Source organism: Emys orbicularis, chromosome 1, assembly GCF_028017835.1.
Source record: "Emys orbicularis isolate rEmyOrb1 chromosome 1, rEmyOrb1.hap1, whole genome shotgun sequence".
Lineage (NCBI taxonomy): Eukaryota > Metazoa > Chordata > Testudines > Emydidae > Emys > Emys orbicularis.
The window spans coordinates 171,686,632-171,813,050 of record NC_088683.1 but is presented as its reverse complement, the minus strand read 5'-3'; the positions used below and the strand labels follow the sequence as shown (position 1 = coordinate 171,813,050).

At 43.4% G+C, this 126,419-nt stretch overlaps 2 protein-coding genes across 3 annotated transcripts in view; one reads left to right on the top strand and one right to left on the bottom strand.

The window, feature by feature from the left end:
• Positions 1-51,228: 51,228 nt before the first annotated feature.
• MYH15 (myosin heavy chain 15) lies at positions 51,229-117,425 on the top strand. Of its 2 annotated transcripts, XM_065401558.1 has the most exons (42): positions 51,232-51,322; positions 53,648-53,751; positions 54,626-54,769; positions 56,041-56,197; positions 59,439-59,466; positions 61,645-61,738; positions 64,484-64,504; positions 65,119-65,211; positions 69,024-69,087; positions 69,187-69,285; positions 70,948-71,051; positions 71,538-71,676; positions 71,818-71,936; positions 73,888-74,037; positions 76,238-76,408; positions 77,490-77,669; positions 79,026-79,158; positions 80,888-80,955; positions 86,558-86,645; positions 86,880-86,997; positions 87,301-87,424; positions 88,593-88,729; positions 89,117-89,372; positions 89,939-90,181; positions 90,841-91,017; positions 91,972-92,117; positions 92,873-92,963; positions 94,271-94,660; positions 95,712-95,838; positions 97,033-97,151; positions 97,832-98,028; positions 99,820-100,169; positions 101,409-101,533; positions 104,101-104,216; positions 107,864-108,056; positions 109,006-109,209; positions 110,426-110,551; positions 112,245-112,415; positions 113,039-113,143; positions 113,913-114,008; positions 114,692-114,829; positions 117,408-117,425. In XM_065401558.1, exons 1-42 carry the CDS (start codon positions 51,232-51,234, stop codon positions 117,423-117,425), a joined length of 5,814 nt encoding a protein of 1,937 aa, XP_065257630.1. The 2 variants fall into 2 exon arrangements, with proteins under 2 accessions (XP_065257637.1, XP_065257630.1); XM_065401565.1 differs by lacking the exon at positions 117,408-117,425 and having other exon boundaries at positions 51,229-51,322; positions 114,692-114,853.
• A 7,336-nt stretch (positions 117,426-124,761) lies between these two features.
• Positions 124,762-126,419, bottom strand: part of HHLA2 (HHLA2 member of B7 family) — an 11,240-nt gene continuing 9,582 nt past the window's right edge. Inside the window, exon 5 of the mRNA XM_065397567.1 lies at positions 124,762-124,898. Coding sequence (XP_065253639.1) covers positions 124,762-124,898 — 137 coding nt within the window. The remainder of the gene's footprint in view (positions 124,899-126,419) is intronic.

Below are 126,419 nucleotides of genomic sequence, written 5' to 3'. Positions count from 1 at the left end.
ATTAATTACTATATTATAATCAAACATAGTTCCCCTTGACTTCAGTTGCAGGCATTGGAGCTTCTGCAAATCAAAACCCAAGAGCCTCAAGTTGTTCACCCAGAAAATAATTAGTGACTCCAGGCAAAAAGTTTGGTTTAAGGCACTTGTCTAGCATTACATAGGAACTCTATGGCCGAAGCTGGGATAGAATCCATTTCTCTAAGGCAGCATTAAGATGCCTAAATGGAGACTTTACTTTCTCTTTCTACAATCCCTTGCCTTATTTATTACACACTTTCAACTTCTGCAACAAACGAGGCAAGCGTCCTACAGACAACCGCCTCCTTCGCTACACAACCCTGCCTCAGAGTAGGACTATTATGTGCACTAAATGAGACAGGGGTCTTGTGTTTAAAGAAAAAAAAAAAAAAAAGTATGTGAACATGTAATTAAGACAATCATAATGCATACACACAAGGGGGAACTGAATTAAGTTTGCACAAGCAACCTTAATTCTGGCACTTCTTAACTTTTGAGTGGTTGGCCTTTCAATTTGAATGCTCTTAATAGTGTGTGTGTGTGTGTGTAATTTCCTAGGTCTCTTTAGAATTTGTTTTTGGTTTTTATCAGATGGCATCAGATTCAGACCCACATGGATCATCAGCAGGGTTTGAAATCTTTAGAGCCACGGCAGACTTCTGCCACTTGAGCTGAGTTAATAGTAGTTTAGAGCAGTAGTAGATTGTCATCCTCTATGTGGACAAGCATTTGAGGGGGATGGATCACTTTTTACCACAGGTATAGGGTGACTGCAGAAGAATGGTAACACTTGGGAATCTTTTATTCCATTCTACGGAATTAAAAGGGGAGGATTCTTTTAATGGGCAAAGGCCATTCTCGTTCCCCCATGCTTGACCCCTGTTTCTGCCCAGTCCTTTTCAACCTGTCTCTGCCAGGTTCTGTCTTCCCCACCCCGTTCTTCATTCCCATCTCCATTTCCCATCCCAGTCTTCCTGCCCATTAAGTCCTAATCTTTCCCTTTTAGACTATACCAATCCTGCCCCCCTAACTCCTTACTGGCTCCTCATCTGCTCTGTCTCCCTATTCTCACTTTGGCCTCTATAGCAACTGCTCCCAGTCCCAATGTCCCTCTGAGGGATCCTCATCCAATTTCAATGACCCCACTCTTTGGCTCCTTTGTCCCAATTCTCTGCCTGCCCCGTAACTTCTTACTTCAAGTACCATCCCTGTGGGTGCTCCTTTGTAGGTGTCTGCATCCCTGCATCTACAGCTCCTAACTGCAGGAGTCAATCTGTCTCCTGACATAGTAAACTCTGATGAGAAGGGTCCCTGAAGAGGATCAGAGAACTTCAGTAACAGTTTTCCGTCAGGCCCGCACATGCGCAGTCTCTGCTTGTGCTGCGCCAGGAGGATAGGCAGCGCACAGGCTAATCATCCTCAGTCCCTTCTCAACCACCCCGGCTAGAGTCTAAGGGTATGTCTACACTACGAGAGTAGTTCGATTTGACTTAAATCGAATATGTGGAATCGATATTACAAAGTCGAACGTGTGTGTCCACACTAAGGACAGTAATTCGACTTTGTGAGACTTTGTGAGTCCACACTAACGGGGCAAGCGTCGACATTGGAAGTGGTGCACTGTGGGCAGCTATCCCACAGTTCCCGCAGTCCCCGCTGCCCATTGGAATTCTGGGTCGAGCCCCAAATGCCTTCTGGGTAAAAAAAATGTGTCGAGGGTGCTTTTGGGTACCTGTCGTCATCCGTCCGTCACTCCCGCCCTCCCTCCCTCCCTCCCTCCCTGAAAGCGCCGGCGGGAAATCAGTTTGCGCACTTTTCTGATCAGTGACAGCGCGGACGCCACAGCAGTGCGAGCATGGATCCCGCTGCGACCATCGCTGCAGTTGTGGCCGTTCTCAACGCCTCGCAGCTTCTCATCCACCTTTACCAGAGGCAGATGCAGAGAAATCAGGAGAGGAGGCTACGGCACCACCGTGAGGGCCTGAAGTCGGAGAGTAGCTCAGAGCTCTCAGAAACCACGAGACCCTGCGCGCAGGACATCACGGTGGCAATGGGTCTTGTGGATATTGTGGAACGGCGATTCTGGGCCCTGGAAACAAGCACGGACTGGTGGGACCGCATAGTGCTGCAGGTCTGGGATGAATCCCAGTGGCTGCGAAACTTTCGCATGCGGAAGGGGACTTTCCTCGAACTTTGTGAGTTGCTGTCCCCTGCCCTGAAGCGCAAGGACACCCGGATGTGAGCAGCCCTGACTGTCCAGAAGCGAGTGGCCATAGCCCTCTTGGAAGCTTGCAACGCCAGACAGCTACCGGTCAGTTGCGAACCACTTTGGTGTGGGCAAGTCTACCGTGGGGGTTGTTGTCATGCAAGTAGCCAAGGCAATCGTGAAGGTACTGCTGTCAAAGGTAGTGACCCTGGGAAACGTGGAGCTCATCATAGATGGCTTTGCCGCGATGGGATTCCCAAACTGCGGTGGGGCTATAGATGGGACTCACATCCCTATACTGGGACCGGGCCACCAGGCCAGCCAGTACATTAACAGAAAGGGCTACTTTTCAATGGTGCTGCAAGCACTGGTGGACCACAGGGGACGTTTTACAAACATCAACGTCGGATGGCCGGGCAAGGTTCATGACGCTCGCGTGTTCAGGAACTCTGGTCTGTTTAGACGGCTGCAGGAAGGTCTTTACTTCCCGGAGCACAAAATAAGTCTTGGGGATGTGGAGATGCCTACAGTGATCCTCGGGGACCCTGCATACCCGCTAATGCCCTGGCTCATGAAGCCCTATACTGGCGCCCTGGACTCAGAAAAAGAACTTTTCAACTACCGTTTGAGCAAGTGCAGAATGGTGGTGGAGTGTGCCTTTGGCCGTCTCAAGGGGAGATGGAGAAGCTTACTCACTCGCTGTGATCTCAGCGAAACCAATATCCCCATTGTGATAGCTGCTTGCTGTGTGCTCCACAATCTGTGTGAGAGCGAGGGGGAGACCTTTATGGCGGGGTGGGAGGTTGAGGCAAATAGCCTGGCTGCTGATTATGCCCAGCCAGACAGCCGGGCGATTAGAAGATCCCAGCGGGACGCGCTGTGCATCAGGGAGGCTTTGAAAGCTAGGTTCCTGACTGAGCAGGGTATCCAGTGACTGTTTAGTTTGTGGACACAGATGCTGAACCTGCCCCCGTTTCTTTACTCAGTTACTGTTGACTATCCTTCCAAGTTACATACCCCCTTCACCACCTTCCCAACAAATAAAATCTGTTCCGTTTTGTTAATGAACAACGTTGTCTTTATTACTGTTTTCGCGGGAATGTTTTAAACCGGGGATGCAGACTGTGGCGGGGGGCGGGTTTAGTGTTCTGATGCAAATGATGCTTCTAAACTCCGGGAATGACAGGCTCCGCAGTGGTGGATTGGTTGTTTCAACGGAGCCTGCCAGCAGTCCTGGCCGGGACTGCGTGTATGTGTCGGCCAAGTGACTTTCTGGCAGGGGGCGGAGGGTTACAGACCCCCTGCTGCGTGGCTCTGTGATCCAGGATAAGGACCGCGGCATAAGATCTCTAACTGCCCTCCCCCGCCACAAAGTCACAGATGAACCCCCCTGCCCCCCAGAACATGAAAACCACCTCCCAGACTGACCAGGGTAACTGGTGACTGCACTGTGTATGTGTCCTGATGCTGGACCTGCCCCCGCCTCTGTAGCCTGCTAAAGGTGACTGTCCTGTCCAATTACCAAACCCCTTCCCCCCCCTTCAGACAGAATCTCCTCTAAAAGAAAATCTTGGAAACAGTACTTAACAGAAACAAATATTTTATTATGAACCGCACATGAAAAGGGGGGGGGGGGAACTTGGACGGGGGCTTGTGTGAGATGGGTAGGAAAGGACTTTTCAAACTTTGGGGAACGAGAGCCTTCTAGTGCTACAGCAGTCTGCAGGGGTTGACTGAAAGTTTTAACGGCCCTTGCCGCCCCTCCTTCTTTGGACTTTGGGTGAGGGGGGTGTGGGACTTTGTGGCGGGGGAGGGCGGTTAGAGATAGACTGCAGCGGGGCTCTGTCCTCCTGCCTCCGGTCTTGCAGAACATCCACAAGGCGCCGGAGCGTGTCCGTTTGCTCCCTCATTAGTCCAAGCAGGGTTTGAGTAGCCTGCTGGTCTTCCTGACGCCACCTCTCCTCCCGTTCCATGACTGCTCGGTGCATTTCTGACAAGTTCTTCCTCCACTGTGTCTGCTGGGCTGCCTGGGCTCGTGAGCAGTCCATTAGTTCATAGAACATGTCCTCACGCGTCTTCTTCCTCCTCCTCCTAATCTGCGCTAGCCTCTGGGAGTGTGATGCCAGGCTGGGTTGGGAGACCGTCGCAGATGTGTCTGTGGGAATGGGAAAAAGGGAGTGAATTCCTGAGACAGATAAATGAAGTTGTGTACAAAGAACCTAGTCTTTCTCTGTGAACAAGACCATGCACTGCACCTCTCACATGCGCACTCAGGACAAGGTCGAATTTTCGGCCCTCGCCTTCAGTGCCTGGGGTCTTGCAGTGGTCTTGCAGTTATCTGAGAAGCGTGGCAGGACACCTGAACTTCTGTAGCGTGCAATCATGGTAAGCCGTAGACTTCTGGCTGCTTAACACTGTACTAGTAGCACTGGCCTCCTTTCACATTGAAAGCAATGCCAGTCTCTGCTGCCAGCAATCAGGACAGCATGAACTATGCCCCTGTCCCACCCCCTCGCGGCTGTCCCAGGGAAAGATCCCTGTATGCTGCCCCTCTCCCTCCACCGCGTGGCTGTAAAGCAGTCCCAATACTAACATTCCCCTCCCTAATTCAAAGCAGGGCGTCATGAGCGACATCACCCTGCTGAGGATCTCGGAGTCCCAGAGGGAAAGGATGCTTCGAGAAAGCCTTCAGAAACCAGGGCCGTTTGCCGCCATGCTCTGCAGGGCAATGATACCAGAGTACCTGATGGTGTCGTGGCGCGGTAACGTGTCCTACCACGGAGGGCCCAATAAGATCGCCCTACCCAGGAACCTGATGAACAGGCTGGAAATGTACCTTCATGAGACCTACGAGGAGTTCTCCTATGAGGATTTCGCCTCTATCCCCGGCCATATTGACCGGATTTTCGCGTAGGTGCACTGGGACTAAAGAGTGGAGCGTCTTGGGCAGCATAATCATGACTTACCGGACATTGTAAAAAAAAATTTAAATACTTGGGACTAAATTGTGAAGAGCCTAAGGCAGACAAATCATGAAAAACCCTTTGTTACTATTGTAAATATTCCACTTTTTTTGCAGATAATTGTTTACATGTTTAAGCACTTTAGGAAAAAGCCATTCTTAATATTATAAATATTTCAGTTCTTGTAAAAATAAATGTTTAGATATTTGAAGCACTTACTGCTTGATCCTTCCCCTGATTCGGTGTCCGGGGTAAGGGATGGGGACGGTTGGTAGGGGATCTCGGTAAGGGTGATGAAGAGCTCCTGGCTGTCGGGGAAATCAGCGGTGCCAGCGCTGTCGACTGCCTCGTCCTCCTCATCTCCTTCTTCATCTTCCCCGTCCGCTAACATGTACGACGAGGAACCTGCCGCGGACAATATCCCATCCTCAGAGTCTACGGTCAGTGGTGGGGTAGTGGTGGCGGCCGCACCTAGGATGGAATGCAGTGCCTCGTAGAAACGGGATGTGTGGGGCTGGGATCCGGAGCGTCCGTTTGCCTCTTTGGTTTTTTGGTAGCCTTGTCTCAGCTCCTTGATTTTCACGTGGCACTGCGTTGCATCCCGGCTGTATCCTCTCTCTGCCATGGCTTTAGAGATCTTCTCGTAGATCTTTGCATTCCGTCTTTTGGAGCGCAGCTCTGAAAGCACGGACTCATCGCCCCACACAGCGATGAGATCCAAGACTTCCCGATCAGTCCATGCTGGGGCCCTCCTTCTATTAGATTGCACGGCCATCTCTGCTGGAGAGCTCTGCATCGTTGCCAGTGCTGCTGAGCTCGCCACGCTGTCCAAACAGGGAATGAGATTCAAACTGCCCAGACAGGAAAAGGAATTCAAATTTTCCCGGGGCTTTTCCTGTGTGGCTGATCAGAGCATCCGAGCTCGGACTGCTGTCCAGAGCGTCAACAGAGTGGTGCACTGTGGGATAGCTCCCGGAGCTATTACCGTCGATTTCCATCTACACCTAGCCTAATTCGATATGGCCATTTCGAATTTAGTGCTACTCCTCTCGTTTTGGAGGAGTACAGAAGTCGAAGAGAGCTCTATGTCGAACTAAATAGCTTCGTGGTGTGGACGGGTGCAGGGTTAATTCGATTTAACGCTGCTAAATTCGACATAACCTCCTAGTGTAGACCAGGCCTCAGAGCCCTAGCTGTTCACTGGCTGATCGTTAACTCTCTTACTTTTGCTAAATTTTAGCTTCCTTTGAAACCTCTTTTGTTTCTTTCCTCATGCTAAATATTTATTTGGCCATGCCTGTTTTTATTAAAAAAATAAAAAATAAAAAAAAAGGAAGGAAGGACTTTGTTCTTTTGTCAACCCTCAGTGGGGGGAACCCCCCTGGACAAGGGAATGCCCAGCTCTCCAGGCTTCAAGAATTGCCACATTTGCAGCACGGCTGTCCTGGTCGTGGATGTGCACTCCCCATGCATCTGCTGCCTCAGCGAGGGCCACATCTAGCAGAAGTGCTCTTTCTGTCCGCAGTTCTGCCAGAGAACCCACAAGGACAGAGAGCTTCACCAGAAAATCATCTTTATGGAGGCAGCTCTCCGACCCCAGCCCTCCCAAAGCACAAGCAGCAGACAAGAAATAGTATGTCCCTGCAAAGGAATCAGCATTCCTTTTCTCCCACCCGCCACCCAATTCTATTGTGGATGCTGAAAACTCTCATGGCTGACAACATCCTTCCAGGATAATGCCCTATGACAGAGACTGAAAGTGCCTCGATCTCTTTGGTAGAAAGGCGTATTCCTCAGCCACCTTACAATTTCATATTGCCAAAATATGACTACATGAATTACAATAAGTTAGGTGACTTTGACAAGCTGCTGGAGAGTTCTCGGGAATCCTTTAAGGCCATCATCCAGGAAGGACAACTGTGGTAAAAACACTGTTGCAGTTGGCCCTTGATGACGCCAACACAGCTGCTATATCCATCTCCGCGGCTTCCATGAGATGGCCAATATGGCTCCACCTGTCGGGATTCCCAAAGGAGGTGCAGACCACAGTACAGGACCTCCCCTTTGAGGGTGTGAAACTCTTCATGGAGGAGACAGACTCCTCTCTCCACACTTGAAGGATTCCAGGGCAACTCTCAGGGGGCAAAAGAGACATTTTAGCACCCAATCCTAGCACAGGCCCTATTCGTCTCAATTTCCATCAAGTGCCACTATGAGCCCCAAAGGAAAATTTAGAAACGTCCAGTTCTCAATCTTTATCCCAACCCCCTGGCCCTAAACACCACTTTTGATAGGCAGATGGAGGTGCCGCAAGATCACTTCCCACTACTGTCTGTGACCATGCACCCATTTGGCCACCATTTAGCAGCGTCCCGCAGTGCCTGGGAGTGCATAACATCAGACAGAGGGGTTCTAGAGATTATCCTATCCAGATATTTGAACCATTTCACCTCTTTACCCCCTCCACAACACCCTTACCCGTCCCCCTTCAGGGACCCTACTCATGAGAGTTTACTATGTCAGGAGATAGATTGACTCCTGCAGTTAGGAGCTGTAGAACCGGTACCTCAATATCTGCAAGGCAAGGAGTTCTACTCTTATTACTTCCTAATACCCAAAAGAAAGGGAGTTTGGAGACCTCTTCTGGACCTCAGAGCTCTCAACAGTTTGTCAAAGCTCAAAAGTTTAAGATGGTCACTTTATTGACGATCATTCCATCAGTTCGTCCCTCGACCTACAGGATGCCTACTTCCATATTTCAATACTACTGGCTTACCGACAATTTCTCAGATTTATTCTGGGACACAACCATTACCGACACCGAATCCTCCCCTTGGGACTTCTGTCAGCCCCAAGAATATTTTCCAAAGTTCTCTCAGTGGTAGCCACTCATCTATGATCACAAGGGGTAATGATCTACCCTTACATGGACAATTGTTTTCTCAGAGCCCGGTCACTCCAGGTGGCTTGTTGAGTTACCAATGTCACGATATGCTTGTTCACAGATCAACACCCAAAAGTCGACCATCAGACCAGTGCAATACCTGGACTTCAAAGGGGTTGACCTAGCTGCACTACAGGCCAAAGACCGGTTCCTATCCATGGTCTCACTCAGATGCAGTTCAATGCAGTCCTCAAATACTGGCCAGACTCCACCTCCATCTCTTGGGGCATATGGTGGCAAGCACAGCTTTGATACCGCATGCCAGACTACACAGGCGATGCGTACAACTATGGTTCAGCTCATTTTACAGACCAAATAGAGACAGTTTGGACAAACCCCTATCACTACCTACCAAGATCAAAAACTCCTTGGACTGGTGAAAGAACCCAGCCAATGCATGCAAAGGGATTCCCTTCTCGCAGGCGCCATTGCCGCTCCTTACCACTGACACATTGCTCATAGGATGGGGAGGTGCATTTAAACGGCCTCATGATACAAGACAGATGGTCACCGGGGAGATATCCCTACACATCAATCTCGAATTGAGAGCAGTTAGGAATGCCTGCACTCATTTCCTTCCTCTGATAACAGGTCACTTACAAAGATCCTAAGGGACAACATAGTCTGCATGTACTACATCAACCACCAGGGAATGGCCAGGCACCCTCTGTATGCGCAGAAGTGATGAGGCTATGGAACTGATGCATCTCTCACAATGTCACCTTGTCCACATCCCGGGCACACAGAACTTGATAGCAGACAAGCTCAGTCGCAAATTCCCGCACGACCATAAGTGGGAAATGCACCCACCAGTACTTCACGACCGGGGAACACCAGTTCCTCACGAACATCATCCACAGACCTGTTTGCCACTTACCAGAACAAGAAGTGTCCACGATACTGCTCCAAGGCGGGGATGGGACAGCACTCTTGGGTCAATGCTTTCCTTCTCCTCTGGTTCAAGAACCTTTCTTATGCCTTCCCTCCATTTCCTCTTCTGTTGAAGGTCCCGCTAAAGATTAAGATCTCACGTAATTCTGATTGCTCCTACTTGGCCAAGCCAGACCTGGTACCCTTACCTGATGCAGCTCGTGATGTGCTTGCTGATTTTCCTTCTGACCACTCCTCACCTCCTCTCACAGGTCAAAGGGCGTACCCTACATCCCAACTTGGGGATTCTCTGCATCAAAGCATGGCTCCTACATGGTTCCAGCACCTAGAAAGCTCATGCTCAAGGGAAGTGCAAGAAGTTGTTACACAGTAGAAAGTCCTCCATGCGATGCACTTACCTGCAGAAGTGGTCAAGGTTTCAGATTTGGTGCACGTCCCAACAAATCTCTCCAGTGTCAGCAACTTTTCCACATAATCTGGAACATGCTCTGACCCTTAAAAAAAAAAAAAATCAGGGTTATCCCTGAGCTCTCTCAGGGTCCACCTAGCAGTCATCACAGCATTTCACCAACCCATGGAGGGGTACTCAGTTCTATCGTACCCACCCACCAAAAGGTTCTTAAGGGAATAACGAACCTCTTCCCTCAACCTCCGCTTCCTACCCCGTCATGGGACCAAAATCTGGTACCGAAAGGGCTGACCAGGTCCCTCTTTGAACCTGTAGCTACCTGTTCCCTGACATACCTATCGATGAAAATGGCCTTTCTGATAGCAGTTACCTTGAATAGAAGAATAGGGAAGATTGCAGCTCCGATGGCACATCCCCTGTACGCAGTATTCTTCCCTGGCAAGGTTACACTCAGGTAAGGTCACGCATCCAAAGTTCATTCCCAAGGTAACCTCCTCTTTTCACATGAACCAGTCAATCCACCTTCCCATTTTCTACCCCAAGCCTCACCAAGACAATAGGGAGGTCATACCGCATACCTTAGATGTTAGGAGAGCCCTAGCATTCTACCTCAATAGGACAAGAGCCTTCAGGATGTCCCGAAAGTGTTCCTCTCTATGGAGGAAAGATCTAAGGGTTCAGCAATATCAGTCCAAAGACTCCCTAAGTGGGTCTCAGACAGTGCTACCAAATTCATAACATGATCCCTACACATTCCACAAGACATATCTCCTCATGTCACCTTCTTTAACAATGTCTGTATCTCAGAGATCTGCAGAACGGTGACATGGACATCAGCCCTCACCTTCGCAGAACACTCTGCAATCATTGGAGGGGGACTCTATCTCTGATGCCATCTTTGGCTCCACGGTACGGTCATCTGTGACTGACCCAATGCCGAAATCCCAGCCCAGAAGAAGTTACTCACTTTGTGCAGTAACAATGGCTCTTTGAGATGTGTCCCCGTCTGGGTACTCCACAACCCGCCCTCCTCCCCTCTACTTTGGAGTTCTCGTTTATGACATTGCAGTAGAGAAGGAACTGAGGATGGTTAGCCCATGCGTGCTGGCTAGCCTCATGGAATAGAGGGGAATAATCACTTCCCTGGATCCGCTGGCAATGCTCCTACTAATACAGCCCAAAATGCCGTTGGCCTTCTTAGCAACAAGGGCACACTGCTGACTCATATCCAGTTTCTCATCCACTGTAATCCCCAGGTCCTTTTCTGCAGAACTGCTGCTTAGCCAGTCGGTCCCCAGCTTGTAGCGGTGCATGGGATTCTTCCTTCCTAAGTGCAGGACTCTGCACTTGTCCTTGTTGAACCTCATCAGATTTCTTTTGGCCTAGTCCTACAATTTGTCTAGGTCACTCTGGACCCTATCCCTCCAGCGTATCTACCTCTCCCCCCAGTTTAGTGTCATCTGCAAACTTGCTGAGGGTGCAAAATTCATCCCATCATCCAGATCGTTAATCAAGATGTGAACAAAACCGGCCCCAGGACTGACCCTTGGGGCACTCCGCTTGATACCTGCTGCCAACTAGACATCAAGCTGTTGATCACTGCCCGATGATCTAGCCTGCTTTCTATCCATCTTATAGTCCATTCATCCAATCCATACTTCTTTAGCTTGCTGGCAAGAATATTGGGGAGAGCGTATCAGAAGCTTTGCTAAAGTCAAGATATATCACCGCTTTCCCCATATTCACAGAGCCAGTTATCTCATCATAGAAGGCAATCAGGTTGGTCAGGCATGACTTGCCTTTGGTGAATCCATGTCAACTCTTCCTGATCACCTTCCTCTCCTCCAAGTGCTTCAGAATTGATTTCTTGAGGATCTGCTCCATGATTTTGCTGGGGACTGAAGTGAGGCTGACCGGTCTGTAGTTCCCCGGTTTCTCTTTCTCCCCTTTTTTAAAGATGGGCACTATATTTGCCTTTTTCCAATTGTCTGGGACCTTCTCCGATCTCCACAAATTTTCAGAAATAATGGCCAATGGCTCTGCAATCACATCAGCCAACTTCTTCAACACCCTTGGATGCATTAGATCTGGACCCATGGACTTGTGCATGTCCAGCTCTTCTAAATAGTCCTTAACCTGTTCTTTCACCACTGAGGGCTGCTCACTTCCTCCCCATACTGTGTTGCTCAGTGCAGCAGTCTGGGAGCTGGTAATGAGATGCTACCAGCTCAGCTTATATTCAGCAACGTATTGAATTGCTGATATTATTTATACTAGGTTTATATTTGTAACAGGTGTTAAGCTGAGTTTGTTTGCTAGTGATCTAGATACGTGGATAAGCAGATCGATTTGGGAAAAGTCAAGAAAGGGAGATCTAAGATTCTGTCAGATCAAAGCAGAGAATTGTAAAAGTTCACCTATAGCTTTCAGTAGTGAACAATCTTTGCAGTGCCAAGAGCTGAGTTAGCTATGTGCCAGGAGCTTAGGGCTGCATATATTTTTTTCATTTAAATTTTACATAGTCTTTTAAGCTAAGATAAAACCATGTAGCTCTTATAGAAATGCTGTAAGCCTGCACAGCACTCTACAAAACACTAGACAAAATAAGCTGTAAGAACTGTGGAATCATTGGTGGAAAATGGAACAGCTTCTTTCCAGCTTGCTATCTAGCCCTTTAAGATATCAGCATATACTAGAGATGCAGGTTCGTCTGGTAGGTGTTATCTTGACTAGTTGACATTTATAAGACTTTTGTTTCAAATAGTGCTTTTTTAGGGAGGCCTCTTTGGACGTAGCTGAAATTGGGACTGCAAACAAGTTGAACGCTGATCAACAGTACAGACTTTAAAAGTGGAACAAATATATCTAGACATGCTTTGGTACATCTAGTGGAATGTTCTGCTCTGTAGAAGGCACAAATTTGGCTCTCACAGATCTCCTGAACATGTGTTAAGTTAGAAATTGGGAAAATCCATTCCATTGATGCTATCTGTGCAAAACTTATTCATTGTAAACAAATGAGTGTTCTTCCTTGTTCCCAGGCCAGTTGCAAAGAGAGGCCCTCTACTCCTTTGTTCCTTATGGGTAGGTCTATACTTACCTCCGGGTCCGGCGGTAAGCAATCGATCTTCTGGGATCGATCCCGGAAGTGCTCGCCGTCGACGCCGGTACTCCTGCTCCGCGAGAGGAGTACGCGGAGTCGACGGGGGAACCTGCCTGCCGCGTCTGGACCCGCAGTAAGTTCGAACTAAGGTACTTCGACTTCAGCTACGTTATTCACGTAGCTGAAGTTGCGTATCTTAGTTCGAAGTGGGGGGTTAGTGTGGACCAGGCCTTGGAAGCTAAAACAGTCTCTTGCTGCCACCTAAAGCGAGAGTATTTTTAGGTAATTAAGTCGAGTCAAGAAAACTCATTCAGCCTTGCAGAGTTACTTACAAAATGACTCTTCCACACACTTCCATGCCTGGCTATTTCTGAAATCTTCAGTTTTGCTCAGCCTAACTTAACACATAGGAATTCCCTCTTGCCAACTTCCTCTCACCAGTATTTTCCTGTTGCAGAGGGATACTGAAGCCAGGAGCAGTCTGCATGTAGTGTATCACGGATAACAGATTTCCCGGTGTCCTGATTTCCCATCTGGTCTGTGCGGGATGATTTTCTTGAAAACCTGATGTTTAGTCATGTTCAAATTAAAAATTTGGTTGGAACTTAACAGGATATATATTTCCCTGCAGCTTTGAAAATACTCAACTAGTAGATGGGGAAGGGACATGGTCATGCCTCAGAGCCTGAGTGATGGGTCTGGACTGCTCTGGAAACTGCAGGAAGAGTCCTGCAACCCACTGAGGGAAGATGTAAACGTCAGAGAAGACATTGTCAGTTAACATGTTTTCCAGTTTTTATCTCCAGCTTCTGTTATATTCACCTACAATGGAGATAAGCAAACTCTTTTGCTTGTTGATTTTGCATCAGAGCATACACGTGTTAAGTCAATGGTTCTCGTACTCGCATTCTGTGTAACCCTTCCAAAGAGAGATCCTCTATCTAATTCTCTGCTACTTGCTTCTTAACATGTGATTCATGGATTCATGAACTGATGTTTTCAGGAGAAGAATTGCTGTTCGGTTGAAAGTAGCTTTTCTTTGCATTGTAAGTTGCCCTTATGAAATTGATTTGTGATGGGATCATTTGATTATATTAGAAGCTTTCTATTAGAATTAGTATTAGACCTAAGTTTCTATTAGTATGTATTAGAAGGCTTGTAACTTGTAAATTGTGACAACAACAAGGGGAAAGGAATGCAAGCCAAAATAGGGAAAGACTAGGTTAATAGGGTAAAGACTATTTAGACAAGTTAGATGTATTGAAGTCAGCAGAGCCTGATGAAATGCACCTTAGAATACTTAAGGAACCATCTGAAACAATCTCAGAACTGTTTGAGTTTTCAAAGATAATCACATAGAGGACAATTGAGGTCTCAGTGAACTTCAGAAGGCAAACATAGTACCTATCTTTAAAAAGAGGAACCGAGAGGATCCAGGGAATTAGAAGGCAATCAGCCTCACTTCGATAGTTGGATACACACTGGAACAAATTTATTAAACAATCAATTTGTAAGCATGTAGAGGATAATAAAGTGATAAGTAATAGCCAGCATGGATTTGTCAAGAACAAATCATGTCAAACTAACCTAATTTCCTTCTTTGGCAGAGTTACTGGCCTATTGGATAGTGAGGAAGCTGTAGACTTAATGTATCTTGATTTTAATAAAAGGAGTACTTGTGGCACCTTAGAGACTAACAAATTTATTAGAGCATAAGCTTTCGTGGGCTACAACCCACTTCTTCCGAAGAAGTGGGTTGTAGCCCACGAAAGCTTATGCTCTAATAAATGTGTTAGTCTCTAAGGTGCCACAAGTACTCCTGTTATTTTTGAGGATACAGACTAACACGGCTGCTACTCTGAAACCTTGATTTTAATAAAGCTTTTGACACAGTCCCATATGGCAAACTAGGGAAATGCAGTCTAGATGAAATTACTATAAGGTGGGTGCACAACTGGTTGAAAAGACTATACTCAGTGAACCATTGATAACTACTCTTTATCAGACTGGAAGAGTGTAACTAATGGGGTCCCAAAGGGGTCTGGTCTGGTACTATTCAATAGTTTCATTAATGATTTGGATAATGAAATGGAGAGTATGTTTATAAAATTTGCAGATGACATCAACCAGCAAAGGGTTGCAAGCATTTGGGAGGATAAGTTTAGAATTCAAAATGACCTTGACAAATTAGAGAATTGGTCTGAAATCAACAAAATGAAATTCAATAAAGACAAGTGCAAAGTACTACTCTTAAGAAGGAAAAATCGAATGCACAACAACAAAATGGGGACTAAGCAGGTAGGTGGTATATTGCTGAAAAAAGATCAGGGGGTTATAGTGGACCATAAATTGAATATAAATCAACAATGTGATGCAATTGTGAAAAGGGCTAATATTCTGGAGTGTGTTAACAGGAGCGTCGTATGTAAGACATGGGAGCTAACTGTCCTGGTCTACTCGGCACTACTGAGGCCCCTGCTGGAGTACTATGTCCAATTCTGGGTGCCAAAGATATGGACAAATTGGAGACATTCTAGAGGAGAGCAGCAAAAATGATAAAAGGTTTATAAAACCTGACCTATGAGGGAAGGTTAAAAAACACTGCTCATGTTTAGCCTTGAGAAAAGAAGACTGAGGGGGGACCTGATAACAAAGAGGAATGGACTTTGTTCTCCATGTCCATTGAAAGTAGGTCAAGAAGTAATGGGCTTAATCTGCAGCAAGGGAGAATGATGATTTAAGTCATAGGTTACATACCATAGTTCTGCAATTTCGTATTTGAGTTCCTTCAGACTTCTTGGGTGGTCCTGGTGACTTATTACTCTTTAATTTTTCAGTTTATTCCAAAACATCCTCTATTGACCCCTCAATCTGGAACAGTTGCTCAGATTTGTCACCTAAAAAGAATGGCTCACGTGTAGGAATCTTCCTCCCATCATCTGCCATTTAGACTGATGCAAAGAATTCATGTAGCTTCTCCACAATGGTCTTGTCTTACTCAAATACTCCTTTATTGTCCAGTGGCCCCACTGATTGTTTGGCAGACTTCCTGCTTCCGATGTACTTAACAAAATATTGTTAGTTTTTGAGTCTTTTGCTAGTTGCACTTCAAATTCTGGTTTGACCTGCCTAATTATACTCTTACACTTGGCTTGCTAGAGTTTATGCTCCTTTCTATTTTCCTCAGTAGGATTTGACTTCCAATTTTTAAAGGATGCCTTTTTGCCTCTGACTGCTTCATTTATTCTGCTGTTTAGCTACGGTAGCATACTTTTTTTTATCCTCTTATTATGTTTAATTTGGGGTATACATTTAATTTGAGTCTCTATTATGATGGTTTTTAAAAGATTCCATGCAGTTTGCAGGCATTTCACTCTTGTGATTGTTCCTTTTAATTTCTGTTTAGCTTCCTCACTTTTTGTGTAGTTTCCCATTCTGAAGTTAAATACTACTGTGGTGGGCTTCTTTGGTATTTCCCCCCAACCTCCACCCCAGGGATTTTAAATCTAATTGTATTATGGTTCTTATTACCAAGTGGTTCAGCTATAATCACCTCTTGGAACAGATCCTGTGCTCCACTTAGGACTAAATCAAGAATTTGGTGGCAATTCACTCATGTCTGCAGGCCCAGTGAAGAACTTCTTGAAAATGTAAACTCTATTGTGTAGGGTTAAGAGTCTAACAATAGTTTTCAATAATAATATGCTGGCTATTTATGCGCCTCTATTTTGCTTAAGCACATAGACATCATCCACTTGAACTCAGAAATCCACCTCAGGTTCCTGCCCTTCAACTTGAAGGCTTCTGCAGAAGCCATCTCCAGGAGAAACTCATTGTAACCATTAACCCCTGAGGAGACTGATTGACTGAATGCTGCTGCACTTTCCTTGTAGTAGTTGAATCTTCATGCTTACTCACAATGGGATTTGTGAAGAAAAAGGATGCTCTTATCGTTAAGGCCCTGGATTGGGACTCAGGACATCTGAGTTCATATTCCAGCTCTGCTACCAAAGACTGCCTGTGTGGTCTTGAGCAAGTCACTTTAATTTCATGTCTCAGTTCCCTCAATGTAAAATGAAGGTGCTGCGTGGACAGACTCATTGCTGTTACAGGTTCTGGGATATAACTGTGATGGGAACAATATATGTATCCAGATAGGTAAGAAGCAGAACAAGTTAATGGCTGAACCTTCACTCACCTGCAAAGAGGGAAGATAAGGCAGGATTTTCACTTCTAGCGTGTGTGGGGGCAGGAGATAGGTAATACTCTTTTCAAAAGCATCCAGAAAAGTGCTAGGCACTTCACGAGACCAGTAAAGCCCCAGTCCCAAAGAGTAAAACACATTCCTGGTGAGTGCCTTAACCACCAGGCTACTGGCTATTCTGGAGTGGGGGGGGTGTCTCTCATTTTCTGAACAGAAATTCCATCCCGGAGCTGTGAAACTTTCCCCATGAATCTGCATTTTCTAAGCAAAAATGTTTCATCACAAAGTTCCCAACTGGCTCTAGGTAGCAGCACTTCTTCAAGAATGGAGGGATTCACAGTAGGGGAACTAGATGGAAGAAAAGAGTCCCAGGTTTCCTTGGATAAGGCTATATTAAATGTAACTGGCCTATAGTGTAATAACCAACAGCTGTGGTTTTCTTTTAATGTGATTGTCTCCTAATCCCGATATGTGTAGTAGTCTTTGTTCTGACTCCATCCAGTGGGTTGTCATTGAATACATGCAGATTAAATTCTGCAGCTCCTTTCCCTCAAGATGAAGCATATCATCTCTGGAAAAAGTTACCCAAACATGGAAAGCAGAATCTATATAGGGCTAGGATCTTCCACATAGCAGAAATGGCTACTCAGGAATTGTAATCCTCTTCCTTGATTTCTGCAAACATAAACTGAGTCTTTATACTAGAGGACAAATACCTCATGAAGGGCTAAGTTGTTCTTCAAAGTAACTGAGTTTACAATGTGTTTTGGGGTCTCACACTGTATTATGTTATTAAAAACTAATTTTGCTAGTAAGCAGCTGTTGTCTTGGCTAGGTTTTACTTTAGAATACTGTATCTGTGTGTATTGTTTGTTTATGTTGGTATTCAAGTGTTGCATTTCAACTGAGTTTTACTGGACAGCCAAAAAGTCCTATGACCTTTGAAGGAAGTATAAAGTTGCTGTAATTTAAAAATCCAGAGGCTTATGGTAAGCCCTGAAAAAATACAACACTGATCAGTTACAGTATATTTTGTTTTATCTTAGAAAAAAGGTCAAGAGCCATTGCTGCTTGCTTATTTGTGTCACATCAAGTGCCTTAATTGTTTCTCTTTTTATCTCCTGAGGATATAGCTTAGACGCATCCTTGGTTTATTTTTATGCCATATCCAACCTGAAATATAGGTTACAATGAAATATCTATGAATTTTCTTGCTTGTGTGGATTTGTCCTATTCTGAATATAACTCTTGTTCTTGTGGCCTTGTAAAATAATAGGAATTCTCAATGGGGGATTGTAATCTTCACAGCTTTTCAGAAGCAGACTGCACCAGTATATAAAAAGCAGTTTGCCTTTGACAATGTGGGAGAAGTTACTTGGTCCACCTATTGTTCTGCTGTGCATTCGAGTCAGGTGGCTTTCTCCTCTATGCTGCCTGGGTGCCAGCTTGGCTGATAAGTGGGAGTACAAGAGAGACCTGCTCCCTGCTCTCAGTTCTGAAGCCTGGCCCCGCCCTGGCCTTGACAAGCCAGGAGCAGCAGTTACAGGAAATGTCCAGTTTTTCACATGTAGCCCTGGGCTTGAAGCATGCTCAGTCTGGTCAGCACTGGGAGCTCTGAGGAGATGGAGCATGCTCAATGATGAGGGAATCTTTGGAGAATTTAGCTGCTAAAACCTCTAAAGTCTTTACTAAGCATGTGTGAAGTGGAATATTTCCACTAGGCCAAATTTGGGTGGATTGTCACAGGAACAGCAAAAGACACACATCCCTGGCACAAAGGCTACCTCCAAATTTAAGTCCCTGATTCAAAGCATAGGGATGATGGAGCTTCTCAAAGAAAAGGTGGCCAGAATTTTTTTATATAGAAAAACAAAGCATTTTTCCTCAGCCTAATTTTGGGAAAAGGCTAAACCATTTTGACCGAAATTTCAAACACACACACACACACACAAGACCCCACCAATTCTGCCTGAGGCAGTCACTCAGCGTAGAACATTTTAGCCCAAGCCGTTAAAGTTGGGCAAAGTTATAAGTAATTGAAAACAGGGTGTTACAATGGGAAGCATTAGGCATCTTAATAAATGGTGCTCCCCACCCCACCTATAATAAATTTTGAAGTGCTTTGACTTATTTCAGGGTGAAAAAATGCTGTGGAAATGTAAGATGTTCATTCTGATCTGAACACAAAGGATGCTCCTCTAAACATTTTACCTTGACATCTGGTGGTGCCATTACAGGTCCTAGGCCAGTAGTAAAACCTTCAGAAGCAAGTAACCTTAAATGGAGCTATTAGTTCACAGTGGCATTGGATACTAAGTACTGCAGCTTTGAAAGGCTCTATCTTAAATAGGAATTTTTGTTTAGACAAGTTGCTATGGAAATTATTACTATCCCAGTACACTAAGATGTGGCAACATGCCACAACATGTATTGGGGTTTTCGTTACATTGGCCATAATACAATTTTAGCACTTAATAAAAGTGGAAGACAATGAACCTATTTGATACTGTGAAAAACTGTCCATTTCTTCAGTATATATCTGATACAAAATAAACATGCTTTTCTTTGTGGATTTTACCACCGGCCACAGCATAGACATGGCCAGTGGCATAACACCAATGCTGTACATTTTTGCAGCCCCTCCAGTCACAAGACATTTTATATATATATATTTGGAGCTATACCTATCTCATAGAGCAGAAAGCCTGAAAGGTCATTGAATCCAGCCCCCTGCCTTCACTAGCAGGACCAAATACTGATTTTGACACAGATCCCTAAGTGGCCCCCTCAAAGATTGAACTCACAACCCTGGGTTTAGGAGGCCAATGCTCAAACCACTGAGCTATCCCTAAAGTACCACTCTTGCTTGGATCTCCAGCTGTACTTGAGCATCAAAGCAATTCATCTACCCCATGCGCTAGAATTCCAGTTCTTTCCCCCTACTTGATCATGCTCCTTGCATCCTGCCTGACTCAGGTGCACCAGCAGCTTTTGCACAAGAGGTGGCTGATGAGAAAGAAGCCAGGGTTCTGAGGTGTGCCTGTAGAAACCACCCAGTACACCAGGGCCATGAAGAAGCTGATTCACTCAATAAAAGCAGAGCTATCCTCCATCGCAGTGCTATATGGATATAACTTAAATTACACTAGGATCTTTTAGAATAAAAGGCCTTTTGGCCAATATCAATTTTGTTACATAATGTCTTCTCAGGAAGGCTGTATCCTGCATTTGTAGGAAGTTAGATTCTCAATAGGTCTCTTGTCTCTTACTAATATGATCCTACAAAGATGTAAAATATTGTCATTCTATATGAATAAGACCCAAAGAATTGGGGGTGAGGAGATTTTTAAAATGTAAATTTTCTGAATTCCTATAGAAACTTTTAATGTCTTTGAGACTGAAAGTATTTCTGTAGCACAGCTGCTGTGGATGTACAGTAGATATGAATGTTTCCTCTCTTACAGACTATCAAATGTCAGATCACCTGCACAGTAAAATTATAGATTTTTCCTACAATCTTCTGCTTCAAAGCACCTAGAGTACAAATCCATTTAAGTAACTAAAGGGTCAGATTGCAAGGAGTGGTGTTAATCTTTGGTAAGTATTTTCCATTCACTGTAGTGTTGAGAAGTGAGATAAAGTTTTAAATAAGGTAGCTAAAGTCTGGCATTAGTCTCGGACTGTTGTGAAGTGGTAACATTTTCTTGGATTTAACCCAGACTCGTGAAATATAAACAGTGGCAATCAACCTAATGCCCATAAATATGTTATGAATTGAAATATTAAATTAGTGACCACTTAAATTGGAAACACAAAAACAGTTTTAGGCTAGATTATGTCCCAAGGACACTGCTCATATTAAGGGATGTGTAGTTGTGCTACGCCAGAAACATCGTAGCAAAGAAATTGTGAGAGCAAGAAGAGGGATGATCCATTCCTCTCACTCCTTAGCGCCCCACCTTACTCTGGCATGCGCACACCCAAGGTCTGGGTAGTCCAGATACAGCTGTAGGTGAGGGAGGGTTCTCTTCCTTTCCTCCCCCCCCCTTTATTTCCTGGCATGGGTGTAAGTAGCCCAAGTAACAATCTAGCTTTTTAAATTTGTTTATAAACACAACCATTTAATATGCAGGCAACTCACCAAAGTACATAAGAACATAAGAACATAAGAAAGGCCGTACTGGGTCAGACCAAAGGTCCATCTAGCCCAGTATCTGTCTACCGACAGTGGCCAATGCCAGGTGCCCCAGAGGGAGTGAACCTAACAGGCAATGATCAAGTGATCTCTCTCCTGCCATCCATCTCCATCCTCTGACGAACAGAGGCTAGGGACACCATTCTTACCCATCCTGGCTAATAGCCATTTATGGACTTAGCCACCATGAATTTATCCAGTCCCCTTTTAAACATTGTTATAGTCCTAGCCTTCACAACCTCCTCAGGTAAGGAGTTCCACAAGTTGACTGTGCGCTGCGTGAAGAAGAACTTCCTTTTATTTGTTTTAAACCTGCTGCCTATTAATTTCTTTTGGTGACCCCTAGTTCTTGTATTATGGGAATAAGTAAATAACTTTTCCTTATCCACTTTCTCAACATCACTCATGATTTTATATACCTCTATCATGTCCCCCCTTAGTCTTCTCTTTTCCAAACTGAAGAGTCCTAGCCTCTTTAATCTTTCCTCATATGGGACCCTCTCTAGACCCTTAATCATTTTAGTTGCTCTTTTCTGAACCTTTTCTAGTGCTAGAATATCTTTTTTGAGGTGAGGAGACCACATCTGTACACAGTATTCGAGATGTGGGCGAACCATGGATTTATATAAGGGCAATAATATATTCTCAGTCTTATTCTCTATCCCCTTTTTAATGATTCCTAACATCCTGTTTGCTTTTTTGACCGCCTCTGCACACTGCGTGGACATCTTTAGAGAACTATCCACGATGACGCCAAGATCTTTTTCCTGACTCGTTGTAGCTAAATTAGCCCCCATCATGTTGTATGTATAGTTGGGGTTATTTTTTCCAATGTGCATTACTTTACATTTATCCACATTAAATTTCATTTGCCATTTTGTTGCCCAATCACTTAGTTTTGTGAGATCTTTTTGAAGTTCTTCACAATCTGCTTTGGTCTTAACTATCTTGACTAGTTTAGTATCATCTGCAAACTTTGCCACCTCACTGTTTACCCCTTTCTCCAGATCATTTATGAATAAATTGAATAGGATAGGTCCTAGGACTGACCCTTGGGGAACACCACTAGTTACCCCTCTCCATTCTGAGAATTTACCATTAATTCCTACCCTTTGTTCCCTGTCCTTTAACCAGTTCTCAATCCATGAAAGGACCTTCCCTTTTATCCCATGACAGCTTAATTTACGTAAGAGCCTTTGGTGAGGGACCTTGTCAAAGGCTTTCTGGAAATCTAAGTACACTATGTCCACCGGATCCCCCTTGTCCACATGTTTGTTGACCCCTTCAAAGAACTCTAATAGATTAGTAAGACACGATTTCCCTTTACAGAAACCATGTTGACTATTGCTCAAGAGTTTATGTTTTTCTATGTGTCTGACAATTTTGTTCTTTACTATTGTTTCAACTAATTTGCCCGGTACCGACGTTAGACTTACCGGTCTGTAATTGCCGGGATCACCCCTAGAGCCCTTTTTAAATATTGGCGTTACATTAGCTAACTTCCAGTCATTGGGTACCGAAGCCGATTTAAAGGACAGGTTACAAACCTTAGTTAATAGTTCCGCAACTTCACATTTGAGTTCTTTCAGAACTCTTGGGTGAATGCCATCTGGTCCCGGTGACTTGTTAATGTTGAGTTTATCAATTAATTCCAAAACCTCCTCTAGTGATACTTCAATCTGTGACAGTTCCTCAGATTTGTCACCTACAAAAGCCAGCTCAGGTTTGGGAATCTCCCTAACATCCTCAGCCGTGAAGACTGAAGCAAAGAATCCATTTAGTTTCTCCGCAATGACTTTATCATCTTTAAGCGCTCCTTTTGTATTTTCATCGTCAAGGGGCCCCACTGGTTGTTTAGCAGGCTTCCTGCTTCTGATGTACTTAAAAAACATTTTGTTATTACCTTTGGAGTTTTTGGCTAGCCGTTCTTCAAACTCCTCTTTGGCTTTTCTTATTACACTCTTGCACTTAAGTTGGCAGTGTTTGTGCTCCTTTCTATTTGCCTCACTAGGATTTGACTTCCACTTTTTAAAGGAAGTCTTTTTATCTCTCACTGCTTCTTTTACATGGTTGTTAAGCCACGGTGGCTCTTTTTTAGTTCTTTTACTGTTTTTCTTAATTTGGGGTATACATTGAAGTTGAGCCTCTATTATGGTGTCTTTAAAAAGGGCCCACGCAACTTGCAGGGATTTCACTTTAGTCACTGAACCTTTTAACTTTTGTCTAACTAACCCCCTCATTTTTGTATAGTTCCCCCTTTTGAAATTAAAGGCCACAGTGTTGGGCAGTTGAGGTGTTCTTCCCACCACAGGGATGTTGAATACTATTGTATTATGGTCACTATTTCCAAGCGGTCCCGCTATAGTTACCTCTTGGACCAGCTCCTGCGCTCCACTCAGGATTAAATCTAGAGTCGCCTCTCCCCTTGTGGGTTCCCGTACCAGCTGCTCCATGAAGCAGTCATTTAAAGTATCGAGAAATTTTATCTCTGCATTTCGTCCTGAAGTGAAATGTTCCCAGTCAATATGGGGATAATTGAAATCCCCCACTATTATTGGGTTCTTAATTTTGATAGCCTCTCTAATTTCCCTTAGCATTTCATCATCACTATTACTGTCCTGGTCAGGTGGTCGATAATAGATCCCTAATGTTATATTTTTACTAGAGCATGAAATTTCTATCCATAGAGACTCTATGGAACCTGTGGATTCGCTTAAGATTTTTACTTCATTTGAATCTACACTTTCTTTAACATATAGTGCCACTCCTCCCCCTGCACGGCCTGTTCTGTCCTTCCGATATATTTTGTACCCCGGAATGATTGTGTCCCATTGATTGCTCTCAGTCCACCAGGTTTCTGTGATGCCTATTATATCTATATCCTCCTTTATCACAAGGCACTCTAGTTCACCCATCTTATTATTTAGACTTCTGGCATTTGTGTACAAGCACTTTAAAAACTTGTCCCTGTTTATTAGCCTGCCTTTTTCTGATGTGCCAGATTCTTTTTTATGTGGCTGTTTATCATCTGATCCGGCCCTTACATTATACTTTTCAGTCCTCTGCTCCTGACTATAACCTGGAGATTCTCTATCATCAGACTCTCCCCTAAGAGAAGTCTGTGTCCGATCCACACGCTCCTCTGCAGCAGTCGGCTTTCCCCCATCTCCTAGTTTAAAACTAGTAACTGCAAGTCCTTTTGTTATAACCCTGTCAGACCTCTCACCCCTGCATTTCCCCCATTTGTGGTATTTTCATTATTCATAAGTCTGTACTAAGAAAACAAGGGGCAGGGTGTGTTTGTTCTAGTATACTTTGGAAAATATATACGTTAATAAAGACTAGGGTTAGGCACTAAGGAATTCGGCTCCTAGACTTTCCATACAATTCCTGTATTACCTTGGATAAGTCTTAGACTTTCTGCCTCAGCTTCCCTGTGAGACATTGGCATAGTTCTCACGTCATAGTGGTTTTATGAAGCTCACTTCTTAAACATTAAAAGCTTAAAAGCCTTTGGATGCATATTGCTATATATAAACATTTATTCTAGAACTATTATCTTCAGATTAAATGTTTTTGTGAAATTTTTAATCTAAGATTATAATATTTCTACAGTATATGGATTAGGAATTTTGTTTAGAGATACCGAATGCACATTGATACTACATTTTTAATAACCATATGTAGCAAGGAGAATATTGGCTGGTTTATATATACTCAAGTGGTTTAAGTGGGTAATAGATGCATGTGACATTCTGGAAAAACCACTTAGAGAACAATAGACAAGGTCACTTCATGTCATTTAGGCAGGGTGTTGCAGGACTATGAACCCAGTTCTCTCTTATGCTTACTCTTCCAGTTGGGATAATTACAGTTGCAGTTCAGTCAGCTGATTTCCAAAAATTCCTAGTGTAAACAGACTGTCTTCTAAAGAGAGGTAAAACACAACGGCAAGAGGTTGTTACTTCCTGTGGCTATCTACATTGTTCACAGTAACTTGATACAGCAAGCTAATAAATCACTCTGTACATTACATATATTTTAATATGATGACCTCATTGAGAACTAGTTCAAGAAGTTCTGTCATGGGTAAAAATGTGACTTTGGTCACCACAGTCAAGGATTTAATATTTTCATAGTTTTTTTTTTTAATTAAGTAAAATACTGTAGTTCTTTAAAACAGTTGGATTATTTTAGTACTATATGCCAAAACAGAAAGGAAATCAAATCTGTTTCATGATGCAAATAGATTGCTGCCAGGGGCACAGAACTGGGAAACTTCTGATTTATATTTATGAAAGAATACAAGTATTTGGGCCTCCCTTCCTCACCCTGCCATACATACTATTACCTACCAGGATGAAGGGGTTAACTTCTTTTGCTTCTTATTGTCACTGATCTTTTCCAGAGCAGAAATGTGACAGATGTGAGACATTGGAAGCATGGAGACTTCAGACTATTATACTGAGATGTGCCAGAAGCTATGGGCAAATGGAATATCTGTAGACCTTTGTATCAATAAGTGTTATACATATCTTTGTGTTTCTAGCTCCTGTATGAAAGATAAAGTGTAGCATCCCAAAAGTTACAGCACTTACTCTTTGAGAATAGATTAAATGTACTGAGAATTTACAGTTCCATTAATTAGTGAGAGTTCAAATACATTCCAAACTGGATCCTTTAAGAAATTTAGATCTGTCACTGTTTTCTTTGTTCTGAATAAAAATGGAATAACACAGACACTTGACATTTTCCATATAGTTAAACTAATTGAAATCTTGTGCATAGGGTATATTTGAAGAACTTAGTTTATAATTAAGTTATAAACAACTGTTATATCTAATTGTTGAGATTATATGGGCTACAGACAGGCTCAAATAACTCTTAAGTGGGTCTATTGTGACATCAGATGTAACTCAACTAATCAAATCAACAAATTGGCTGTAATGACTCAGTGGTATGAGGGACACAGGGCATATGCATCAAGAGTTCTCACTGGTACATTTAATGTCCCAAGTGTCCATGCTCTTTAAAGCATCTGTGGCCCCATGCAGCATCAAAACTCTCAGTGACACAGATGCATTGATTGCATTGTCCATTGAGTGAGTACTACTGGGGGAACTGAGGCAGGAGCACATGGGAGCTCTTAAAACTCTGAGCCATTGGGGCTCAGGGACTGGGCTCTCTCTGCCCTCCCTTCACATAGCATTGGTCTCACTAACACAGCCCTCCAAGCCAATAAGTCAATTGAAAACAAAAGGCCAGATTCACCACTGCACTTTGGCTGTATTGCACTGCTCTAGCAACTCGAAACAGCAGTCAACTCAATTTAACTGACCAGTAGGCACTGGCTGCTCTGTGCTCCTTTGGTCTACTGGTGAATCTGCCCTTAAAAGTTAAAACTAAATAAATAAGTAAATACATTTTACAACATGATCTCAGGTTGATTCTACATACCTTCAAACCATTAGAAATAAAACTTTGTATCAGTCTCTGGGTTTCTTGTTTAGTGTTTGTGTATGAGTTTTTTTTAGTTAAAAAAAGCTAGGGAAAGTCCCAGAGAAAAAATTAAGACCAAGTTGTGCTTGAGAGTACAAATCACTTAAGGGAAAAATATGGGGTTAAAATGTAATGTCTCTTTAAAAAAATCAGTTTATTCTGATCGGGGCCCACAAATACTAAAATGCCTTAATCATGATCATACAGTTATTGCATGGCAGCGCTATGCAGGAGAGTTACAGTTGTTTGGGTGCCTTAACTGTGCCTTACTCACTCTAACATTTTTGGATTTCTTTTGCGTGTAACCTTGTCTCTGAATTTCCTGGGTTTGTGATACTTAGTTTTAGGATAATTACAACATCCGTGTAATTTTTCCACACTTAAGTTATTGGTACATACGCTCAAACATAACTCCATCTGAATGTAGTTTTATCTGGTATTAATATATATTTATATAATGAAGCACCAGCCAGGGTTACATAGATCTATTCAGCGCAGAGAATTTTCTGTAAATGGGGATGGTGGTTTAACACCCTCAAACTTTAACAGGAACACTCTTCTCCACTCAGTTTCTGCAGAACTGAAGCTTTGGCTTTTATTTTAAAAGTGAGGTCCTTCATGGTTCTGAAGGTAGTTAACTTACCATGACTCAGGGTGAAAGTAACTTAAAGGACTTACCAGTACGCTGGAGTCCTGAGCAGGGGGCGGGGCCTCAACCAGAAGGGGCGGTGCCTTTAAATCCCTGGGCCCTTTAAATTGAGATTTAAAGGGCCCGGGGCTCCGGCTGTGGTATCGGCGGTTGGGAGCCCCGGGCCCTTTAAATCACTGCCTGAGCCCCATGGTAGCGGTAGCTGTGGCAGGGCTGGGAGCCCCGGGGCTCGGGTGGCAATTTAAAGGGCCCTGGGCTTCAGCCAGTGTGGGGAGCCCTGGGCCCTTTAAATCGCCGCTGGAGCCCTGGGGCTCCTGGCTGTCAACACTACCCTGGGGCTCCGGCAGCGGGGCTCTGGCGGCGATTTAAAGGGCCAGGGCCTCCGCTGCGGTAGTGGCGACTAGGAGCTCTGGGCCCTTTAAATCACCGCAGGAGCCCCAGGGTTCCCAGCCGCTGCCGCTACCCTGGGGCTCTGGCAGTGGGCCTCTGGAGGCGATTTAAAGGGCCCTTTTAATCGCCGGCCTGGGGAAGCTGCCCCTTGCCGGTACGCCGGACCGGACTGGCTTACTTTCACCTCTGCCACTACTATTAGATGCTGGACTTTTTTTTTTTCCCCTCAAATCTGCAGCCAGTCTGAAAAGTAGCTCTGACAGGTGTGGACAAGTGTTAATGCTGAAACCAAACATTGACAAGTTAAACATCAACCTTTAAAGCTTTTTATTGAAATGATCAGCAGTGAAAACATCCAATGTGACGTGTTCATTGTTTTCAAAAGCAGTGATGGAAAAGGGGGATGCCGTGTGGGAATGCAATCAGCTAACGTTTCTGCCCCCTCCCCTTTCTGTGTGTGTGTGTGTGTGTGTGTGTGTGTGTGTGTATAAATAAATGCATTGCTATGAGCAGTGAAGTCATGCTGTGCTCTCCTTTTGCTCTACTAAGCAGCCTCTGGGTTTCTCCGCCCCTTACTGGGAGAAAAGAGAGAAATGAGCTGCCACTTGGGGGAATTAAATGAGCATGCTACTAAGTAACAGTTGCTACCGGGCTTCTTCCCCTACTTCCTGAAGAAGTGGTGGAGGGAAGAGAAAAGCTTCTTCCCTGCACTTCAACTGGCTCTCAGGGCCGTTGAGCAGCAGCTCGTGCACTTTCTCTCTCTCTCTCTCTCTCTCTCTCTGCACACCACTCTGAGCCATACCTTAGCTTATTACTGCACTGCTGGAAAAAAGAGGAGTTGCAGAAGTCCTGTTTAAACTAGGGAAGTTGGGTAAAAATGTCCTACCTGTGCTAACACCTTTCAGTTCCAGCTGCGGGTAGCACTGTTGGGAGCTCTGATGATGGGCAATGATGGACTTTTTAGCTCCAGAAGCCTCTACTGTTTGCCTTAGTCATCAGCCTGAAAATGGCCTCAGAAGCCTCATGAAGACTTCCTTGGTGGTACGGTATGAATTTAGATGGACTATGTGGGCTAAAGGGTGTTAACATACAGGGCCGGCTCCAGGCACCAGCCCAGCAAGTAGGTGCTTGGGGCGGCCAATGGAGAGGGGCAGCACGTCCGGCTCTTTGGCGGCAATTCAGCGGCGTGTCCCTCACTCCTCTCCGAGCGAAGGACCTGCCGCCCAATTGCCGCCGAAGACTGAAGCGGCGGCGGTAGAGCTGAGATCGCGTTCACAGCTTTTTTTTTTTTTTTTTTTTTTGCTGCTTGGGGCGGCAAAAACCCTGGAGCCGGCCCTGTAACATAACCCAGTCACTGCCCAACAGTGTTAAACAAAGTTCGGGGGTTTGGTATACAGAGAGATTAGCCTGCTTAGTACCATGGCAAACACCCCCTTAAACATCCTTTTAAACTTTTATTAAAGACACAAAAAGAAGAAAAAACAGTTAACGCCTTTGAAACGTAAGGCATTAAGAAAGGCTTTCCTGTTAACGTCCCTCTTAGCTGTAGAGACTCTTTAGAAGGAAAAAAGGCCTTGTTTGACAGTCTTTAGGCAGTATTAAAGCTGGTAATAACTGTCCTTTTAGGGAAATGAGAAGTAGTTAGTTAAGAAGACAAACACACACAAGAGGGAAGAGAAAAGAACAGCAAAAATAGAAAATGCCGCTTCTGTCTCTGGTGTTGACTCACGTGCAGCGTCAGCGTTGGGAAAACACACAGCACAGCATACGAGCTTATCAGCCACTCCTTATCAGACCTGGCAAACTTGTATCAGCTTGGGGCTCTTTAGGGCATTGCATTTAGCGGCTTCTTGCTGCTCACAGGCTTACAGCAGTGTTGTAAAATATACAGTCTTGGCCAGCTAAAGGCAAAAGGAGAGAGATAGGAAAGAAGAAATAAGCTAGGGAGGGAAATGAACACAGTGGAGAGGGTGAAGGGAGGGGCAGGCAGTCTCTGATCCCAGGTGGTGTTTGGAATATATAGCTGAAGCCGATAGAGGTGGCAGTGTCATCGGGGTCCCTCCCAGTCTGGTCAGGACATCTCTGAGGATTAGGATGATGAAGGTCTAGGGATGGCAGTCACGAGGGTGAAGCTCACTTCTGGAGCCAATGTTTTTCCCAAAGTCTGTCTTTTTAAGAAATCCAAAAGGAAGTGTTGGGCGGAGCAGCCCATCCCCTCGTTACTTTGGCCACCAACAGAGCTCATTTCCATAACACTAGTTTTGGGTAATTGATATTTGGTCTCACAATGTTATTGTTTATCAGGTGTGATCTTAACACAGTCCTTGAGATATATCAGAAGGCCTTTTTGTTTGTACTAATTCAGTCGTTCAGTCTCCCTTTTGCAACTGTTCCCATCAATATTTATTATTATAGGTTGTTGTGAAACCCTATGAACTTTCACTCACTTTTTACTGTTGAGCTCACAATTAGGGTAAATTTGAAGGCCCAATAATCACAACAGTTGTGTAGGGTCTATTTTTTAGAGCAACTGGAATAAGACAGTTTACAGTGCCCAAGGGTTTGAAAGGTTTTCAAAGTGGGGACTTTACAGATGGAAATAAGTTCAAGTTGCCACAATTTGCCAAAGGGCAAATCGAGTACATAAAGGAGATGTAACTTCTTTTAGCTTAGAAGAAAGAGAACGAAAAAAATGTTTCTTGTGAATTGTTGTCTGTAAAAGGCACTGAGGCAGTTCTGATGAAACAGTCTTGATCAAACTAAGCAGAATGAATTATTATTAAAGTAATGTGATAACCTGAATAAAATATATTGGCAATAATATCAGAGGCACAAATCTCAATCTTCTGAAAACCTAGTGTGACACCCTGGCCATAATAATATGTGACAAATGGCCTTTAATGTGTGGTCGATAAAATGGAATAATAGAGTAGAGAGCTGGAAATGATGGGATGTTATTTTCTCTACCCATGTGGAGCTCTTCTGAAATCTCACTTTCAAGATTTGTCCATGTTAGGGAGTATTGACTAATAGTTAGAGCAAGAGCCTGTCTTGGATTCTTTGGCTTTTGAGCAGACAAATAATTCGGCAGAAGGAAGAAAGCATGTACTTGTAAGGTATTCTTTAGAAGGCATCAGAAAGCTTGAAGTCAGAATTTGAAACACTGCATCATTTCTATCTGTGAGATTGGTTTTATAAAATGTTTTGTTTCTCAGGCCATGCTCCCTTTTGCTCTCTGCTCTCCTCTTGCGCCATGCCAGATCCTGTATCTACTTCATATAATTAAGTCAATGGGAGTTGTATGCATGAAATATCTACAGAATAGAGTCCTTTCCAGGTGCTAGAGGCTTTGTTAAACAGAATTTCTGTGCTGATTGTTTTTAGAGATTAAATCCATACAGCTGCCTCCTGATCCTTCTCTGTTGCCTTTCAAAGTTGCAATAAATTATAAAGTGCTGTTTTGTAGCTAAGTTCATGTTCCTTTTTTCCTTCCCTCCCTTAGGGCATCTATACTCCATGTGACATTAGCTGCAACTTCCATAAACGCTAATGGAATTTCCACGTCTACATCAATAAGAGAAGATGAAACCTCTTAAAAAAAACAAGTGCAGGTTGGGGCTATTTTTTATTTACTTGGTAGCTAAATCTTCAAATGTGGTTATCTGATGAAATGTGGCCCACATTTTCTGCCATCATCTCATTCTGTCACGTACTTCGAAATGAAACAGCGTGGCTGCTACTATTATGCAACGGCAGTTTTCTTGTTCTGCTTTTGGACTATAGTGCCAAGTTTTTTAATTGTCTGACTCCCCTGGTTTGACATGTTTAGTTTTATCCTGGCTTCAATATAAATTATGATAACTCTGCCACCACTAGTCTGAGAATCAGAAATGAAACTGCATAATAACATTTATTTCCAATGCAAGTAAAAATTGCAATAATATCCATCTGGCTAGAAATCTAATTGTGATCTTGCAGTCTAGCCTTCCTCTAAAGTTGACTGCTGTTGAGTACTTGTTGCGACTGGGTCCATTTTGTTTGTTTGTGTGGTGGTGCAGGGGGGGAAGGGGTTATTCCTGGTCCTGCTATGTAATCTTGGGCAAGTCACTTAGGGTACAAACTAAGGCCTGGTCTACACTACGAGTTTAGGTCGACATTAGCAGCGTTAATTTGAATTAAGCCTGGACACGTCCACACGACTAAGCCCTTTTTTCCGACTTAAAGGGCCCTTTAAACCGGTTTCTTTACTCCACCTCCGATGAGGGGATTAGCGCTAAAATCGGCCTTTGCGAGTCGGATTTGGGGGTAGTGTGGACGGAATTCGACGTTATTGGCCTCCGGGAGCTATCCCACAGTGCTTCATTGTGACCGCTCTGGACAGCGCTCTCAACTCAGATGCACTGACCAGGTAGACAGGAAAAGCCCCGCGAACGTTTGAATTTCATTTCCTGTTTGGCCAGCGTGGAGAGCACAGGTGACCACGCAGAGCTCATCAGCACAGGTAACCATGATGGAGTCCCAGGATCGCAAAAGAGCTCCAGCATGGACCGAACGGGAGGTACGGGATCTGCTCGCCATATGGGGAGATGAATCAGTGCTAGCTGAACTCCGTAGCAGTAAACGAAATGGCAAAATATTAGAAAAAGTCTCAAAGGCCATGAAGGACAGAGGCCATAACAGGGACGCACAGCAGTGCCGCGTGAAAATTAAGGAGCTAAGGCAAGCCTACCACAAAGCCAGACGCACAGCAGTGCCGCGTGAAAATTAAGGAGCTAAGGCAAGCCTACCACAAAGCCAGAGAGGAACGGAAGGTCTGGGGCAGAGCCGCAAACATGCCGCTTCTATGCGGAGCTGCATGCCATTCTAGGGGGTGCAGCCACCACTACCCCAACCGTGTGCTTTGACTCCATCAATGGAGAATCACGCAACAGGGAAGCGGGTTCGGGGTACGCGGACGATAATGATGATGATGAAGACAATGAAGATAGCTCACAGCAAGGAAGCGGAGAAACCGGTTTCCCCAACAGCCAGGATATGTTTATCACCCTGGACCTGGAACCAGTAACCCCCGAACTCACCCAAGGCGTGCTCCCAGACCCTGAGGGCACACAAGGGACCTCTGGTGAGTGTACCTTTGTAAATATTACACATGGTTTAAAAGCAAGCGTGTTTAATGATTAATGATTAATTTGCCCTGGCAATCGCGGCCAGTACAGCTACTGGAAAAGTCTGTTAACGTGTATGGGGATGGAGCGGAAATCCTCCAGGGACATCTCCAGAAAGCTCTCCTTCATGTACTCCCAAAGCCTTTGCAAAAGGTTTCTGGGGAGGGCTGCCTTACCAGGCCAGGCCAGTAGCACGTAGTCTGGAATCATTGCATAACAAAGCATGGCAGCGTATGGTTCCAGTGTTTGCTGGCATGCAGACAACATCCATTCCTTATCTCCCTTTGTTATCCTCAGGAGAGTGATATCATTCACAGTCACCTGGTTGAAATGGGGTGATTTTATTAAGGGGACATTCAGAGGTGCCCGTTCCTGCTCGGCTGAACAGAAATGTTCCCCGCTGTTAGCCACGCGGTAGGGGGGAGGGGTGAAGTGATCATCCCAGAGAATTGGGTGTGGGGGGGGTAGTTGGGTTTGTGCTGCATGTTAACCCGGAAACCGCAGCCCCTCCTTTTACATTGCAAACCCATTTCAAATGGCCAACCCAACGGGTGCTTGGTATGGGAAATGAGGGCGCTACTGTTTGAAACCATTCCCACATGTTAAGAAGGTTAAAAAAGCCAAAAGACTGTGGCTTACCAATGCTGCCTGCAAGCCGAAATCTGTTGCCTGGCACTGCGTGAGTGATCTCTCACACCAAACCGGCAGGCCCTCAATATAAGAGGAAAAATGCGACCTTGTAACAAAAGCACATGTGCTGTGTAATGTGAACAGCAAAATTTAACGTGAAAGAGTGTACCCATTGTTCTCTAAAATGTGTCTTTTTTAACCACCTCTCCCTTGTCCTCCACCAGCTGCAAATGTTTCTCCTTCGCAGAGGCTAGTGAAGATTAGAAGGAGAAAACGGTGGACTCGGGATGATATGTTCTCGGAGCTCAAGATGTCCTCCCACGCTGACAGAGCACAGCAGAATGCGTGGAGGCAGTCAATGTCAGAGTGCAAAAAAGCACAATATGAACGAGAGGAGAGGTGACGGGCTGAATCGCGGGCTGAAAAGAGCAAGTGGCGGGCTGAAGAGGATAGGTGGCGTCAGCTTGCTGACAGAAGGCAAGAGTCGATGCTCCGGCTGCTGGAGCATCAAACTGAAATGCTCCAGCGTATGGTTGAGCTGCAGGAAAGGCAGCAGGAGCAGAGACCGCTGCTACAGCCCCTGTGTTACCAACAGTCCTCCTCCCCAAGTTCCATAGCCTCCTCACCCAGATGCCCAAGAACACGGTGGGGGGGCCTCCGGCCACCCAGCCACTCCACCCCAGATGATTTCCCAAGCATCAGAAGGCTGGCCTTCAATAAGAGTTAAAGTTTTAAAGTTTTAAACTGCAGTGTGTCCTTGTCCTTCCCTCCTCCCCCACCCCACCCGGCGCTTCCCTCCTCCCCCACCCCTCCCGGGCTACCTTGGCAGTTATCCCTCTAGTTGTGTGATGAGTTAATAAAGAATGCATGAATGTGAAGTAACAATGACTTTATTGCCTCTGCAAGCGGTGCTTGAAGGGGGGAGGGGAGGGTAGTTAGCTTACAGGGAAGTAGAGTGAACCGGGGTGGGGGGGAGGGTTCATCAAGGAGAAACAAACAGAAGTTTCACACCGTAGCCTGGCCAGTCACAAAACTCGTTTTCAAAGCTTCTCTGATGCGCACCGTGCCCTGCTGTACTCTTCTAACCACCCTGGTGTCTGGCTGCGCGTAATCAGCGGCCAGGCGATTTGCCTCAACCTCCCACCCCGCCATAAATGTCTCCCCCTTACTCTCACAGATATTGTGGAGCGCACAGCAAGCAGCAATAACAATTGGAATATTGGCTTCGCTGAGGTCTATCCGAGTCAGTAAACTGCACCAGCGCACTTTTAAATGTCCAAATGCACATTCCACCACCATTCGGCACTTGCTCAGCCTATAGTTGAACAGGCCCTGACTCCTGTCCAGGCTGCCTGTGTACGGCTTCATGAGCCATGGCATTAAGATAATGGAGATATCCTATCTCCTAGAACTGGAAGGGACCTTGAAAGGTCATCAAGTCCAGCCCCCTGCCTTTACTAGCAGGACCAAGTACTGATTTTGCCCCAGATCCCTAAGTGGCCCCCTCAAGGATTGAACTCACAACCCTGGGTTTAGCAGGCCAATGCTCAAACCACTGAGCTATCCCTCCCACCCCAGGGAGGGATAGCTGGGTCCCCAAGGATCACGATAGGCATTTCAACATCCCCAACGGTTATTTTCTGGTCCGGGAAGAAAGTCCCTTCCTCCAGCTTTTGAAACAGACCAGAGCTCCTGAAGACGCGAGCATCATGTACCTTTCCCGGCCATCCCACGTTGATGTTAGTGAAATGTCCCTTGTGATCCACCAGGGCTTGCAGCAGCATTGAAAAGTACCCCTTGCGGTTTATGTACTCGGTGGCTTGGTGCTCCGGTGACAAGATAGGGATATGGGTTCCGTCTATCGCCCCACCACAGTTTGGGAATCCCATTGCAGCAAAGCCATCCACTATGACCTGCACGTTTCCCAGAGTCACTACCCTTGATATCAGCAGGTCTTTGATTGCATTGGCTACTTGGATCACAGCAGCCCCCACAGTAGATTTGCCCACTCCAAATTGATTCCCGACTGACCGGTAGCTGTCTGGCGTTGCAAGCTTCCACAGGGCTATCGCCACTCGCTTCTCAACTGTGAGGGCTGCTCTCATCCTGGTATTCTGGCGCTTCAGGGCAGGGGAAAGCAAGTCACAAAGTTCCATGAAAGTGCCCTTACGCATGCGAAAGTTTCGCAGCCACTGGGAATCGTCCCACACCTGCAACACGATGCGGTCCCACCAGTCTGTGCTTGTTTCCCGGGCCCAGAATCAGCGTTCCACGCCATGAACCTCCCCCAGTAACACCATGATTTGCACATTGCTGGGGCCTGTACTTTGTGAGAGGTCTATGTCCATGTCAATTTCCTCATCACTCTCGTCGCCGCGCTGCAATCGCCTCCTTGGCTGGTTCTGGTTTTGTTTTGGCATGTCCTGGCTCTGCATATACTCCAGGACAATGCGCGTGGTGTTCATAGTGCTCATAATTGCCGCGGTGATCTGAGCGGGCTCCATGATCCCAGTGCTATGGTGTCTGGGCTGAAAAAAGGTGCGAAACTATTGTCTGACGGAGGGAGGGAGGGGCGAGTGACGACATGGCGTACAGGTACAGGGAATTAAAATCAACAAAGGTGGCTGTGCATCAGGGAGAAACACAAACAACTGTCACACAGAATGCCCCCCCCCCAAAGATTGAACTCAAAACCCTGGGTTTAGCAGGCCGTTGATTTCACGGAGGGAGGGGGAATACAGAACAAATCTGGTCCATCTTTTTTTTACATTTTAAGCTGGCAGCAGACGGTGCAGCATGACTGATAGCCATCAGCATCTTCTGGGTGCTTGGCAGAAAATGATATACTACGACTGCTAGCCATCATCATCAAGATGGTTCAATAGGCCAGGAGACAAAACATGTCTGCCCAGGTGCCTCTGATTGAACTCACTGAGGAATACAATGATGACGGATACCAGTCGTAATACACCATCCACTGCCAAAAGGCAACTTTATTAACTGCTGTGTAGCAATGCAGTACCACGTCTGCCAGCACCCAGATGACATATGGTGACGGTGAGCTGAGCTGAGCGGGCTCCATGCTTGCCGTGGTATGTTGTCTGCACAGGTAACCCAGGTAAAAAAGCGCGAATCGATTGTCTGCTGTTGCTCTGACGGCGGGGGAGGGGCCTGACGACATGTACCCAGAACCCCCCACGACACTGTTTTGCATCATCAGGCATTGGGATCTCAACCCAGAATTCCAATGGGCGGCGGAGACTGCGGGAACTGTGGGATAGCTGCCCACAGTGCAACGCTCCGGAAGTTGACGCTAGCCTCGGAACTGTGGACGCGGTCCGCCGACTTAATGCACTTAGAGCATTTTATGTGGGGACACACACAATCGACAATATAAAACCGATTTCTATAAATTTGACCTAATTTCGTAGTGTAGATATACCCTCAGATTCATGCTATTGCACTAAAACTAGTGCCGATGTTGTGACTTGGGCTGGAGCTCAAGTTCTGAAGCCTACAGATGGGAGTGGGTATCGGAGCCTTAGCTCCAGCCCAAGCTGCTACTAAAAAACTCTGTCTACACAGCTATTTTTAGCATGGTAATATGAGCCTGAGTCTGCTAACCTGGGCTGGGAGGCTTGCTGCTGCAGGCTGCCACTGACTGTCTAGATCAGCGGCTCTCAAACTGTGGGTCGGGACCCCAAAGTGGGTGGCGAACCCATTTTAATGAGGTTGCCAGGGGTGGCATTAGACTTGCTGGGGCAGAAGCTGAAGCCTGAGCTCCACCACCTGGGGCCAAAGCCAAAGCCCCACTGCCTGGGGCTGAAGCCCTTGGGCTCAGGCTTCGGTCCCCCCGCCTGGGGTCGTGTAGTAATTGTTGTTGTCAGAAGGGGGTCATGGTGCAATGAACTTTGAGAACCCCTGGTCTAGATGTTCCCTGAGACACTGGCCTTAGTTGCCCATCTGTAAAATGAGGATAATAGCACTTCCCTACCTCACAGGAGTGTTCTGAGGATAAATGCATTAAAAATTTTTGAGATGCTTAGGTGCTACTTTAATGGAGGCCATATAATTATCCTGCCCTGATGGGCTGGAAAGCATCTCTTCTTGGGCTATAAACACGTATCTGAGGTTTTGGAGTATGCTTTGCTGCACATGTGTAAGGGAGAGGCCTGTTTTTTAATTTCATTATGGAAAAGCCACAGTGTACAACAGCAGTGCTAGAAACAATGATAAGTGTTTCCACCAAGAGCAGAAGGTCCCGAAAGGCAAGTGGCTAGAGCTGGACGAAAAATGTTTGGGTTTTTCCCATGGAAATTTTTGACTAAAACAAACAGTTTTCATCACAATTTTCCATGGAACATTTTGGTTTTAGGCAGAAGTCATGCTGCAGCAGTGCCTCAGGGAAGGTGTAGTTCATGTACCTCACACTCTCATTCTCTTGGAGATGGGAGCCAATCTGTCATGGGAGAGGTTGTCCAGCTGAGGCGCGTGGCCCATAGAAGAGAACCAGGATATGATGCAATCAAACTACAAGGGAAGCACTGCGATAGCATTTCCAAATCAAAATGTTTTCATATTTGAGCTGAAATATTTCAGGTTTGTGATGAAAAGTTTGTTTTCTGCACAAGGCAGACGCTTTTCCCGAAAAAAAAAATTGTTTATTCAGAAACCCAGTTTTCCATCTAAAAAGAGCTTTAATGAAAAAACTTTCAACCAGTTCTCAGGTGCTCTTAGATTTAAAGTTTTCTTCTACATGCATGTGCATAGTTGGTTTGGGATGTGGTGGTATTTTATGTGCAATTTTAGAGGCAGTCACTGAAGTAGACACTCCATTTTCCATCCTCTCTCCGTGTGTGTAAAGTGGTCTAGCAGAGGGTCACTCTGTACGTTACCATACAAGGACAAATTATGTTTTGTCACTAGACCATTGTATGGGATCAAAGCTGCAGCTTGGTGCAAATATATGAACAAGTATTTGATCTGTTTTCTCTGCCTATCTTTTTTTCTCCTCTAAAGATCCTTTTAAGTTTTCAAAGATGAGAATACATTTAAAATCAAATCCAACTGTTCTGCTGTAGAACTGTTCAACTGTAGAAGTTGCTACACATCCTACTCCGGTATGGCTGGAAAACTAAACTGTTGCTTTCCTTTCTAGCAAAGGTAACTTGACTTCGCATTACCTGACGGTAGCTGTAATGTCCAGTCACAGCAGATCTCTGATCAGAGCACTAACAGAAAAACCTTCAAAGTGGGACTCAGTCTCAGGCATGCACAGTACAGTATGGGATTTTGTGTGTCTGGTGTCAACATAAACCCATTCCCAATACCTTCCAACTTAGTTCTGATGCTCTGCTTAACCTATCGTTACTCCATCAAACAGTTTAGTTCTTTTCTCCACTCTGTTCTGTAGCTGAATTATGCTAAATCGGACTTCTCTAGTATCTTAATATGCTGGAATTCAATTTATACCTCTTTCGCTTCTGACCCTTACCTTGCCTATCTTACCTGTCTTACCTGTCTTTTCTCCCTGGCTTTTCAATATAGGCACCAATCTGGCCCCAGACTTGGCATATCCATGCACAGTTGGAAGGGAGGAAGGAAAATATAGACACTCCGTTCAGAAGAAACTGATTCCAGAGATTCAGTCTGGAATATCCTCTGGCAGTTCAGGAGCTTTGCTGGTTGTTGGGTTAACTCATATTTAGAGGTGCAACTTTTCATCTTCATTACTCACTCTCTGGAAGCAAGTGCCAGGGGCATATCTGAGTGTGACAGAAGCGGAGCTAAGCACTGCACTGAAAGTCGGGTGACCAGAGGGCAAGTGTGAAAAATCAGGACAGGGGGTGAGAGGTAATAGGAGCCTATATAAGAAAAAGTCCCCAAAATTGGGACTGTCCCTATAAAATCGGGACATCTGGTCACCCTAACTGAAGGTCAGCATATGGGTTGGCCTTTAGATCAGCTCAAACTCCTTACTCTTAGCTAGCAGTTCTCTAATGTAAAAGGCCCTTTGGCACATAGATTATGGATCAGTGAATTCACTGTATCTAGTCTAACTCTATAAACATCATATTTTCAGAGGGAATGTGCTTTATTGGTCAGAGCACTAAATTCCCTAGTTTCATTCCTGTTCATACCACCCACTTGATTTGTGACAGTTTCTCTCTGTAAAAAGTCCATAATGCCTATCTTGCAAAAGTTGTTGTGGTCATAGCTGTAAAACCCCTTTTGAGATCATCAGAATATCCTAGAAGAGCAGAGGAGTTGTTCAAGCTCTTGGTGAAAAGCAAGGTTTCTGGTAGCATATAGAATGACTTGCTTTTGAGGAACTTTACTGTCTGAGCTTCCTGACAAGGTGGACAGCTCACTGCAGCTGTACCTTTAAAAAAAAATTTTAAAAAAATCCTCCCTTTACATACAGAGCTCACGTAAAGGAAAAACCATCTGTTCTCTCTGCTTCCTGATATTACTTTTCCTTGATGTCTAATGTCAACCTAAGTAATGTAAGCCTTGTTTTTCTGGCACTTGCAAAGGTATTCAAAGTATCCTGATAAAGACATTATTTCACAGATTAAACCGTCACTGCTTATTTTTTCTAAATGTGTAGAACAGTCTGATATTAGCTTCAACCAGACATAGCTACTAACTAACATGTAAAGTTGGCTGCTAGCAAGATTGTTCCTTGATATGGAGTGTCTGAAGGGAATAAACCTGAAAATGTTATGTTCAAAAGACCCAGGGGACCAGCATAGACCATCCCTGTTTCTGTCCCCATGTGAAGGGGATGACTTGATATAAAAAGCAAAGCCAAGTTGAATTTGCCACAGCAGATATTGGCACCGAGAGGAATTCAGCTGAATATCTCTCATGTTTGAAGGCGTATGTGTATTTTAGGATGGAGCCTCTTATCACAAGATGGTGCTTGAACTACTTGAGCAGAGAGAATGTCACAAGCAAGGTGATAGGTGGAGGTAGGGATAATGAGATGGTCTGTGTTATGAAGTAGATCATAGAATGAAAAGCTTTGGGCCAAATGTGTGGGTAACATCATTGTATTGGCTAGTCAAGACTAGAGAAGACGGTCAGGCTCTGAGGAACTTTAGCAGGGCCTACAAATGCTGGTGAATGGGCCAGATGATAGCATTTGTCTCCATAAAATCTCATTTGCCGAACAATGAATAATGAAAATAACAACCTGAACTACTTACACATTGATAGGTCTTTTCCTTAGGTGATCATAATTAATTTAGAACCTAAATTGACAGCTCAAGAAAAAAAACCCACTCATTATATAATGGTATTTATTTTTTTAAAAATGTTTTAAGAAAGGTTTAAAGAATAATTCTAAAAATATGTTATTATATAAATTAATGTCTGGTCTCATGTGAGCAAAATAAGGCTTTAGAGTAGGATAATGAAAATGATTGGAGGCATGGAAAAGCTTTTGTTTGAGGAGCGATTTAAAGGAAGAGGACAGCTTTTGCTTTTAGAAATAAGATGAAAAACAGGGAATGTGATAAAGTCCTTCCTTTTGGAGAAGTGGGCAGAACTAAAAGAGCTCATAGCCATTTGTTTAGCTGGCTCCTGTTTTTGCTGCTTTCTCTAATGGGTATAGAAGTCCATCACTGGAATCTCAGATGGATCCATCAATGTCAGTAATCACTAGTAAGAGGCTTAAGAACTCTGTCAGCTTCACTTCCTGAAACTGATTTCTCCTGCTAAAGGCATGACCTATTTAGAAGTTCTTAAGATACAGTAATGATCAAATGTCAGCAAGGGGGAAAGCGTAATGACAGCTTTGAAATGTATATTATCTTAGCCTGGGATGGAAAAGGAGCACACATGATGCTTCAGTATGAAACATAGTGCATTATCATGTGCCAGATATTGTGGTCTTCTGAAAACACAACAGAGACTGTGAATACCTTTTTGTGGTATGAAGTTGATATATTGTTAGATTATTTTCCTTTGAGGTTTCATATTTTCATTTGATACTGTATTTCTTAGGGCACTGGTGATTTTTACTTCAACTGTAAGCTCATTAAGGCAGGAAAACACATTTTCGTTTGTAAATGCTATGTAAACTAATGGCAATATAACTATTTTTTTAATGAGAAGTAACTTTTTTAAATGATTTCAGTTGCTTTTATCTGGTAAAATCCTTAGACAGAATGTGAGCTTGTGCAATTTATTGAGAGTTCACTCCACACAAAGACGTAGGTTTCAGCTACATCTATTAGGTATAAGGAAAAACTGAGATGACATTTAAGGCATTGCAGGGAGTCTACAGCTGCTTTGCAATTATCAATTGTTCTTATGAGCTGTTTGGGTGTTACCAAGTGCAGGTGGTGCTTCTTGACAGTGGTAGTCGTAAGTAAACATTTTCGATGGGGTGCAGTAATCTGCCTTATCTGCATGTGGTCATTCAAAAAAGGATGCTGTTGCAGGTGACACTCACTGAGCAGCTTGGCAACCACCGCTGAGCACTGCTTCATATCTGCTTAGTATTTGGAATCTAGCTTTTTTGTGTCTTGATTAACAGGAACAGACGGGGAAGGTAATATTATCCCCCAGAAAGGGAGGGATTGTCTAGTATGGGACCTGAGGGACTGTTTCCCAATGGGTAGGGCCTGAATACATTGGAGGGCAGGAGCAGATATATTTCTCAGTAGTAGCTTGCTTGCTGCACAACAGAGAACTGATCTAGCTAGCAGCAAAGTTGTAAAAGTTGGACATAATTTAAACGGATGCCATTTTAACTCTTCAGACATGAGTACTGTGAAATTTATTTCTCTATAGTGGGCAGAAAGCCCTGGGAGTACTTGTCATTGCTACCATTTGACTCAATATTCTCCTAGAAAGCTGTCTAGCATGCCTGCTTCTTCTCGATGAAATGCAGGGAGGCGTGCAAAAACCCCCTCAATGCTAATGATTTGATCTAGCAGTCTTACACATTCCTAAAACAACAATCATGTTTTGTAATTTAATTTTGTGTGTATAATAATGTCAGTTTTGTCATGCTTAATTTTACTGGTGTAGCAGAGCATAATTGTGTAAGCAGATAAGCCCCTGAACCCACTTAAAAAGAATAGGTACTGATTTCTCCTCCCCCCCAAGTGTTTAGCTTTTTTTCCTCCTTTCTGCAACAGTCTTATCTCTGACTCCTCTTACTGTCCCTTCCCAAAACTATCTTAAAGAGCACAAATCCTTAAAGAATTAAACCAAGATTCTCCACAACAGGAAACAAAATAAAACAGGAACAAAAACACTGACCCAGGAACCTATCCTTGTAACAAAGCCCGATGCCAACTCTGTCCACATATCTATTCAAGTGACATCATCATAGGGCCTAATCACATCAGCCATACCATCAGGGGCTCGTTCACCTGCACATCTACCAATGTGATATATGCCATCATGTGCCAGCAATGCCCCTCTGCCATGTACATTGTCCAAACCGGACAGTCTCTACGCAAAAGAATTAATGGACACAAATCTGACATCAGGAATCATAATACTCAAAAACCAGTGGGAGAACACTTTAACCTGTCTGGCCATTCTATGACAGACCTGCGGGTGGCTATCTTAAAACAGAAAAACTTCAAAAACAGACTCCAACGAGAGACTGCTGAGCTGGAATTGATATGCAAACTAGACACAATCAACTCAGGATTAAATAAGGACTGGGAATGGCTGAGCCATTACAAACATTGAATCTATCCCCCCTTGTAAGTATTTTCACACTTGCTTCTTATCAAACTGTCTGTACTGAGCTATCTTGATTATCACTTCAAAAGTTTTTTTTCTCTTACTTAATTGGCCTCTCAGAGTTGGTAAGACAACTCCCACCTGTTCATGATCTCTGTATGTGTATATATCTCCTCAATATATGTTTCACTCTATATGCATCCGAAGAAGTGGGTTGTAGCCCACGAAAGCTTATGCTCTAATAAATTTGTTAGTCTCTAAGGTGCCACAAGTACTCCTGTTCTTTTCACAACAGGAAAGAGGACCGATCCATTCATAATGCCCAGGAATTTCCCTCTCTATGTGACTTGAACATTTTTCTCCCCATGGAATGACTACTGTGAGATGATCTTTGTCTCTGAAAAAGCACACCAGACTGCTCTAGTGCATTTGATCTCTTTCTTCTCATTTGTCTCCTGTTGTAATAATTGAGCCTACAAATTTACCCCACTTGTGAGCCTAACTGTGGGAAAGTGGATAAAAGTTTATAAAGTATCACAATAACCTCTAACAAATGTTGATGGGGAAAGGTGCAAAAAGGGAACAGATTGAATTAGTCCAAACAAAAAAAGGCCACTGATATACCTGAAGGACTATGTTAGGACCATGTCTGGTAAGTAAGAGAAGAGTGGGACTGGAAATCAATGAAACAAAACTGGTGTGTTGGAAGTCAGGCCTAACTGGGGACAAAATAATGGGAGGGCTATTTCACCCATCACTCCTTCCTGAGGTCCTCAAAAAGAGACTTTGGGGGGAAAGCTCACTACCTCAATGGTGACTGACTGAAAAGGGGAAAAGAGTGAGCTGTGTCATGATAGCTGTCAGCCCCACCTTCTCCAGGGGCCCCGGGCTCTATTGTAACGCTGTTGGGCCTTCATTGTCCTGACCAGACTGGGCCATGAGAGGGACCCGGATGACATCACCATCTCCACCAGCTCTGGCTAAATCCCAAACACTACCTGGGATGTGAGACTTTGTTGTTCTCCCCACACACCCCATGTGTCTTTTTTTTCTTCCCCGCTTTATTGTGTCTCTTTCCTATTCCTCTCCTTTTACCTTCTGTTTAAGAAGGGTCTGGCTTAGCCAGCTAAGACTATATATTTTGCAGCACTGCTGTGAACCTGTGGCCAGAAATGCAGCTAAGTGCAATGCCCTCAACAGCCCGATGCTGGTTCAGGTTTGCCACGTTTCAGAATGCCTGATGAGGCTGTGTGCTGTGTCTGTGTTTCTCCAGAAGTGAGGCTGCAAGTGAAAATCAACACCAGAGACAGAAGCTGCATTTTCTGTCTTTGTTGTTCTTTTCTCTCCCCTCTTGTGTGTGTTTGTCTTCTCTTGTCTTGTAGGAAATGGGATCAGACTTTAACAATAACAGCTCCAACCCATCTCAACTAACTTCTTCTCTTCTCCCCAAAGACAGTATTATCATATATAATGGTAATACCATCTAAAAGACTGTCAAACAAGGGGAGAGGGTATCCATCTAAAAATTTACTCCAGTGAAAGGGAATGAGGGGTGTTAAAATGGAAGTGTTGCTTAACACTTTACATTTCAAAGGCTTTAACTGTTTTTTCTTCTTTTCCTGTATCTTTAATAAAAGGTTTAAAAGGATTTATAACATAGGTGCTGGAACTAGGGGTGCTGCCACACCCCCTGGCTTGAAGTGGTTTCCGTCACATACAGAGTTTACAGTTTGGTTCAATGGCTCTCAGCACCCCACTAGAAACATTGGCCCAGCACCTCTGATTTATAATGTGTTTGTCATGATACTCAGCAGCTTGAGGTCTTTGTATACCAATCCTTGTTTATAACTGTTTCATGTTGGACGGTGACAAGGTCATATCAGCACCTTTGATTCTTTGGGCCCATATATTCCATCTAAATTAATACAACACCCCTCACTTGTGAATGCACCAGCAGCAATAAGCAATTACCTAGCTGGGCCCTTGGGTAAACAATGGTCTCTAAATCTCTTCAGATACAGCTATGGTAGGTGCACCTCACTATGGGATACTCTTTTACAGCTTACTCTATGGAGTGACCAAGGAATTGTGAATCAAAAGACACAGTCTCCAAATATCTATTTATTAGCAATAGCATCCCTCTAACTTGCAGAGCTGTCTTCAGTAGTACAAGCTATTTTATTGCCAAGGCATGCTATTAAAGAACAGACTTTATTATGCATGTCATGTTTTAAGGGACAGCCAGCCCTTGATCAGATGCATTTTGTGTTTTAGAAAACAGTAAGGTGTCATAAATGGGGCTTTTACACAAACCAGATGACAACCTCTCTAAGACCATGGCATCCATGTTGACACTATCTGGCTCTAGAGAAGATAAATACCATGGCATTCTTCTCCAATGTAATGTTATTAAAAATAGGTTAGTCACAAGTGCACTTTATCAAAGTTCCTCCTTTTCCAAACCTAACCATCTGTTAAAGAAATAGTGAGCAGTATTAACCTTTCTAAATGTAGCTTTGCAGGGGCTAATGCCCTTGTTTGTCATTGTTACCAAACATAATCAAGTTGTCTATTCTAGTGAGTAGTAAAACAAAAGAGAGAGAAGCCCAACAAGGCAAGAATAACAAATGAGCAGTGACCAACCATGTCAGCATTTGCAAGGAAAACAGATTGATCATGCTGGACCCAGTGCTACCTACGCCACTTTCAAGTGACACAAACCATGAAATGGCATTGGCATCAGCTGCTGAAACAGCCATTTGTCTGCCCTCCTCATGAACACAGGTGTAAGGAGGATGAATATGTGCAGAACAGAAGACGTAAAAATAATACAGTAGTTATAATAGGTGTTTTTTTTTAACATAAGAAGCTGTTAATGTTTAATTCTGTGTTTGGAAATATAGTTACTAATGGAGTATAAAAGGAGACATGAGGAGAGAGCATGTGTGTATTATGCCCGCAGCCATGAGTGATGTGAAATGCTATAGCATTCCCAGTCTTCAATAGCAGATTAAGCGCCTCCCCATAAACATTAATCGGGGCCATGCATACAATCTATCATGTTTTGCCTTGCACTATCAGGAGCATCCAATCAAGTTTTACAGGGTCATTCATTCATTATTCACCTAAATAGTCTAAATCCAGACAATCAAATTGGTTTGTTCTGAGCCAGATATAAAACAATAAATTACAAAGTGCAGGGCCTTAGAACAAATCTTTTGAGGTCTGAGCACAAGATAGCTGGAGTATGGGATTGATCTGGAGGAGAAAAAAACTGTAGTAAATGGTTGTCACATGTTCTAGGTACAAGAGTCGGAGCCAGGAACAGATGAGTTGTCCTTTCAGCTCTGCCACTGACTTCTTTTGCAAGTTTCTTATCCCCCCTCCTGTGGTGTGGATTATTATGTATCAGTGTTTTCATGTTGAGAAGTGCTAAGTAGTTCTAGAGCAGTGGTTTGAGAGAGGTGGTGAAATGAAACGGGGTCAATGGAAATGTGAAGAACACGTCTGCCACAGCAGCTTGGCCTTTAGGGGACGTGGCACACATAGCTAGCTTTGTGTTCAAATGCATGTTGCTTGTATGAATGCAACCAAATTGAACAGCATATTGAAACTTTTGCCTTTTATCTCCTTAACCCCTTTAACCCAACTGGACATAGTTTCTAGTTAAGGAATATTGCTTCTGTATCACTTGGTATTGGTAACCTCCCCTGTATGGATTGATGTTCCCTCCCCTCCTGGAACACTCAGCATAGCCTGTCCGTAAAGCGCACACACTCTCAAAGCATAGCACATCAACATCTCTATTAGTTTATCTGTTCTGTGAGCCTAGCTCTTCTCATGCGTTCCCCTTGTCTTTGTAACCTGTCCTTGTCTGTTCCATCAGGGCAGCAGCTTTAAAAGAGCAGATTCAATTTGTAAGTCATTATTCCGGTCTGATTACAAACAAAAATAATCGCCTCAATGTAAATCTAGGAATATAACATTGGATGGTTTTTTAACTCTTGGAATTCAGTTTTCCAACTAACACTCTTCAGAGCCCCATTATACTACTTGTCTTGTAGTCAACTAACATTATCTGCAACTTTCACATTCCACTAGTACATACATTCAACTTATACTGGAACCCAAAGATACCCAGATAACTTGGTATGCTGGTGAACCTAATAAACCTGGATATCTCAATATTTGCAGGGATTTGGGTTCATTTAGTTGAACTTGTTAGGACTTGTTAGGCTATTTCCACTGTCCAGGAATTGAGTTTACGACAAGAAGGCCTGATCCTGGACTATTTCTTGAAGCACAATACTCAACATCCACCCTTAATTTCTACACTACCAAGGATGATGGGTGTTTTAAGTACTATCTGCTGTTTAACTTTTTAGATAGGAACATTATACTCTTCACTATCTTCATTCTCTAGCCATTGTGTACAATTGGGAATTGCAAAGTCCTTGAGCCTGGTTTTAATGCTCTGGGGCCATCAAAGTAAGAGTAAGGATCGTTTTGTGCTTAAGGTACTGGAGATCTCAGAAGCCCCAGGATCAGTTCCTAGCTTTGTTATTTGCGGACAGTGTATATTTGTTCCATAGTCACTAGACGCACATAGAACCTAAAGCACCTTCTGATCACTTATCTTTTGTATAAGAAAGGTGGGCAATTCATTTTCCAAAGTAATGACATCTGAATTTTCTTATTTCTCTTTTTAGCCAACTGCAATTTGGTTCTCAGAAAAAGTAACACTTGCCATTGTTAAAATACAGGCAGTTTGGCAAGGATAGGAGTTATTCCATGAAGTCATCTAGCAAGAATGGAGTGGATAGGGAAGCAACTCAATAGCATGCCACTCCACCCCCACCCCCACCCCCCAGTATCCAGAATCATACCCTCACATGTACACTGCTGTAGCATTGCTGCCTCTTCCAGGACCCAGCAGACAAATATAGAAACAAAGGAAAACTAGTGATGCCTTTAAATTGTTATCACCACCAGTGACCTTGAGGAAGGTGTATAAAAAGTCTGCATCAAGCAGAATCCTGATACTTTTCTTCTTTGCTTTACAGGGTAGGTACCTATCTCTTTTACTGCTAAGCGTACTTACTTATAGTCAACTATGCTCTACAGTTGTATCATTGTTTTTTATGCAGCTACCAGCTTAAGGTTTTAGTAGTGATGTCAATAAATACAGAGCTCTCTATTAATAACCCTGGGGTACTGTCTTAATGGTAAGGTAGCAAACATGTCTTGCTCTTGAAATGTTCTCTATCTAATGTTTGCGTATTCATTTAGCCAACTGGAAGAGCCAAAACTGCAGGTTCCTCGTTATTATGCAGCTGGTGGCTGGATCAGCTATTATATGCAAGTCACATTTTCCATGTTCCCAGGAAGATTATGAATTATGTAGTTCAAACTTTCAAGCAGCTCAGCTACCCAAGGAATTCTTAAGACTGATCTGAGCTGCAATCCTTTGAGAATCGTTGGGTACCATTTCAAATGTATACTCTGATTACCTTCATTGCTTCTGCAAATCAGACTTCACCGGCTGTGTAGTCTAGTGGCTAAAGCAAAGGCAGGGCTGGTAAACTAGTGCTCTTGCTTTCTAATCTTGGCTCTGCTACTGATTTATTGATGATATTGGATGAGTCGCTTAATTTCTTTGTATATCAGTTACTCCATTTAGAAAATGGATATAACAGAATTCCCAGGGGTGTTGTGGGGCTTAGCTAATGCTTATATAGTGCTTTGAGTCCCTCAGATGAAAGGTACTATACAAGTGTGAAGTAGTAGTAGTATTTTTTTACTGATTAGGATGGACTGAGATCTAGGTTTCCCAGATTTCAGAATATTTGTTTCAAGCTAACATTTGCTGGTTATGATAACTTAAAAAATATTTTTGTAGATGCAACGGACTGAACAATAACTTCACTTCCTTGTCTTATAATGATTTTGTCATGTAGACTCCTAAAAGATGTTGCATTCTATATACATACAAGGGCCCAAATTTGCAAGCCCTCCATTCACAGAACCCGATTTAAAGTAAATGGGATCTTCTCACACAGATGTCTTGCAGGATCATGCCCCCTAATTTTAGCAGTGCTGCTTTTGTAATAGTCTAAAATGCCTAACTTATGTGCTTGCCCTGTGTTTACTAAGAGTTGGCAGGGTGTAGCTCAATAGTGCACCTAAGAACTAAGAAAGAAGCCTGGTAACAAAAATATATATAATGTGAATGGTATAGAAATAGCTTATTTTTATATTTTAGACTTATAAAATCATATACTGGGCTAATATAGAAGTGGTCACACTTTGATTCACACATTTAACATGGATTGACACACACCTACTCTTGTCACAATTCTGTTTCATGAGTCTCTTGGGGTATGTCTACACAGCAACTAAACACCTGTGGCTGGCCTGTATCAGTTGACTTAGGCTCACCGGGCTTGGGCTGCTGGTCTGAAAATTATTGTATAGGCTTTGGGACTCGGGCTGGGGGATCCTCCCTGGGTTCCAGAGTCCAGGCTCCAGCCTTAACCGCAACACAACAATTTTACAGCCCTGCAGCCTGGGCCCCAGGAGCCCAAGTCAGCTGACCGGGGCCAGCCACAGGTGTTTAATTACAGTGTGGACATACCCTGGGTGCCATGAGAGGTCTTTTCCTGCCACCATGATGCACCCCTCCCCCGGGAGGAGAGGCCCTAGCAATTCAGATGGTGTTATGAGGATCATGAAGTTAAATCACTGCAGGACTTTTCAGTCAGCTCAGAGTGACACTGAAGTAATTGTCAGCAGTGAAGCCTAGGTGGGCTCAGAATCTTTACAAGAGCCTAGGCTAGTTTCAGGAGAAAGAAAGAGATTACTATATGGCAGCTAGAACTGAGAGCTCTGGAGACACAGCTGCCTTGTTTGTATTCTTGCTTGGAGGAGACTTTTTGGCTTCATAAGAATCCTGTAAAATAAATAAGCAAAAATAATAAAAACCTGAAACCGCAAAGATAGTCTTGCTTAACTTAGGCCTCCTGCAAATTTTTCTTTAGCTTCTGGCCCTGGCACAATCAATAAAGCTTCTGAAGTGAATATCTGTTGCAAGAATCAACTGTACAGGCATAAAAAAGTGTATAATTATGGCATCTTGGGTAAAAGAAAATAGAGAGAGAAAATCTGTTAAATGTGACTGAAAACCTTTCGGGAGTAGACTGTTTTCCATTAGTCTCTTTCACACTAACATACCTCACATGCTGTCTTTTTTTCAGCGTTGGGGTCATTTCAATCCCCAATAACTTTTCTTTGACTTCTTAATACTTCTAATATGGTCTGACAAAGAACTCTCATGGACAGTCTAATCCTATAGTTCTTGCTCAGTCAAAACTCCTGTTCAGTCCGGTTAGAATTCGGTCTGAGCACAGACTACAGGATTTATCTTCAGAATTATAATGACAAACAAATATTTAGATAAGCAAAATGGATAAGACACAAATGTTTGTTTGGCTTCCCACAGCTCACATTTTTTGGCAGAGCGCATCAGCGAAAACAAAAGTACATATTAAGCTTGACCATTAGGCAGAATCAGAAAGACCATAAAGCCATTGTCTTAAAATGTGCTTTGAAAATAAAATACTGAATCCCATTTAATCTGCATGTCAAGAAAATTTATTTACATGGAACCTTACTTGGAACATCTAGCAGTTAAGCAATCCTAGGAAGAAGGAATGGAATTTTCAAAACAGCTCAGCAAACTCCCACGGACTTCAACGGGAGAAGAATTAGGCAACGTTGAGCGGTTTTGAAAATCTTCCCCTTCCCCCACTTGATTGTGAGTGACTCAAGCAGGACTGAAGTGCATCAGTTTTCACATGCAGGAGCTCACAGCTCCATTTGTCTTCTGAACTTTGGTTTAAAATGATAGTTTACCATTTGTGCCAGAAAAAAAGGCTAGACCAAATTCTCCCATGGAGAAAATTGTGATCCACAACTATGGCTACTACTCCATTGACTTCCAAGAGCTTGCAAGGGAAGAGGTGAACTGAGGACACAATGTGGCCCAGAATCTTTAGTTGACTTGTTAAATTTGCATTTTAAATTTGTAGCCACCCTTATTACAGGCACCCTTGACAGCTTTAATCCCTATCATTTTTTTCTGTATGTTTTGGATCATATCTCAGATTTGTTGTAAAACGGGAGTATTTTCTATTTTGTAGACTAGATCCTTTTCTTCTCTCTTTGGGCTGCACTGTCTAGAGAACTCGCCAAGATGATGGACATGTCGGAATTCGGGGAGGCTTCACCTTTCCTCAGGAAGAGCGAGAAGGAGATAATGATATTACAAACTGTGGCATTTGATGGTAAGACAGAATATGTTTTCCTCTGCTCTGGGCCTGTTAACCTGAAATAGTTGGTGAATTGAATACTTAATTGGATTTACAAATTAGGAACTTTGCAACTGTAAGTTCTTCAGGAGAGGGACTTTTTCATATTTGTATATTTAAAATGTGTAGCACACTGATACTACTGTAATAAAAACATTGATTACCCTGGTCTGACTAATGCATCTATATTTATACTACCTGTACATTAATAGAATGTCAGGGTTGGAAGGGACCTCAGGAGATCATCTAGTCCAACCTGCTGCTCAAAGCAGGACCAATTCCCAAACAGATTTTTTGTTATACCAATAAAATAAAAACCAGCAGGATCTTATTAAGAGGGATAAGGCAAAGATGCCACACTTATTGTAAATATAATGATAAAGCAAAAGATAAAAGTAAACAACGTTGTTTGACTACTTATTCCTATCACTACTTATTCCTTATACACACACACATAGATAGATAGATAGATTCATTCACACAATCATTCATTCAAGTTCTGTATAGGTGTTATAGTTACCAGCCTAGAAGTTGCTCATGCCAAGTTACTGGCCAGGTAGCTTAGTCATGAGGATGGAGCCGAGTCTGTGTCAGATGCATCTGATGCTCCTGGAGGCTGGCAGCAGAACCAAAGACTCAAAGTCCTCAGTCTTTAGAGTCCATTCTTATAGGATTTAATTCCTATGTTAGTCTATGGGAGCTGTTTCATCCTGCTGTTGCTGACTCAATCAGCAGATGGCACATGGCACACATTCCTGTCCAAAGTGGCACATTCCTGGTGGCTCCACACTGTCCACAGTTTGTGTTTCTCATCCTTCCAGGTGATGAGGTGGATCCCAGTTTACCCTCCGGGGGTTGTCTGGTGGTCCACTCGACACATTCTTCGGCCGATGGATACTCCCTTTCTAGGCTGGCACCTCCCTAACCATCCATGTATATCAAGCATTCATCAACATACATTCCATACCTTAACCATATTTTAATTTACTGTCTCCACCACTTTCAGATGCTAATTCATTTGAGACTCCCGGCCCTTTAATCACAGAGGGTGAGGGTCTGTCCTAGGAGCCCTTGAATGAAGTGAAAGTCACTTAACAGCTTACAGTGTTTGTTTACATTGTATCAATTACTTCAAGAACAAAGTCAGTTAACTTGTTTGTAAGTTTTACATAGTAGTAAAGTATCTTTCACAGGATAGATATAATCAATGGTTTCTACAGACAGTAGTTTACAAGTTTTAACAGAAGACCCAAGAGATTTTTGTACTTGGTGAAACTGTTGGATTTTAAAGTGTGGGGGACAAATTATGAGGGGGTCACTGTCACTTGGGGGAATCACTGTTAGTACCTTCTTTAATATCCCTACATTTTGTCCCAGATCCCTAAGTGGCCCCCTCAAGGATTGAACTCACAACTCTGGGTTTAGCAGGCTAATGCTCAAACCACTGAGCTATCCCTCCCCCCTTTGTATTTCTATTGTCTACATGTCCACCTGAAATCTACTCTGTGTACACAGACTTAACTTTTTACTGACAGTGTATGATTTGAATTTAGTCTGCAGGCCTCAGTTTGTAAGATTTGTTTCCCATAACTTAGTTTTCTTGCAACACATTCATAGAGGATCTTGAGGTAGCGTAACGAGTGAGAGTATAAATGCATAGATGAGGAGGGATTTATTGTGTATATCAATAAATTATTTGTACTATTCCATAGTAAAGAGTAATAGTTTTTAGACAACTTGGAGCTAGTCCAGTTACTCCTAGCCCAGGAAAGGAGATGCGTGTAGCTAGACACACATTGTTACTACTATTAATGATTTACATGACAAACAGTAGTAGACATAATTAAAAGAATGTGAAAGTGTGATTATGCCACATGGCTGGGAAGCAAGAAACATGGGATCTATTCTTAGTTCTGATAGTGGTTTTTTGGATGACTTTGGAGAAGATACTTAACATCTGTGCCATGGTTTCCCCATCTGTAAGTTGGTGATGATGCCTACCTTTCTCCAGGGGTGTTGAGGCTTAATTAACATTTGTGGAATGTTTTGCATACCCTGAGGAAAGGCTCTATAGAAGGGAAAAGTTGAATTTGCAAATGGGAAACATAAAAGTAATATTAAGGGACTTTATACCCCACAACTACACATGCAGCTCCCATGGCTATTGGTGGACGTAAAGCACTTGGTTTGACTGTGTGATATGGCCTAAGGTTTCAGTATGCTTGTGGTATGGAAGTAATCTTAGCAATATTACTCAATAGCCGTATAATATGGTGAATCATTACCTGTTTGATTCCATAGGGAAGAAGAGGTGTTGGATTCCTGATGAAAAGAACGCTTATATTGAAGCTGATATTAAAGAGAGCAGTGGTGGCAAAGTCACTGTTGAGACTGTGGATGGAAAGGTATGGAACATTTTTCCATTTGTCTATCAATGTGGATGATTGGTGTAAACAGAATCAAACCAGTTAATAACCACAGCCCATGTGTGTGATTTTTTTTTTTCTGTACATTTTTTTCTCTTTTCTGGTATTGAAGAGCAAAGTACGCAACTGACCAATCCTATCCCAGAGGGAAAAAATTAAACTGCATTGTACTTAGTGATTTCCAAGATCATACAACTTATATTTTACCACCTCTGTCTGTCTTTCCCTGTTCTTATGCCTCGTGCTCATCTGACATCTGTTACCTCTAACAGTGAACAACATCATGTATGTAGGACAGGTTGATCTGAAGAATTTCCTCATGCTGGGAAAATTTCTTCTCTGGTCCCAAAGAATCAGAAATGTGTGTGGTCTGAGAGAGTCACTTGACATTTCAGTAAAAGAGCCTGCCAGGGAGGTGGTGTCGTGTAGTGCGCAGGGTGTGCTGTACTGGGACTGAGGAGACCTGTGTCTTATTCCTGGCTCTGCCACTGACCTCCTCTGTGACCTTTGAGCAAGCTGCATCCCCTCCTTTGTTTTCCCTCTGACCCTGTGGAGTTTTCCCCGTCTGTCCTGTGTAGTTAGATCGGGACACGGACTGTTTGTCCCCCTGTATTTGTGCAATGGGGCCACCATCTCAGTTCAGGCCTCTGGGTGGTATCAGAATATAAATAAATAAAAAATAGTAATGCTTAGTTTCTACTGGTTAAAAAATACAATAGTCAATACACATGAGCATCTCTTTAAAGGTGTGTCATCGGCTCACTTGTTGCTTTTTCAGTGTCACACTGTAGGTAGTGTGGAAAGACAAGGTGACGGTAGTTGCCAGCAATGTTATACTTATCTGTCTCTGCAGACCATCACTGTAAAAGAAGATGATGTTCAGCCGATGAACCCCCCGAAGTTTGACATGATTGAGGACATGGCTATGTTGACTCACCTTAATGAGGCATCTGTGCTGCACAATTTGCACAGGCGCTATAGCCACTGGATGATTTATGTAAGGGTCATTGGTTCAACGTATGTGTTTTGAAATGTATTCCACAAGTGTCATGATGCTAACTATTTTTCCTGTACTGTGTATTCTACTTCCAACATTGATTGACCCTAAAATTGGGGTTAATTCACACATTTTCAGAAAGGAAATGTGTTGGGGTGTGTGTGTCAATTTTGTGTCTGAACACTAAGCTAAAGGCAAAAGCAAATAAAGGCAGTGTTTTTTGCCTCAAGGGGTGGGGCAGCAGAATGGACAACAGGATATTTTTCTGCTCATCCAAACACTGGAGAACTGGTTCATTTTATACCGCTCTCAGTACTAATCAAGAGCCCTCCATAGACATTCCTAGTTTCTTAGGCATCAATGGCTCAAGCTTAAAATGTGTGTAACTGTTTTGGTTTTGGTTTTTAGAGGGGGGGCAGGAGGGCAGGTGAGGGGGAGGGAAGTTGGCTTTCTATTTTCCTGTCTGCAGCCTCACTATCTGTCTATCTTGTTTGGCTCTAAACCCTTCCCTGGTACTGTAGCTCCCCAAAAAGAAAGATCAATGCAATTTCTATCCACTGCAAGGACAAGCTTCAACAGCAACTAACTTAATAGGGCCAAATTTTCCCCAATTCTAACTGAAATCATTGGAAGCTGCATGTGCATATTTCAAAGCAGAATTCATCTCTGCTCTTTAGCTTCTCATATGTTAACCAGGGATCATGCTTATTATCTTCCTTTTGTAAAGTCCTTTAATATCAATGGATAAAGGACAGCGACTTTGAGTGAGACTTAGGCTTCTATGGGTATGTCTACATTGCAATTAGACGCCTGTGGCTGGCCCTTGCTGGCTGGCTTGGGCTTGGGCTTGGGCTATAGGGCTGTTTAATTGTAGTATAGACATTCTGGCTCAGGTTGCAGCCTGAAGTCTGGGACCCTCCTAACTCACAGGGTCGTACAGCCCGGGTTCCAGCCTGAGCCCAGACATCTATACTTCAATTAAACAGCCCCACAGACCGAGCCCAAGCCAGCTGGCACGGGCCAGCCATGGGTTTTTAATTGCAGTGTACGTATACCCTAAGTGCCTAAGTCATTTTTGAAAATGGGACTTAGTCATCTAAGTCACATAGGCCTTTTAATGCTGAGTGGAGCAGCGCCTAAATACCTTTAAAAATCTGGGCCAAAAGGCACTATGTAAGAGCTAATGGATGACTGATATTAATTTGATAGATTTGTCTTAAATCTCACTCTAGATAAAGGCCATTTACTCCCCATCTTGGGTTCCTTTTTAGACCTATTCAGGTTTATTCTGTGTGACTATAAACCCCTACAAATGGCTTCCAGTCTACAACCCGGAGGTAGTTAGTGCATACAAAGGCAAGAGGCGGTCAGAGGCTCCCCCTCACATCTTCTCCATTGCAGATAACGCATACAATGACATGCTGCGCAGTAAGTAGCATCATTTGCTTTTCAAACTTGAATTTACGTTATTTTGCCTATGTGACTGATGCTCACTTTTTTTTTTTTTTTACTGGATAGAATTTTAACAGTGAAACCTACCAGCACTGAGTATACAGGTACTCTACAAAGGGGTTTAGACTTGAGAACAGAGAGATACAAAGCCCCAGTGACTTGTTCAAGTCTTCTAATAAGAAGAATAAGCTTATCCAATCAAGGGATAGAAAACAAATAGGGTAATAAAACTAGCTTAAACTAGTTTGATCTCCTCCTATACTCTCTGTGGTTCCAGTCCCTAATGATGAACATTCCTAAAGATTGTCCAGTGCTGAGTGTGTGAAGAGCTATCTCTGTGTGACCATTGGAGCTTTGAAAATCTACTACTGCTGAAAATGTGAGGACCAAAAAAAAACAAAAAAACCCCAACAAAACATGAGGTCCTGAGGAAAAATGCAAGGCACGTAACTTTCAATTAAGTAGGAAATAAACCTCTTTAATCTTGCAACTTCCAAATTCTCAGTAAAAAAGTGTCCTACGCTCTAGTTTAAGCATCCCAATGTGCAAAGAAATCAGTTACTTCAATGAGGGGTAGAGGAGGAGGAAAAATAGGAGTTAAAATGGAAGTTAACTCTAGATTCATGAGCACCTTCATATAGGGTTGCCAGGCATCTGGTTTTCGACCAGAACGCTGGGTCTAAAAGGGACCCTGGTGGCACCAGTCAGCACCGCTGACTGTGCCGCTAAAAGTCCAGTTGGTGGTGCAGTGGGCTAAGGCAGGCTCCACGTGGCTTCCATCTGGCTCTTAGGCACAGGGCAGGCCACGCGGGCTCCGCACACTGCCACAACCATGGCCAATGGGAGCTGCAGGGGCGGTGCCTGCAGGTATGGGCAGCACGCAGAGCCCCCTGACCCCTCTGCCTAGGAGCTGGACATGCCAGCTGCTTCCGGAAGCTGCCTAAGGTAAGTGCTGCCCAGCTGGAGCCTGCACCCCGAACCCCCTCCTGCACTCCAACCCCCTGCCCCAGCCCGGAGCCCCCTCCCACACCCTGAACCCCTCATTTATGGCCCCACCCCAGAGCCCACACCCCAAGCCGGAGCCCTCACCCCCTCCCGCAACCCAACCCCCTGCCCCAGCCCGGAGCCCCCTCCCGCACCCTGAACCCCTCATTTATGGCCCCACCCCAGAGCCCACACCCCAAGCCGGAGCCCTCACCCCCTCCCGCAACCCAACCCCCTGCCCCAGCCCGGAGCCCCCTCCCGCACCCTGAACCCCTCATTTATGGCCCCACCCCAGAGCCCACACCCCAAGCCGGAGCCCTCACACCCTCCCGCAACCCAACCCCCTGCCCCAGCCCACAGAAAGTGAGTGAGGGTGGGGGAGAGTGAGCAGCGGAGGGAGGCGGGGATGGAGTGAGCAGGGGCAAGGCCTTGGGGAAGGGGCGGGGCTGGGAGTGGGACAAGGGTGTTCGGTTTTGTGCGATTAGAAAGTTGGCAACCCACCTTCATAATACGTTATGTGAAAATAAATATTTGATTTTTTGTTCTGATGCAACCTGTCTGAAATCCTTGGCTCAAAGCTCGGAGCTGTCAGTCTTTGCATTACTTCCTGAAGTCCATACTATTTCTGTAGTTGAGGAAATGCTGGTTCACTTTCAAAGAGTAGTTAGTTGCAGAGGATTTTAACAAATTGAGGGGAAACCAAACTAGAACTAAAAATGAGGGAGAGCCACAAATTAATGGCTGTTACTACACTAGTGCTTACAATTAAGTGTGGCGTGCACATTTAATTGTAAGCATCAACCATAATCACAGTTTTGCTTTTGCTCTTATTACAATGGCTCATTGGCTCGGATTGAATCAGTGCCTTACTGTTTTAATATTAGTGAGAGTTGCATGGTGGGTTTTTTTTATCAGTGTATGTACTTTTCTGGCGGGGGGGGGAGGAGGCGTAACCTACTACAGACACAAAGAAGGGGGAAGTGATCAAATAAGTTTGAGAGACACTGGTCTAAACTATACATGCATCATCTATGCACCTATTCTGCACTAATTGCTGTGAAATCTGAACACACATGGAGGAAGATATGCTGGATCCTCTGCATCTAGGCCGCATGCACTGCCTCTTGAATTAGTGGAAAATCTCATTAGCAGTTAGTAGTAGTAGGCTTTATATCCACTGGAAACAATGCAATAAATATTTGATCAAGTCTGATTCCTTCCATTAGAGGGCAGTGATGGTGCACACATGCCAGCTACTCTAAGGAAATCTTATTACAGGTGGAAATGCAAAAAAGCAATTACTGGAGCGTGTGATTTTTAACACTTTTTTTTTAGAAACTACAGGAGTCTCATCCTGCTCTCGAAAAGGGACTAACAATTGGAAGAGAATGGGAGAGGGTGGAGAACAGAGGCCTTGGCTACACTCGCGGATTCACAGCGCTGCCGCGGCAGCGCTGTGAAGCGCGAGTGTAGTCGCACCGCCAGCGCTGCGAGAGCTCTCTCGCAGCGCTGCAAGTACTCCACCTCTCCGAGGGGAATAGCTTGCAGTGCTGTGAGCGAGCGTGCAGCGCTGCAGGCGCTGATTACACTGGCGCTTTACAGCGCTGCACTCGCTGCACTCAGGGGGGGTGTTTTTTCACACCCCTGAGCGCAGCAAGTGCAGCACTGTGAATTGCCAGTGTAGCCAAGGCCAGAGAGATGTTGACATAAACATGGCTCTGAAGAGAAGTTGGTTTATCAGCTAATGGCACAATTATGGTCAGAATGGGCCAAATAAATCCTGGGTGTAACTCACTGAGGTCAGTGGAATTAAAACGAAGATGAATTTGGGCCAAGTTCTTTTTTTTATTTTAAGCCTACAACGAAACTTGAGGGTACTTACAGTAATTATACATATAAAGGAACCATCTCTGTGTAAACGTCGAGGGGGGAGAGGAGTTGTTTAGGGTGGTCCAGTGAGGCACGAGCAGAAGAACCAGTTGGAAGTGAGCAAAGCCATGCTTAGGAGGAACAGGAGGAACATTTTGCTTTTACATGATGGCATAGTTTCTCAGGAGAAGTGGCGGAATGAACATCACTTGACTTTTAAAACTGGATTGGACAAAGCACTGGAGCATTTAATGTAGTGCTATACTTTACAGTGGCCTCTAAAGATTGGATCCTTCCATTTGTTTCCTATTACGGTCTCATACTTTTAATAACCTGCCTTTCTTCTCCTTTTCTGTTTCCGTAGATCGAGAGAACCAGTCTATGCTGATCACGTAGGTGTTTATTTTTCATCTGGTTTGGGAATCTATTACTGAAAAAAAAAAAAAGAGTCCTTCTGAAATGCAATGTCTGTGAATGGGTGGGACAGAAACTCAGTTAACCCTTGAATGCCGAGCAATTTCCAGGTGAATGACATCCTGGACATCCAGTTTCAATGCTAAGAATGGAGTACACAGTCTTGCATTTCTAGAGTGACTGTTTTTAACTTGACCTTTAAATGGTGAACTCTCTGTAACTTGAAGTCTTTAAACCATGATTTGAGGACTTCAGTAACTCAGCCCAGAGGTTAGGGTCTATTACAGGAGAGGGTGGTGGGGGAGGTTCTGTGGCCTGCAATGTGCAGGAGATCAGACTAGATCAGTGGTCGCCAACCAGTCGATCGCAATCTCCGGCGACATAGCGTGGTTGCCACTAAGACAGGCTCCCTGCCTGCCCCGGCCCCACACCACTCCCAGAAGCAGCCAGCGCAGCCCCGAGGGCAGGGGGGCAGGGGTCTCCCTCTGCATGCTGCCTCTCTCTGCAAGCACCACCCCCACAGCTCCCATTGGCCGGGAATGGGGGGCTGTGGCCAATGCTTGCAGAGAGAGGCAGCATGCAGAACCTCTTGCCGCCCCCCCCCAAGGGCCACAGGGGCGCATTGGCCCCTTCCGGGAGCAGCATGGGGCCGGGGTAGGCAGGGAGCCTGCCTTAGCAGCAGCCATGCTGTGTTGCTGACTGGGAGCTGTCGGAGGTAAGTGCTGCCCGTCAGGAGCCGCACCCCAGTCCTGAGCCCCCTTCCTGAGCCAGCACCCCAAACTCCCTCCTGCACCCCGAACATCCTCCTGCACCACAAGCTCCAGCCCTGACCCCCCTCCCAGAGCCAGCACACCCTCCTACACCCCAACACTCTGCCCCAGCCCAGAGCCCCCTCCTGCACCCAAACTCCCTCCCAGAGCATGCACCCCTCACCCCCTCCTGCACCCCAACCCCCTGCCCCAGGCTCAGCCCAGAGTCCCCTCCCACACTGCGAACCCCTCGGTCCCATCCCAGAGCCCACACCCCCTCCCGAACCACTGCCCCAGCCCGGTGAGAGTGAGTGAGGGTGGGGGAGAGCGAGTGATGGGGGGGGGTGGAGTGAGTGGGGTGGGGCCTCGAGGAGGGGGCAGGGTAGATCCTGGGTTGCCCTTAAATTCAAAAAGTGATCTTGGGTGTAAAAAGGTTGGAGTCCACTGGACTAGATGATCATGATGGTCCCTTCTGATCTTAAAGTCTGAGTCTGAGTTCGTGATTGGAAGTTGTTGCCATCAGATGGCTGTGCTGTAGCCAGTGTGAAATGAGTAGCTCAGGACTTAACTGGCTGTGACCTCTTCTCTAACCAACTAGATGTGGTCCTTTCAGTCCAGGCACAAGGCACACTGGGAAGGCAGCACAGAAGAAAGGTGTGCTGTTGCTGCCCTTGCTCTATCTGTCCTATGGGTAGATAGAAGACCTCTTTTCCCGAAGTGGTTAATATGGCACCTTTCACCAGCACAAAATGTATTTAAACTAGGCATTTTGACGAGGCAGTCAAGTGTAGGGAGGGAGCAAACCAGGACAATCAAAGCAGGGAGCATGGTCTAGGGCTAGAGCACAGTTTGTAGAGCCTGGTGCTTGGATACTATTCACAGCTCAGCTACTTGCTGTGTAATGTTGGGCAAGTAACTTTGCCTTTCTGGACCCTACTCAGGAGCGCCGAAATGCTGCCACCCCACAGAGGCGGCGGAAGGTCCCACCGCCGAAATACCGCCGCGGTCACCGCCCCCCAAATCGCAGCGCCCTAGGCGACCGCCTAGGTCGCCTAATGGGTTGCGCCGGCCCTGACCCTACTGTCTGTAACATTCACCTATCTCAAGTGTTGAGACTTGACATTTGTAATGCGACTCACTGTACTTAGATGGAAGTCACTACACAGTGTAAATTATTATTACATTTCTGAGCCCAGTCAGGTGAATAATTAGTTATTGCTATTGCCAACGTTCATCCCTGTTCTGTCAGTGGTATGAATTGCCACTCTAAAGTCCAAGTATCAGCAGTAGGAGCACAATAAGCAGCTGAGAAGAGCCTGTCAGGAATGAAGAGTTGGCAGGACTGGAGGGTGAAAGGACTGATTATGGCTGGTTTTAGGAGTGTCATTATTATCCCTCTGCTTTTAGTGGAGAATCTGGTGCCGGCAAGACTGTGAATACAAAGCGTGTCATTCAGTATTTTGCCACAGTCGCAGCAATCGGGGAACCTGGGAAAAAAAGTGTGAGTATGCAAGGGGCTATTTAATGATGGCCAAGGTTATTGTGTGAAACCTACCTATGAGTCTGTAATCATACCATCAGATCTCACATGCTAAGCAGCAGTGGACATGATCACCACTTGGACGGGAGATCCAAAAGGAAAAGACTGGGTGCTTGGGGAAAAGGTGTTAATGACTCAAAAAGTGGCGTTTCTCCTTCTGAGTCCGCACTAGTCTTCCCCAACATGGTGTTAGGGGCTTAGCTTCTACTGAAGTTGCTGCCTTCCAGATGGGATAGCAAAGCCAAGGCTTCTACCACTTGTGATTATTAAAGACTGCATGGCACTTTTTTCCAGAAACCATTAGTCTTGGTGTCCTGACTGCATTCTAGAGCTGATCAAAAACTATCTTTTCTTTTCCATGAAAAACTTAGATAAAAATGAACTTTCTGCTTTCAATTAATTTTTTTGCTGAATGTTTTGGGTATTTGTTTAGAAAAAACAAACCTAAAAATGGTTTTGGTTGTCAAAAACTTGGAAAATTTCTCACCAAAACTATTGTTTTGTTGAAAAACATTTTATTGTTTGTTTGAAGTGGGGAGGAGGGGATGTCAAAAAAGAATGTTGACAAAAAAAATTTCAACCAGCTCTCCTAAATTCCAGTTTGGTAAGTTACACTCTGCCTGTACTCACTGCCTGGAATTCCATTTGAATATTGTTGTGTAGTGGTGTTGTGAGCTGTTCAACCAACAGTTGCCTCATTTCACCTCTAAACTGAATACACTTCTGTGGTGGACTAAGTGAGTCCTCTATACTGCATATACAGGGCCCAATTGTCAGTCAGTCCCTGATTTTGTACATGTAACTGATGATGACACGAAACCATGCATGCACTCATTTTGTGCATGCAAAACACTTACCAGGTGGCTGAGTGCCCAGTAGCCAAACTTATATGTGCAAACCAGGTGGGTGCCTGATTTTGAGGGATGGAGTCAGTTGGGCATACACACTGAATCATGCAGACTGGAGACTGAAATTGGAAGTTTGGCCATAGTTTGATAAATGAGGTAACACTTTATCTCCATTGTCTTCATCATGATCAATAATAGATATTACAGCTCCAGAAGTTCAGATGCCACAGGATCCAGTTTTCTAAAGCTTGTCTATTTCTGCTTGCATCCCTTTGTTGTTGTTCTCTGATGCCATGTCTTAGCTCTGCATCCAGTTTGTCTGTTGTTCTGATTGGAATCCACTGGGGCAGCTGGTTTGGAAAAGGGATTGTGGGAACAAACAAGGTTGGACCCATACTTTCCTATTCCAAGATGTGCCAGGAGCAGGGGGTAACAGCAGCAGAGGGAGGCCAGCAGTATGCACTGGGAGAGGGGGTGCTGTCAATGAGCCCCACCCAGGAGTGAAAGTAACTTAAAGGACTTACCGGTACTCCGGAGTCCTGAGCAGGAGGCGTGGCCTCAACCAGAAGAGGCGGGGCCTTTAAATACCCGGGTCCTTTAAATCAAGATTTAAAGGCCCTGGGGCTCTGGCTGCAGCTGGGATCTCTGGGGCCTTTAAATCACCCCCAGAGCTACCAGCTGCAGAGGTGGCTGGGAGTCCCGGGGCTCAGTGGCAATTAAAAGGGCCCGGGGCTCTGGCCGCCGCTACTGCAGTGGAGCTCCGGGCCCTTTAAATCACCACGGGAGCCCTGCCGTCACTACCCCAGGGCTCCGGCAGTGGGGCTCCAGCGGGTGCTTTAAAGGCCCCGGGGATCCGGCCACTGCGGGGAGCGCTGGGCCCTTTAAATCACTGGGCGCCCTGCCGCCACTACTCCAGGGCTCCGACAGTGGGGCTCAGGCGGTGATTTAAAGGCCCCGGGGATCCGGCCACTGCGGGGAGCGCTGGGCCCTTTAAATCACTGGGCGCCCTGCCGCCACTACTCCAGGGCTCCGACAGTGGGGCTCAGGCGGTGATTTAAAGGGCCCAGGGCTCAGGCTGCTGCGGGGAGCCCCGGGCCCTTTAAAGCACCACCGGAGCCCCGCTGCTGGAGCCCCCTGGTAGCAGCAGCAGGGCTCCAGGGGTGATTTAAAGGGCCCGGGGGTCCCCGCAGCGGCTGGAGCGCTAGGCCCTTTAAATCACCGCCGGACGGGGCCGGCTCCAGCATTTCTGCCGCCCCAAGCAAAAAAAAAAAAAAGAAGTCGCGATCGGCGGCGGCAATTGGGAAAAAAAAAAAAAAAGCTGCAATCGGCGGCGGCAGTTCAGCGGCAGGTCCTTCCCTCCTAGAGGGAGTGAGGGACCTGCCGCCCCCGAATTGCCGCAGGTGCCGCCCCCCTCCCTTGGCCGCCCCAAGCACCTGCTTGTTAAGCTGGTGCCTGGAGCTGGCCCTGCCGCCGGAGCCCTGCAGCCGCTAACCCGGGGCTCCAGCAGCGGGGCTCTGGAGGCGATTTAAAGGGCCTGGGGCTCCAGCCGCTGCAGGGAGCCCCGGGTCCTTTAAATTGCCAGCCTGGGGAAGCCGGTCCAGTCTGGCTCGGCGTACTGGCTCTTGACGGTACACCATACCAGACTGGACCGGCTTAGTTTCACCTCTGGCCCCATCCCCCACAAAATGTGTGAGCTTCACACACTGTATATGCCTAGAGCTTGCCTGGTTTGTGCTGACTAGAACTTTAATCCTTGCTAATCTTTCTGTCTTTCATAAACTCCTGCATGGTAGTAATCATAATGTCCCCCTTTTTCTTTCTTTCTTTGTTGTTGTTGTTATTATTGCTCCTTTGGTAGCAACCAGCCACCAAGACTGGGGTAAGTAGATGACTTCACTATTTTGTCTTATATTTTCAATCTGAAAATGGTACTTAGTTTGCCAAGGGCAGGTCATGAGCCTCTGTTTAATATAATTCCATTCTATATTGTCCCATATTCCAACTGAGCCTAGACTATTCAAATTAAGTTCACTTCAGCACATAGTCATAAGCTAATTTAAATTAATGGGAGTTATGTGGAGTTCTAAATCCTCTAGTTGTGATTGAAAATCTCACCCATTAGGAATTTCGAGTGCCTTCAACCAATACTAACGTATCTGTTATTTAGTCAATGCTTCTCACTTTATTCTATAGTGCCTCCCATACATGTATACACTTGGGTATACACCTGTGCTATAGCACTTCAAAAACAGGGTTGGTTTACTTGTTCTCAGTTGCCATTCGGCATGAAATCTACAAGACAGCTGTTAGGGTTCAAGGATTTTAGAATATTGAGGGCTGAGAATTCTGCTCCTGTGCTCTGTCCAGGCTGTACTAGCTACAGGTGTGAGCCAAGTCACTTAATATAACTGAAGTACACATGTTGAGTTAGATTTGTATAATGTGTTTCTATGCTGATGGTTATTAACTGTGTTTCAACCCTTTGATTTTTAGGGAACCTTGGAAGATCAAATCATCCAAGCAAATCCTGCCTTAGAAGCCTTTGGGAATGCCAAAACCCTGAGAAATGACAACTCCTCGCGTTTTGTAAGTCCAGTCTGTAGTTCAAATGTCTTGTTAACCTGCCCTTATTAATAACATATATAATAATCATGCATGATGTAGTAATAATAATAATGTATTCATCCTATTTATAAAACACCTCTCATTTCCTCCACTTAGGTGCTTGGATTGCTTCATGGTTGAAATATAACTAACGATGATCAAATCAAGAAAAAATACTGTTGACGATATTTTAAAAAATGCCACACCAAAGAGCATAACTTTAAAAGAGAGAGGGGTATGCACATAGTAGCTCTTTTCAACACGGAGACTGCAAATGATTAAACAGGGCATGCATCAGTTGAAGTATAAATAATTTGGGTAAAATGTAATGAGATATTGAGCCCTATTGTCTGGGCAAATTCCAAGAGCAAGGGACCATGAAAACAACAGCCCTGTTTTGATAACCTAGTGGGTAGAACAGGTTGGGCAGCATGATGTAAGGTCAAGACCAGAAGTAACAATCCAACAGGGCAATGAAAAAGAACGCTGGTCAGGAGAGAGCTACTACCGTTTATGGCCTCACTGCTCCACCTGAGTTAGATAGCCACACAAACCTAGGAAAATGTGAAGATGCACCAGGCAGTTGAACACCACATAGCCTTGCTAGGTGGACATGTTTGTATCTTAGTCTGTCAAATGTGTATGATAATACTTACCTTCTCACAGGTATGTTTTTTCATAGATTCTTTTTCATAGATTCTAGGACTGGAAGGGACCTCGAGAGGTCATCGAGTCCAGTCCCCTGCCCTCATGGCAGGACCAAATACTGTCTAGACCATCCCTGACAGACATTTATCTAACCTACTCTTAAATATCTCCAGAGATGGAGATTCCACAACCTCCCTAGGCAATTTATTCCAGTGTTTAACCACCCTGACAGTTAGGAACTTTTTCCTAATGTCCAACCTAAACCTCCCTTGCTGCAGTTTAAGCCCATTGCTTCTTGTTCTATCCTTAGAGGCTAAGATGAACAAGTTTTCTCCCTCTTCCTTATGACACCCTTTTAGATACCTGAAAACTGCTATTATGTCCCCTCTCAGTCTTCTCTTTTCCAAACTAAACAAACCCAATTCTTTCAGCCTTCCTTCATAGGTCATGTTCTCAAGACCTTTAATCATTCTTGTTGCTCTTCTCTGGACCCTCTCCAATTTCTCCACATCTTTCTTGAAATGCGGTGCCCAGAACTGGACACAATACTCCAGTTGAGGCCTAACCACCGCAGAGTAGAGCGGAAGAATAACTTCTCGTGTCTTGCTCACAACACACCTGTTAATGCATCCCAGAATCATGTTTGCTTTTTTTGCAACAGCATCACACTGGTGACTCATATTTAGCTTGTGGTCCACTATAACCACTAGATCCCTTTCTGCCATACTCCTTCCTAGACAGTCTCTTCCCATTCTGTATGTGTGAAACTGATTTTTCCTTCCTAAGTGGAGCACTTTGCATTTGTCTTTGTTAAACTTCATCCTGTTTACCTCAGACCATTTCTCCAATTTGTCCAGATCATTTTGAATTATGACCCTGTCTTCCAAAGCAGTTGCAATCCCTCCCAGTTTGGTATCATCTGCAAACTTAATAAGCGTACTTTCTATGCCAATATCTAAGTCGTTGATGAAGATATTGAACAGAGCCGGTCCCAAAACAGACCTCTGCGGAACCCCACTTGTTATACCTTTCCAGCAGGATTGGGAACCATTAATAACAACTCTCTGAGTACGGTTATCCAGCCACTTATGCACCCACCTTATAGTAGCCCCATCTAAATTGTATTTGCCTAGTTTATCGATAAGAATATCATGCGAGACCGTATCAAATGCCTTACTAAAGTCTAGGTATACCACATCCACCGCTTCTCCCTTATCCACAAGACTCGTTATCCTATCAAAGAAAGCTGTCAGATTGGTTTGACACGATTTGTTCTTTACAAATCCATGCTGGCTATTCACTATCACCTTACCACCTTCCATGTGATTGCAGATGATTTCCTTAATTACTTGCTCCATTATCTTTCCTGGCACAGAAGTTAAACTAACTGGTCTGTAGTTTCCTGGGTTGTTTTTATTTCCCTTTTTATAGATGGGCACTATATTTGCCCTTTTCCAGTCTTCTGGAATCTCTCCCGTCTCCCATGATTTTCCAAAGATAATAGCTAGATGCTCAGATACCTCCTCTATTAGCTCCTTGAGTATTCTAGGATGCATTTCATCAGGCCCTGGTGACTTGCAGGCATCTGACTTTTCTAAGTGATTTTTAACTTGTTCTTTTTTTATTTTATCTTCTAAACCTACCCCCTTCCCATTAGCATTCACTATGTTAGGCATTCCTTCAGACTTCTCGGTGAAGACCGAAACAAAGAAGTCATTAAGCATCTCTGCCATTTCCAAGTTTCCTGTTTCTGTTTCTCCCTCCTCACTGAGCAGTGGGCCTACCCTGTCCTTGGTCTTCCTCTTGCTTCTAATGTATTGATAAAAAGTCTTCTTGTTTCCCTTTATTCCTGTAGCTAGTTTGAGCTCATTTTGTGCCTTTGTCTTTCTAATCTTGCCCCTGCATTCCTGTGTTGTTTGCCTATATTCATCCTTTGTAATCTGTCCTAGTTTCCATTTTTTATATGACTCCTTTTTATTTTTTAGATCATGCAAGATCTCGTGGTTAAGCCAAGGTGGTCTTTTGCCACATTTTCTATCTTTCCTACCCAGCGGAATAGCTTGCTTTTGGGCCCTTAATAGTGTCCCTTTGAAAAACTGCCAACTCTCCTCAGTTGTTTTTCCCCTCAGTCTTGATTCCCATGGGACCTTACCTATCAGCTCTCTGAGCTTACCAAAATCCGTCTTCCTGAAATCCATTGTCTCTATTTTGCTGTACTCCCTTCTACTCTTCCTTAGAATTGCAAACTCTATGATTTCATGATCACTTTCACCCAAGCTGCCTTCTACTTTCAAATTCTCAATGAGTTCCTTCCTATTTGTTAAAATCAAGTCTAGAACAGCTTCCCCCCAGTAGCTTTTTCAACCTTCTGAAATAAAAAGTTGTCTGCAATGCAGTCCAAGAACTTATTTGATAGTCTGTGCCCCGCTGTGTTATTTTCCCAACATATATCTGGATAGTTGAAGTCCTCCATCACCACCAAATCTTGGGCTTTGGATGATTTTGTTAGTTGTTTAAAAAAAGCCTCATCCACCTCTTCCACCTGGTTAGGTGGCCTGTAGTAGACTCCTAGCATGACATCACCCTTGTTTTTTACCCCTTTTAGCCTAACCCAGAGACTCTCAACACTTCCGTCTTCTATGTCCATCTCCACCTCAGTCCAAGTGTGTACATTTTTAATATATAAGGCAACACCTTCTTCCTTTTCCCCCTGTCTATCCTTCCTGAGCAAGCTGTACCCATCCACACCAACATTCCAATCGTGTATTATCCCACCAAGTTTCAGTGATGCCAACAATGTCATAAGTGTTTTGAGTGTGTGTGCGTGTAATATATAAAAAAATCTACTACGTGTTCTGATTAACATACTTATATATTGTGCTTAACACTTTTCAAAGCCTAAACAAACGTGCGCGTCAGTGTGTGTGTTTGTCTAGGCTTTGAAAACTGTTAAGCACAATATATAACTCAGTTAAGCACTACATTTGGTATATTCAGCATATCTTCTTGGAAAATACCCTCTCCCCACATTAGAAAGCTAATAGACACTAAACAGTCTGACTATCATGCAGGCATTGTATTTTGATATTTGTTGCACTTCTTTACAGTTTATTTGCAGTAATTAGAATCTTCTTTTGCAAAATTAGGGTAAATTTATCAGAATCCATTTTGGAACCACAGGCAAGCTGTCATCTGCTGATATTGAAATTTGTAAGCAACAATCATTCTCCTTGCTATAGAATCACAAATTCATGTCTGACACTTCAGAGAAGAAGCTTTCTCTTACTGAACTTTTTATTATCTACCCAGATTTGCTGGAGAAATCCCGAGTGATTTTCCAGCAGCCAGGTGAAAGATCCTATCATATCTTCTACCAAATTCTGTCAGGAAAGAAAGCAGAGCTACAAGGTAAGCCTAAAATATTGGGTGGGTGAGTGCAAAAAGCCAGGCCTTACCTGATTGGGTAAATGGCCAAAGGCAAAAAAAATACCGTTATGTTCAAGAGGATCCTTATGCTTCCACTTGTCAAAAAAATGGAGTCTGTCAAAATGAAATGTCATTAATCTGTGGATCTTTTAAAATGAGGTTTTTTTGACAGCAGCAACAGGAAGGGCAATTTTCATTTTGACATGCAGATACAGAATGCCCAATAATATTAACAAGTGTTACCTGTTAGAATAGGAGAATGGAATTCCAGGTTGGATTTTTAAAATATTTTGTTTTCTACTATATATAATAAACAATAATACTTAACATTTATGTAGCCAGGGATCACAAAGCAGCTTAGAAACAATATGCCTCAAAACAGCATCTGAGGTAGTAAGGTTTGGGGGGCATCCCCATTTAAATGTGGGGAAATTGAGGCACAAAAAGATTAAAGGACTTGCCCAAGATCACTCAGGACATCTGTAGTAAAGGCAGGAAGATAACCCAATTCCCTGCTTGTGCCATTAGGCAAGACTCCTGCCCAAATGTATAGTGTTCACATTTGTTTCAGAGGATGCAAATTCCACAAACATTTGCAGAGCAAAGTACTTTCTATAATATGTAGCTTTAATTTTTGTTTTTCATTATGGAAGAGAAGGAAGTAGTGGAGCAGAAGCTTAGTTGCACTGTTGTTAATTGACAACAGTGTGAAATATTTTTTCTACTTGCCTTGGGATAGTGAGAATTCCCCTAAAACACCAGGCTAGCGAAGGACAACTCAGCCCAAGGATTCTTAAAATACATTATTCTCTGAGTGTAGCTTGGAAACATGGCAGAGCACAGAACACCCATACTTGGTCCTCTACCTTATTTATTGTCCAACGCCCCTGTCTTGGATCATGCTGAGATATTTGCTCTTCTGTATGTGTATGGGTCCTATTATCTCTAAAGATGTACAGTGGGCATGTGCCCAAAAACACGCATCCACATGCATGACCAATGACCTTCACGTACTCCAAAACAGCCTTCCTGGGTAATAGATGTGTATTTACAGACACTTTTTTATTCTTGCTCTCTCTCCAATTCTTGGTCACTAGTCTGAGAGAGGGAGTAGGGTACAGTGGTTGAAATGAGAACTGAGAGGGTAGATTCTTCGGTTTGATTCCTGGCTCTGCCACTGACTTACTGCCTCAGTAAGGTTGGGGCCAAACACTGTTCAAACGTGACAGTCCCTGCCCCAAAGACTTGACAGTCTAAAAGACAATAATAAAAGGTGAATGAATCAAGCACAGGGGAGTGGGTGAAAGGATGGGGTAACCAAAATAAGGTATTTTAGCATAGCCTAGCTGTGTTAGTAGCCAATCATGGATAATGAAAACAATGTTTTTGCCTGGTGGAATTGGGATTACGAGAGGGTACCAGCTAATTACCTGTGTGTAGAAGATGCCAACAGGGTGTAACTTCTGAATGTTTTCAAGCCTTAGTTTCCCCTTTTTAAAACTGTCTCTTCAGGAGACACATGCTCTAAGTGCGTGTGAAGTTGTACACAGAGAGAGAGATGTCAAACAATGGATTCTTTTTCATCTTGAATCAGTTTCAGGCCATTTGGAGAGGCGCTGCTTGACTATGATGGTTCTTTTGCAGATATGTTGCTGGTGTCTACCAATCCCTATGACTTCCACTTTTCTTCACAAGGGGCAGTGACTGTGGACAATTTGGATGACGGAGAAGAGCTGATGGCAACAGATGTAAGACCTCATTAATTTGGCATTTGCTTGATACATTAAATGAGTGTGTGTGTTGAGGGAAGAAACTGTCAGTGGCCCAGTCCTACTCTCATTGGAATCATTGGTATTTTTACCAGTGATGTAAATGGAAGCAGGAGTGGAGCCCAGGTGTTAATTGTTTCACACCATGAAGCATGAGATTTGATAATCCTTACAATTTGGTCTTGAACATCTGCAAGTATTGTTCCTGGGCACAAAATCCTCTTCACTTTCATATAAAAGGTCCATGGAGTGGAGTCACTGAGAAGAATGTGGATTTCCAGTGTGACTAAGTAATGCCCCCTGCAATGAGTGGTCTCAAGACTGTTATAATAGCTCCTGTTTCAGAGAGGATCTGCAGAACAGTTTGTAATGCCGGCCATTCAGAGATGCCTTATGGAACTGTAAGATGCTGGTATTATCGAAGAGGCAAGTAACAAAATATTCTCTCGTGTTTCCTTTTTATAGCAAGCCATGGACATCTTGGGATTTATTCCCGATGAAAAGTATGGTGCCTACAAGCTTACTGGTTCGATCATGCACTTTGGGAACATGAAATTTAAACAAAGACCCAGGGAGGAGCAAGCAGAGACTGATGGCACTGAAAGTAAGGCAAACCTAGAAATAATTCAGAAGCCATTGTCCAGTTTCTCTGTTTAAAAATGGATAGACCTAATTCCTGTTCCTGTGCAGGCATGTTTTCAAGTATCACTTAAAATTAATTTGAAATCCTGTTTCTTTGGACTAGATACTGATAAAGCTGCTTACCTGATGGGACTTAACTCCTCTGATTTGGTTAAGGGTTTGTTGCACCCCAGAGTGAAAGTTGGGAATGAGTACGTCACCAAAGGTCAAAGTGTCGAACAGGTGAGAAGAAGCTTTCCAGGCATTTGATCCAACAGACTGGACATCTGTTCTACAAGCTGACAGCTTTTTGCTCTAGAACTGTACACAAAGAAAAGATAGCTAAAAATAGGAATGTAATGTCTCTGCATTATACAAGCACTGGACTGTCTTCTAATTTATCTCTTTATAATCCAAAATTATATCTTATCGCAAAGGGGTTTTTTTTCCCCCTGGAAAACAATTTTTTTCCTGGGTGCGGACAGCTTATTGATTTGTGGAAATGTCATCTCAATCATGGACTAAAGCCCATGTTTGGTTTTTTTTAATAATTGTGTTGGCCATGGGTAGATTTAAAACTGAATTGGGCCCAGTTCTGTCAAAACTTTGGGCAACTCTAAAAAGCTTTCCCACCTTGTCCTTTCTTCACCATTTGTCCTGGCATACAGTGGACTCTCTCACCCAGCTGGACTCTTGTTTTTCATAGAATCATAGAATATCAGGGTTGGAAGGGACCTCAGGAGGTCATCTAGTCCAACCCCCTGCTCAAAGCAGGACCAAGCCCCAGACAGATTTTTGCCCCAGATCCCTAAATGGCCCCCTCAAGGATTGAGCTCACAACCCTGGGTTTAGCAGGCCAATGTTCAAACCACTGAGCTTGAGTCCTGGATTTCTTTCCCAAGTAAGGGGCTCAGTCCAGCAGTCTGCTTTGTGCTGCTGCCATGTGCTACTCTGCCTCTGACTGCACTGTTGTTGGTATCAGGGCCACAGAGTAGGTTCTTGCCATTAATATTTTTTTAAAAGTGATATAGGGTAATGAGCCCAAGGGCAGTGCTACAGGGGAATAATGGAAGGAGGAGATTTTCCAGTAGCATTGTTTCCATTATGTAATAGCAGCACCCACTCAAGGAAACCACTTAGATACACTGACTTGTGCAGTTGACACAACTCTGGACCTGAATTAGTCACCTAGAAGAACTGAGTCGTGGATTGTTATTATTTATTCATTGGTCACTTACATAATTTTAGAACCCAAAGGCCTCAGTCTGGATCAAAGCAATCTCACGCATTAGTATCTCTTACTTTACCTAGTAAAGAAGGCATTACGTTAGTGCTGCTGTTTCTCTGAAAAGTTGGAGTAGTAACAGCATGGATGGTGCTGAAGAGTTTAGGTTACAATGAAAATGGGTCTCTGAAGACAAGGTACTGGTGTACGATTCGTAATCAGAGCACCATCAGATATTATGTGCATCCTCTCCTCTTGGCACAGTTGGCTTTTTGAGAGGATAATGAAGAAGCATTGCCTGGTGCTATTTAGTGTGTTTAGTTGTGTTGGGTTGTTTTAATATTTTGAGACTCCCTTCCATCACAGACAGTTAGCCATCAGAGATACAAGTTTGAGGACCATGGCACTTTCCAAAACATAAGGAGCAGTTGGCCAATGGTAAACTTGGGGCTATTCAGACCCATTCAGATCCTGTGCATCTGTGGAGGACATCTTCTATTCCCACCACATTCAGGGAGATAGCGGGCCTCTTTGATGTCACCACCATGGGCCTGGGATACAGAGCCCTCATGAGTCAGTAGAAGGGTGCACAGCCATCAGTGGCGGTTTGCTTCCCTCTCCAGATTCTAGCTGCACTCCAGGGTTGCCATGTTATCCCAAGTTGCAATGTGCCGCCCAGCTCTTCAGCAAGGAGTGGGGTAAGGCTGGGATTTGGCCCCAGATAAATAGATTTAATAAAATACATTATTGCTAGTGCTACAGAAATAAGGTGCAGCACAGCTTATGGGGAAAGCTTTCCTAATTTCGTTAGGCATTTGTCACTCGGAGTCAGGATTACTGCAAAACTGTCTTCAAACTACAAGCAGAGGTTTAATAGCTAAAATGCCTTGAGATGAGAAGTATTGCGTACTGTAAAGGCATACAGTCATCCTGATTACCTGATAACTGTGTTTGAAACCTGTCCTTTAGGTTGTGTATGCTGTTGGGGCCTTATCCAAGGCAGTGTATGATCGAATGTTCAAGTGGCTGGTGATCCGTATTAACAAGACCTTGGACACTAGGCTGCCAAGACAGTTCTTCATTGGGGTCTTGGACATTGCTGGCTTTGAAATCTTTGATGTGAGTATTGGTTGGTAAGGACTCAGCTGAAGGCCACCAAATGCTATTTAGCAATAGTTCTTGGGTTTCATCTTTCTTCTAAATGGACAGTAGGGTAAAGAACAAATGTGACCAACGAGAGAATCATGAACTAGAATCTGCAAAGGTGTTGATATCAGTGGGCACTGGTGGCACTCAACACCTTGCAAGATCGGGCATGCAATTCATGCTTGAATTGGGGAGTTTTGGGACATTCGATAAAGATGGTCAGCTCCAAAAGTTAGGTAGGACTTCTGTCTCATCTGCTCTTGACTCATGCATTTGAAGTTGACTGGAATAAGGTGTGCTTTAGGGTATTTTATTCCAAGGAGTCTTCATCTTAGAGAGGAAACTTATTATGTTCTGTGATACTGTTCATATCATTATAATGTCTTTGTAAACTGAAGTGTGTGAGTAAAGTATCTTGATTGCTAAGGCCTTGTAACGCTGCTCATCCCAAAAATCAGTCGGAGACCACTTGTTATGCAAGCACCAATGTCCTTTTATTCCTTGTGCCAATTCCCACCACCGTTTATATACGGTCCATTCCAGCCAGCTCCCTGAGAGACCGCTAGCTTCTTCAGCCAGCTGGAAACTACAGTCACAGGCTCCTCCCTTTCCTGTTCCCCCCCTCCCTGCTTCCTTCCTGCCAGCTTTATATAGCCTCCTGGTTAACAAGGCCCGCAGGTGTTTTTCCTTAAGCCCTTTTGCGCGCCACACCCAGCCAGCACCAATTAATACCCCTTAATTGGAGCTGGGCTAACAGGGGCCTGGCCAGAACCTTTTTGGCCAGCACCCTGTTACAGGCTTCTTCCTCAAAGTGTATTCTTGAAGGCTAGAGGGCAGTGTTTACAAGAAGGAAATTCAATATATGCCAACATAACTAGAAAATATACTGAAAGATTCCCTAGCATGGAGTTCAGCCTAGTCCTAAGCAGGGCCAGCTCTAGGCACCAGCAAACCAAGCACGCCCTTGGGGCGGCACAACTCTAGAGGTGGCATGGCGGCATTCCAGGGGCGGCACCTCGCTCTCAGAGGGTTTTTTTTTTGTTTGTTTGTTTTTTGCTTGGGGCAGCAAAAAAACTAGAGCCGGTCCTGGTCCTAAGAATGCTGGTGTGGAGCCCAGCCTTCCCATTGGTATCCTTTCCTGCTTTGTCTTCTGGGGACACCTATACGGGGCGGGGGGAGCTAAACTGGACTTAATTCCTTGTTCACTGCAGACCAGGTAATGGTCCTCTACCCATTCACACTCAGAAATACCTGGTTGTAGAAAGTCTGCTTGAAATTAATTGAGAGTGTGGATGGCAATTGTTCTTTGCTTATTTACCAGGTCAATGTAAACCACTCATTTCATCCGCCTGGTTTGTCAGCCCATGCTCTGACTCTTTATGATACTGCTTTCTATTGACTTGCCACTGACGTCAAAGGAATGTTGGTGTATATTTTTGGTGCTTTGGCAGCACAGTTTACAAAGACATTATAATGATATGAGCAATATTACAGAACATAATAAGTTTTTTCTCTAAGATGAAGACTCCTTGGAATAAAATATCCTAAAGCACACCTTATTCCAGTCAACTTCAAATGCATGAGTCAAGAGCAGATGAGACAGAAGTCCTACCTAACTTTTGGAGCTGACCATCTTTATCGAATGTCCCAAACCTCCCCAATTCTAGCATGAACTGCATGCCCGATCTTGCAAGGTGTTGAGTGCCACCAGTGCCCACTGATATCAACACCTTTGCAGATTCTAGTTCATGATTCTCTCTTCGGTTACACTTGTTCTTTACCCTACTAAATGTCTCTAGTGATCAAATCACCTGAAAGTAAATTGATTACCATAGGGGCCAAGAAGGTATGTTACTTCCCATGCACAGTGCTTCACAAATTGGCTGATGTGTTGATTTTGCTTTCCTAGGAAGCACTGGGTTTTAACTGCTGCCAGAGGAAGATACTGAACTTGATGGACCAGTGTTCTAATCAAATCTGGAAATTCTCATGTATCTATGTACTGCACATTAGGAAGCAGTTAGCCTGACAAACTCCCCTGTAGCCTCTCTGGCAGTTACCTGATACATAGTTTTAGATTTAGACTATTTCTTCCATGCCTGACCCCTTCCACTGAACTCTGTTCCTATTTAATTTTGTGTGACTGTTTCTCTTTTCCACTTCCGCACCATAGTATAACAGCTTTGAGCAACTTTGCATCAATTACACAAACGAAAAACTGCAACAGTTTTTCAATCACCACATGTTTGTCTTGGAGCAAGAAGAATACAAAAAGGAAGGCATTGAATGGGTATTCATTGATTTTGGCTTGGACTTGCAGGCCTGCATTGACCTAATTGAAAAGGTACGTACAGAAGCACAAAGGCATGTATGTTCAGACCTGTTTTCATGCATAATGCTCATCTTGGAGACTTCTTTTATTTCCAATGTAGCTATGTGGTCTTATCTTCTTTTGCCCTCATCTTCCTTTTCCCTCACTCCCCCCCTTTAGTTTGTCCCGCTTTTGGCTGCCTCAAACTAAATTGTAAGCTGTTCAAGGCAGGGGCTGTGTTTCATCTGTGTGTAGAGCACCTCACACAATGAGATCCTGATTGTGGTCATTAGGCATTATTACAATAGGAATAATACAATAAATATTAATATACAAAACCCTCTCTGCTCTGTGGGCCAAAGCAGGGTTGCATAGTTTCTTCTTAATTTCAGTCCATTCTTTCCCCAACTCTGGCCGTGCCTCTCCTCTTCCTCCTTTCATGAATATCAGCTGGGCCTGGTCAGTTCATGAGCCCTAGCAGCATCTCTCCTTCTGCCACATAACCTCTGCAGACCTGACAGGAAAAATGAAGGTTTGAGTACTGTTGTGTCAGTACTCAGAGCAGGCAGTGTGGGAGGCTGATAGTCAAGTGCCAATATGGCTGAGCACTCTTGTCATGGTGGGGTTTTTGTGATCCTAGTCACTGCCAAATAAAATGTCTCCAGCCCTGACAAAATAGCTGTCCTTGCTTGGAAAAAAATATGGAGCATATTGGGAGCCTGATCGCTCCCACTGAAGATGGTATCATCCCTCCATTGGCATCAATAGTCTTTCCATTGGCTTCAATGGGGGTTGGATCAGGTCCAGAATGACCAACTCTAAAATGTCAGTCAAATGGCTTGGAAGTTAATAAAGCGAAATCTGAAAGTCCATATGAAATGCTATCAGAAGTCAGTGTAAAACCTCCCAAGGCAGAAGTTTCATAGTGAGCTGTCAAAAGTCTGCTTGCTGATTTAACAGAATAAACATGAGTCCCCCAGTCAGTATGACAAGGAATCCTGTGCACATGGAATTCATCCAGTCAAGCCTAGCTGTGACACAGCTACTAAAATCTGCTTAATCATAAAAACTGAATCCTAAAGATTTTCTTATTAAAATCTCTTTGGATCAATAGCCATTGGGCATCCTGTCTATCCTGGAAGAGGAGTGCATGTTCCCAAAGGCTACGGATATGACATTCAAAGCCAAACTTTATGACAACCATCTTGGCAAGTCACCCAACCTTCAGAAACCTCGGATTGACAAGAAAAAGAAATGTGAAGCTCACTTTGAACTTCTTCATTATGCTGGTGCGGTAAGTTTCTAGTATCATCAGAGATCGACATTGTACTAGAATTCCTCCAAATGGATTCATCCCATAGCCACTAAAAAAAAAAAGTTATACTTAAAATTTAAAAAAAAAAAAACAGGGCCAGTCAGAAATAAGGATAACATCAACCCCTGTGCCCTAGGTATTACAGCACATTGAAATATAGGGATCCAGGTGCATCAAAACGTGGATATAACAGGCCAAGTTAAGGAGGACGCGTGGTGGTTTAGTGAAGATTTGCCAAGGTGTTTCTAGTCTTGTCTGTGAAATCACCCTAAGTTACCCACCTTCAGAAAAGTGACCATATAAAAATGCTACCATCTTACTTGACATATTGATTCCCTGTACGAATTCAGTCATATGTGGCTATGTTGGCAACCAAACCAAGGTTTTACTGCTTTTCACTCCTGTTTAGTGCTGCAGAGCCAACACTGTTCTCCCCCTTGCACAATCAACCGGATTATTAACTAAGGTCTAACTGCAGAATCTGTCGCGGATGAGTGGGAAAGGTGATATGTGAATCAGAATGAACCTAGTTTCTCATTCTGAGTTGAGTGTTCAGAACTGGCAAAAGAAAAAACATCTTTTACTCAAATGGAGCACATCTGATATGGAGTCATTGAGAAAATGTAGACACCCTATGAGGCCACTTTTAGACTCACTATTCTGAGTGCCATTGAACTTTAACCTACTTTTATATTATCATCAAATATATTTAATATCCTCTTTTTATATAGCACTTTACAAAGGAAGTCAATATCATTATCCCAATTTCACAGGTGGGGAAACTGAAGCATGGGTGGCTTGGGTTGCTTAAGGCAGAGCCAGGAATTGTATCTTTTTAAGAGACTTCAGTTAAGAGGTTTACATCAGAAAATCCAATAGAGAGCTCTGGAATAGTCAAGGGCCTATTGTTGTAATATAGAACCGTAACTTGTCTGTTCTATTAGCAGTTCTCAAGATATGGTTCAAGATATGCCCACCCGGGGCATATGGGGTTCTTTCTAGTGGCCTGCAGGGCCACAGAACACATTGAGACACTGGAAAGATGAGGGAATTGCAAGATTGGGAAGGGATATAGAGGATTCAGATGGGGAATTGTTGGGAGTGGGAGCCAGGGATCGGGAAGCAGAGAATTAGAGACTAAACAGCAGGTATGGCTCATGAGAGTGATTCCCTATGAAGTGTTTTACAGGATAAAGCTTGTGCCATTAATTTCAAACCAAGCTGTAAAAAACTGTAGCTGCTTCTGAGGAAGAAAGTGTGAGACATAGACTACTGGGGAAAGTGTTTGACATGGTTTATTTTTCTTACATTTTGGACCACATGGTTCTTTCTTAGGTGCCCTATAACATCATTGGCTGGCTTGAAAAAAACAAAGACCCACTTAATGAAACTGTGGTGGGCATTTTTCAAAAATCTGCCAACAAACTGCTGGGAAGCCTGTTTGAAAACTATGTCAGTGCTGACTGTGGTAAGTAGAATAATCTTACAAGGATTTTCCTTCACTTCCCGGGCACATGCTTGGAAAGGAATTTAAAAAACAAAAGAATACTATAGGCATCCATCGACTGACATTAAATCAGGGATTTTCTCATTAATTAAATGGGCATGGCATCTATACTAGTGTGCCACAATATTTTAAAAGGAGCCGTATCACAGTTTGTCTGTGTGCCTGCCATTTGTATGTATATTCCTTTGAGCAATTTGGCACACTATTTTGTGTGCACAAATGCTGGAATCTCTGCATGCATAGCCTGTAAGTATATTGGCACTAAGTGTGAGTATGCCAATGGGGATTGAACTATGCAAAGTCTCACTTGTGTGTGCAAGTGATGCACACAAAAATGTATAAATGATTGTTTATTAACAAAAACAGGTCATGTCTCCAAATTGTGGCCCTCTCTCTAGCTGAATTACAAAGCTTCCAAAAAAAACAGGAGTACTTGTGGCACCTTAGAGACTAACGAATTTATTTGAGCATAAACAGTGTCTAAACTAAAGCGACACTTAAAATTTAGGAGAGTGCACTTGCTGTGATAAGAAAAGTTCATATGATCAAAATGTTATTGGATTAGTGATGGACAAACTGAATGATACCTGTCTAGTGCTTCTCCAAACCTCTAAAGTCTGCAAAATTAGGTAGGAAAAACTTGCAAGAATAGGTTTTCATGAGGCTTCTAGTAGTTCTGAAATACAGTCTCTCTCTTTTACTGAGCTATTTTATTTGAGGTAAGGCAAGTCACAAGCTTCCATAAAATTGATGTTAAGGGATTAGGACTGGCACTCATTACAGAGATGTAGCTGTTATGTCCTAAAGTCACAATCACTTACAGCCTATTTATTACAAACCTCATTTATGTAGATGTAGTTGTCATAAATCATAAGATCCCTTATGAAAGACGTAAAAACTGCAGACTTCATAATGTGGATTAGAGACAGAGCAGAATAAAAATAACAAAAAGCCTGCCTCTAGCAAACTGTTGCAGGTAGCTAAGTGCCTATCTGCCACAGAGCATCAGTCCCAGGAGTGCTACCTTGTCTTGCACACCATGCCAGTCAAAAGGAATAGCCATTCTTGGCACTGTCACTGTCAAGAGAGATGTACTTTGAGAATAACATCAAACACATGGTACTTTTCACTTTCCTTGACATGGACTGCTGTTCTCAGGTGACAAATGCCAGGCCCTATACACTCTACAGTTCACATGCTATGTAACCAGGTTAGTCATTTTCTTTAGTTTGACGTTTTTCTGGATATGTTTGATTGTATGAAATAAAAATAAATGAATCCCAAACTACTTAATATTTTTTTCAGAAATTCATTTTTATGCCCTTATTATGAGGCATGTTTCCAGAAATGAATAGTTAACACTATATACGACTGTAGAGAAACTATAATGCAGTAAATTTGCGAAGGTTTCTGATGAAAACCACAGAGAGGAAGAGAGTGCTTTAGCATGTGTCACCAAAAGCCTTAAACAAAACGATAGCCTTTCTAATATTTAAAGTGTGGGAATACTGGATTTCTTTTGTACAACACTTGAAGACCAAAGGGACTCACATGACTTTAATTTTACCTTGATTCCAAATATTAATTGCATTGTACTTCTGGAAATGTTTTTACTGACTTTATCTCTTACTTGAATACTACATTTGATTTAGCTGTTCTTTATGTATTTCATTTATTTTAATTTTTTTAGTTGATCACAGTGCAGAAAAGAAACGCAAGAAAGGAGCTTCCTTCCAAACAGTGTCATCGCTACACAAAGTAATTTTTATTTTTTTATTTAAATGGCTCATAATTTTTCTGTGTATTTTTTTAAATGGGTCATAATTTTTCAACTATGATGCTACATTCTAATCAAAAATAAGAACCGCACGTGCTTTAGTAGACCAAATCAAACTGAAATTGAAAGTTTGAATTTGGGTCTGGGTTTAGGTGTTGATCAGGGCTAAGTGACTAATTCATAACAAATTATTTATTTGTTTAATTTCTCTTCTTCTGTTCTTTCAATGTTCATTGAACAAATTTAGTTTTTTTAATTGTTTTGAACAGATTATTCACAATTTTTGAACTTTTTTTATTTTTGTTTACTCTATGGTTATTGTTTCATACTCATTTGAAAATGGAGATGGTCGCATGATATTGTTTCTATTCCCTGATTGGATGAGTGTACTGCTTATAATCAGGCTCCATGGTTAGAATGTTCATGGAAATCTGATGTAAAATTTGCTTTACATGAGTATTGGAGCTTAAAACTCATATTCTGCAAGCATCCATGCTACTAAAACTGAAATACGTTTGTATTATTTGTGGAAGGTGGACAGAAAGACCATATCTTCACTGGCAAAAATAGGACCTGTTGTTCACCACTGGAGCAACTCCACCAGGGATAACAATGGAGAAAGCTGTAATGTAGGCAAGCTTCGAGTGGTTTTTACCCGTCATGTCATCTAATTTTGCTTAGAGCTACTTCCAGTAGAGCTAAATCAGTGGTGAATTGAGTCCTATTTTTGCCAGTGTAGACAAAGGTGAAAAAAGTGTGAAGATAGCTGAAGCAAATTTCCACAGACTACAGCTTGATAATTGATAAGAAGGCACAAAGGGCAGCAAGGTGTCCAATTTCATTGACTTTTTCTTGGAGTTAAGAACATAAGGACTGCCATATTGGGTCAGACCAATGTTCCATCTACCCTAGTATTCTGTCTTCTGACAGTGGCCAGTGCCAGAGCTTCTGGGGAATGTACAGAACAGGGCAGTTGGAGTGATCCCCTCCATCTTCCCCTCCTGGCTTCTGGCAATCGGAGGTTTTGGGTTACCCCAGGCATGGGATTACATCCCTGACTATATTGGCTAATAGCCATTAATGAGCCTCTCCTCCATTAATTTATCCAGTTCTTTTTTTTAACCCAGTTATGCTTTGGCCATCACAAAATCCCATGGCAATGAGTTCCACAGGTTAATTGTATGTTGTGTGAAAAAGTACTTCACCTTGTTTGTATTAAACCTGCTGCCGATCAATTTCATTGGGTGACCCCTGTTTTTTGGGTTGTGGGAAAGGGTAAATAATACTTCTCTATGAACTTTTTCCATACCATTCATGATTTATAGACCTCTATCATATCCTCTATTAGTTGCCTCTTTTTAAGCTGAAAAGCCCTTTATCTTTTTAGTCTCTCCTCATATGGAAGCTGTTCCATACCCTTGATCATCTTTGTTGCTCTTCTCTGCACCTTTTCTAGTTCCACTATATTCCTTTTGGAAAAGGGCGTCCAGAACTAGACACGGTATTCAAGGTGTAAGTGCATTACAGATTTATATAGTGGCATTAATATATTTTCTGTCTTATGGTCTATCCCTCTCTGACTAGTTCCTAACAATTTGTTAGCCTTTTTGACTGCTGCTGCGCATTGAGCTGAAGTTTTCAGAGAACTATCCATGGTGACTCCAAGATCCCTTTCTTGAGTGGTAACAGCTAAATTAGAACTCATCATTATATATGTATAGTTGGGATTATTTTTTCCAATATGTGATACTTAGCACTTATCACTGTTGAATTTCATCTTCCATTTTGTTGCCCAGTCACCTAGTTTAGTGAGATCCCTCTAACTCTTCACAATCAACTTTGGACTTACTTACCTTGAATAATTTTGTATCATCTGCAAACTTTGCTGCTTCATTGTTCATTCCATTTTCCAGATCATTAATGAATATATTGGACAGCATAGATCCCAGTAGAGATCCTTGGGGGACACAGCTATTTATCTCTCTCCCTTGTGAAAACTAACCATTTATTCCTACCCTTTGTTTCCTGTCATTTGCCCAGATCCATGAGAGGATCTTCCCTCTTATCCCATGACTTTTTAGTTTCCTTAAGAGCTTTTAGTGAGGGACCTTGTCAAAGCCTTTCTGAAAATCTAAGTGCACAATATCAATTGGCTCAATCTTATCCACATGTTGCCCCCCTCAAAGAAGTCTAATAGATTAGTGAGGCATGATTTCCCTTAATAAAAGCTGTTAACTCTTCCCCCAACAAATCATGTTCATCTATGTGTCTGATAATTCTGTTCTTTACTGTATTTCTACCGATTTTGACTGGTACTGAAGTAGGGCTCACCGGCCTGTAATTGCCAGGATCGCCTCTGGAGCCCTTTTTAAAAATTGGTGTTACATTAGCTCTCCTCCAGTCATCTGGTACAGCAGCTGATTTAAATGATAGGTTACATACCACAGTTAGTAGTTCTGCAATTTCATATCTGAATTCCTTCAGAACGCTTGGGTAAATACCATCTGATCCTGGTGACTTATTACTGTTTAACTCTAAACTCTAAAACCTCTTCTATTGACACCTCAGTGTTGGACATTTTCTTAGATTTGTCACCCAAAAAGAATAGCTCTGATGTGGGTATCTCCCCCCACATCCTCTGCAGTGTAGACCAATGCAAAGAATTCACTTAGCTTCTCTGCAATGGCCTTGTCTTCCTTAAGTGTACCTTTAACACCTTTGTTGTCTAGTGGCCCCACTGCCTGTTTGGCAGGCTTCTTGTTTCTGATGTACTTAAAAGAATTCTTACTGGTAGTTTTTGCATCTTTAGCAACTTGCTTTTCTATTTCTTTCTTGTCCCGCCTTATTATACTTTTACAAGTACTCTGCCAATGTTTGTGCATCTTCTTACTATCCTTATTAGAATTTGACTTCCAAATTTTAAAGTAAGCCTTTTTGCCTCTAACAACCTCCTTTACTTTGCTGTTTAGCTATGATGGCATTCTTTTGGTCTTCTTACTGTCTTTTCGGATTTGGGATATACACTTAGTCTGAGCCTCTGTTATGGTGTTTTTAAATAGTCCTCATGCTCTTTGCAGGCATTTAACTAGCCCTTGTGACAACTCCTTTTAATTTCTATCTAACAAGCAACCTCATTCTTGTGTAATTCTCCTTTTTAAGGTTAAATGTTAGAGTAGGTGAGGGAGGGTTTGATTTTATCCCCACACAAGAATGTTAAATTTAATTACATTATGGTCACTATTACCAAGCAGTTCAGCTACAGTTACCTCTTGGATCAGATCCCATGCTGGACTTAAGACTAAATGAAGGACTGCCTCTTCCTTTGTGGGTTCCAGGACTAGCTGCTCCAAGAAGCAGTCCTTTAAAGTGACTAGAAATTTTATCTCTGCATCACATCTTGAGGTGACATTTACCCAGCCAATACGAAGATAGTTTAACTCACCCATTATTTCTGCTTTTGTAGCTTCTCTAGCCTCCCTACACATTTCACAATCACTGTCATCATCCTTGTCAGGTGGTTGGTAATATATTCCTACTGTTATACTCTGTTTAATCAAGCATGGAATTTCTATCCATAGAGTTTCTATAGTATTGTTTCATGTAAGATTTTTACCTGATTTGACTCCATGCTTCCTTTAACATCTAATGCCACTCCCCCACTAGCACTACCCACTCCTACTCTGTCATTCCTATGTATTTTATACTCTGGTATAACTGCGTCCCATTATCTTCATTCCACCAAGTTTCTGTGATGCCTTTTATACTAATATCCTCATTTAATGCCAAGCACTCTAGTTCACCCATCTTAGTATTCAGACTTCTAGCATTTGTATATAAGCACTTAAATAATAAATGGAGAAATCCTATCTCCTAGAACTGGAAGGGACCTTGAAAAGTCCTTGAGGCCAGCCTCCTGCCTTCACTAGCAGGACCAAGTACTGATTTTTGCCCCAGATTCCTAAGTGGCCCCCTCAAGGATTGAACTCACAACCCTGGGTTTAGCAGGCTAATGCTCAAACCACTGAGCTATTCCTCCCATCCAGTGTACATTTTGTCAATATTCAGTTGTTTGCCTTCATGTATTATATTTAATTGGGACACTATATCATTTGTCTGTTCATTTGACTATCTCCTACCTGTACTACATCAACTTCTTTGCTATCCTCTTTACTAGGATATAGAGTTCCCCCTTTAATAAATTCATCCCTAACGGACGTCTCTGCCCAAACCAGGTGCTCCTTCACCCCTGTTAGTCTTCCCCCAGCCTTTAGTTAAAAAATGCCCTACAACCTTTTTAACTTTGTGTGCCAGCAGTCTGTTTCCATTTTGGCCCATTCCTTCCTGTATAGTCCACTCCTTCTCCAAAAGGTTCCCCAATTCCTAGTACACTTAAATCTCTCCTCCCTACTCCATCGTCTCATCCATGCATGGAAACCCTGCAGTTCTGCCTGTCTTTCTGACCTGGCCCGGCCCATGGAACTGGAAACATTTCAGAGAATGCTACAATGGAGGTCCTGGACTTTAATTTTACACCTAGTGGACTAAATTTGGCCTCCAGGACCTCTCTCCTACCTTTCCCTACATCATTAGTACATACATGTACAACAACCACTGGCTCCTGCCCAACACTGCACATAAGTCTGTATGTTTTGTGAGATCTACTACCTTTGCACCTAGCAGGCAATTCACCATGTGGTTCTCCCACTCATCACAAACTCAGCTATCTATATTTCTAATAATCAAATCCCCCCTAATAACTGGGGTCCCTGCCTCCAGAGGGATATCCCCTGTGTGCGAGAGAATATCAGGACATCATCTAGAAGATGGGTCCCAACTATGGGATCATTCCCCTCTACTCCAGCTTGCTGGTTCCTGCCCCGAGACTTTCATCCTCCTTAGCAGCACAAGGGCTGTTGAACAGGAGGTGGGACCTCTCTATGTCCCTGAAAGTCTCCTCATGTACCTCTGTCTCCTTTAGCTCCTCCAGTTCAGCCACTCTGGTCTCCAGAGCCCATACTCTCTCTCTGAGGGCCATGGGTTGCTTGCACAGCACAACACATATGCCACCTTCCCATGAGGCAGGTAATCATATTTGTTTCACTTGGTGCAATAAACTGGGTAGCCCAAACCCTGCTGCTGGACTTCTGTCTGCAATTTTTTATTCTTGTGGCTTTTTAACGTAGCCTAAATTTAGGCTATGTTGGTGAGGTGTTATTGGCTTTTCTTTATTCTGTCAATTACTTTCCTTGGCAACTTGGTGACTTTCTAATTGTTATAGTCCCTCAGACTCATCCCCCTGCAGCCAAGCTCTCTTTAGGTGGGCACCTAAATGCCCATTGTGCCTTCAAGAATCTCCCCCAACACAGTCATTATGAAGACATGCATTGCACTGACATGCAGAGTATTCACTCTGGATAGTCTGTGCGGGGGTGTGTGTGTGCTAATATCCACCTGTAAATCTGCCTTATTTTCTGCTTATTAGACAATATATATTTTATAGCATTGCTGCTCACATATACACTTAGTACAATATTAGGTTTCTAATGATTTAGCTAATTTTATTTTTTATTATACCCTTTTTAGGAAAATTTAAATAAACTGATGACTAACCTGAGATCTACAGCTCCTCACTTTGTGCGCTGTATTATCCCCAATGAAACTAAAACTCCAGGTATGGAAAATCCAACAATCTGTTATTCTGTCTCCATTTTAATCCTGTTATTTTTATCCCAGAATCCATTTCTAAGTCATCAGCCCACACTTAAAAGCAATTTGATTGTTCTCCTCCTCCAATGCTAGCTGTCGTTTCGAGACATTACTCCCAACTCTTCTCACCTACTGAACAAAATGAAGGTTAAATCCTCTGGGATTATCTCATTTAATTAAGTTCTTGAATTTTTTTAAGGTGCAATGGATGCTTACCTTGTCCTCCACCAGCTTCGCTGTAATGGTGTCCTGGAAGGAATCCGTATTTGCCGTAAGGGATTTCCAAACAGAGTGATTTATGCTGACTTTAAACAAAGGTAACACAGAGACCAGCCCCAGACACAGGTCATGTTTCTTCTCATGATCCAATTCCAATCAGAATCGTTGTAGCCTTCTCCATAAAAATTAGCCAGAGTACTTTTTCCCCTCTTTGTTTTACTCAAATTAATTTTCAGTTCAAAATGCTTGGAATTGGAGGGCAGTATTCTACTCTCAGTTTAAATCTGAAGTAGTTCCACTGGCTTTGCTGAGGTTACTCCACATTTATTACAGTTTAATGACAGCAGAATCTGATCCAGCATCCTGGCCCCCTTTACTCATTCTTCACCTGTTGTTAACAGGTACCGTATTCTGAATCCAGCTGCCATTCCAGAAGATAAGTTTGTAGACAGCAGAAAAGCTTCTGAAAAACTGCTGGGTTCTTTAGATATTGACCAAACCCAGTATCGTTTTGGACACACAAAGGTAACAAGAAAAGAGCATGTGATTCCTTTTTGAAAGCAGAGATTTCAAAGCTGCAGGGTTCAGATCTAGATTTAAATGTTGCTGAAGTTAATGTTTTATATAGAGATATGACCATATCAAAGCCCACATTTGAAAACAGAGAATAAACAAAGGCACTGCTTAATAAAGTAGAAAAACCCAGCTGTAAGGTCCTGTCATAAATATTGATGTTTCCATCAAGAAGTAGTCTATATCTTGATGCAACCATTTTAAATGTGCTTTCTAATGGCAGTATATATTCAATGTAAGATAAATGGGGTAGTGCAGTTGGCCTGTGGTGGCATTATGGGAACACTTGTTATCCAGGAATTAGATAGACTGACACGAAAATCTTTTCACATGTAAATCACCACACAGCTGTCAGTGGTTATGGTTACTAGAACCTGAGTGAGATTAAAACAAGAGACTTAGCAGCAAAAGTAATTCTAATGTTAAGATAACAATACAAAAAATAAAACAGAGGAGTTCTGCTTTATAAGCCAAGACAGGCAGCTCAAGCACTGCATATTGTTTTCTACAGGAATAATGCTATCAACAACAGGTGTAGCTGAACCAATGCTGCTAACACTTTAACTGCAGTTTAGACAGGACCAAACCATGATCAGCACCATTTCAGCTGTCTCATTTACACAGAGCAAATCTTGACTACAGTTTGTGAAATGGTGCTAAACACAACTCTGTCCTGTCTAGACTTGCAGTGAAATTGATACTAACACCAGTTCAGATGCACCCATTTTCAGCAACGGGTGGTTGATTTTCTAGCTTGAAAAGGCTCATGGGATTAACAATGATACCACAACAGATTTGTTCCTATTTTATGTGCCCAAGTAAAAAGGTTAAAAACACTCCAAGGGTCTAACACCGATTAGTAGCATGGTTATTACATGAGTTTGGCACATTTGAAATAGGCGAGATCAACCTATGATGCGTACTGTGGTTGGGTCACTATAACGTTATAATGCAATCCCCTGACACAGACTTTTATTTTACCTAACCATCACTCTGCTTCTGTTACCAGTCTTCCCTTGACCACTGCTGTTACAATAAAAATTGATTTATATTGCTCCATGTTTCGTGAAGATGGGATTATTCTGAGCTTGTTCCTAAATGACATCTGCCTATATTTTAGGTATTCTTTAAGGCTGGTCTCCTGGGCCATCTGGAAGAAATGAGGGATCATAGACTATCCAAGATCCTAACAATGATCCAAGCAAGAGCACGAGGCAAACTGATGCGTATTGAGTTTCAAAAAATAGTGGAGCGAAGGTACAGGCAATCTTGGGTTATTTCCTTCAGTCTGGGGGATGAAACCACTCCTGTCTCACTTGATGACTAAATAGGGCCCTTATAGTAGCATTTAAGTCTCTAGCTGGACATAAATGAAGGATTACATAGAGTAATTTTAATATAGATGTACAACAACAGTAGTTCCATATTGATCACCCACATTTTCAACTAAAATCAGTCAGTTGTAAATGCTCAGTGTCTCTGGCAGTTCAGCCATAAGCAAATGTCTTGCCTGTGTCAGCACAAGTTCCTAATGCTGTTCAGAGTACAAAAGTACAACTGAGCTGAGGACAGGCTCAAAGAATGTATATATCTCCCTCAACTCAGGCTGGGTTTACTTTGGTTTTTTTTATTTTTATAAATCAGAGATGCCCTTCTCGTGATCCAGTGGAACATTCGAGCTTTCATGGCTGTGAAGAACTGGCCCTGGATGAAGCTTTTCTTCAAGATCAAGCCCCTTCTGAAGTCCGCAGAAACTGAAAAGGAAATGGCCAATATGAAGGAGGAATTCTTGAGGCTGAAGGAGGCCTTGGAAAAATCTGAAGCCAGGAGGAAGGAATTGGAAGAAAAGCAAGTTTCTCTGGTTCAGGAGAAGAATGACTTGCTCCTTCAGCTGCAGGCAGTGAGTGGGCAATGCTATTTTTGGTTCACGTTTTATTTAATGTTCTTTCAGACATGACATCTTGCAGACCAAGCAGTCAAAGGGGACTTAGCTTTAGGTATTTACACAAGCAGTTTTAAATTATGCAGCTGCTCTGGCTAGGAAATTAGGTTTAATTTACAATGGATATAAATTCTCATGTTTGAGAGCGCAAGCTCATGGTTTGCCAATGCAAAAATTCTGGTGTTCAAGGAAATATTAATGTCCAAATTAATATTGTGAATTATATTTCATCAAATTGCATGCATGAGTGGGCATGCCCAACGTTAAAGGCTCCATCCTGCTTCCACTGAATTTATCAGGAGTTTTGTCTTTGACATCAAATGAGAAGGAGTAGACCCAGAGTTAGCATTCAAAAAACCCATATTAACCTTACTTCCAGAGCTGTTCTGATACACTCTTATGATCTGCTGTACTAACATGTATTGGTCTGTGCTCCATGAGAACTAACTGAGAGGGGAATAAATGCAAAAGAATTAAGTTGGTAACTCCCAGCCATTGTTGTCATCTTCTCTGTGTTATGCCAGGAGCAAGACACACTGGCAGATGCAGAAGAACGATGCGACATGCTGATTAAATCCAAGATCCAGATGGAGGCAAAAGTCAAAGAACTGACAGAGCGGGTGGAGGATGAAGAGGAGATGAACTCTGAGTTGACCTCCAAGAAGAGAAAACTGGAAGATGAGTGCTCTGAATTGAAGAAAGACATTGATGACCTTGAAATAACATTGGCAAAAGTAGAGAAAGAAAAACATGCTACTGAAAATAAGGTACCATTAGAACTTGGCCACACATGTCCACAGAGGATTTATACATAGGGTGGGCTACTTTATGGAGGAGATATTGGAGTTCTGCTAATTGAAAGGCATATCTAGTAAAGGCCACCCTGCAAGATCAGATTATATACACAGTTGAGGTTGAGCCTGGATCTCCAGTTTCCCAAGTGAGTTCTGCTGCTACTAAACCAAAGAATAATGTCTGGTTTTACCCTAGTAAATAACCAGGTTGTAACTAACCCAGAGTTCTTTAAACTCTTCCTCTTGCACAGTCAAAACTTCTCCTCTCTTTTTTCCCCAGAGAGAACAAAAAACTAGAACCTGCCCCAGTTACAGTGACGCTGAAAAAAAATTGGTGGAGTTGGAAAGCAGATGTCCCCATAACAAAGCCACTGCAAGAATTGGCACTAATTGGCAGTTTCAGCTGAGAAGCCAAAATTAAAATGAACTCCCCCTTCACTGTATCATCCTAATAGCCAGGTTAACTGCTTTTACAAAATATCCATCTCCAACTGATTTAGTATAAACTTCTCTCTAATTCTCCAATATGAGTACGGTCAAGGCAGTTCCCTCAGGCCAGGTTACAATAATCCTCTGCTGAAATTACTTACAAACACATCTGTCACTGCTATTGCATTTCCTCTACCACACAGGTCAAAAATCTGACAGAAGAAATGGCATCTCTGGATGAGACCATAAGCAAACTTACTAAAGAGAAGAAATCTTTGCAGGAAGCTCACCAGCAAGCTCTGGATGACCTACAGGCAGAGGAAGACAAGGTCAACACACTGAGCAAAACTAAGCTGAAACTAGAACAGCAAGTAGATGATGTGAGTTTGTCCATCTCTTCATTTACATAATACTTATTTCTCCATTGCTTATGGCTTTTGGGAAGCTGGGAAACGTTTTCTGTTTTTTTGTAAATGAACTAGACTAACTTGGATGTAAAAGTGCAAACCACAAGGGGGAGGGTGTACAACAAAAATGGTACTATTATTTTTCTCTACAGTTAACCTTTTTTAAAGTGCAGCCGTAACGCCGACAGACCCCGGTTGTCGGTGGGCAGGATTGAACTTGGGACCTCTGGAGCTTAGTGCATGAGTCTCTACAGCATAAGCTAAAAGCCAGCTGGCTGTTAGCTAAAGCTGTAGAGCAGACTCATTAATCTCTCTCTCTTTCTAAGTGGTCTCAGTGCCACTAGATGGGACAGAACACCACACTCAGAAGGCATGTGGGTTACATACTTCTCCTAGCTGAGGCAGTGCATCCCGAGCTTCAGAGGACTTCCCAGTTGAAATCCCGGACAAGCCCCCACTTGTAATGCCGACAGACCCTGGTCGTGGGCAGGCAGTATTGAACCTGGGACCTCTGGAGCTTAGTGCATGAACCTCTACCGCATGAGCTAAAAACCAACTGATTAATCTCTTTCTCTAAGTGGTCTCCGTGCCACTAAATGGGACAGAACACCACACCTAGGAGGTGTGTGGGTTACACAACAATAACAAGAGGAAATCCATTTGATTTGTATTTGCAGTGTAATTGACCTGTAGTCAAACAGTGCTGTCTTGGAGAGACAGGGCAGTAATGCCTGCACAAACAGGAAGTATGGAGTGGCCCTTACATCATATTAATCCCAGTTTGTGTTCTTGACATGGGCTGATGTCAGCTAGAAAGAAAAAATGGAAAACAGGACACTGGTACTTTAACTCTTCTGCTTCAACATTCATTAGGGTGTAGCACAAAACTGGACCTTATATTTAACGACTGGTTTCTCATTCCCATAGCTTGAGGGCTCACTAGAACAAGAGAAGAAAATAAGGATGGACCTGGAAAGGGTCAAACGCAAACTGGAAGGGGATTTGAAGCTGACCCAGGAGAGTCTCATGGATTTGGAAAATGATAAGCTGCAGTTGGATGAAAAGTTAAAGAAGTAAGATACTGTTTGTATTGTACAGAATAATAGAGGAACCTGGGATTTGCCATTTCAGACCCATTAACCCCAGAATCCTCCCTGATACAGTGGCAGACACTGAATGCCATTTCAGAGGAAGGTGACCCAAGAATATTGTGCAGTGCTGAATTCCTTCCTGGTGCCTGCAGTTTGTACCCTGAAGCATGAGATTTGATTGATCCCCATCTTCATAGGCCTAAAATGAATATTTGTGAGCCTTTTAGCTGACCAGAGAAAAGGACTTACAGAAGTCTAAAAAAGGTGTCTACCCCATCTAACCTGCTAACAGTACAGTTGTAGGACCTCAGCTCTGTTAAATGTACGTATCCACTGAGTTTGAAAAGCAATTTGATTTATGTGTGACCTTTTACAAATAACAGAGGTAAGAAGTTCTCACCTATAGCTATTCATAATATCAGAAGTCCAGCCAGCACTGATATTGTACAAGGTAAGGATGCTTTACATATAGTAGCAGAACATATGAGTGTATGGACAGTCTTAGCTTGGACAATACTGTTCTGACAGAAGGCTGTATTTTTTCCAAACCCAGTGGTGGTGAGATTGGGAGTTTTAGTGATATTACAACAGCAGCATTCTTCCCATTTCAGCTCTGACCGAGTCAGCACTTTTATTCCCAGGTCTTTATACGGGGACTATAAAAATTTGTTTTAGAAAATCTTTGCTTCAGCTGGTAGGGTAAATCTATTACTGCAGAACTTTATTTTCTTTGACAGGAAAGAATTTGAAACAAATCAGCTGAACTCCAAGCTTGAGGATGAACAAACCCTAGTGATGCAACTCCAGAAGAAGATCAAGGAGCTGCAGGTAATTTTTTTGTCTTCACTTCTTCTGTGTCAGGAATGAACCCTGGCAGGGGATAGAGAAGCATGGAGAGTGAGGGAAGGAGAGAGGAAGTGATGTGCTCTCATATGTTTCTGCCCTGGATACATGGCACAGAGAAGGAAGAGGGTGAGCTGGTAGGCCTGAAGCACAAATGCTGTGGCAGACTACTCTGAAGCATGGAGCGTAATAAAGGAGTCTGAGGCATCTGAGAAGAACTTATACATAGGAGACCATCCCCAAGCATAGGGAGCCTGAGGCTAGTTTCACAAAGAAGAACCAATTTTGGGAGGCCACCTTCAAGCACAGGGGACAGAGAAGCCCAGGCTTAACTAGAGGGACCCTGGGTTAACTAATGACATGGGGGTTCAGGAAAGGCAATAAGGAGGGAGACTGAGAAGGAAATCTACATGAGAGTGGGTGCTGGAGAACATAAAGAAGGAAATTGGGTACCAGAAGGCTCAAAGCCTGGATTCCACTTGTAAAAACCGAAGAATTAGATTGTGAATCTGGCTCACAGATCTTGAGTTACAGGCTGTCACAGTCCTGTGTGTTAAAGGAAAGGAAAGATACAAACTGCAGAGATATGTGAAATAGCTAGAATTTGTCACTAAGACATAAAACCCAGAGTCCATTCCAGAATAAATGCTTCTGATCCATAGAAGCTCCATTACTCTCCTGCGTTCTGTATCTGCCAAGGTAGTTTCCTGTGCTTCTCGGGAGTGTGCAGGATGCTGCACTAATTATGCATTGACTCCTTCCCAGGTCAAAATTTGGGACTGAACAGCTCTGATAGTCCCAGTTCAGAGGTGAGAGAGGGAGTTGAAGAAAGAAGTCATGAGGCCTGCTTATTACCCAGGCACTCCTCAGTCTCTCACATCCCAGGCAGAGGTTGAAGAGTACTTGCTACACAATGGCTATTACAATAATGGGAAAGAGCCTCTTACAGTTTTCTTAAACAGTAATTGGGAGAGGAGGAGATACTCCTCTGTCCCACTTCCAGATAAATTGCTTTTCTTATATTCCTGGTCTGCAGACTTTGGACTCAAGCTTGTAGAGAAATCACTGAGTGGTTTTAGTAGGAGATACGACGCCTAGGTCCTATTCCAGCTCCAACACTGACTTGTTTGTCACGGGGCAAGGTACTTCACTGCTGTGGCTTGGTTTCGCCATTTCTAAATTGCAGTATGTATGACATGGAGCTGTTGTGAAGGGTCATTATGCTTTGAGCTTCTCTGGCAATTGCTAAGGAGGTGAAGGGTGTTACGTGCATGTGTGTCTTTGCCTCGTAGGCTCGTATAGAGGAGCTAGAAGAGGAGCTGGAAGCAGAAAGAGCTGCCCGAGCCAAGGTGGAAAAGCAGAGATCGGATCTGGCTCGAGAGCTGGAGGAGCTGAGTGAGCGGCTGGAGGAGGCTGGAGGAGCCACTGCAGCACAGCTGGAGATGAACAAGAAGCGGGAGGCCGAGTTCCTGAAGCTGCGGCGGGACCTCGAGGAGGCCACGCTGCACTATGAGGCGACAGCTGCCACCCTGAGGAAGAAGCACGCAGACAGCATGGCGGAGCTGGGGGAGCAAGTGGACAACCTGCAGCGTGTCAAGCAGAAACTAGAGAAAGAGAAGAGTGAGCTGAAGCTGGAGGTGGACGACCTGTCATCCAACATGGAGCAGATGGTCAAGGGAAAAGTAGGGCTTCCGAGACTTCGTACACAAACATACATACAGGGGCTTGTTTTAAAGTTTCCAGAGAGGCAGAGGAGGGTTGGATGATTCAGGAGAGCAACAGAAAGGGTCTGGAGGCTTTCACATCTAGGTCATTTGTTTCACTCCATCCCAGGCTGGTGATGACCTTCTGATGGATATTGGGTGGCTTATTTGAAATGTGTTTGGTCCTGCAGCTCCTTCCTTACCAGTCATAGGCCCTTATCTCAGAAAGTACTACCGTGATAAGGGGTCCCTCTTAGCATTCTCTGAAGAGCACCCAAGTGCTGGGGGGTGATGGAGACTGAACTATTCCTCCACCTCACAAAGAAGTTCCTCTGGATGACTGTTTGAGTCAGATCAGCAGGGAGGTATGGAGAGGGGGTAGCTTACACAGCCACTGCCTGTACTGTTACTTTGGGTAGCTAAATTGTGGGTGTAGTCTTCTGGGTGGTTAATCCCATCCAGCAATTCAGAAGAAGTTTGAAGAAACTTACGCTTGTGCATAATACCTTTTGAAATCATTGCAGGAGCTTTCTACCACATAGTCTTGGATTCTGAATGGAAACAATCATTAAAGAAAATAACTATTTTTCTGTCCTCTTGCATCACCACTTGCACTAACTTTATTTTTAAGAGTTTAATTTTTTTTTAAATCTATGGGGGATCATTTCTTCTGGGTCACCTTAAAATCTGAGCCAAATCCTAAAGTCATTATTCAAGTTTTACACAGGCAAACTTTTTTGAAGAAAACGGGAGGCAGAATATATAAAAATGTCGAACACCATAAAAATCTTATTAAGTAAACTCCTTGCTTATAAGTATAATATTAACAAAATACAATGCAAGTCTTCTCACTCCAAAGCTCATTGAACAGAAGATTTTAACTTCTGCCTTCCAAAATTCTACTTGTCTGGGGTGAAAATATCATTAGTGTTTTTATTTTGAATCCTTGTATTATAGGGTAAACTGGATGGTAATGTACCTGGGCTGGGAAGTTTGCAGCTTTGTGTATCTTTTCTCTCAATTCCATTAGTCGAATGCAGAAAAACTTTGTCGCACATATGAAGACAACCTCAATGAGACAAAGACTAAACTGGATGAAATGACTCGCTTAATGAATGACCTCACCACCCAAAAAGGAAAGCTGCAAACTGAGAATGGTAGGTATATGCAGCATCAGTGAGCTTCTTTGAGTTCATTGCAGGAATGTGCTAGATCCTGCAGGGAACTGGAATTCTATTGCATACAGGTGGTTGGGTGGAGAGTAAACACCTAGTTAGATACTACCTGTGTGCCTTGCCTCACTTCCCTTCATCCAGGTTATAAACAAGTCCAGATAGATCTTTTTTAATCAAAGAGCATCCCCCCTGCCTTTCACAGATCTCATTTATTCATGACACCCCTGCGTGCAAGTAGAAGCTCGCTCAAATACACCTGGCTTTTTTTAGAAGAATAAGCTTTCCCTCAGGCTACCCTTGAGCCGTGCTGCCATCATATCACCTCAGTTAAACAGGAAAATGCTGAGCAAGGTTCAGCTGTGAAGACCCTGAACAAGGAACACCTAACCTAGGTGCTGCAGGAGGTAGTGGTGTTAATACAGTAGGCGGCATTATTGTTTGTGAGTGTGCTATGCCCCAGCACGGTGTTAGGGCATTGTGCTTCTGGACAGGCATTCTTTCAATGAGACATGAAACCAGTGTCATCTTAGTGATCATTCAAGATCCTATGCCACTTTTTGCAGGAGTGTCAATCTCTGCATCTTGACCAAATTCCAACTCTGATCACTGTTTTGTTAGCCAAAATTCTTATATATTTTCACTTGGGCATTATGTTTTTCATTTCCTGTCCTAGACTAGTGTGCAGCATTGCTGTGCACTGTTAAATGCTGCATACCACCTCCGCACTGGCTGTATTCACGTGGTGGCTAAAGTGTTCCCATGTATTCTCCAGACCTGCCTCACAGGAGTCGTGAGGTTGATGTTTCTAAAGTGCTTTGCAATGTTGGGGAAAGCTCTATAGAAGTGCAGTGTACAGTAATAAAAAGTATGAAGGAAAAAACCGGTAATTACACATGGACGCTAGTGTATGTCTACTTTAATGAATGATGCAAGAGTCCAACTAAAATTAATGCACCACTGTACATGCCATGTGTAAATAAACTAAAAGAAACCTTCTGTTGGGTTTGACCATTGCATATATCTGAGAAGGCTGACTCAGATGCTTTCCTTAACAAGAGATCAGCCATATTCACTGGGGGAAGGGGGTTGGGCAGGTGTAACTAAACCTTGAATTTGGCCCAGTGGGACAGCAAGCAGCTCATGTTCCAATCTTGCTTGGTTAAAATCCCTTGGCAGGTGAATTTGCAAGACAGCTAGAAGAGAAAGAGTCACTGATAAGTCAGCTTTCCAGAGGGAAGACATCATTCACTCAGCAGATTGAAGAACTTAGAAGACTGCTGGAAGAGGAAACCAAGGTAATGCTTTGACTCTTTCACCCCATTTGCTTATGTGTAGGCTTTGGACAATGATACATTTTACTTAGCTGTAGTAAAAAAAAAAAAGTGAGATGGCTGGAATGCTTGTTGATTGAGATGAATGGGAATGGATTTGTTTACTTTTAACATGGAGGAAAACTAAAATCAGACATTTGAGCCTGAACATTCTGATGCCAGTACTAATAGGACTTGCTGCATCTGAACAGGACAAGTCAGAGAGGTGGGGAACAGGAGTTTCAAAACAATGAGTTATACTCTCTCTCTTTCTAGAAAGAATCATTCTAACAGGGGCTCCAAGCAGTAAAAAGTGTTCGATAAATCTTAGAATTTTCATTTGGATGCTTATGCGAATGAATTAAGAACATCTTTGGTCTCAATGCTGGAGTGGACATGTTGCAGGGAACAGGCTTTCTCGTGGCATTTAGGTTGTTTCTTACTTCCATTTGGACCAGAAATACCATGAGAATGTCCTTTCTTGTACTCTTCCCCTCCCCTCAGCTGTGACCAGACACTCGGAGACAAAGAGGAAAAGGAACTGAAGTTTTTGTAACCTAGAAAGGCTCAGTTTGGATTGTTGGGGACGTGTTGGTTGGGACTTATTGTGTCCCAGACTGGTTTGCCATCCTTGACTATAACGACGTAACCTTTTAATCCTGCAGTCCAAGAATGCCCTTGCTCATGCACTGCAAGCTGCCAGGCACGACTGCGATCTTTTGCGGGAGCAGTTTGAAGAGGAGCAAGAAGCCAAGGCAGAGCTGCAGCGGGCTCTGTCCAAGGGAAATGCAGAAGTGGCACAGTGGAGGACTAAATATGAAACTGATGCCATTCAAAGAACTGAGGAGTTAGAAGAAGCCAAGTAAGTGGTTTATATTAGCATTGCCTTCTTCCTGTACTCCACTGGGAGAACTACACTCCATAGCATTTTTAACCACCCTGAAATATGCAGAGTAATAGGATTACAGTGCTAGTAGTTTCCACACTGTCAGCTGAATGTATGCTCTGTCTGTGTTGTGTTCCCATCTCCAAAGGGTTAAGAAAGAGAACAATCATTAGTGCCGTTAGTCAGGAGCCACACTTACTTGATACACCTCTACCCCGATATAACGCGACCCAATATAACATGAATTCAGATATAACGCAGTAAAGCAGTGCTCCGGGGCGGGGGGCGGGGGACTGCGCACTCCGGCGGATCAAAGCAAGTTCGATATAATGCGGTTTCACTTATAATGCGGTAAGATTTTTTGGCTCCCGAGGACAGCGTTATATCGGGGTAGAGGTGTAACTTGCTTGGGAGCTATTTATAGAATCATAGGCCTGGAAGGCACCTCGAGAGGCCATCTAGTCCAGTCCCCTGCACTCATGGCAGGACTAAGTATTATCTAGACCAGGGGTGGACAAACTTTTTGGCCTGAGGGCCGCATTGGGTTTCAAAAATTGTATGGAGGGCCGGTTGGGGGGGCTGTGCCTCCCCAAACAGCCAGGCGTGGCCTGGCCCCCACCCCTATCTGACCCCCCTGCTTCTTGCCCCCCTGACTGCCCCCCCGGACCCCTGCCCCATCCAACTACCCCTTCTCCCTGTCCCCTGACCCCCCCTGACCCTGACTGCCCCCCGCCGCCCCATCCAACCCCCCCTCTCCTTCCTGACTGCCCCCCGCCGGGACCCCTGCCCCATCCAACCACCCCTTCTCCCTGACCGCCCCCGGAACCCCCGCCCCCATTCAACGCCCCTGTTCCCCGCCCTCTGACCGCCCCCACCCCTATCCACACTCCCGGCCCCTGACCACCTCCCTGCCCTCTATCCAACCCCCCTCCACCATTCCCTGCTCCCTTACCGCGCTGCCTGGAGCACTGGTGGCTGGTGGCACAGCTGCACCAGGACAGGCAGCTGTGTTGCCCAGCTGGAGCCAGCCACGCACTGTGCAGCACAGAGCACCGGCTCAGGCCGGGCTCTGCAGCTGCGCTACCCCAGGAGCTCACAGCCCCACTGCCCAGAGCATTGCGCCCACGGCGCAGTGAGCTGAGGCTGTGGGGGAGGGGGAACAGCAGGGGAGGGGCCGGGGGCGAGCCTCCCGGGCCAGGAGCTCAGGAGCCGGGCAGAATGGTCCCGCAGGCTGGATGTGGCCCGCGGGCCATAGTTTGCCCACCTCTGATCTAGACCATCCCTGACAGGTGTTTGTCTAACCCGCTCTTAAAAATCCCCAATGATGGAGATTCCACAACCTCCCAGGGCAATTTATTCCAGTGCTTAAGCATCCTGACAGTTAGGAAGTTTTTCCTAATGTCCAACCTAAACCTCCCTTGCTTCAATTTAAGCCCATTGCTTCTTCTCCTATCCTTAACGGTTAAGAAGAACAATTTTTCTCCCTCCTCCTATAACAACCTTTTATGTACTTGAAAACTGTTATTATGTCCCCACTCAGTCTTCTCTTTCTCCAGACTAAACAGACCCAATTTTTTCAATCTTCCCTCATAGGTCATGTTTTCTAGACCTTTAATCATGTTTGTTGCTCTTTTCTGGACTTTCTCCAATTTGTCCACATCTTCCCTGAAATGTGGCACCCAGAACTGGACACAATACTCCAGTTGAGGCCTAATCAAGCCTGTTCATGGTTGTCTTACTGCTCTGCTCCATTTTTCCCTGTGTTAGAAAAAAGCTAGCGGCTCGCCTACAGGAAGCTGAGGAAGCAATTGAGGCAGCCAATGCCAAGTGCTCTTCCCTGGAGAAGACAAAGCACCGGCTGCAGAACGAGCTGGAGGACATCATGATTGACTTAGAAAGGGCCAATTCGGCAGCGGCAGCCCTGGACAAGAAGCAGCGCAATTTTGACAAGCTCATCAGTGACTGGAAGCAGAAGTATGAGGAGACGCAAGCAGAGCTTGAAGCTTCCCAGAAGGAAGCCCGCAGCCTGAGCACAGAGCTGTTTAAACTGAAGAATGCCTATGAAGAGACTCTGGACAATCTGGAGACAGTGAAAAGGGAAAACAAGAATCTCCAAGGTAGGCCATGCATAACAGGCTCAGCAGTAGTTAAGAGAGAACCTGGTCTTCTTGAGATGTGGTGCCCAACTGGCAACTTCATGGACCTGTAGAAGTTGGAGAACATTAGTCTCGCTGCTGCACTGGAGCAGTGAGTGGTGGCTGTTCCTTCTATCACTGAAATCTGTTCTGTTTTCCTTCTCTAAATCCAGTTTTTAAACAAATTTGGTGCTGATGAAAGATGCTGAATTAACAGCATTTATCCACAGGAACAGGAGCAACATATGGGCAGTTAGTGCATGCTTTTCTACACTAACCTGCCAAAGTACCCCAATAGTACCCTGTAGCAGGCTCTATCTTCATGGGATAAAGAAGAAATCAAACCCTTTCCATCACTGGCTAACTGCTGAGCCTGCCGACAAAGGACCTAACTGGTACCAGTTATGGTGCTTTTTGTAACATGGAACACTTCTCTACTAGTGTATGAGAGACAAATAGTTTCGCTGCGGCCACTGAACAGCCATTTTGTAATAGATTTTTGGCCACAATCCCTTAGCAAGTATTTTGAAATATCCAGTCCCATGTAATTAGAAAAAATTTAATAGAACTGTACTAAGTTCTTCAACTTTATTGGCTTGTCGTCTAGAATTTTGTTTTGAGCTGTACCATCCATCTGACACTTATCGAACAGAGTTAAAGTTTAAAATACTAGGTCCTATTTCAAAAGATCATGGGATCATAAAGGAACGCTCGGGTGTTTGTTACCCACAGGCAATCCAACCAGTTCTTCATATAGGCCCAAAGGAGTTCACATCACACACCCCAATCATCACTGTCGGCCTTTTTGGCAGTCACTTGAGTGAGCATAAGTCTTGAATGGGGGTGGAGAGTTAACATACCCTGTCATTGTTTAGAGGTGCTACTTGGAATAGGAGTGAGGAATGTAGATGGACTGCTTTTTGCATGGGACATTTGAAATTTCGTGGACAGAGCCCTTCCAGAAATTAGCAAATTTGCTAAGCTGCTAAAGCAGTTTAAAACTGGTTATGGAGAATCCCCACACAAAACATGCACTGGTTTAATTAAACAGATTTAAGTGAAATCAGTGCAACTTCTGTGTGTATAGACAAACCTTTAGCAAGTTATTTGGAAGGTGATTTTTGTAATCACTCTCTGTGCCTGGTGGTAAAATCATAACGTTATACTTGTATGTACAGTACTATGTTTCTGGGACTTTGATTCTTCTTCTTGTCATTTCAGAGGAGATTTCTGATCTGACTGATCAGATTAGTGAAGGAAACAAGAGCCTTCATGAGATAGAAAAACTCAAGAAACAGGTTGAACAAGAAAAGTCAGAAGTTCAGTTAGCCCTGGAAGAAGCTGAGGTAAGAGGAAGGAAGGGAGGGAAGGAGGTTTGTCTGTTGCTGCATCGCTTTCTCAGTCACACACACAGCAAAGAGCAAACATTTATTGCCTATTATTAGGAGATATCTTTCTCTGCTCCTCTGTATTTACACACCAACCTTGCTGGCCTAAATTTTCAAAAGTAACATGATTTTGGCAGCTTCAATTTTTGGGTGCCCAAACTGAGACACCTGTAAAGTGACCTGATTTTCAGAAACTGCAAGAAACCCTTCCTCTGAAAATCAGGCCTCTTCAAAACAGTTCAACTTGGAGCATCCAAATTCCCAGTCACTTTTGAAAATGCAAGTTGGTGGTTTTGTTCATCCAGTTTAACACCTTACTGAGTACGCCAAATATCTTGTATTCATCAGCAAATTCTTAACTCTTATCTTCCTCTTTGAGAATTAAAAGCTAAACTTTATGAAGTTTTATTCTAAATAATGGCTCGCTATGGATTGCACTGAGATTAGTGCCCGGCTTTCTTTCTACAATGCTAATCTGCTAAGCAAGAGTAGCAGTCTCATAAACCCAAATGAAAAGAGGCCATTTAGAAAAATTTTAAATCCCAAAGGAGTTTGGTAAAAATCACTGAACATCATTGCAGTAATTTTCTGCAGTGACAGGCATGCATACATCCAGGGAGGACCCACCTCAATTTCTGAGAGTGAACCAGCACTACAAAATTCATTACAGTCCAGGTGGAAATCTGCTCCTGATTATTCATTTAAAAGGTCAGCTTGTATATTTCTTGAGGTTTTGGTGCACCGCAGGGCTAGATTGGTGCATCACTGTATCATGGCTAGTATAGCATGTGGCAGGGGATTTTTCATTAAAGTCAAGTGTTGATTTTTTTGTGTCAGTATCTTATTTGCCCTCCTCTAAACAATGCTTGCAAAAATGAAATTAATCAAATAACTGTAAACTGTTAATACACTAAATATGTGTAACTTTTTTTTGGTCTGTTGCAGGATGTTTTATACTTGGCAGGGATTTCATGGCCATGTAGACAGGTGTTAAAATCAGAGCGGAGGAAATAGCATCTTTTTCCATAGCTCTGGGGTGCTGCGAGTGATTATATGTGCTGCGTACATATTTATCTCATTAGAGAGAATACATCTGTTCTTGGGGATATAATAACACACCTGACTTCCATGAATTATGTGGAATACTTCCCACACCCATGCAAAAGCTCAGCAGAATTCTAAGTCTGTGAGCAGATCAGGCTAATGAGTGCAAGTAAAGTTTGTGTTACATCCCCAAAATGATGATGTATCTTATTTAGAAGTCAGTTGTGGAGTGCAATTTTTTTTAATAAGGTTTTTTCTTGTGAATCTGGGTTGCTGGCTGTTGTTTTAATGTGCAGTACTTTTGTGTGCTGTTGCCATTGGTGGCTTATTAGTGTGGTGTGTTTGTTAAAATGAATATAGATGGTGCATGGGTGACCAGAAATAAGGGATAATTTGCTTATCCATGTCTTTTGTATGTCATTATTCTATTGATATCATCTCTTGAGACAAATGTAGATCAATGAGTGACTCTGTCTGCTCTCTTCACAAGTAACCAGTTCTTACCCAGCTAATCTGCCTGCTTAAATCAGAGGAAGTTTTGGCTCAATCAGGAATGAGTCTGAACTCCCACTGACTTCAATGGGAGTTTTGCTTAAGTAAAACCTGCAAGTCTGGGGCCTTAGTATTTAACCATAAGCTATTACGTAAAGTCTCGTGATCGCAATTTATGGGGGGGAAACAAAAACAAAGGTCATGGGATTTAATAAGAGGTTACCATATAGTTTCCTTACAGGTTTTTCTGTATTTTAATGGAAAAGGGGAAGATCTTGATAGCTACACATTTTGTCATGAAAACCTGATACTTTTCATCCTTCCCTTCCTTTTGGTGTCAGGTTATAGATTCACATACACAGATCCCACTGCCATCAATAGGAGCCATGCGTGCTTCTAGAACAAGATTTGGCAAGGAGTACAGTACAGATGTCTTTAATTGATGATCATGTGAATGAGGATAGTTAATTTCAGCAAACACATGTACCTATTGCTGTAAGGCTGATGGGGAGGTGGGGGGAAAAGACAGATTTAGAGAGGTTTTGTAAACAATCCTGTGGCTGAGTTCTGCTCCCACTGAACTCTTTGGGAGTTTTGCCACTCACTTCAGTGGGAGCAGGATGGAGTCCTTTTACCATTACTGTGTAAAGCTTATCTACATAGAGTTTTTGTAATGGTACAAAAACTGTGTAGACAAGGCCTAAGACATCAGTTGTCAAACTGTGTTCTGTTTGACCACGTGTAGCCTGAAGAGGTGACTGCTCATGTTTCCAGCTGTCAAATTGCATTAAAAGACAGGTAAACACATTAGGAAAGCCAGGTTACTTTTCTCCAGAAGCAACTGTAGTTGCCACAGGTAGATGGTGATGGGTGAGGAGACAGTCAGGAATGAGAAGGAGGTGTCCAGGGTCAATCTCAATGTTGTGATTCATACTTTGAAAAAGTCTAAGGACCTCTGGCCTTGTTCAGTTGTGTGCATTTTATTTCAGGGAGCCCTGGAGCATGAAGAAAGCAAAAGCCTTCGTTTCCAACTTGAAATTTCTCAGATTAAAGCAGAGTTTGAAAGAAAACTGGCAGAAAAGGAGGAGGAAATGGAAAACATTAGGTACTATACAGTGAGAAAATGGTTTGTAATGGATGAAACTCAGAAGTTCTGATGCTTCTTCAAGGCTTCTGCCAGCTTTTCTGATCATCCTGGAAATCTGGCTGGAATAAAGTTTCTTGCGAAACTTTAGAAGGAAGCACAGAGATGTACAAAGCTAAAAACAAAACCAACAGTTGAACAATTGTTCTGTTAAATGGGTCATGTGTGGGTAAGAATTGGATGCAGTCCACTTTTTCCAACTAGTTTGGCCATCCCTAAAAATACTTACAATTTCTTCTGCCTACCTAAAAGATTAATCCCATACTGGGATTAATCCTGGCTGCAGTAGCATGACTCAGAATGCAGTAAGGGAGCATATGAAAACCAGGTAGATTAACCAAACAAAGAAGACACATTCTCCAGGTAGATATAAGGTCATGTCTAGGGATAGGCTAAAGGCTTATCTTCACTAGCAATTTAACACAAGGTAAAGCTCCATGACACCTGCCCACAGACACAAATCCATCACTTGTGTGTGTAGTGGTGGAAATAACACAAGTCAGCGGGGGTATAAGGCAGACCTTGAGAGCCACTAAATCAAAGAATCTGTAGTGTGGAAACAGACTAGTGATGCAACATTAGCATCAAGGGCTGCTATTACACTAATGCCTTCCAACACTCCGCCCATAGAACTGTCCCACAGTAGGCAGCTGCTTATGGTGCCACATCTGAGAAGATGCTACAACAACACTGAGACTAAAGCTGGTTGAAAAATGGAAAACAATTTCAAAATTCAAAATTTCTAAATTGTTTCCCTTTTGCAAGATTCAAAATGGAACAATTGGGGGGGGGGAGGGTTATGTTTTTCTGACACATTTGTAAAGTGTTTTTCCCATTTCTTTTTTGCCACAGTGCAATAGAAAATGTCTGATATCCAGATTTTTTTTCCATTTTTTCCCACTTTTTGCTTTCATTTTTTCTTTTGCCACCCTGCAACTTCTAAAAACTTCTCCACGCTTTTGAGAAATTAGAGCGGCAGAGTTCGTTTCATTTTTCCTGTAATTTTCCCAAAGTTGAAGAAGTTCTGAAAAGTTAGTGGCAAAAGGGGAAAAAAAGCCATCTAGAAATCATTCTTTCTGTCATATTCAGTAGCAAAGAGTAATGAAGGAAGAAACGGGGTGGGGGGGGGGGGGAAGAGTTGAAAATTCAGCATTCATGAATTTTGAAATTTTCAGTTTTGATTAAAAATCAAAAAACTGTGAGAAACTATAAGCTTTCTGCAAAAAGTGTTTGATTCTGAAAACAGGTCATTTTCTATTGAAAACATTTTGTTCAGTTCTAACTAGGATCCCTGTGACCATGTTCACCAATAGGCCTATACTGAATTATTGTTCTGCCTGTGGAGTTTCTGCCCTCACAGCCTCTCCTCCACATGGGGTTCTACTCCATCGTAAGCAGCAGGCCCTTAAAGTTGCAAAATGCACCCTGGGAATCTTTGTGCTGGCTCCCCAGGTACCTGCCTTGAAACAGCACTACAGGGTTCTGAGGAACATTCCTAACAGTACGGCCCACCAATGAAGAGACCCTAACTTAGAGGGCAAATAGTGACATAAGGGTCTGAATGTGGTTGGTGAGTTGGATGGACTAATAGGAAAAAGGGAGCAACTGGAGGGCAGCAAATCAAGGAACACGGCTAGTAAATATAGGCAGAAAATAAAATGATGTGGTGTGCAATAAAAAGAAGCTACTACTAGGCAGGGTGGCCTAGTGGATAGTGCACCACAGAAGATCTGGGTTCTGTATCCAGATCTGCCATTGGACTGCTTCACCTTAGTGAGCCTCAGTTTCCCTATGAGTAAAATGGGGATAATGACATTGCCCTTTGTGATGTGCTCTGAGATTTACTGAGGAAAAGCGCTATAGAAGAACTATCATCAGCAATACATATTCGGTGGCCAGGAGAAGCCTGGAAAGCAGTAGTGGTGGAAGAAACCTTAGGAGTGTGGGCGTGACTATGAGTCAGCAGTGTGATATGGATGTTAGAGGGTGATTTTTGGACAGGGCACACAGAGGCATCACACCGCAGAGTAGGCAGGTGACAGTTCCTCTGTCAGTGGTTAAAATAGATTGAGACAGGAGCCGGAGCAGCCAGGGAGGAGCACTGGACGGGGAGTTCTCCCTCTGCTGTTAGCAGACGGGGGAGGGGGACTGCACTCATCCCACTCTCCCTTACTGTAGCCTGTGCTTTTTACGTCCCCATGATGCCCACACCTGCAACACTGCCTTTAGTTCCGGGCAGCCCGCTGCCAGCAACATGGAGATCCATGTGTCGTGAGTTTATACAAAAAGCACTAAAAATGCTGAATTGACTTGTGAGGGCAGATGAAGAGCTACGTGTGCAGTTTGCAGTTTGGCTAAGCAGAGACAGAATGGAGGAGAACTTATCAAGGGGGACAGAGGTTGTAATAGGAAGCAAGGAGATGAAAGAAAGTTTTTTCTTGTTCCTCAGGTTATTTTTTTCCCTTTTAGTGAGCCCTATTAGGCTGAGGAATTACTCTCCTTTAGAACTAGATTGGGCAAAATTCTAGAAAATGTTCTATAGGGAACAGTCCTGCAATGTCTCGGAGGTCTCTAATAGGTACTTTCCATCCCTGATATGTCTGAATAATGGTTTGGTGTTTTGATTATGTGAGACTTGGAACAGTTCCCAGACATGCTGGGCTGTTCCTGAGAACTCTGGGGCTGTTGTGAGTGATATGAATCTCAACACTTATTTTGTATAACAAGGGAGAGGAAACAGACCAATTATGGGTCAATATAGTCACTGCCAGAAGCCCTTTAAAAAGTTCAGCAAACAAAAATATCAGATATTTACAATTCCCATCAGATGAGGTATAGTCTCTGCTTTGAATCATTTTCTGGCAGAGAGAGGGGATAATGAAGAACCTGCAAAAACCTAAAACCATGTGGATCAGAATCAGGAATTCCTGAATTCTAATGTCTCACTGTATTGCAGAGGACAAACTATATACCTCTCTGTATCTGTTTCTCCATGTATAAAATAGGAATACTTGCCTACCTATCAGAGGTGTTGAGTATTGATTGATGGTTAATGCCTGTATAAAATGGCGCAGATGTAAAGCACTGAACTAGTGCCAAGAATTAAGTATTGTTTGTTAGGTTCAAACCCAGAAGAAAGAATTTGTGACCCTCCCCAGTGTAATAGCCTCAAAGGTGCTATTTGGACATTTAGGGAGGAAGAAGAGGGGAATAATGGGGCTTGCTATGTGGCACATAATAGTCTAGCCTCCTGTGGGTTGTAATACTTTGGTCTAATTTCGGATGTTGGGTTTAGTGTGCGGGTGCTGGGTGGCATAGGTGGCCTGTGATATAGAGGAGGACAGACTGGAGGATCTGGTAGTTCCTTCTGGCCTTAAACTCTGACTATGATCAGGAGCTTATTGAGGGGAGCAGACAGATCTAGTGGTCACAATGGGTCATTATGTACTACCGCTGTATACACTCATCCATACAGAAATATGATTCCATTCCTGAAAATGCAACTCTTTTGGGAAATAAAATATTACTGGAGGTAATTAAAACTTCTGTGGAGGGAAGGGAAAGAATTCCTTACCCATAATGTCTTTTGAATATTACTCCAAAATTAGGAGAAACCAGCAGCGTACCATAGACTCGCTGCAGTCCACCCTTGATTCTGAAGCCAAGAGCAGAAATGAGGCCATTCGGCTGAAGAAGAAGATGGAAGGGGACCTCAACGAGATGGAAATCCAGCTCAGCCATGCTAACAGGCATGCCTCAGAGGCAATAAAGTCTGCACGTATCCTGCAGGCACAAATAAAGGTACCCCATAGCGCTGCCAGTCCGAACTACCCAACTACAAGCAAGGGCTGGGTTTTATTAATATGTAACAATTCAAACAGAAAAAACACACACGCAGAGCAAGTGCTTTTACAGCAATAATTATTAGTACAAATTGAGACTCTGTTCCAAAAGACTAGGTGCAGTTAGAGTGCCCTGCAGAGCATGGCCAGTCCTTGGTGTGTGTCTGCTGCAAAGTACTTCTTAGCCTATAACATCTTCAAAGAGCTTGATAAAAATTGAATCAGATTCTGCCCCTAGGGTCACAGGGCCCCGATGGAAAGACTGCCCTCTGTGAGGGGGAAAAGCAGCAGTGCAAGGAACTTCCTCTCCCCAGGTCCTTTAAAGGAGTAGCCATTTGACAGGGAGTCGGAATGGCCAGATTATCTGCGTAGCTTCATTTAACTTAATTCTCCAGAGCCTCTGACAACTGGTTTCCTATTAAGCCCTGACACCATTTTAAAGTCAGGTTTCCTTAATCCATCACCTGCACTCCCCAGAGGATAAATCCACAAAATACCCCTCACTTGAAACCACCACTGACTTGAAGGTTCAGTTCATGCCCAGCAGGCCGGGGTGAATTAAACCTACTGTTTCTCACAACATTGAGGGTGGAGGCAGGGAGAAAGTCTTTTTCAGTACTTTTCTAAGCAGGAGCTAAAACAGCTTCGAGACCGCCTGGATGAGCCCCCACTCCACATTGTTCAGTCAGATTTTCAGAGGCTTTGGCAGTTAACAGCAAAGACGAGCTCAAGTAGGGTGACGAGATAGCAAGCGTGAAAAATCGGGACGGGGGGTGGGGCATAACAGGAGTCTATATAAGAAAAAGCCCTGAATATTGGGATTGGCCCTATAAAATCGGGACATCTGGTCACCCTAAGCTCAAGTCCCATCATGCTGGTGTGTGAGAATGCTGCTGTTTCTGCTCCAGGACCTGCAAGTGCAGCTGGATGATTCAGAACACCTGAATGAAGACCTGAAGGAGCAGCTGGCGGTCACTGACAGGCGGAACAATCTTCTCCAGTCAGAGCTTGATGAGCTGAGGGCCCTGCTAGACCAGACTGAACGTGGGCGTAAGCTGGCAGAACACGAGCTACTGGAAGCCACCGAACGTGTGAACCTTCTCCACACCCAGGTTGGATTTCACTGCGGGGAGGGGGCAGTTTCCTAAGCTGTGTGTGCACTATACTCAACAAGCAGCAGTAGTGGCTACTGGGGAAACGTGAAGACTGCACATGCCATAAAGATATGAACTCCATAGCCACCGACCGTCATTTGTCAGAGAGGTTTCATTCATTCCACTAAAGGAAATGAGTCAGTCTCTCTCTCTCTCCATATCATACTTCATTCCCATCATGATATCAGTGCAGAAGTGCTCTAGCCTGCTATAATAAACACTTCCTAGAAAGGGTAAAGACGGAAGTCAGATGATAATTGGGTCTTTACCTTCTTCACAGGGTGTCATAGAATTTCAGACTATCTTACTACTATGTTTACATTCAGCAATGTTAAAACCCAGTTGGGTTTGTGGATTGTATGGACGCTATTTTGACGGGGGGCAGGAGAAGCGGTATGTATGACCTTTACATGCAAGCTGCTTAGAGAAGCCTTCAGTAAAACATGCAAAGGCCATTCATTATGTATAGCTACATTGAGCAAGACAGTACATTGGAACCAGCAGCAAGCTGCTCCGTACCACATCAAAGGTCTTCATCAATATAGGGCCATCAAATGGTGGGCTAATGAGGCCTGGGGCGGGGGGAGCAGATAAAATAAGTGATTTGCCCTTGTTGCTTGTTACCTCCTTAAGCACAAGTGGAGACTTAGCAGGTTCTAGGAGGGTGTCTCTTCATAGACAAGGATTTCCACTTCAAACCCCTATGAGCCCATCTCTAAATAATTAACTACCAGCAGGCTATGAAAGCTTGTCATGCATTAGCAAGGCTTGTGCTATTAACACATTATGTGCTACCTCCTGAACTGCAGCCACAATATTGGATTTCCACTTTAATCACCTTTTAGAATAACTGATTATGGGACCTTCATTGACCAGAGCTGAAAACACTGCACCAGTCCCCTATTTCAGTGTTTGGCTGAATTTTTTTGTTTAGTTCCCTTTTGATTGTTAAATATGGATATTCAGAGCTCTGGGGACTTTTTAAAAAAAAAGATAAAATACACACAACCTAAAGATAATCTAAAAAGTCAGGCCTCTACCATGTTAATAGATACTGTACCCTGTGAAGCCTAGGGAGCTGCAAAAATAGATGTGTGGTCATAGGTAGGTTTGTTGTAGGACTTAAACAATTTATGTCCCTAATAATCTTTCCCCTCCTTTTTTTAACAAAAAGAACACAAGCCTTATCAATCAGAAGAAGAAGCTGGAGACTGACATCTCTCAGATGCAGAATGAAGTGGAGGAGGCTATACAGGAGTGCAGGAACGCTGAAGAAAAAGCCAAGAAAGCTATCACCGATGTAAGTAGACTGGCTGCTTGTTTCCTTTTGCAGGTGTAGCACCATATTCTGACAACACTTTGTTCCCCCTGAATTTCCATTTCTGTGGCTATGAGGGGGGGGAAACGGTTTATTCAGTGGGCTCCAGAGCTGGCTGAAAGAGGTTAATGCTGCCCTGGTGCAGAAAAGGTTGGAGGGAGGAAAAGAGAAACGTTTTCTCCTTAGTCAATTTCTCTTCTCCAAGAAGGGGCACATCTGCTGATCCTGAAACTCTGGGTTGGATCGTGTCACCTCCAAATAGATCTTTGCATCTGGACAAGCTGAGCCAGTTGGGAGCCCACCCACCAACTTCCACTTGGCAGCTGTGTAGATCACAAGAAAGGCTCTGATAGGGGCGGGGGGGTAACATTCCAGATTCCCAAAAGAGTAACTTTAAAGTCAGATACCAGCCAGAGATGTGGGAAACCACATGACACTACTCTCAGCACAAGACTTATGGTCAAGAGAAGAGTGATCGAAGACATCTCTTGGAGAGCAGAGCAGTCAAGCTAGTGTTGTTTCAGCTCCAGCAGAACTGGAGAAATCAATGTTGCCAGAATCGTTATATCAGCAAACAATGTGAAATCCAGGGACCCAGGTTTCACAGTGTTGAGTCCCCATGAGTTGTACACCCAGAATTCCTGGAGGAAGTTCCTCCTGTATCTTTTTCCCAACTGTTCCTCAGCTGGTCTATCTCCTTAAGAGGTGGGAGATGTCACCAGTTCAACTCCAGCCCAGTTATTACCTTCTGATGGCTGTTCAGTGACCTATCCAAAATATGTAGCTGGACCTTGGTTTTATCACATCTGTCTGTTCAGAAATAGACTCATTGCACCGCTGTTAGCCATGTCAGCAGAAAGACCCAAGACACAATAGGACATGGCCTCTGAACTCTTCGTCCCTAGATTTGGTGCCTCCCGGTCACTGCTGGCATAGACTGGGGAAGCTTCCCTGACACTCCCCAGACTCTACCTGTTCTATGGATAAATAGAGAATTGGTCTTTCAGGCCTGTTAGCCCAGCAACTGTCACAAGCATTGCATCCAAACCATTTTTAGTACATAAAATGTATGTAACAAATGGCCCAGTTTTACTCAACAGGAAAGCCACATACAGATATTGAAGTAGGAAGCTAAATCTTAAATCACAGAATTAGAAGCGAGAGATGGAAAAGACCTATTAGGTCACATTGTCTGTCCATCAAATCTGCATGTGAAGGACAACTCTCTACAGAGTACTCTCTAAGTACAGGGGTCTGCAACCTTTCAGAAGTGGTGTGCCGAGTCTTCATTTATTCACTCTAATTTAAGGTTTCGCGTGCCAGTAATACATTTTAACCTTTTTAGAAGGACTCTTTCTAGAAGTCTATAATATATAACTAAACTATTGTTGTGTGTAAAGTAAATAAGGTTTCAAAATGTTTAGAAGCTTCATTTAAAATTAAATTAAAATGCAGAACCCCCCAGATCAGTGGCCAGAACCCAGGCAGTGTGAGTGCCACTGAAAATCAGCTCACGTGCCACCTTCGGCACACGTGCCATAGGTTGCCTACCCCTGCTCTAGTACTTTGTTCAGTCTAGTGTAAATGACACAAGCAGTGGGGCTTCCTTCACTTCTCTTACGAGCAGCTACCAGAGTCCAACAGACCTCACTGTGATGTTTTATTTGTATTTTAGGCAGCAATGATGGCTGAGGAGCTTAAAAAGGAGCAAGATACTAGTGCCCACTTGGAGAGAATGAAAAAGAACATGGAACAGACTATTAAAGATCTACAGAAAAGACTGGATGAAGCAGAGCAAATAGCACTGAAAGGTGGCAAGAAGCAGATCCAAAAGCTGGAATCCAGAGTAGGTTTTCTGTCCTGTTTATAGGCCACTGTCGCCTGCTTACAGATACTTCATAAAACTCAGACAAAATGGTTGCTCTGGACACAGTCACTTCTGACCTTGGCTTAGGGACCATCTATAAAGTACAAAGAACTCTTTAGAGATTATATTAAGAGTAAACTCTTTTAAGAGTTACACCTAGGCCAGGTGTGAGGTCCACATGGACCCATCTTTCCCTTTTATCACCTGACTTGGTTGACATAGCAATGTGGTTGTTGTAGCCAACACCAATATGATAAAGCCCAGGCTTAAAATAAGGCATAAAGTCTGAAAATGGCAAAAGCCTCTATGCTTCCAGCTTAGCTTGTGAACTCTTTGGAGTTTTTGTATGTTTGTACAGTATCTAGTGTGTTGGGATTCCAGTCCTGATTGGAACCGCTAGTGCAATATAAACATTATGTAATAAAAATGCATAATAAACCATATAGAAAAGCAATATCTACATGGAAATTTTGGTCTACTGCTGAAGCACATACTTGGAGATAGTGACAAAGGGTCTTGCGAAGATGAATGTCACTTAAACTGTAAATTAAACTACTTGATGTTTAAACATGTGGAATTACATAATGTTTCTTCTCTTGCAGGTACGTGAGCTGGAAAATGATCTCGAGAATGAACTCCGTCGCAATACAGAATCCCAGAAAGGAGTCCGCAAATATGAGAGACGCATAAAGGAGCTGACTTATCAGGTACTGGAGCAAAAACCCCAGTCCTTCTAAGTATTATACTAAACTGTAGGTCCCTGGAAGAAATGTTTTCTTTCAAATACAGTCTTGAACTGCATCCTTCTCCCAGTGGAAATCAGCATTGCTGAAAGCTTTGTCAATGCTAGTGAATTTTAGAAAAACACTTTCCAATGCTACCCTCAATTAACCTAAACAATTGTTAGTCTAGTGTAGTTGGCGCTTTGGCATTTTTAACACGGTGCTATTTAAACCTGCTGAGGTGCAGCCGTAGGTACCATTTTTCTTGATGCATGAGAAGGAGACTCCAGCTCTCTCACTCAGGTGTTGACCCTGCTAACCAGAATAAAATAGATTAAACTTACTTTTGTCATTGGAATAAAAAGATAAGCTTCCACATGCACAGGGAGAAGATCTGCACTGGAGTACCATTTTTATTCTATAGAGTAGAAATGCCCTTCATCATCTCTGCATTATCCGTTAGGGAGTCTGTATCACTATGCTTGATACTTTCTAAATATATTTCCTGATAGTTCTTTCCACTGCTCAGTGTTGCTTTTACTGTTGAAACAAATACATACCCTTGGTCAGTCCACTAGAATATTTTTTCTTATCTCTATACATAGTGATACTAGTTGAACTGTTTTGTTTCAAAGTCCTAAATTTCCAATGTGATAGAAATAATTGCCTCACAAAACTTACTCCGTTTGTGACATACTTATACCTTCTGCCTGTCCATATCATTAAAGCATTTTTTTCTATTTGCTTGGTGTAGGCAGAGGAAGATAAGAAGAATCTGACCAGGATGCAGGAGCTGATCGATAAGCTGCAATTAAAAGTGAAAAGCTATAAGCATCAAGCTGAGGAAGCTGTAAGTGACAGGAACAGTTGTGACATGGAATGGGTTTTTTATTTATTTATTTAATTAATCAAGTCATGCCCTCACTTACAATTGCATCCTTGGTCATTTGAGCCCACATCCCCAGAGGCATTTAGGCACCTCCCATTGAAACCAATGAGAGTTAGGCACCTAAATACCTTTGAGGATCTGGGTCTCGGGGCCTTCATGTACTTAAAAATCATTTAGCAGCTTTATTAAATATATTCAGCTTAGCAGAAGATCTACGTAGTCCTGATTTACACCGTGCCCTCCCTACCCGTTCCACCTTAAGCAGCTTGCACTTGGTGTTGTGTATGGATATAGTTTTCAGGGGCTGTCTTTCTTTGTATCCTGGGCAAGGGGTTTGGATCAATCAAAGTGAAACTTTTCATGACATTCTGTTAACCCACTAAGTCAGTGATCACTGAAAAATGCCTATAATGTAGTTCCATGTTAAAAGGGTGTTTTTTCCCCCCATCCTGAGAGTTTCCCTTAAAATGGGGAGTACTGCTGGAACCAGCAAAACATTTGACTAAATGTTTGCATCGCAAAGGTTGGTTAAGCCCCACAGATATTTGCCGCTTAGTCTCACACACTTGAACCTTGCCTTATACTGAAGATCACCATTTTCAAACCTACAGGGGAAAAATGTGTCTAATCCTTTGTCTTACCAGGAAGCACAATCCAATCAGTATCTTGCAAAGTACAGGAAGCAGCAACATGAGCTGGATGATGCTGAAGAACGGGCTGAAATAGCTGAATCTCAAGTTAATAAACTGAGGACCAAGACAAGAGATATTGGGATAAAAAAGGTATGGTGTTATTCTGCAGAATAAGAGAGTCTCTGCACACTGACACATGTGCACACATACTTGCAGAGGAAGGAGAACTGATCAGCACAGCTCTACAAAGGTACTATACGAGATAGGAAAATTATTCCATATCATAAATTTGAACCAGATCGAAATATGAGTTTTCAATGCAGCCTTCTATTTTTTTACATTATGGAAAAACTTTGGGAGGGTGACCTGAACCTTATAACCTGCCAAAGAAACATGTTCTTAATATATCCCAATACAAACTTTATTACTTAAGCAGCTGTAACCCAAAGAGGGTTTTTTGCTAAACATAATCAAACACTATTCTTTGATAGTGGATATTCAAAAGCACCATTTCTCGCAATGTAACATGGATTTCTACCTGTCCTATAGGGCCTCTTCTACAGTGCAGCCTGAGGATTATGGCACTGGCAGATTTTTTGGTTACACACAATTTCACCTTCATCTTGAAACTGCACTTTCAGTGTGGGGGGTGATAGCTTTTGGAGTTGGGTGGAACATTCGTGGTTTCGGGTGTTAGTGATTGGCTGTATAGCATTCTAAGTCATTCATATTTTATTAATTTTTGTGGGATTGCATTTGGAGTAAAGAGAACTTACCACCAAACTGTTGAATAAAGATTCCAAATTACTTACCTTTTGGGATGTGGTGTGACCTGCAGTTGAGAGTAAGAGAGCCTTTGATTGCCTAAATGGTAACAGGTTCAAGTACGCTCCTCATCCACATATGAGGCATTGAACAAGGAGTTGGAATGATCTTTATTGTGTTGTCCAGTTGACTTAGAGGCATAATCTAAACTCTGAGGCTCAAGATTTTAGAAATGCATGGCTCGGGTGACCAACCCCAGCAATAACGGGACAAAGAAAACCTTTCTCTCTCGCCCCAGAACTTAAAAAGGAGACTTTATCCAATCACCCTCTCCTTTCTGTTATGATATCCATTGTGAGGCAAGATTTTTCCAATTTCCTTTGCCTGCCCATACCAGAATAAATAATACTGGGCTAGGTCCTCCGGTGGTTTAAATTGATATACCTTTCTCGACGATGAAGCACCACTGCCTTACGCCAGCTAAGGATCTGGCCTACTATACCTTTAGGCCCTGTGCTAGTGCTGGAACTATTGGTGAAAATGTGGCTTCCTTTCAATGTTGTGTAGCTTTTTTAAAAAAAATAAACTTTGGAGTTTTTTTATTCACTTGCTAGTTTCTGAAAGTGCATTTTTCTGGTGACTGTCCAAGTTCTTCCAGTCCCATGAATTCATGTTACACACAAAGCCAAGCTGTTGCATAGATTTATTAAAATCCATCTTGTATTTCATTTAATCTTATAAATTATTATAATTTATACTATTACACATAATTATCTTAATATGATTCAAATAAATTTTAATTTAATTATTAATAGCAGCATCCATTGTTTGCATTCATCAGCCATTGACAGACAAGTACCTTGTTCCTTTCTTAAGAAGCTCAGTCTAAGAACAAATAAATAGAGGTTCAAGAGAATGGGGTACAGTTTTCCTTGTGAGCTAATTCACTGTAAGCCACATGGCAAATGTAGATCTTCAAGAGGGACTTAAATGCTGAGTGAGTAAAGGCCTTATAGATGAGCTCAGTAAGTCTGTGCCCTGCAAAGAGGCAGTGTGGAAAAAGGCATGGAAGTGCTGATATGAGAAGTTGACAGATTAGTGGCTGAGGGTGGGAACACCCGCAGAAGGGAGGCAGCGGATGCTTCCATTTGCACATGCTTCTCTCCCTCAGGAGAGGATGAGAAACATGTGACAGCCACCAGTCACGTTGCTTACTGAACTACTGATAGGTGCTCAGATGCTACAGTGCTGAGTGCTGTGCAACATAAGAACCTACATAGAACAGCAGGGCACAGTGCAGCAAGACAAGCTCAGATAAGTAGGGCAGGACAGCGTTATGTGGAACACTGAAGCTGCTAAGCTTGAGTTATATGCAGTAGCCAACAGAGGGATTCTAAGAGGGGAGTGACATGGTGGAAATGACTGGTGCCCCTCCATGCACTAAAGTTCCCTAGTGCACTTTGATCTACTCCCATTTCACAGCGGGAAAGATCAAAAAGCACTAGGGAACTTTTAGAGCACAGCAGCAAGGTCCACACAAACACTTAGTGCCCAGGAGGGTAGTGATGGATACATATACACCCCGACTTGCTGCAAACTAAGTGTTCATATAGACAAGCCCTTAGCAAGAACAGTTTCAATAGAATGTGCTATATTACCACAGAACTGTGGTGTACGTCCTAACAGTGCTACATGAAATTCATAAGCTGTTAATAACATACATAATAGTATCAGGACAAGAAACTGATCTGTATTCTAAGCTGGTGGAAATCAGTATAGCACCACTGACTTCAAGAAAGCTAAGCCAGTTTATGCTTATGCCAGTGAGAATTTGTTAATAGAATGGGTGAAAGGGAATAGAAGCTTTTGTCTGATACTTGAGAATTTACTCTCTAAAAAACTATGTAAATATTTTCATTCTTAATTGAATCATACTGTCTCTCTCATAAAAATCACATTTCAGGTTCAAGAAGAGGAGTAAACATACTATGCACTGAGTAACTGAAGACTGAACAGTGTTTGATGCTTCCTATTAATTGATGAGCTACACAGTTGAAGTAGAATAGGCACCTTAAGAAATAAAAATGAAATGAAAATCCAAACCAGTTTTTGCAGTGTTTTTCTTTCCCTTACACTTGTTGAGGCCTGGTCCCAGAGCTCAAAAAAACTACTTGAATCCTGCTGATTGCCCTGCTCATTATCTTGGAACAAAGCCTAATTGTCAGTAATGAAACCACACACACACACACACACACACACACACACATTTCCGAAGTTAACATTCTTCATACAGAGAGTTTTAAAGTGACCATGTGCAGGGGGCAGCCTTCCACAGTTATGGCCCTATGCCACTTACTCACACCCATCCTGTCAGCCGCAGTCCCATACCAGTTTCATGTCGGAGCAGAGACTGACAAACTCCTAACCCTCCCTCCCCTGCTGCTCTCCTCTTGGAAAGCTGAGCTTCAGCTCACCATCTTGACTTCCCATGGCTGTGAATGTGGGCCACTAGAGGCTTTGGCTCATCATAGCTGTGATGAGAGCCCACCACCATGAACTGACTACGGACAGTAGGTAATTGAGCTAGGGAAGCATCCATGGGTATACAGAGGTGGTGGGGTCTTGGGCAGAGGTGAGGAGGAAACTGCATGGGAACCCACACAGGGTGATTCACCTATGGCTCCAAAACCTAAGATTAGCCTGCATTTTTTAAAACAGTCTACAGTCATAGCAGACAGAAAAAAGGCAACGTGACTCCTTAGCTGGACTTGTTTTAGGAAGAATGAGAGAGGGCTTTTTGTGTCATCTGTGCATTGAAAATCAGCTGGCAGACAGAAAAATCTAAAATTAAAAAATTGGGATTTAATTCCTCAGTTAGGGTAATATACCAATGTTATACGTGGCTTTTTTTAAGGTTTAGACTTTAAACCCAATTCTAGGTTTCCATTAATGTTTTCCCCTACCAGATCATAATTTACTTTGGTTTCCCATATTCACTCTGGCAGCCCTGCATGTCAGAAAGTGTGTGTGTGTGTGTGTGTGTGTGTGTGTGTGTGTGTGTGTGTGTGCGCGTGCGCGGACAAATACGGGGCAATGCTTAGAGTGTGTTTTTCATTTAAAAATTAACAGGGTTCAAAAAGCCTTTCAGGAAAGTGGTATGTTTGCTTAAACCTGGTTCCGATGTTACACTATTAAATACGTGCCAGGCATGGAACCTCTGACTTTTTCATGATAACATATTACTAGCAATATTATGTACAAATGAGTTCCTAGTACCGGTAAATTCCCAAGAAATTAAATAAACTGAAACAAGCCTAGCCTCCAACACTGGAAAGTGTACCTTATCAAAAGTGCAAAAGTCATGATTTCCAGTCTCTCCTAGCTCTGGAATTGTGCAGAATTACAATAATATACAGGGTCCCCCACATGAGTTACAAAATGCTAATGTGTTAAAAAATGGCACCAGTACCATGTTGCCTTTACCAGCACCTACAACTGACTTAAAAATTTGAGCTATCTTAATTTCAAGACAATAGTTTCCCATTTCTGTGTCAAAGGCATCACGAACAGAATGGTGACAAGGACCCCACCTGTACACCCTTGAAAAACATCGAAAGTATTATTAATTCAGTATACAGGTAAGGGTTTTCAGTGAATGAGGAGAGGCCTTTACTCCTTTTCAGAAAGACTAGGTCAGATAATTTGTCTCCCCCATCACCTGTTTGGGCTTGTTTAAGCCAGTAATGGGTAAGGTATAAATGTATGGCTGTATTTAGTAGGTCTTTATAAAATTAACAGTAATTCTTCTCATACCTAAACTGTACAATTGTAGATGTCTTCAAAGCTGCCAGTCCTGGTACATTTCATTAGCACTAATTAATAACTATTTTTAAGAAGTGTTTACTATAAGGGGCTTAGTTTACAAATATACAATGCACCATGACATTGAGCCTTCTCTTGCTGTTTTGCTGCACAGACAAACATTTTTCCTGAGAACTGTGCCAGTTTTTGAGTACACCTACTGCATTCAAATTTTCTGCATGCCAGAGTGAGACTGTATGAAAACATTCACAAGATACTCATCTCTTTTCAACCATCTTTTTTATGTTTTGTTCGGTTACTAATAGTTCAATGCAACTAAAGTGCTTCCTTGTTTTTGTTTCCTAGTGCAACTGTACACATTGTACCTAAAAGAGAATGCAAAGAATTCTCCTTGGTTCTAAGTTTCTATTTACTTGAAACCTCAGACAACTATTCTGCCTCTCCTGAGCAAGTTTGCTTCACACAGTCTTCCAAGAAACTCTTTCCTTGATTATTTGTGTCCTGAAAGTCAAAACAAATACTTTACCACCGTTTACCACACTTTGTGATATATAAAATTAGTCAATTGGCATCACATGGGAACAACAACAAAAATGCCCATATAGGTCTCATTGAAGAAGCAAGAATTTTCCACTGTTATTAGCCAAGTGCAGTAAAATCATAGATGACAAGGATGGAGAAACACTCTGGGGTCTTCTCATCCACCCTCCCCAATAAATGAGGGAACAATTAAATGCCCCTTGGTTTAGAGAGAGCTGAAACAATACAAGCCACCTCCCAAGGCACTAGACTTCATGGGAAGGCCTGAGAAAGAAGTAACTCAGGTAGAACAAGAGGGGTTCCCCTGGGACTGTTTACAAAAATCAGGGGATTGAGTGATGGAGCTGCCAGTGTGTCTGTGTGTGTCAGAAGCAGATTGGACCAGAAAGTGAATGAAGCAGTGAATGTGGCCCTGAGAGGAAGTTAAGAAAGAGACCTTCTTTTGGGCACAGGCCTGACAGGGTTATATTGATGATAGTGTTCGAATTGCAAGCTATTAGTGTAAAAGTTGAGGGGTGGGGGGCAGGGCTGAGTGGTTCCCTTGTCCTGTTTACAGGCTAAGGGGCTCTGTAGCAATGCATGGCAGCCCTCCCACAGGCAGTCTGGAAAGCACCACCTTAAATTAAGGCGGGGGGGGGGGGGTCTACACTGCAGAATTACTTCAGTAGAACTACGTTGTTCAGGGGTGTGAAAAATCCACACCCCTGAGCGACATAGTTGTACCAACCTAAGTGCCATTGTAGATAGCGTTACGTCAGCGGGAGGGCTTCTCTGACAGACATAGCTATTGCCTCTCGGGGAGGTGGATTAACTACACCAACAGGAGAGCTCTCTTCAATAAAGCCCTACAGCGGCACAGCTGCACCATTTTAAGTGCCCTCAGGAGCAGCCTGTTTTCTCTTTCTCTGGCTACATCTACACTACAAGTTAGGGGTGTGATTCCCCTGCTCACATATACATCCTTGCGGTAGCTTGAAGAGAGCTAGTGCGAGTATAAATAGCAGTGTAGCTGGGGTAGCACGGGCAGCAACAACAGCACAGCTGAGCAGTGCCTAGTATATACCCTTCAATTTCAGGAGTGTTTGTAAATCGGCCCAGCTGTGCTTCCATAGCCACACTGCTATTGATACTAGTGTTGGTTTGCAGTTTCTTATGTGCTATCATTCTGAATTCTAAGAAATCAAGTAGTGTGGCCCAGCGTCCCGTTTCTCTGAATATAGTAGGAGCAAACAGCAGCAGACAGTTTTCTTGCTCAGAAATCCAAGCCTGCTTTCTGTTATGTGCACAGCATACACACAGAGAAGTAGCTAAAACACAGAGATACTGTTGCTGAAAGGTTGCAACATAACAGTGTTTTGTAGAACCCTGAATGATAACACACAAACCCAAATACGGAGAGGAAGAAAAACAGGCTGCTCCCTAAAGCAGGGAGGCCCAACTCTCCCCACCCAGCTCTTTTCAAAGCGATTCCAAGCCAATCTCATGCTTTGCTACAGAGCTCCCTTAGGCTGTAAGGCAGGACAACAGAATCACCCTCACCCTGCTCTTAAAGCAATAGTTTGCAATTCCAACACATTCCTCAAAACACCACAGTCCTCCCCTGTAAATGCCTTAATTAATAAACACAACCATAAAAACTAAATTACAAGTTTAACCTTACAGCAGGGTCTACCATTTTGCTGCAGGCTGTGGCCAGTGGTACCTGTCAGGGAAAGAAAGGGCCATCCAGACTTTGTCCTCATGCCAGCAGAGGCACTTTTCCTCTCTTGGCCTCCATCTTGGAGCACCAATTCCTCCTCCTCCAGCCAACAAAAACCCAAACAATCTCTACTTGCTTCAGGGGCCACATTCTGTAATCATACTGAGTTTTTATCTGGTAACAGTTAGTCAATGTACCTCTTCATTATCTCTAGCAAATGTGCCATTAGGTCCCATATCATCTTTACCACACTTTCCCCCCCCTCCTCCCCCACTTCATCCTGCCCCTGTAATTTTGTACCATCACTGCCCTAGGCAGAAAAACCTGGGAAGTTTATGTTGGCGGTTTTTCACTGTTTGTTTTTCCACAGACTCCTGCACAGAGCATATGGCAAAGGTCTAGCCTTCAGGAATTTAGGCCTTGTCACAACTAGCCTCACGGATATGCCTCTTTCTGAACCCACAGCTTTGTATTTTTCAGTTCCCTCACTCTGCCTGGCATGTGGTGCACCACACTCCAATCCAATTTAAATTTGTATAGCCAGTTTATGCCCATCAGTGCAGGGGGGCGGGGGAGGGGGAGACACATTCCTTCACTCACTATTAACTCTAATGGTGAACAGATATCTATCTAAATTAAAGTGACAGGGAAGCTGCCTAACACTCCTATCTGCCCCTAATTGTAAAGCTATCAAAGCACATTAGTTTCTCTTGCTCTTAACCCAGGAATTTTTTTTGTTAACCACCCTCCCACCCACAGAGATCACAGACATGGCCACTCCTGTATCTATTTCCATTGTCAATATCACATCATTTACCTTTACCTTAACATAATACAGGGGATGATATGTCTGTCCATTTCCCACCACATACAATTCTGTGAAATGGTATAGCTCATGCATCCTTTCATCCGAGCCTGACAGGCTAACTAGGATGGTGGCTCCTACTTGTAGACACTGGTGGCTTCCTTTTGGCGGATCCTTCGCTGTACTCTGATGCACTGTGGCAAGCCCGTTGGCATGTCCCTTCTTAAAGCACTTCTTGCTCTGCAGCTTATTAAGGAAACGCTGCTCCTGCCGGTGTGGTGTCCCTAAACAGCAGAAATAGGGTTCCCTCTGTTCTGTTTGGATCCTGTGAGAGGTTTGAACCAGTGGTGGTGTTTCTTTCATCCACTGCTGAGGCCTTTTTTTCCAGCCTGGCATGATGAGGCCAATTTATTTTCAATTTTTGGTGCACTTTTTTGTGTGGATTCAAATAGAGCAGTCTTTATCTAGCGGCAGTTCCTTGTGACACACAACATCCAACAACCTCTCTTAATTCAGATTGATCTGAGAGCTCCTTCAGAAAATTACCAAAACAAAGAGTAGCGGACAGTTTTTTCAGGGTTGCCAAAAATCCAGAGATACTTTCCCCTTCTATCTGGTTTCTGAGGTGAAACTTATATCCTTCTGTTAAAAAAATTGACGATAGGCTCAAAATGCTTCTTTAGAATCTCTTTTATGTCCTTATATTCCAGTTCATCAGGCTCTTGAGGAAAATGTTTAAGCACCAACAAAAGTGGTTTTACACACCAATGTTAGGAAACAACCATCTGTATCTTCCATAGCATGCGCATAAAAATACTGCTCAAGTCTCTGAACATATGTTGCGAAATCTTCCCCTACTTCATTATATTGTAAACTGTCCACATGCAGCCATTTAATCTTTGCTCTTTCTTTATTTTTCTAAATTACCGTCTGTCTTCTCCGCTATGGTACAGGATACACACAGAGAAATTAGATAAAAACATAAATAATCTTTCTGGAAGGTTGCAACATAACACTGCTCTATTTCACAGAATTCAAAATAATACACAAGAACCCAAAACAGAGAGGAAAAAAGCAGGCTGCTCCCTAAGGTAGGGAGGCACAAATCACCCCTTCTTGCTTTAAATTGGCTCTTTTCAAACTGACTCCCATCACATGCTTTGTTACAGACCTTCCCTAGCCCACAAGCAGGCTCCTGAAGTGATTGCTTACAATTCTAATGCAGTCCTCAATACACCACAGTTATTGTCATAGAGGAAATGCGGAGTGATTGTGTTAGACAAAGTTTACAAAGGAATTAAGGTAGTAAAAAGCTATGTTTCCCTGATAGGCCAGCAGAATTCCACATTAAAAAGGGAATTTGGTCTAGGTGAGAGTTAGGGATTGAAGCCCACAGGTTCCTTTATTCCACTAAACACATGGAAAGGAATAAAGCAATACAAACTGTGAGGCCCGGGGTCTACACCTAAAACTTAAGTCAACCTAGTTACATCGCTCAGCACTGTGAAAAATTTTGCATCCTGTGACGCAGTTAGGTCGCCTTAACCCCCTCTGTAGATGCAGCTAGGATGATGGAAGAATTCTTCCATCAACATAGCTACCACCTCTCAGGGAGATGGATTACCTGCAATGACAGAGAACCCCCTTCCATCTATGTAGGAATGTCTACACTACAGCAGCACAGCTGCATGCTGTAGCTACACCACTGTAGCTGCTGTAGTACAGACATACTCTGAGAATGGGCAGGGGGTGGCCTATAACCTCAGATGGCTTGGGATCTGCAGCAAACCAAACCCAATCCCTGTGGATTCCTAAAACCTTTGCATTAAGATGACCAGTCAGCAAATGTGAAAAATCGGGACGGGGGTGGGGAGTAATAGGAGCCTATATAAGAAAAAGACCCCAAAATCAGGGGTCCCTATAAAATTGGGACATCTGCTCACCCTACTTTGCATCTGTGGGTCAGGAAATTGAAAGAGTTTGGGGGAAGAGAAGTTCTGTAGAGGTGCATTTAAGCAATTGATTTTTCATTTCAATAACAGATTGGCCATATCTAGATTAATTTTTGCCAGGTTTAAGGCCAGATATGCTTTCATGCAGCTTCTCTTTCAATGTAGAGATTATTTGGGGATTGTTTTTTAGATATGCTTGGTGCAGTGTGCTCTTGAAAAGAAAAACACCTTAGGTATATGCGGAGCAAAAGGGACCTACCCTGGATCACTCAGCCGTCAACACAACAACATCTAAGACAGAGCAATGCTTGCTCAAACACTGCTTGCAATCTGTACGGGTATTGGGGCTGCCTATTAACCACAAGGAGTAGCAGAAACAGGGGAATATTAATTACAACCTATGATTTTATATTTTCAGTCTTTCGCCAGCTTAACTAAACCAAATCAAATATGCTTGTCAAGCATCCAAATTTCGACCTTAATAGTAGTAGTTATATTTTTACATACATCTTGTTCTAAGGGATTTTACAAAAACAGCTATTAAAGCAATACATACCTTCACAGCACACCATACAACAAAGGCAATGATGGGGATCAGCAGCACTATAGCTATCCAATGGTAATGTGAGGATTTTTCTAAAAATATATAGGTCATATTAATTTCAAACAAACAGAAGATGTTAACATTTCTCAAGTGTCTCAGAAGGTTTAAAGCTTATATACTCCATCTAAGTGAAATACACAGCAGTGCAAGCTTGACTTAATACTCACAACAGTCCACAATGGGCAACTTCTAACTGAGCTGGGAATTAATCTGTTCTTTTAATTAACATGATTGTAATCTTAAAACTGAATTGAAATTTATTTTTTAATAAAAGCTTTAAGGTCCTGCAATCTTAAGAGAATATACGTTTTCAAATGATAAGTACATTTGAAACCCAAATCGCTGAAAACACGCTCCTTTGCTTACTGCCACAGTCTAAAGGAAGAGCTGTGTGCGTGGCCTTATGGGAAAGTGTGTGTGCGGGGGGTGCAGGCTTGGTGACTTCCACAACAGTCTAATTAAAAACAAGATCAACTGGCCCCATCCTGTAAACACTGTCTTCGGACATAGTGCTCACTACCACGAGTAGCCCCACTGCTTTGCAATGGGACCACTCAACAGTAAATGTTGTACCTGGTAGTACAGCTGGCTGGGAAATGGAAATCTCTTCCCATGACACATTTTGCGTTTCTGTAAGAAGAATTTAGTCTTGGATCAGGATGAAACCTCAGATCATGATTGATTGATTTTTGCAGGAAGGGTTTTAAATAAAAGAAATTGTTTCAGGAGACACCAAAACAGAATTGTTGGCTTCCCAGCTGCCTGCCTGAAAGGAGAAGGAGATGTTCATTGGGCCATTAGTTATATTCATGAACGTGTTATGGCCTTTTAAGGAACTTGGAGCCATCTGCATCCTCCAACTGTAGCCCCTTCCCTCTTCCTTCAGGGTGAGATTGCTTCCTTAGAATCATCTCCTGCTTACCCCACTCTTTGTATATTTTTGGAGTACACATGCTTCTGGCCTAATGATGGATTATTGTAAAAACTGCCAGTTAAAGCGGAGGCTTTCCAAACTGACCAAGGATCAAGCTTGCCCAAGACTGAACCACATTGTGAGGGTCCAAGACAATGCCCTGAGTTGCTTGGAAAACCTCTAAGGAGGTGCCATAGGGTGGAGTAAGCTAGAACTACAATCTTGAAGGTTACGGGTGGAAGAATGGGTGTTCTTGGACCACCACAACACCAACAAAGGCTGACATCACTGCTTTCCAAAGCTGGTCCTACAGAAACAGCAGACAAAGATAACCACAGGCTACACAAGCCTGACCAGCCAAGTTACCCAGAAGACCATTCTGGTGAGAGGTACTAACCAGAGACCACATCACCTGGGCCCATGAGCCGCATTCTTGACTCTGAAGACCACGCAAGCAAATAGTGAATCTTTGTTTTTCCTCAAGCAACATTTTTTCCCCTGTTTTCTTATTGTGACAGAGGAACCACAGAGTCAAATTTCAGCAAGTAGCATTGTGATCTGGCACCTGTGGTTGCAGTGCCACTCAGTTGGGGCACACTCTGCCCATTTTGCCCCATTTTCGGGTGGCCCTGATGCCAGG

Coding starts and splice junctions, on each gene's coding strand:
- MYH15 (XM_065401565.1), top strand. CDS start 51,232: ATGATGGACATGTCGGAATTCGGGGAGGCTTCACCTTTCCTCAGGAAG. Junction 51,323..53,647: donor ACAAACTGTGGCATTTGATG/GTAAGACAGAAT, acceptor TTGATTCCATAG/GGAAGAAGAGGTGTTGGATT. Junction 92,118..92,872: donor TTGGATGAAAAGTTAAAGAA/GTAAGATACTGT, acceptor TTTCTTTGACAG/GAAAGAATTTGAAACAAATC.